At 37.1% G+C, this 144,179-nt stretch overlaps 1 protein-coding gene across 1 annotated transcript; it reads left to right on the forward strand.

Annotated features, from left to right (window-relative positions):
• The first annotated feature begins 4,293 nt into the window (after positions 1 to 4,293).
• LOC150101145 (uncharacterized) lies at positions 4,294 to 89,637 on the forward strand. The gene is made up of 2 exons (XM_090401367.1): positions 4,294 to 4,590; positions 86,452 to 89,637. The coding sequence occupies exon 2, from the start codon at positions 86,490 to 86,492 to the stop codon at positions 88,131 to 88,133; it is 1,644 nt and encodes a 547-aa protein (XP_090257493.1). The 5' UTR covers positions 4,294 to 4,590; positions 86,452 to 86,489; the 3' UTR covers positions 88,134 to 89,637.
• Positions 89,638 to 144,179: the final 54,542 nt, after the last annotated feature.

A 144,179-nucleotide genomic window follows, 5' to 3' on the forward strand; every position in this document is an offset into this window, starting at 1 on the left:
TTTCAGAGAAAACTACAGATTTGGAAAAGAAAAGCTGTTGAAGCTAATTTGGAAAAGAAAAGCTGTTGAAGCTAATTTGGAAATGTTTCCATTTGTAAGTAACACTTGCATAAATGAAACATTTCCAATAATAGTTGAACATTTAACAAGTTTAGAAGAAAAATTGAGTTCTTATTTTCCATCACTTAACACTGAACAATACGATTGGATTAGATTTATAGAAACTTCAAGTGATTTTGGTTTAACATTAACAGAAGAACTGGCAGCTATATCCACTGATCGTGAATTGATGATTAAACATAAGGAATTGTCTCTTGAAGCCTTTTGGATTTCTATAAAAGAAGAATATGTGTCAATATCTAAAAAAGGTTTGAACATTTTATTACAATTTTCAACATCATATTTATGTGAATTAGGATTTTCTACCCTCACCACAATTAAGTGTAAAAAGTGAGGAACTCTTCAATGTATTGACGAGGAAATGAGAGTTTGCCTTTCAAATATATGCCCAAATTTGAGGCAATCGCTAGGACACATCAGGCTCATGTTTCTCATAAATACAAGAATGAATAAACTTAAGGTATAAGAAGTCAAAAGGCTATTTTACAGGCGACATAAATTAAGTTTAAGGGAGATGGTCTACAGTATTAGTCTACAGCCGGGTACGAAACTCGGATCGAAATCCATCGTAATCCTAGAGTTTCATGCCGAAAAAACTATCGGCGAGCCCAAGTGTAAGTAATCACTTGGGTAGTACAACACCAGGGCAACTCGGAGCAAAGGTGGAGCAAGCTCTGTCAATGTCCTTAATATTCTCTCATAATGTAAAACGCAGCTCCTAGGAGATGTATTACTGTTTTACATTATGAGAAGAGGTCACTACCCAGACCAGTTTCAACCCTTTTTGAGGTCTACCTTCCCAGGTCTACCTACTCACTGATAAGACCTCAAAAAGGGTTGAAACCGGTCTGGGTAGTGACCTCTTCTCATAATGTAAAACAGTAATATTTATCCATCTGGTAAAGGGCAGTTCAGGAAATAATGCGCTACGTAACAAGACACGCCGTAGGGGAATGGATTCAGGAGGAAGAATATGACTTCAGCATACCTCTTGGCCTGTACAGTTATCGGATCTCAACTCAACAGAGCAAATAAAGAGAACGATTTGCTCATCAGAGGGGGTCTCCTCAGTCCATTCTAAGCCAATGGAATATGACTGGCATCCATGCTAGCATATCCATGAAACCTTTCCAGAGCCTCATGAAGTCCACTCCAGAAGTTCAGCTTTTTCTGAAGGCTAAGTTGGAAGGGCGCTACATATTTCAGGCAGGTGTACCTAACAAACTTGCTACTCAGTGTATCTGTATTTCAGAATAACAAGCGTGGCAAGGCAGTTCGTTCTTTGGGTGAGTCGTGCTCAAAATTCTCTAAGAATACACAGAGAAGAAATCAATTAATTCGTTCAGTTGGCAAACATGCCATCAGTCTTCTCATGTCATTCGATACGGAAGTGTTGGCGCTTTTCCAGTTGTGGAAAATATCTTTATTACTTCAGCCTCCCTATGGATTTCATGAAATAGCTTCAATAGCACGTGAGATCAGTATCTTTCTCTAAATAATTATACGATTCTGCTATATTTATGGTGGATGAAATGAACTACTGTGAACGCAACTAACTGCTTCCACCCAAAAATCATCATTATTATACGAGTCAATAAAGACACTTGACATAATTGATATACAGCTCACAATTATGAGGCTATAAGAATAGTTAACCAGAAAACTAGACGAAAATGATTAATAGGAGGCGCGCACAGTTTTTAAACAAATCACTCTACTTCGACCTCCTTGCCTCTGAAGAACGCTTTTTGGAAAGACGCAATGCATAGTGAATGTTGCAATAAGGTCTACAGCCAAAATTGCAACTGTAGGCATTAGCTGCGGCCTATGTTGATATGGAGATGACGTAACAGAACATTCAGATCATCAAGCAGCACAGAATGTATTATGCTTCTGAACGAAGAAGAATAATGGAAATATTCGAAGCATCCAAGAGAAACGAATGCATCCTCGAATGCCGAATTTCTACGAAAAGACATTCGGCGAAATTCGCTCTAGGAATCACCTTTACGATGACAAGAGACAGCCTAAGATTCTTGAAGCCGTCCATGAAAAGATTCTTGAGGCTGAGACTCGCTGTTTCAGGCACTTTGCAAGAGTGATGTTCGCTCTTTGTCGCTGCATAAATCTAGCACCACAAATTGCGGAGGGGCCTTAAGAACAGAAGTGAGAACGCGTTATTGGATAGTCCTCTATTAAACGACTGATAATGCAATCCCGAAAAGATTTAAGACAATTACATCGGAAAGCATGGATGATACAGCACACAACCCAGCGTCATAACCCATATAATAGATTAAGACGTTAGCTAAGGTCTAGGCTTTCAAAGGTCAGTAATTGTGCGGTAAGAAAATAAAATAAATGAACAAATAAAAACCAATGTAGTTTTACAAATTCTGAAGAAAGGTGTTCGTTACTGAAGTGTGAATGAGCAGAAAATATTCGTATTTTTTTTTAATGCAATCTACATTGTAAGACTGGAGAACAGAGAAAAATATTATTACGATAACGGCTTTTATTTTCCCTGCTCTGTGAAATAACCAATACAAAATTAATAAGAGTTCTCCAATCAATAGGTCAGCTATACGAATGAAGATTGACCACAGGTAATCAAGCCAATTGAACTGAATTATCACAAGTCCGCAGTAACAACGCAAGTGTACGGTGGCATACTACAAATATACACCAATAAACTAATAAGTTTTGTCCATGGGAAATCTCCAAACTGACAAGTCCATTTGGCAAAAAACTTTTCGATGTTTCTCTTACTCAACCTGCTGCATAAACCAAGAGAATACTGCAGAGAACTCAGAAAGGCGAGTCAAAATTCAATATTTTATTTACCAACAGTAAAATCATTAAATTATTATTATTTTATTTTATTTTATTTTTTTACTTCATGATAGCCGTGAAATTCTTAGCATGTGGAATTAAAATAATTTGATAATACAGACAGTCTTCGATTTACAAATTTTCGTGTTAAAACAATTAAAAATTGCATGAACGGTAGACATACTCTGCACAGATATGCAGCTTAAAATATTTTTTAATTTTAATTTGTGATCTATTATTAAATCGCGGAACACGGTTCAAGGGATCGCTAAAAATATATTAATCAAAATCACTGTATTTGTTGACATGCATATGACTTTTAGAAATGTTTAAGTAAAAAAAATGTTGATTTTTTATTTAAAGTTATAGTAAAAACGTCCTTTGATTCATGAAAAAAAAAAAAAAAACCGCTAGTACCCATTGAAAAGGCAAGCTAAGCAGCTCTTCGACAATCTCCCTTCGCTCTCTCTCAGAACCTGAACCATCCACTTCGCTAGAAGCACTTGCGGTGAATCATCGTCTCTATCGATCACCATTAGCCGTGTTTTTCTTTTTCTTGCATCGTAATGGTTTATATTTCTTATACATGTTATAACTATCTCCAATGGCTGCTAATTATACGTGTATTGATTTCATTTAAGCTGATTTTATGTATTCTATATAAACGCACACACATCGTACATGTGAACTCAGGTTTACAGCACACATTTTCATCTATTTTCTATAAACAAGGCAAAACTGCTTAGCTACTTTTCAACCGCCCCCCCATCCCTATGCTAAATCATCGTTTTTAATAGTGCATAATCTTTTAATGAATAATTAATGATTATTCATTAAATGAAATTTAATTAATATTTCATAATCTTGTTATGGATATTACGGGTATATAATTAATTTTATTGATAATTATATTATCAGCTCGATACATATTTATTAGATCATAGCTGACACCCGTGTTTGCCGTGTCTTTTTCTTTTTGTTGTTGTTGTCCCGATATGAACTCGAAAAAAAATCTACAAAAGCAAAATCCCCGTAATAATGATTTCAGAGCTGTTTTTTCCCTTCTCAACGTTATTTTTGCACTCACAACATAATCACTTACAGATGTCACATTCAGAATTTCTAATCGCGTTCAGAACAGTGATCACCATACCCTTTAACGACGTCGCAGGAAGCCTTCTCCACTTCCCTGGCTGCCGAAGGATCTGTGTTGACGTTTAGACCAGAAGATGGCAAGCGAGGTGGAGGCTTCGCTTGCACACGTAACGATACGGCAGTAGCCTCATGCGCTTCTGAGAGTGTTCACGTGACTCGCTGTTGCCTCTGGCTCGCCATAAAGAGAAAACGGCGCACGTTCTCCCAGCATGCAGCAGAAAGCGGCGAAACTCATCTACGGCCGCAGGTGTTCCGGCAACGATCCGCGACCTTTGTCTTTGTAAGGAAGACCCACAGTACGGCATCTGTGGAACGGTGAAGGATCGAGAAAGACATATCTACAATGCATGGGGGATAGCATCTTTCTTGTGAGTGCCACGAACTGTGTTCATGGAGAAGATCCGATAGGCGTGGTGTCGTAGTGAACATCCAATGACCCCCAAGTTCCACCTGAAGTCGTGACCTCCGTCAACCGCATACCTTGTAAGTATGCATTCACTATTGAAATATTTTTGTTCTCAGTGTAAATGCATGGATTGTTTGAAGATAATCGTACCGAACGAAGAGGGGTAGGGAGGGAGGAATTTAACTATCGACTTAAGCTGTAGTGAACATACCATTATCATTTATTCTATGATTGTGACTGTATTTGTGGCGCATAAAATAATACCGTAATTTCTACCGATAAATGAATGACCATTATTCGCTATGGTCATCCGTAGTGAGATGAAGAGGTAGCATCCCGGATTGCTTGAGACATCTCAACAGAAACTGGGCATGTTAAGAAGGATGACGTGCGTTTAGAGATCAATAATTCTTACGCATAGCCATGAATAAGCCTGTTTGTTCATAATAATTTTTTTTTTTTACTTATGAGAAGAAAATATAAAATCATACTCCGAATTCAGAGAAGATTATACTGTGCTGTATGAGGCATCTGAAGAAGCCATTTATTATTTCTAAAACGTATTCATCGCGCTAATTTTAAAATTCATTTTCAGTTATATAAACAAAGCTGTGGAAAAATTAAAAATGCGTGCCTTCGAGTAAGCGTGGCTAGTGAACCTCGCTTGCAGAATAATTCTATCAGGTAGTAACAGACAGCAATAACCTTCAAGTCAATTAATTTTACCTTCGAACAAGGAGCTTCCGTTGTTGCAAGTCTCTCTCTCTCTCTCTCTCTCTCTCTCTCACACACACACACACACCTTTACCGATTAAGTCGATTTTACTGAACCTTGGACCATAATTACGTGCTTTGGATTGGAGCAATAAGTCCTTCTAGAAGAGGTCTGACAGGACAAATGTGAAATATGTTTAGTTCCGATCGGCCTTAACCAATGATGTCCATTTTTAAAAAAAAATTTTTTTTTTTTAAATAATAGTTTTCATCGTTGCATTCAGTGTACAGTTAATCACGATGACGAATACTTGTTTGTCTATATATGTGCTGAAAACTTTTTCTGCTTAAAATGGCTAGACTCAAAAGAAAGGGAACAAAATATTCTTTGTTCGTAGTTTCATGTTGAAAATATGTTTTGTACATGGATTTTAACTTCCTTCCAAGTCCCATCCCCTGCTCATGTTTTGTCCCTTTTTATCCCAACACCACTGCCTGAGGCGACCTACTTCTCCCTGCTAATTCGGTTCTGGTTGTCATAACAAGCGTTCCCTAGCTGGAACGCAAAACCACGTGTGGTTGGATAGACTCGAATGCAGTCTTTTCTTTCTTCTTTTTTTTTTTTTTGTTTTTTTTTTCTTTCTCGCTCTCGAAGAATTGCTTTTACATTATTAACATTCAGGGATGTGAAAACATACAATGTAAACGATGACATTTTAGAGTCGAAGATTCTAGCCACTCGACCGAAACACTGCAAGATTGTACAGAAGATTCTAACACAGAGAACAAAATACGATTTACTGTGAACAAATACAGTGTTATTCCTGTAAACACCAATAATTATGCATTTAATAATGTTTATATTATGTTGTCGTTGAACTTTAATGTAGAGCGAATGTATCCGCAAGCCAAATAGTCGTTGGAATACTACCTGGCGATTCATTTACAAGGGTTCGTTATGCCAACGTTAATGACTGACTAATGGGATTCGTTGGCAGCTAAAGGAGCATCTGGAGGTCGCGACTGGTTGAGCTGGGTTGGGTTGTTTAGAGTATTCTCAGATCCTCAGCCGGTTTGTCTGTTTTGCGGGAGGGAAAAAAAAAACTTGTATTTCCAGTCGAGACTGGTGAAAACCTCACTTTCCAATTCAGTTAAGAAACAGCGTTCTTGGAAGAGGAAAATTATTTCTTATAATGCTAAACAGTAATTTGGGTATTTCTGCCTGCATTTAGTTCAAAAAGCTGAATAATCTTTCAGACATAATTACAGGAATTCCTGTCTAGTTCGTAAGTAAGCAGAACTCCCTATACGCCTCACTCGGTGATGCATACATCAAATCCCAGACAAATGTGGTTTTCTGTATTCAACTTAAAATTATTCTATAAATTTCAACTATCTCGGTTGTGATGATATTCCTATAAAACTGCGGGCCCATATTACATCTACGCTTTATATTTCAGCGACATTATCTTTATGTGTATTATACAATAAATAATATAGTTCTGTTTTTTTCTCATTCGAACACTAGTAAGAAATATTTATTTATAAACACCGAAACCCAGCACAACAGATTAAGAAAATGCGAAATCCAAGTTGTGGCTGAAAAGATGTATCACAAACTAAACAATCGATTAAATTCTGTCAAAAAGAAAAGAAAAGAAAAAGAAATGAAAGTCAATTCATCAAATGTTTTATAGCCTTAACAGCCTATGGCCAATAAACGAGACCTCTGTGCTATCCATTCCACTTCCATCATTATCTCCAGCCTTAGAGGATAATAAAGAAAAGCAGAAGGAAATAGATTACATTTTTGTTATTGAACTGTATAGAATCTCTGCGAACAGCACGCCCGATATTCCTCTCACGAAGTAGGGCGACAATAAAATATGTCTAAAGCCAGAATTTTTCAGCAGCTTGTCGAAGCAAAAACTGATTTGTCTTTTGACTTGGTTACGTGATTGGGAATGCTGCAACGGATTTGTTTTCAGAATATGATACCGGAAAAATTCACGCTCCAGGAGCAAGCTGGGTATTTTGCATTCTCATTCTATACAAAAGGAAATTTTGCACATATCAATGCAGTAGTTCGCTGTAACCTGCACGCGGGACAGCTCTCTTTCGCTCTTCTATTTCCTTCCTCTTCCCAGCATTCTTGTTTCGTTTCACACATTCTCTTCTCTTCTCTACTTCACTTCACTCTTCGCTTCTTCACTTGCTATATACTCATCCCTAATGCACGTTCCCTTCCTATATCTTGTGTCATTTCTTCACCATATAATGTGTCCGCACCTTAATTTATCTTCTTCGGATATTTTAATGTTCAACAACTTCAACCGGCTTCCTTCTCCAATTGAATTGATCCAGGAGGTATATTTGGTATCATGAAAAATCAAGACACGTTGTTCGTATGCCTTTTAGAATATGATAATTCAAACCCCTCTTCACTGTCATCAGCAGGGCCGATCATCTCGGAGGTGAGGTGGGTGCAATGCACCCGGGCCCCACGATCGAGTGGGCACAGTCGGTACACATTTGCGAAAACCTATTTTTTTTCCCTTCTTCTAATTTTGCTTATAACTAAAGGAATTTCATCGACTGTATTTTAGGGCCCCCGGTAACAATAATATCTGTGTATTTTCTATTATATTAGGGTTTTTGCTTAACCCTTTTGATGCGTTTATGGAGTGTATAAATATTAACAAACATGATTTCGTTTTTACCCTAAAATGCCTGATTCATCATTAGTTTTTTCCTAATGTTACACATTTATATCATTTGGCTCGTTATCGAAACCGTTGAAAAAATATTTATTATATTCTTTATATATGGTTAGTCTAGAGCACGGGTGGACAACCCTTAACATGCCTGCCAAACGTGGCACGCCAATGACTTTTTCTAGCACGCAACCCAGGGCTCATCTTAAAAAATAATTAAATAAAAAAATACATTTCAAACATCTTCGCTGACACATATTTTAACTTAATATAATACAATTTTATTAAGTACAGCTATACCAAATAAAAATGCAATAATTAATTAAACTCTACCAACTGTTTCATAATAATAAGTAATAAGAAAATTAGAAACAAAATTCCTATTTCCAAGCCATCGATATATCTCCGCGATATACTGATGTACAAGTTTTGTCCAGTTCAGTTGTTGCATTATTCGTCAGGCATCCAGATGGCGTGACTCCTTTACCATCATTTGATATATCTTTTCATGTTTCGTAAAGAACGTATCCGTTTTCTAAAGTGTATTTGTATTTGTATTTTATTAAATCGTAAGTTATTAAAATATGGATTGGAAGTATTTATTGTCAATTAATATGTTTAACTTATTATATATAAAAGCAAATTTCCTTTACATTGATTTTCGGAAACTGAAGTTTTCAGGTGTTTTCGTAAAATCCCCGCATATATTGCAAGTGCTATTTCCTGTTTAGAGAACAGTTGGCTTGTGTGCATCCTACCCATCTGCTTTCCCATTATTTCAAGCAAAAATTAGCAGTAATTCACAAGACTTGAGATACTCAATGAACAGTCCTTCACGAAGGACTGATGAACAGACAGCCATGGCGAGAAATAAGTTTTGATTAAAGAATTTTCGCTAATTATTTTACATTAAATTTTTGTCTAGATTCTAGACTCTAGAATAATAAAATATAAGAACGTATTAAGTAGTTGCAATAATAAAAGAATTGTAAAGATATATATGCTGCTAAAAGTGCACCTGCACTAACGAAATGTGCACCTACACTAATGACCTTGCAGTCAGAGACAGAGAGGAAATGCTTGGTGATATACATCCCACCTCTATTCCCAAACAAGTACGCTGTATAAAACAGGGGATTCCACCTGTAACTCAAAAAAGGTTCTTGATATGCTGAAAGAAAACCCCCCAAGAGAAGTGGAAGGAAAGGCCATGAACCTAGAGAACATGGTTCATATTAAGGTTGTGACTGAAGAAAAATTGACCACCAAACCGAAGGTAACTGATCTCTTTGATATGGTGATATGGAGTCAGTAAGATTATTAATTAAGCATGAAATAGAGAGGTTACATCAACCCGTAATGGAGCGATTAAACGCCATTATCAAAGAATTAGGCGAGCTCAAAATGATGGCCCCAAAATTTAATCCATGTCAGGAAAGGGGGGGGGGTAGTGAAGAGAAAGACAGAAGAAAGCCACCTAAATGTTACAACTGTAACAAGGTAGGACATTTAGCTAATAACTGCTTTATGAAGAGTAACTCACCCCTAGAGGAATGAGATATGAATCAAATGTCATGTTTAATAAGAAGAGACCTGATAGTTCTATGACAATTATTCAAGGCTTGGTAGGAAGGATACCTTGTGATATCCTACTGGATACTGGGTCCCACGTTTCAGCTATAACCGGGTCATTCTTCAAGAGAGTATGATGTATCCGTATCACAAATAACGTGATAGAGTTGAGAAAGCCAATCAAGCTAACAGGTATCTCAAAATCTGAAGTATGTACTCAGAGAAAGATAAAGGTAGGCATTAAGCTACCTGAGTTAATTTGAACGTTTCCCAAGAAGTGTTAATTCTTCCTATGTTATCTCGTCCGAGCGTTCAAATTATTTTGGGATTAGATTTTCTGCAGAAGTGCGGCTTTTCATGTGATTTCCAAAAAGGGAATATTTCCCTAATGGGAATTAAACGCGCACAAAATGGCAGCAGCAATCCTAGATCTCAGGCATAAAAAAGTGGACAAGAGAACCAAGAATAATGACAGAAAGATGATTAGACAGAGAAAGAAAGAAAAAAAAGTACCGATTTGACTCGAATGACTCTTTCGATATCTTGTAGAAAACGGAAGTCTCAAAAAAGGAATGGTTACTAAAACATATACGATCTCCAGTGTTGCACTATCTGACCCTGTTAAGAGGGAAGACAGTAACATGACTAAGCTAAGCAGTGCTGAGACTTTAGGAAAATTCTTATATAAACCTCCTCATCGCCAAACCTGGGGCAAGCCCCGTATTATAAAGGCTCAGAGAGGTGACCCTGAGTTGAGGAATATATATGAAAAAATTAAGAGAGGTGACCATATTCCCAAGAACCGAGCATTCCTCAAAACACTTTACCTAGATAAAGATGGAGACACATACGACAAGTTGTCGTATGTGTCAACAGAGGTTTAAAAATTGAAAGTGTAAGGAACTAGTCAAGGTCATCTCCAGAGAACGAGGGAATCAAAGAACAAAAAAATTAAACCTTTCAGTTTAATTTTTTTCAGAGAAAAGGGTGGACTTGGTAAAATATCGCGAGAAATAAGTTTCGATTAAAGAATTTTCGCTAATTATTTTTCAATTATATTTTTGTCTAGAATAATAAAATATAAGAATGTACTAAGTAGTTGCAATAATAAAAGAATTGTAAAGATGTATATGCTGCTAAAAGTGCACCAGCACCTGCTAAGAAATGTTACTAAGAGCTTGGCGCCGAGCGCCAAAAAGATCGTAAGGTCAAACGGCCTGCGATGACCTAGGTTCATTCATTGCTCATGGCTAATCCTGGAATATTCCTAACTGAGAACAAAGAACTGTGATTTGAATAAAAAGGCAATACAACACGTGGTTCAAGGCTTTTTTTTTTCCGACCTGTGGCTGACCTTTTCTGGACTTTAGCGCAGCACCTACGAGTATTCCTTCCGGAGTAGAAGGATGATAGTTTTCCCGCCGCCGATGCCAGATGTACTTCTGCCACCTGCTCGCTCTAGGCTGCGGATAGCCATGGCAGAACTCTAGTGCATAATTCGAAGGAAAACTATCGAGGATTTGACCTGATAGAACGTGTATCATTAAGGAATCGAACTTTCCTCTCGGGAAATTGTTAACAAGTAAGCCCTCGTTTTGTTTTGCACTATGCGATACGATTGTGTCTAGAAATCGTAAATAGAAAGAAAGAGACTAATTGTTAACTGGCGGCTATATGTGAAGTGAATGTGAATGAAGTGAATTCCAATTAAGAAGTAAATGTAACAGAAGAGAATTAACTGTGTTAACAAGCTTATAACAATTGTGCATGCTTATGAGCTATATTTGCCCCATAGAAGATATTCTGTGATAAGTAAGATTGAGTAATTTTGCTAGTAAAAGTGTTATAATCTATGATGTTCAGATAGTTAGTTAAAGTGTGATATAGGGTGCATTTTGTTTAAGTCAGTATTTAATCATTCTTTCTATGCTTTGTATCATGTCTTTGAAGTTAAAATAAATATGTTTTGTTTTTTTCAACTGCCTGATTCTAATTCCTAAGCCAATGCACTATCTCGAAAATAATTAACGAACCTGCGGGAGTAAAGTATAACAGCGAACCAAGACTTGCATTTTAGGGAATTGTCCAGAAGTGTTAGATTAGTTTTTGTCTTCTTCTCGCCCTGACTGTTAACATAAATTAGATCAATTAAGTGGCACAGTCAGAAAATTAAATAAATTTCTTAATTGATTTGTGTATGATTGCTCAGGGATTTCCATGCCAGATAGATCTTAAAAACGAGGTCTATCTAGCAGCAGAATAAAGGGGGAGGGGGCAAGAAGTAATACTAAGTGAGGAAATAGATAGAAGACACGGAATATATTACAATGGTATGAGGCCAGTAAAGATATGTGCATATGATTGGTGCGCGAGTCAAAGATAAAAGTCAGCTGACAATTTTTGAATTGAAATGCTAATTCTCTTCAACCAAATTCAATATCTGAAAGTGCCATAACAATATTCACTATATATATTTCCTAGCTTTAACACGTTTACGAATTTTTACACGTTCTGTTGATTTTTATTGTTGCTCTGCATTTGAGCTGGGGGGGGGGGGGAACAGACTCCCACACATCTAGATTTTAGTGTTTGCCAGTGCAGCATATAGTTTTGCTTGCAACTAAATAGCATAGTTTTTGGGGAAGGGACATGCGATTCATTAGTTAGTACCATTTTTATCACAGCTGTCTCTAATTGCACTATTTGTTGAGAAATATATTACACAGACTACAAATGTTTGCACCTTATTCAGTGATAAAATAAAACGACCTGCTTTTACTGGCGTCTGCAGACGTATTGGCTAGTATGGAGGGCACATGGTTTGCCAAGGAAAGCGAGTCACTATTGCCATGAAGTGAACGTGATTAAACTTTTTTTTTCTTTCTGTGCGAGGTTACGCGAAACTTTTGAATTTCTTTTTTTCGCAAAGTAAAATCAGGGGTGCGAGTTATACGTTAGGACCAGTTATATTCCAGTAAATACGGTAAGTTATTTTTAAAGCTATGTGAAATGTATTATCAATATTCAGGATTATGAAGTGTTGTCTTCATAATCCTGAAGTGGGGCTCAGGGGCTCACTTTAGTGAGTACGGGTGTAGCAAACCTGAGGTACCTGATGCTGGACCATGCCTTACTTCATGTAATATACATCTGTTATATTATCTGTAGGCTGGTCCCTCCTCTTCCTCCCTTGCTTCTTTCTTTCTTCTCTTCTTGCTCCTTCCCCTGAATGCTGTTAGAGTATTCGAGGGGAATCTTTCCTATTTTTCTGTGTCATTTCGTCTTGTGCTAACAGGACATTATCAAACACTGTAACATGATCAGGCCATCAAAAAATGTTCATACCGCATCGTCCGTCGCGCGGGTTACCAAGGGACACGTTCGGATTTTAGGCAGAGGGACCCGTTCGAAAAATATGTTACAGTCTCCCTTAGACACCACTCCTCAGCACTCTGCTAGATGAAACTTCATCAATGGGCCCGCTACCCGTTTGGGGAGGTGTTTAGGGGCAGCGCAAAGAAATGGTTCTGCAAAAGGACGGAAATGGCAACGACGACGGCACCAGACTATGGCTTTAGGCAACTGGAACATCTTCTCTCTGACAGGGAAGGAGTTGGAACTAGTTGAGGAAGCCAAGCGCTACCGGCTAAACTTAGTCGGGCTTTCTTCAACCAAGAGGAGAAGCTCTGGAACTGTCGACCTGGATAAGGGGTAGCAGCTTTACTACTCTGGTGTGAGCCCGACAATGTCTGCTCAGGCGGGTGTGGGGATACTCACAAGCCCCCAGCTGTCAGACCGTGTTGCTGAGTGGATCCCATTGGGGGGACGGGTATGTGTGTTAAGGCTTCAGATGAAAAACCATGATTTTTTGCTGTGGTGCAAGCCTATGCACCTAATCTGGAGTCAGAATTAGAGGAAGTTGATGCTGCTTTTGACAGGATGGCAGACATGGAATCAATCCTGCTAATGGGTGACTTCAATGCACATGTTGGAACAGATGACCAGACATGGAGGGGTGTGGTTGGGAGGAACGGTGCCCCTGACCTTAACGCGAATGGGTTGAAATTATTGGATTTCTGCTGTACTAGCAGCTTGTCCATAATGAATACCTTCTTCCAGCACCGAGAAGTCCATAAGTATACCTGGTACAGGGATGCACTAGAACAAAGGTCTCTAATTGACTTCTTTATAGTCTCAGCAGGCCTATTTTCCTCAGTGTTGGACGTTCGTGTGCGGAGAGGGACAGAACTGTCAACTGACCATCACCTTGTTGTGTGCACTCTACGGCTTCAGATACCAGATGCTACCATCAACGCTGGTAGGCCTAAGCAGCTATACCGCGTGAAATGGGAGACATTGGAAAATGAGGTTGTGAGGAAGAATTTTGCAGATGACATTTCCTCAAGGTTCAAAGAGATTCCCAAGCATACTGCAGATGTTGAGGAGGAATGGAAGCTGTTCAGAACAGCTGTCACTGCCTCTGTACTCTCATGGTGTGGCAGAAAGCGGCTCGGCGTGGCAATGGGCAGTGAGAAAAGGACACCTTGGTGGAACCAAGAAGTCCGAAAAAAACTCCGGGCAAAAAAGGAGTCCTACCTAACATGGCTTAGAGTCAGGTCACCTGAGATGCGTTTGCGGTATGCTGAGGCACGAAAAGCTGCTGCTAAGGCAGTAAAGACAGCAAAGCAGAAGGCTTGGGAATCCTTTGGAGAAATATTAGACTCATCCTATGCAAATGCAAACAAAGTATTCTGGCAGACCATCCGCCGCCTTCGAGAGAGGAAATCGTGCAGAGCAAGGGCAGTTAAGGCCTCTGATGGTGCACTTTTAACAACCGAGAAGGATATCCTCCACAGATGGAGGAAATACTTTGAGAGCCTTCTTAACCCAGGTGTCCCAGCAGTTGTGGACATCCAAGAGGTGCAGATCGGGGCAATGACTAGTCTCACAGCAGAAGAGGTCCATTTAGCAATAAAATCGCTAAAATCGGGCAAGGCTGCTGGCGATGATGAAATTCGGCCCGAAATGCTAAAAGCCTTAAATCGAGACGGTGTTCTCTGGCTGACTCAAGTGTGTCAGGCTGCTTGGATATCTGGGCGAGCACCAAAGTAATGGCAGACAGGCATAATAATACCAGTCTTTAAGAAGGGAGACCAGAAGGATTGCAGTAACTATCGTGGCATCTCTCTGCTCAGCCTGCCTGGGAAAGTGTATGCTAAGTGCTTGGAAAGACGGTGCAGGAGCATAGTTGAGTCAAAGTTCCAGGAAGAACAATGTGGCTTTCGTCCTGGTAGGAGCACAAATGACCAAATCTTCACTTTAAGGCAAGAGAAATCTTGGGAATATGCCAAGAATGTCTACACATGTTTTGTGGACTTGGAGAAGGCATATGACCGGGTTCCTCGGGATAAGCTTTGGCAAGTAGTACAGGAGTATGGAGTGGATGGTCAACTATTAGCTGCCATCAAGTCCCTGTATGAATGCCCAGAGTTTTGTGTCAGAGTAAACAGCACAAAGTCTGAACCTTTCACAGTCTCCGTTGGCCTCCATCAAGGGTGTGTTCTGTCACCCCTCCTTTTCATAATATTTATGGACTGGATTGAAAGGCACAGCCGAGGCAGTGAGTGTGTCAGAATTGAAAAATGTAGCATTGGACGTCTGCTTTTTGCAGATGACTTAGTTCTGCTTAGCTCTTCCACAGATGACCTCCAGCGGACCCTGGATAGGATTGTAGCTGTTTGTGCAGACGCCGGAATGAAGATCAGTGTGGCCAAAACTGAAACGTTTGTGGTCTCAAGACCACCATCCCAGTGCACTCTAAATATAAGTGGAGTCCCAATGAGACAGGTGGAGAAGTTTAAATACCTTGGGTCCATATTCACGAATGATGGAAAATGGGACGTAGAGCTAAATACGCGAATTGGCTTAGCAAGCTCAATATTGCGGGAGCTTGGCCGTTGGGTAGTATTGAAGCGGGAGTTAAGCCAGAAGGCAAAGCTGGCTGTCTTCAATACAGTCTATGTCCCCATCCTCACCTATGGTCATGAGAGTTGGGTAATGACCGAAAGAATGCGGACACGAATCCAAGCGGTTAAAATAAGGTTCCTTCGAGAGGTTGCGGGGCTGACAAAACTCGACAGAGTCCGAAGCTCTGCAATTCGGGAAACTCTCAATACTCAACAGCTGCTTCTCCGTGTTGAGAGATCACAGTTACGTTGGTACGGGCACCTGGTCAGAATGCCACAAGAGAGGCTCCCCCAGCAGGCCCTCTTTGCCAATCCAGAAGGTGGGAGGCCACGTGGAAGGCCAAGGACTCGCTGGATAGATTATATCCAAAACCTTGGGTGGACACGTTTGAGAATCCCACCAGAACACCTGAGCTTGGTGGCAGAGGATCGTGACCATTGGAAGTTCCTCTTGCAGCTGTTGCCCCCACAACCCAATTAGGAAGAGTGGGCCTTGAAGATGTATGTATGTATGAAGTGTTGTCTGCACATGATTAGATCTCAACTCAGCTAATAGTGATAGATAGTGGTGAAACTGATGTACTGAAGTAAACAAATGAAAAAAATAAACACATTCCTTGAGTGTTTCTAAAATTTGGTAATATTGTAAAAAGTATGTACATATTTAACGTTTTGTTAATTCATGGGATAAAAATATTTAATATTATTAATTTATTCGACAGGCAAAGCCTAACCCAAGAAAGTATCCCTCTGGGTGTCAAAAAAGGAAATCAGCAGAAAAGAAAAAAGAAAAAGAAAAATCTCAAAAAGTCACAAGTAGATTTGTTTCCATGGCTACAAAATAAATCTGACAACGAAATTGCTATGACTTCAGCAGTTGCAATTCAAACTTCAACAGAAGAAGAAAACTCCAAACAAGCTACACAACTTTTCAACGAAAATGTAGAAACTGTGGGATTCGTCGAAAAAGACGCGTCTGATTATACAAACGTTTTGGGTACAGCAAATAACGATGTAAACAATAATAACGATGGTGATCAAGTGAATATAAATGACCCAGGGTTGTGGCCAAATATTATAACTGATAAATTTAGATTATTTTGTGTTAAAACTGGACCTAAACAACATCATCAAGATACATTCGTTAAGAATGGTGAAGGTAGATCATTTTCTACATCGTACTATTTTAAAAAAAATGCCAAATGGTGAAACTCAGCTTCGCATCTGGTTAGTTTACACAAAAGCTCAAGACTCAGTATTTTGTTTTGTTGTGTATTATTTTCCAAAAGAAGAGGAAAAGATCAATCAACACGATTTATATGTGGTTTTAATAAATGGAGAAAACTGGCATCTGTAATTCGAGATCATCATTTTTTTAAAAATAGTACGATGCAGAAAATGATCTACCTTCAACATTCTTAACGAATGCGTCTTGATGATGTTGTTTAGGTCCAGTTTTAACACAAAATAATCTAAATTTATCAGTTATAATATTTGGCCACAAACTTGGATCATTTATATTCACTTGATCACCATCGTTATTATTGTTTACATCGTTATTTGCTGTACCCAAAATGTTTGTATAATCAGACGCGTCTTTTGTGTGGGATCTCCCCCCCCCCTAGTTCAAATGCAGAGCAACAATAAAAATCAACAGAAAGTGTTAAAATTCGTAAACGTGTTAAAGCTAGGAAATATACAATGAATATTCAATGAAAGTTGAAGAGAAGTAGCATTTCAATTCAAAAATTGTCTGCTGACTTTTATCTTTGACTCGCGCGATCTTTTGTTAATACCGCACCAATCATATATGCACATATCTTTACCGGCCAAGTACCATGGCTGCCTGTTCATCAGTCATTCGTGAAGGATTGTCCATTAAGTATCTCAAGTCTTGTGAATTACTGCTAATTTTTGCTTGAAATAATGGGAAAGCAGATGGGTAGGATGCACACAAGGAAACTGCTGGGTAGGATGCACACAAGGAAACTGCTGGGTAGGATGCACACAAGGAAACTGCTGGATAGGATGCACACAAGGAAACTGCTGAGTAGGATGCACACAAGAAACAGATGGGTGGGATGCACACAAAGAAAGCAGATGGGTAGGATGCACACAAGTCAACTGCTTGTTGGCTTGTGTGTCAACAAGCATCTATCTGTGAAAAAAACTGAAAACTTTATTTCCGAAAATCAATGTAAAGGAAATTTGCTTTTATATATAATAAGTTAAACATATTAATTGACAATAAATACTTCCAATCCATATTTTAATAACTTACGATTTAATAAAATACAAATACAAATACACTTTAGAAAACGGATACGTTCTTTACGAAACATGAAAAGATATATCAAATGATGGTAAAGGAGTCACGCCATCTGGATGCCTGACGAATAATGCAACAACTGAACTGGACAAAACTTGTACATCAGTGTATCGCGGAGATATATCGATGGCTTGGAAATAGGAATTTTGTTTCTAATTTTCTTATTACTTATTATTATGAAACAGTTGGTAGAGTTTAATTAATTATTGCATTTTTATTTGGTATAGCTGTACTTAATAAAATTGTATTATATTAAGTTAAAATATGTGTCAGCGAAGATGTTTGAAATGTATTTTTTTATTTAATTATTTTTTAAGATGAGCCCTGGGTTGCGTGCTAAAAAAAGTCATTGGCGTGCCGCGTTTGGCAGGCATGTTAAGGGTTGTCCACCCGTGCTCTAGACTAACCATATATAAAGAATATAATAAATATTTTTTCAACGGTTTCGATAACGAGCCAAATGATATAAATGTGTAACATTAGAAAAAAAGTAATGATGAATCAGGCATTTTAGGGTAAAAACGAAATCATGTTTGTTAATATTTATACACTCCATAAACGCATCAAAAGGGTTAAGCAAAAACCCTAATATAATAGAGAAACACAGAGATGTTATTATTATTGGGGGGGGGCCCTAAAATACTGTCGACGAAAACCCTTTAGTTATAAGCAAAATTAGAAGAAGAAAAATAAAATAAAATAAAATAAAAAATACGTTTCCGCAAATGTGTACCGGCTGTGCCCACTCGATCATGTGGCCCGGGTGCATTGCACCCCCGAGATGGTCGGCCCTGAGCATGAGGTAGCTTTCTGTGTGGATAACAGCACGAAATTTTGCATGACATTTCCCATACTTTCTGGATGGTCATCCAGTTCTCTTGAAAAAACCTTTGCGAGATGTTTCTACTGTTCTCAACAACAATTCTGCTAACTTTTTCAAACAGCAATGGTTGAACTATTTTCTGCCTTGACTTAATTGTCGGGTATCGTTTTTCTTCAAACTTTGCTTTGTTGTAGGCGACACTGAGTGTTAATGACCCACAGTGCAGGTACTTTCGACGCCAGTATGACTGAACTGTGTCCGCAGTATTCCTTTCTTATAGAGTTTTACAAAGTAAGCTTTATAAGGGAAAGCTATTTTGTTGTTGCAGTTGTTTTCATATGTGAAACTTGAACAATATGCAAATCAAACGACATGAGTCACTTTGGCTCCTTAAAATTAATTAAAATTTCACATTTGACGTCCGTAGACACCGTATGGTCACGCCTGTACCTGACCGAGTTTTCGGCATAAAGTGGTAGTGGTAGGATCGCAGATTCCCTTTCCACACAGAGTTAGTAGGACAATCACAACCATCCATGCCCATGGCGGGATTCCAACCCGCAGCCTCTTGGTTGGTGAACGGACACGCTAACCACTCGGCCAACCCTAGAGGTATCAAATTCCACAATTTTGTTTTTCCTTACACTGTCTTCTGCATGTTATAGACCATAAGCATACCAACTTGCGATTACTCCGTATGCATAAAACTGAAAGGCTCAAGGTATCAGCTAATGCTTTGGGCGTGGTAGCCTTTCTTAATATTTCGGTTAAGTTTCTGGAATTAGTCCATGCAATTCACAGATTAACACTTTAGAACATGAAAGTTCGCAATGACTAGCCTGGTTCACAAATATCCAAGTTGCTCCTCTTTCTTTAGGGTTGGCGATAAGCTGTACAGTCGTGAATCAGCTACGTCATATCACAATATGACGGTATTGTGATAATGGGAAATTATGGGATATTATCAATGAGAAATTATTAACCAAAATCATCAAAACTGACAATGCGGTAATCGTGAAACGAAGAAAATCATTCGTCATGCCATTAGTTGTAGCAATAATACTTGTATTAAGTATAGTTTTCTTCCTTCGTTTTGGCAAGATTTAAACAAGACGCGCCATTTTCGAGAAAATCAGGACACCCCAATGGGCAAGATGCATTCTGCATGTAACGAGTCACGTGCTTGTAACAGGTCTAAATTGGAGGAATATGATGCTCCCAAGTCTGTGCAACTGTGCACAGATGAAATGGCTGTGAGAAGGGAAACGACCGAGTTAGAAGAGGCGTTGCGATAGGATGTCATGTTGCAGGCTTATTTGTTTGGCAAATTGTTGACAAATTGGGCCATTCCATGTCAACAATCAGTGATACCATACCGATATGGAAGCGAAGGGAGTCAACTGCAAGTGCTTCCCGCAGTGGACGACTCACCACACTCACCGAACGTGACAGTAGGGTGGTACGAAGAATAATATGTAAAAACCATCATTCGTAGGCCCTGTTGAAAGCGGAGTTCCGAGCATCGACAGGAACACGAATCTACACAAAAACATTAAGAACCGAGACTCACAACATGAGTTTCCGTGGTAGAACCGCAATATGCAAGCTCCACATTACCCAAACCAATGTAGCGTCGTCTTCAGTGGTGCAAACAGCGTGTACAGTGGGACGTGAAAGCTTGGAAAGCAGGGTTATGGAGCGTCGAATCAAGCTACACCCTCCCGAACAGATGAACGGGTGTGCGAATTCCTGGTGAGCGTCTTTTACTTGAGCGCATAACCCGAACTATGAAATTCGTAGGTGGCGGTGTAATGGCATGGTCTTGTTTTTCCTGGTTTGGCCTCAAACTTCTGTGTGTGCTGCCATGAACATTGGACTCCGAGAGGTATCTGAACATTCTGGAAAATGCAATGCTTCCCACTTTTTGACGTTTCTACTTAACTGATCATTGTCTCATTCAGTAAAATAATGCACAATGTCATAAGATTGCTGCTCTAACTGCATGGTTTGTGGACATGAACCTCACCACACTTGACTGGACTCCAGAGCCCTGATCTTAACCCTACTGAACATCTGTCGGATGAACTGGAGCATCGGGTGAGGTCGAGGGACGTCCGCCCCACAACAGTCCAGGATGCTATTGCATGCCTACAGGAAGAATGGTTCAAAATTCCTATTGATCCATCGTACACTTGTGGAAAGTATGCCCCATAGGATTGCTACGATCATCGCAGCAAAAGGAGGTTTTACATCTTATTAAGGTGGGAGCCATGGCTGCTTGTTCCTCACACTAGGGTGTCTGTTGACTTCTTTTCAAGCAGCGCATACTACCTATCGAACGGAATTCATGAAAAATGAGCAATTAAGAGTGGAGACTGGCAGACAGACAAAGTGAGCGCATGGAGTGAATTCTCCCCCCCCCCCGGCACTTTCAATAACTGGAACTTCTCACAGCGCTCTGAATACGGGTATACAAATAATGATGACTAAATATCAACAAGAGCCTCCGTAGCTCAGTGGGTATGGACGATGTCCTTTGGTTGGAAAGACCTGGGTTCGATTCCAGTCCAAGACGTGAGGAACCTTTATCCAATGTTATACGTCGGTAGAGGGATTTTTTCCCACCCGGAAACTGGGGTTGTTCATCCCTCAGAACAGGAAAACGCCTCGTGAACACACAAGGATCTACAGTCATGAATACCTTGAATACTCTTAGAGGATGCAGCAGTGACGAACCAGCTGTATTAATTCGTCGTAAACCCCTCATTAGGAAACTCAACCCATCCTATGGGACGGATGAAAAAGGGAAGGGAAACATCAACAACCCGCAGTTTATATATCCCGTCAATTTCTTTTTTTATTATTTTTTTTTTTATTTTCCGAAATTCCAAACATTCTAAACTCAATAACAACAAACATTCACGTCACGATTCCTTATCTTATCTTGATCTTGTCAGAAGTGTCCCACCAATCACGACACGACACGATTCCTTATACACTAATATATCTTCCTTTCCATTCAAAACAATAACGTCACTTATTTACAACTAACAATTGACGTCACTGATCTTCATCTGACAACAACAAACATTCACGTCACGATTCCTTATCTTATCTTGATCTTGATCTTGTCACTACCGCCACCCATACTACTAATTTACTAGGACAGAGCAGAATCTTATCTTCATGTATACTGTTTGGCAAATGAGCTAGTTTTTGAAGGATAAAAAGAAAATCGTCGTCTTTATGAGATCGGCTCAACCCGCCTGCTAAAAAAAAATGATAAAATGTTTCTTGCGTCCTGGACTGAACTTCGACTATTTTTTACGTTAAAAGTTTCGTTCAGCAAAGCTTTGACTTTTATTTTTCATGTATCGGATTAAGAAACTAAACTGAGGGAGCTATTTGATAGAGTTAAAAGCAGACGTGGTTTGATGGTCTGGTTAGCTGATTGGTTAGCGTATCCGATCTCCAACTAAGATGCGGCGGGTTCGAATCCCGCTGCGAGCTCGGATGTTTGTGATTGTCTTTAGGTGGAGGATGAATTTCATCGTTCGGTGTGAAGCCAGCGTCCAGCTTATTACAGACCTGAAGTGGCTTTAAAAAGTTCCAGGTAAAAAATAAATAAATATACAAAATAATATTTAAAATATGATGAAAAAAAAATCCTTAACCCACTCACGGTACAATGTTTCAGTGGTGAGAATCACATAAAAAGAGACGAATTATTAAATACATTTTCTTTTGTCTTTCGAGGAATCCTACGAGAAGGAATCCCTGGACTTACGGTGAGTTTCCGTGAGTTCACATAAGGGGGGGAAAACTCTGTTCTGGAGCCTAACAAGGTTTTCATGACTTCAGTAAGCATGATGACACACTGGGAGATGAAAATATAACCTACCGCTTACTTTATTTTTATTTTATTTAACATACACCCATAGCATGTCACTGACAGCGGCAAAGCGAAGGCGTAATTAATCGACCACCAAGTGTTAAGTAATTGGATTCTAAGACGTCGTGGATGCTGCTGAAACCATTCATCATACCATAGTTTTAACCGAATAAATATTTCTTCATTCAGTAAATGAAATTAAAGCACTATAAGAAAACATTCTATGCCTTTTCGACCAATGCCCCGATAATCGGTGGCAAGAAATTATTATTATTTGTGTTTTCTCCACAAACTATCCAGCCAAATTTGAAAAGACAGGAAGTTGACAGATATACTAAATGCCTCACGACCTGAATTGTCTCGACACTAGTAGTAAATAGCCGTAATTGATTCATCAGTTGTCGTAATAATCCAAAACCAGGACCACGTGATTATCAGTATCTGAGCTAACTGTAAACAGTACTTCAGATCTGTTTCGGATACAGATGTTACAGATGATCGAACATTCTTTAAACGTGATCACAGACCGTGACCGATTGCAATGCAGGCGTATCCGACTACGAATAATGTGGTACTGTATGTTGATTTAAGAGGCGGCGAGGTACGTGTGGCTTTCGTACGACAAGCACAAAACCGACTGTGCAGTTTACTCTTTAGAGCATTTCTGGTATTTAAATTATTGTTAAGTTTAAAGCTAAAATATACGTTTAGTTCTATTCTTAGCCTACGTATTCGTGTTTAGGTAAGATTTTTTTTTTTTTTATTTAAAGTCGAACTGGCACACGGAAATAGATCAGCCATAAAATAACCCAAATTCTATTTGAAGAAAAATTTCTGTTCGATTCTTCGGATAAATTTCGAGAATAAAAATAGAATTTAGTTGTAGGAATTTTTTTTCTTTTCTTTCCATGTAATCAAGAGTTACATCGCTCTTTTGTGTCAAATAAAAATGGAAAATGATCGTATCTTCTAAGCTCCGAGTTTCTGTTCGACGCGAAATGTTGGATACCATGTTTTATCGCAGATAAAAGAATATTTACAAATAATATACTATAAATAATAATTTATAAACTGGTCAGTTTGCTAACACTTTTGCTATCGTTGCTTTCTGTCACTGATCAACTATTCACCTTTTTTTCCCATTTAATCAAAAACAAATTTAATAACTCTTAATTAATTTAACTTAATTAATGTTAGTTAATTAATTTTTAATTAATTAATTAAAATTAATTCTACTTTTATTTTAATTTTAATTTTAATTAATTAGTACGTTTAATAAACGTATGCCCGAACATCAAATCAAGTCTGACCTCGAACTAAAAAAAAAAAAACTGCGCTTATTGAAAGGAATCTGCGCAAGCGCTTCGTTCACAACGAAACGGATAGGCAATCATCCGCATCATTTAAGTGTTCACTAATTGACATTGAGCATAGGCTGTCATTATTGAATCAGAAGATTTTGACAGAGTATGGCAAGCAAAGGCCGCTCTCTCTTGATTATAAATCTCAACACCTGATGATATTGTACCACTAAGTATTCAGAAGTTTGGATGCACTCCTCATTAGTTTCGATGAACAACTGGAAAAGACGAAGATGGCATCGCTGCCACCCCTCGTGTACAGTGAGCTCGATAGTTTTCAGGAAAATCCTGTTATTAGTTGTTTGTTCAACGATGAATTGCATCCTATACACCGTTGAACAATGAAGCACTAACTGCACCTGAGGCCACCAAGTAAGTCACCTTTGATCTTGCTCCCTTTCTAGCCAACGTTAGCTCACACGAGTTACTCTAGATAGAACAGCGAAACACTTAAAGATCTTCTAAGCGTTTGATCTGTGTAGAAGGGTTCTCAGGAAATTGCTCAGCGGGCGCAAAATGCACAAATCTAGTGACTATTACTATGAATACGTCACCGCAATTTCTGGAGGCCTTGTTCAGTTAAAACTCACTCTAAAGTAACAAGATGGCGGGATGAAATACCTTTCGTTACTCTTTTGTGCTGTGAGAAAGTCAAACTGAAAGCGCGTATACCTTGTTCTTTGATTTGAAGTAATTGGCATATTTCAGGATCACTATTGCCGTCGAAAGATAGCCACACACATACTACCGATAGAAGTAGAATTGCTATACTGTCTTATATGTTTTGTCCATGTTTTTATTATAAATAGATTTTTAAAATATGAAACCTATTTCAGTCAATTTTGGTACAAAAATTCCTCAAGTGTATCAAATGCTTAGATTGACATCACTGCGTGACTGCAGATTTATAAATACATAACTCAAATATGGTCCATTTACAAACCTTAAAGTCCCAAAAGAGCTCGCGTCAGTGGAAAGATGCTACTGAATGTAGATTATAATAATGTTACCATAGTATAATACATTCGGCAGAAAAATAAATAATTTAAGATGTGCAGATGATACAATCCTCATAGCAGAAACTAAGGAAGATCTGGTGCGGTTGATTCTACTGGTTAAGAGGGAAAGTAACAAAGCCGGGATTAAAAAGGTAGTTATGCTGGGAAGATTGAGGGAATAAGAAGAAGAGGAAGACCACAAAATAGTTGGATGGACAACGTAAAAGAACTTACAATTGCTAAAAGAAAGGACAAGAGGCCGAGTGGGATGGAGAATCTTTGTTCACAAGATCACCAAGAGTCGGAAACGACTGAATGGCGCATAACGACAACAATAATACATCGTACTGTCGTGTTGTTTGAGTGCGTGCGTGGAACTTAGTTGGGTGGGTTACTTGCTTAGAATTACGGAAACAACTAAGGACATGAAGCCAGTTTATTACTGCGTGTGTTCTTTTGGCTGGTTTGAGGAATGAAAGGGGAGAGAGGGACTAACTAACTCACTTTCAGTTGCAAAATCGTGATAATCGTTCATGTCTTAGATGGGATTCGAACCCAAATATTTTCAACCACAGGACATCATTGATGCCTACTGAGCTTACAATGAAACCTGCTCAAAGTGAGGTTATTGTAAAATCATTAGAAGAAAAAAAAAAACCTAGAACTAGCAAGCATTGGATGTGAATCAAGAATCTTCTAGACGAAGGAAATGAAAACAGACGAAAACGGTAATGACCGATAGGAGTAGTAGTGAATATGATTTCATGGGATTTTGTGAAGAATAAACTAGAATATTCTTCATTATTTTTTACTTATATCATTTATCTTATTTTCTCCTTTAAAATTGCCAAGTTTATGCAATAATAAGTTATTTTCAGAGAAGAAACATAAGTTTCTTTTCTGAAAATACTCTTCTAAAATGCGCGTGCATTTAACGCATGAGGAAATGAGGTGATTATGTTGCTAGGTTTTCGTGAAATTGTTTTGCAAACAGGTTTAATTAAGTTCGTAACTTTCAAAATTTCTTCTGCGTAACCAATTAAAGCCATTTGCGTAATTTGTTTACTGTTGTTCCAGTCAAACTCTCACATTGCTAATGAAACACGATCGTCTACGTTTGGCATAAATTACGATTCCAATTGGAAAAATTAAATAAAAACTACTGCAGTAACGAGGGATATTCGAAAAGTTTCGTAAATGTTCTAGATATCAGCAAATGTTAGAAATCGTACAATTTCAGATTACACTTGTGATCTGAAGACCTCGATATCGGACACTGCTTGCGCTCCTGTAGATGTCGGTATATTGAAATCGAGATCAAGATTTAAAAGTGTTCTGTGACCCTCGTCATTACATCCGTGAAACCATTACAAGACTGAACAGCTTTCTTGATACAGTGCAAATATACCCGAGGAATCTGGGGGGAAAAACCTTAAAGAGGATGTCTAAAGTGCTCATACGAGGGTGGGCTGAAAAGATGTGATAATCACCAAGAAGGAATTGAGGTAGAACCATGTAACTTACACATTATTTTACATATTCCTCAAGAAGTGTTATTCACTTGTTACAACGCTGCTGCATCATTTAGAGAAAATGAGAAAAAAAGTCTTTTCCTTCTTGCACAAATCAGTCTCAGCTGGAGATATGACTTCATCATGTGGTAATTTTTGATCCTTTCAAGTGTTTCTTTAAATTTGGGAATAGAAAATATTCAGATCTAACCAGGGCTGGCGAAAAGAGTGGGTGAGGGAGATATTGAAAGCCCAAGTTGTGTATTTTGGGTTTCATGAGCAGTGTGAGCAGGTGCGTTGTCCTGCAAAAGCAAGTTTCTTTGCTTTTGCAGGACAACGTTTTGCTTTTGCCATGTTTCATCAACAGTCACAATATGAAACATACCCATGATCCTTGAAAAATCTGCACCTGATTTCCCTAAATGACGGCACACATTCTCTCTTTGGTCAGCATTCAAACATTTGGGGACCCACTTCGCTGAGAAATTCTGCATGCAGAGATGTTTGTGGATAATGACCCCCAACTCGTTCCCTGGATAACCCAGAGTCTTTACAATGTTTTTGGCTGGTATTCGTCTATCATCAAGGATCATGGCATGCACTGCATCGATGTTTTCGGGTCTGATCACTGTAGTCTTCCTGACCTGGGAGCATCTGACCCATCTCTCAACTGTCGGATATGCTGGGGCACACTCCCTTAAAGTCTCACACAAAGTTTAGTGAATCTCAGTTGTGGACTTTTCTTATAGCACGAAAAAACTTGATGACAGCCCGCACCTCTGTGTCTCCGAATTTCTTCAAAACATCTGACATGTGTTCTTATTCTAAAAGAAAAAGAACAAATTATTACAACTTAATGAAAAGTGTTGTTTAAAGGGTTTTAAGATATGTTTTTTTCTTTTAATTATATCAGTTGCTTTAATATCATTTTTGTTCAATCCCCCCCCCCCCCCCATAAATACAACAATAAAAATCTTATCCAGCACGTACTGCGCTTCTCTAGGCACGAGGCAAATACATTCTGTAATTGATTTGTAGCTAGTGATGAGTAGTAGATTTTTTATAACCTCAAAGTAATTTTAAAAACCATTGAATCGCATACAAACACACAGACTCCATTCAGAGTTTACGATCTAGTGGCATCAGGGATGTTATTCGCTATCAACTACTCAATCCTCATCAAAAGCGTAACTTCCGTCGTGCTATCAACAGTATATAATTTAGCACAATAGTAGAGAGAGAGAGAGAAGGTGGGAAAAAAGAAACAAAATCAGTTCTCTGTATCCACGCACCAGGGTCCCCAATTGGAATATTTTGATCCAACAAAAAAGGAGAATTGGGATGGGAAGTCATTCTTCACTAGCCATACCGCTCTCAAATTTTTACCCAAAAAAATTTCCAGAATCTCTCCCTCTCTCTCTCTCCCTCCCTCTCAGATAACAGGTTTACTTGTATTCTCTAATCTCCATTTTAGTTTACTTGCAACTTGCTACAACGAGCTCAGCGTTATGGGTGAAAGCATTTGCAGAAGTCTAGTGTTTGAACTCGAAACGTAGAGTGATTTTTTTCTTTTTTTTTTTTTCCAACTGTGATTCTGTAATTAAATCTTCTTCCCTTCGGTGTCATTTTGACTTCTGGGAAAAATAAAAAGAAAAGTTGTAGAGTGAAACATCTAAAGAAAAAGAGGGTACAGAACAACAATCGTGATGTTTTTGGATAAACATTCCTACACTAAAAAGGCAGAGTAAGTGGGATCATCTGTCGTATGTTCAAATTTTGAGTCAAAATCGTTAGCATGATCCAAATGAGACTCCTATTTTCAAGGAAAAGTTTCCTGGGCCCATCACAATACGTTTTCATTAGTTCTGTTATTGATGGACTTTAGTAATCAACAAATGTGACTCCGAGTTTGAAATTGGAAAAGCGATCAAATGCTTGAATACGCACCCGTATTGTTTTCTTTTAGAAAGCATCTTTTTTTTTTCTTTTCCTTTTTTACCCCCTCCAGTTTGGAGCAGTACTTGATGCCCCACGTCACGTCTTTAAAGTTCGGCAATTTCTGATAAAGCAGAAATCGCCAAAGGTATAATTACGCTTTACAAGGCATTACTTCTCAATTATTGAAATGAAACAGCGAATAAACAACAGATTTGAATTCTACCTAAATCGAGCGAGTGGAGCAACACTGTACTAACTGCAATAGTGTCAGCTGGCAATGAATACGAGACGTTTCTGGCCACACTTCGTCGTATTCTACAGATATGGGGGAAAGAAGAGAGATAGACAGAGAATAGACGCAATTGACATAGTGATGGCTCCGGTGTTTAGATAGCTCATCGTATTAAATAACCATAAATTGAAGTTGGAAAACCATAGGCCAGAAACCAGAATCCAAAAACTAGTTTCTGGATTCTGATATAAAAAAAAAAAAAAGAGAGAAAGAAAGAAACACTACTCATCATTCCATACCTACTTCATTCGTGTTTCCTAGTATTTGTGCTGCTTTTCCTATCAGCAAAATTAAATTGCGCTTAACAGTAAATTGGAAGGGCTCTACAAGCGATCAAAGCAATGTCGCTGTCTTGGTATGTCAAGGATAGCGCTATTTAGTGGCAGAGTCGACCAAATAAATGTCACTTAGAGTCTGTTGAAAACCAGCTTTTGAGTACTAGTAAGGACAGTTGGATATTTCGGATTCACGGCCTAAGCAACTAAGGCTATGAGGCCAGTGTATTATGTCTGTTAAATATGTGTTCTTCTGGAAGGTTTGTCTTTTTGCGCGATGAAAAACCTGACTTTTCGAGAGGAAAAACCTTGCCAGACCAACTTCAAGCCATTTTAAGCTTAATAGAGGCGATCTGAAATGGCTTGAAAGGTTCAAAGTCTTGTAGGTAAGAGTTTACGGATTATGTAATAAATAAATAAATACAGAATTAATAAAACTATAAAAAATTCTTCACCCAACCATGTGCTAAGGTTTATAAGCTTTCGTGATTGGGAATCCTATAAAAATACACTCAAGAGTGAAATATGTGTTTTAATTAGGTACACGTGATGGGAAACATATTTCGTCAGAATTCAATATCTGAGTCAATCATGCCTTGATATGCAGACCAATTCAGATATTGAAAAAATGCAAGTTTTTGCATTTTATTGCACTGAGCATTGCAAGGAAAGAATTACGTTATATAACCTGAGAGTATTCTTTCCTAAACGTCTTAAATTCTGCAGCCATCACCATATGCAATATTAATCAGAGTGTTATGGGACTTCATAAGGCACTGCAGTCTTTCGTGAATATATTTTCACCGCCACCCCGAACTTAGACTAATACTCGACGATAATTTTACGTTACTTAGCTTATAGCCGGTAGCAAAAATAGCAAACAGCCGATGGACACCAAGCCACCATCTTCTCAAAAAAATAAAATAAAATAAAAACTATAAATACAATAGCATTGATTGACAATTACGCTGGCTTATTTCTGACTTATGCAGAAACATATCGTCACAAATAAAGAAGAAATTTATTTTCTCAATAGATGGATTTAAACCTTCATTATCTGCAAAACGTCAGATGAAATTTAAATCGGTGGAATTAAATTTATATTTCTACAGTAGAAATCCTAAAGCATTGTTTCTTGCAGAGGTTTCAATCATTCATTTGTGGTGTTCAGCCAAAGGCAATGTGGAAGTTGTTCGTCTGGTGCTGCATCTCTAAATACACTTGCTCACTAAAGAATAACGTGTTTCGCTTCAGGACGGCTGAAAAACCATCAGGGAATAGATAGAAATAGCTTTTATTGATTTTATACCGCCAAAGCAACGCAGCTGCGGAACGGTAAGACAAGTTGTGCAGTGCTTAATTTAAAGAAAACAAGCAGTCAGAGGAGACTAGTTCAGTATTTGGGTGGTGCTTTTTCCTGCATACCTCTGTGTGTGTGTGAGAGAGAGAGAGAGAGAGAGAGAGAGCAATTGCTGCGTAAATATTATGATAATCCTAAAACTTACTTCTATAGACCAAACACATAACTTTAAAACTGAATTGCATATTACCCCCCCCCCCACACACACACACAGAGTATAAGTACTACTCTAGTACTACCCCAAACTATCATGCGATAGCATTTTCTGTGTTCCAGTGGAAACGAATCTCTTTCTTCGTATATTAACTCTGTAACATTTGACATCTATAACACTATGCTTTTCTATTTCGCTGTCAGATCTGCTTCTGTTCAAAACCAAGACTTACAAGTACAAAGATTTACCATGTATCGTAGCTCAATCGGTTTCGACGATGCCCTTTGGTTGGAAAGAAATGGGCTCGAATCTCTCTAATACGCGAACCTCTATCAGGACATTTTAAATGAAGACGTGTTAGCGGTTTCATACGAAGGTTGTACGGTTTTCCCTCCCGGAAACTCTGTTTTTTTCATCGTGCAAAAACAAGCAAATTGGCCATTAGAACATAAGCAATTAATAGACATAATATGGCCTTATATCCTGAGTTGCTTTGGTCGTAAATCCAAAATCAACCAACCCTGTAGAAATCCATTCTAACATACAATGTGACGTCATATGAATTTGCGGAGTGAGTTCATTCTGTTACCATCATATATAGACTTACGTATGCTACTGGTGGAAGGTGAAATGTGACAGAAAATAGATCTGTCGCGTAAGACCTGAGCATGACTTATTAACTTAAAATTCGCAAGCGTGAACACAATATACTTTTAATAATGAAATCCTTCACCTACAATATAACCAAGACAACTAGCAACGAAGTCGCTGCATCTTAGTTTGTAAGATGTAGTGACTTCTCTTATAAAAGAAATGTACAATTTCATATAATAAATTTGCTTGTTGAAGAAAAAAATAATTAATACCGTCGTCTTCTTTTTATTTGTTGTTAATCTCAATAGTTGGAAGACTGGACAATTTGTATTTCAAATTTGGATATTTTGCTTTATTTAAAGATTCGTGTTTAATCTTACGAAAGAAGCAATTTTTGAAAGAAATTTAATAAAATAAAATAAAAAATCCGAAATGAAACTACCCTAACTAACGAAGTGAACTCGAACCGTTCCGGTACTATTACTCTCTGACGCATATCCGTTGGCGCCCAAAATCAGACTGCGTGTGTGAAATGTTTTTGATAAAATATGTGCATTGCGTCTCATTTTTATTCATTTCTGCTCTCATTTTATCCGCGTTTATCTAAAGTTTCTGGTAACACGTATTTCAGAAAGCAATCAGACATATTGCAATTTTGGTGACCCGAGTCTGTTGTCAAGGCAACTTCGTGGAGTCATAACAATGACAGCTGCACTGGAACGAATCAATGGCGACTCTTTCTTATTTGCCGTTAATATCAGCAGTTGTTAGAGAGAGTAATTTTTATCTTCATTTCATTAGAATATTCATTTCTAATATTCATGGATATTAGAAAAAAAAAATCTAATATCCATGAATATACCGTCATGATGAAATATCGCTGACAGTCGACAGCTGACAGTGACTTGCGCTGCTAAGCACAAGGGCGCAGTGGTTAATCACAATGACTTGTACAGAAATTACGTTTCATTATTCGGCGCTTATATCACAGTGTTTTTATATCAAAACTATTGCAAGTATTGCTTAATTATAATAATTAAGCAAATATTGCATAGAAACCATGGAATAAACTTCGATAACCGCCATAATTTGTTTGTTTATTTATTGTTATAAAATATAAGTCAGTAAAAGCATCAACAAACACTCCCTGGGATAATGTGTGTTTAGAATATTAAGATTTGGAATACGGCCAAACAGTTCTTCCGGATGGTTTGATGTTTTGTGGGATGATAACCCGGCAATATCGCCTCCCGATTTCTCTGGAAGTAAAAAAAGGCTGGGGACTACTGATGTAGGAAATAAGTGGATGCTATGAAAGGGGATGTGTTCAAATAGTGAAATTACATCATTTGAATATTAAAATGTTTCGTTAATTTATTTTTAATGTTCCAGTTAAATTTTTTTTTCAATGGTGGTCATTTATTTTCTTCATCGATCATAATGTCGAAGGATTTGATTTTGGTTTCTGAGGCATGCTGAAGAAAAAGTACACGACGCCCAAAAACATCAGGGCTCACTTTGATTTTTTTTTTTTTTCGTATTCTATCTACATAATGTTTTATTCGAGAAACAGATATAAAGACAATTTACGTTCAACTAATTTAGGGAATTGTAGTCGCATGTAATCTTTCCTGAGTGGATAGCGTCTGATCTCCAACCAACAGTTTAGGTTCGAATCCCACTCTGGCATTGATGTTTGTCTTTAGGGGAAAGACGATTTTCTTCACTTTTTGTGAGACTACTATCCAGTTTAAGAAAGACCTAAAGTGGTTTAAAAAAAAAAAATTGTGTTTGATCTCTAGAGCAGGGTTCCACGGATAATCTAATCCTTAGTTCACCCACAGTGTTAAAAGCTGCTATCACATTCAAACCTTAGACGGTGGGATTGACATTAAAAAAAAAAATCCTTTTCATATGGAGTGTATTCATAGTCTGTTGGCCCGAGCTTCTATGTGAGCACATGAAGATCTACGCGTAGGCTTTGTGTGTTCGTGCATAGCAAAAATCAAATTTTGTGAATTAAAGTCGTATCAACATATTTAGTCACTTGTAGAGTTCATTCCCGATTTCTAATTGTAAAATCGAAAATCAATTACCGAACTAATTTAGAATAATTAAAAATCTATTTAGAATCGTAATCAAAAACACTCACTGCGAACTCTACTTACGCTGCATCAGACTATTATTTTAAGCTCGTCGAAGAAACTGGGTCCTCCATGCTCCCATCAGCATTCGATACCTACTCACCTTCCCTTTATTGCATAAGCGTCTGATTTCATCACTTTTTTGGAGACATCCGGTTCTACCGGAAGTTTCCATGTTATACGAACCTGCTTAAAGCAGCAGGTGTTCAGAAGATGCACTATAGTATAACCGTTTTCTTTAAATTATTATGAAATGAATGAGCTGCTCGCCTGCTATATGTGCATTACTTCCTGTGAAATTAACGTAATATCTTCTGTTTTAATAGAGCTGTCATTCTGAATTTGCATAATGAAATTTCTCCTTGCAAGGGCATCTTCCAGGAAGGGGAGTGGAGGAAGATGGAAGAATGCTGCCCTGTTTTCTCCCGAGAGTCTCTCATACTTCGGAACTACAGCCAGAGGCATACGGCAGAACGTATCTGCTGCCTAAGGCAACTGTCCTATTTTCCGTTGAGAACAAACATAAATTTGAAATGCCAGACAAACCCGAAATATAAGTCAAGTCTTGCGAAATTGATTTATTAGGTTGAATTTTCTATTTTAGAAATTATTCATATTATTTCAAACAAACTCTGCTGGTCTTAGGCCGCAAGATTCTGCATAACCTGTATTTAACACAGTATTGATAAAATAAGTGAAAATTGTTATTTTTACGTTTTGTCAAGCAGTTTATCTATTTGGCTTCAATCAAGCATAGTGGATGTTTTCAATGGCTCATTAATCAAAGGACGTGACTTGCTTTTATTGTATATTTAAATCAATTAATGCAGACTTCTCCAAATATTTCGATATTTCCGACCAAACATCGTATTTGATTGCAATGAATATTCACGACGTGTTGTTATTATGCCGCGTCAGCCTGGAATGATGACATACAAATGAAAATGGTATTTAAGTACTTAATATGCATGCAGCGAAGTCTAATATAAAGTATACGTTGGCCACTTTGCTACTAATTGCAGCAGTCTCTAGATCATTAGTATTCTATTCACAGAATCAAGACTTTCAGGTAATAAAATAATATTATTTGAGTATAATATTTACTAATGAGGCAATATTTTTCGCTCATAAAATGTTAATAATAAGATCTTCACTGCTAATATTTTAATTATAGAAAGCTGCTTATTTATCCCACGTAGAAAATTTCCCATACTTGGAGTTCATCAGAAAATAATCCCATCAAAAACTGGGTTTTCAAATATTTTCTGACACCAAAAGAAAGAAAAAAAAAAAAAAAAAAATATATATATATATATATATATATATACACACACACACACACACACACACCGGTGGAGTAGGCGCGCGTAAAGAGCTACTGATTAATGTCTGAACATACACACGCACACCAGGGAAATTTTCAAATGAGAAAAAATCTATAGCATGCAAACACCTGAATATACTCCTAAGAAGGTGTATGTAACCCTCGTAAGAAGTTACTTATTGATGACTGAACGAGAATGAGATATATGAACTAAAGTGGGCTTTTCGCTAATGTAAATTTTTCCTAGAAAAAGTGCAGAATTGCACAGAAACTGTTTATATCGCACGCCCGAATTGGCACATGGTTCACAAAATCTCCCGTAAGTTATGCGGTATTTCGTTTGTGCGTACAATCAAGAGATTACGTCACTCAGTGAAGCTCGTTCATGAATGATAGGAGACTATTTTTAATTTTTTTTTTTTTTGGATTGTTATCCCCCTCCCAATATCTTTGCTGTCATAGATGATAAGCACCCCTCGAAAAATGTAACCAGCAGTGGATCTTCCTTCTCTGTTCGAATTATCCACTGATCTGATTAATTTTCTCATCAGGTCCATCACCGAGTTCAAAGCACCATCACGTTGGCATGTTACTCGTGCATTTTTTTTTTTTCTTATGTGACTCCAACACTCAAAAGGTTGCAAGCTACAATACATTGCCACTGTGGGCGGGCTAAAGATTTTTTTTTAAATTAATTTTAGATTTTTTGGTGTTTTCATTTATTTTTACATAAGGAAAGTAAAAGACTCACTGATAACGTACATTACATAATACTCAGATGTCAATTCAAATGTGTTAATATATTACATTAGGAAATCTATGAAAAAAGTGTTTAAAGAGAAAAAAATTCTACCGTGTAATATAAAAGCCCTCAAACTGCTACAAACCGTTGCAAAACTATAACACTTCTCCATTCCCCCCCCCCCCCATGAGCGTGACGTAATTTACTGACGAATTATTGAGGTCACCGATATAAAAAACGCTTCTCCCCACCGGACCACACCATGCCTTGCTACGAGTATTCACTACAATGGAAAACTTATTTCGTTATAGAGGAGATGCACGTCTGTGAGTTGCAAAACACTCAGAGCAGAAGTTCCCACCATGCTGAGGAAAGAGGGGGGAAAAATTCGATAAAGTCGCAGTTTAAGATTTTCTTTTCCGGTAGCATTTTCGTAAGTACTGCAGTTGCGTTCTTCCAATATGTGTGACGTAAGTTATTTCTTTTCCAGTCTTTGTTTTGTTTTGTTTTTTAGCTCGTACAACGGGTGGGGGTGGGGGTGGGGGTGGGTAGGAGGGAGGAATACACTATCGATTATGACTCATTTGTGGCTGATAAATGAGATAACAAATAAGGTTCGCTATCTCCCAATTTGTATTTTACCCCGATTACCTTCCTCATTTTCACACCTCTCTTTATGTCGACGGATGTTGAAAAACTGCCGCAGTGTGCACTTTGTCGCTATTCTTTTGAGAAATATAATCGCACATTTTTGGTCGTATGCTCAGTTTAATGCAAAAATCATGAACAGTCAAGTGCAAACAAGTTTTAATTATTTCTTTTATCGTTATTTTATTTTACTGTGGGCGGTAAATAATTGGTTTTTGACGAACTAAACAGACATTAAACAAAGACTAAATGTGGAATAAGGACACAGAAACTAAACAGTGGATGGACTAATCCAAATGAAAAAGAAACAAAAGCTACATAAAACAACTATATTTAGCTTCGTAAAAGCACTCACATGATGTTTAATTATAAATAATTAATTCTACCCATCTGCATTATCTCTTGCCTCCCTCCCCACACTCTGAATATGCTCTTTTATATGTATGTGTCCTCTTAGCATACCACTTCCTATCCATTTCTAAGGTTCCGCATATATCGTACTTAACTTCCGTTTTGTCTTGTTGTCATGGCAACCTGGAGTCGCCTATGTTTTGGCCTTGCATCTTCAAAGCCTCTGTTTACGAAACAATGTACCCCTACTTTGGGCAAAGCAGACAACGAACAAGTCCCGCGTGTTTTTCAAGGATTAAAATACAGCTGCCAGACTTCCTCTAAGGCGTCACATAATCTGGAATGACACCAACTGCAACTCTTCGGAGCTTCCTCCCACTAATGAGGTCACGTGCTCATCTTTCAGTGAACAATCAAAAGACAAGTTGTTTCTTGACATCAGATTGCGTTGCAGACCTCTACGCTTTTGTTTCACCTAAAGAGAGGCTGCAGAAAGCATCTTGAGACAAAGGATATCAAGGAGACAAAATCCCTAGGAAGTTCTTAAATAAAAGAAACTGCCATATAGTGGGAGAGATGGTCCTGAGAAGCTTCGCAGTTTTATTGTGCTGTACGGTATAAAAGACGGCTGCTGCTCTGGTGATGCTACGGTTAGCACGCTCATCACTAATTAATTGGTTGAAATCATTATGGTACGTGCAGATACAGCAAAAGTTTTTTGTTAAATGAAGAGGCGCAGGACTCCTGTTTCCGAATTCAGCCGCTTGCTTTCTAATTCCTTGTTTTTTTTTCTTTTCTTTTTTTAACTTCGTTCTCCCCTCGCTCGACAATAAAAATCTGAGATTAACGGCACCGCAAACCGCTAAGCCTGGTCTCTGATGGTTTTTACTTTTCATCCACTTCGAGACACAAGCTGCAGCTGCTGACGCATCGTGCATGCCTACCACTAAGCGCACTTTTTGCTCCCATCTGCGTGTTTCAGAATGTGGTCCTAAAGAAGCCGTTGTGTTAAATATTCAGATATATTTAAGGCCTTCAGCGAGTATACTACGTGGCAAATGGCAGAAAGCGGTCTTGTTATAATCTGCAGGTGACTTTCATCCTGATTACAACAGTTCGAAACACCAGAGAACTTCGGAAACCGACCCTCAGCCCCTAGTGGATGATGGGAAAACGCCATTGCTAAAGTCGTCACGTTTTAGATTGCAGAACAATTACTAGAAATAATCAAGAAATAGTTTTCTTGAGGTTCGGTGAGGTAGCTTTGACATGTCTCGAAGTGTGTCGAGTCTACAAGCAGCCACGAATTGATCCGTTTGACGAAATTCAATCTAAACGTCGCATTTAATGCCCGTGTAAGCTAATATTAAAAAAAAAAAAAAATACAGTGAAAATCCGTGTTGTTAAAATGTTTTCAGCGGCCTTTAACAAATTAGATCAAATGTAATCTAATAAGAGGAATGGCTTTAACCTACAGCCATTTCCTTAGTACACCAATGCAGAAAATACACGGAAAAAATAAACATTTCATTTTTTAATCAGCGCAGTTTTTTCTGATGAATTAAATGATCTCAGACAGCAGTAGTTAGGTTTCAACAAGAAAACTCCAGTTTAAATACTGAGAAACTGACCAGATTTAGTACTCAAATATAATAAAATTATAAAATTGAAATAAAATTATTTCAATGACAAAAAATAAAAAGAGAGAGAGGGAAATGCAAATCTCATTTTAAACTATTAAGAGCTGAAACATAATATTTCTTTCACGAAATGAATTGCACTTAATTGACTTTGGTGTGAAGTTTCGCATTTCTGTCGTTAGGGGTTTCTAAATGCATAGCAGTGAAAACGAAGTAGTGTAACGTAGCGTTAGGAAAGATGATAGCCTGCGGGGATAAAACAACATGTGATTGCAGAAAATCAAAGAGTGAAAGCACGAGAAGTCTATGTGATACGGTCACAAGTTCGCACATTCTGGAACATTAACGGTATACGATAATCTTCACCGTTTTAGGGAGGCGAGATCGGAAGAAAACTGGCAAAGAAATGCATAAAAGATTTCGAAGACTCATTAGGAAATCTTATTGGATGTCAAAATTTAACTGTCTTGTTACAAAAAAAAAGATTCCTAGAATCTTTCATGCATTTAATTTCCAGTTTTCTTCCGCTTTCTCCCTCTTCCTAATATTAGATATAGATAACACGGATCCCAACTTTTTATTAGTAATCCAACCTCATAGCCGTAAAGAACTGGCCACTCACTGGTACATGATTCAAAATTCATACCTTTCTGGCACCGCCATTAACTTCTGAGTGCTGCGTTGGAACAATGAAAAAAATTGAAGGCACAAAATCAAAGCGTTCAGCGTGACGAGCAGCAACGCAAAATGCTCAATGTCAAATGAGATGCGAATGACTACAGAGATTCACTGCATTGCTTTCACTATCTTGCGCCCATCCCCCATTATAGTACAAGCGTGACTAAGTAATGGATACCGATTGATTTTTTTTTTTTTTTAAGGGTACTCAGGGATGTCATCTTATCGCCCTGCGCAACAGCCACAGTACATTTATCTGTAGGCTGATTTATTGTTTTGCAATCTCTGTAACGTATGTTTATGTATTATATTATATGTTTGACTGTCTTCGTGGGGTCAGTTTACCATAACATAGCAATAATAACAAAACACTGGAGTGAAAACATTTTTTTAAATGTTTATAAAATTTCATAACTATAATTCATTACATAATTCTGCGATTTTGAATGTAAACTCTTTTTCATTCATTTATTTTCCCATTTTTATAGTTTACGGTATTAGTCTCAACTTATAACATTATCACTACCAGACATGGTGTTCCGAAACGAGTGTTTCGATGAACATTCTTATTATTTCAGAGCCTCCTCACAGCTAATAGATTCACCGTAGGAAGTGCTTCTGCACGCAACAATACCTATCATACCTTACCTGAATTCTCTCAATGTGGGAGCATTCGATACCCGCTCTGGTAATGCATTACACTCACCCGCACCCTCTACACAAAGAAATCCTCACACCTTGTTCACAACACCCCGGGACAGCTCACAGGGATGCCATCTTATCACCCACCGCTTTGCGCAACAGCCACACTACATTTATCTGATAAACTCCTCACCAGCGGCATCTTCTATCTTCCAAGCTCTGTAAAACCATAATCCCTCTATCCATCTATCTCTCCTTATCCTCAACATTCCATAACCCTGATAAATCTTAGTTACTCTTCTTTATCCTCCAGCGTTTTCTTATCTTATAGATATTTAGGAGACATCCTGGATGTTAAGCGGGTTTCTAAATACTTAATCTCACTGTATTCACGTGGCACATTTTGTGTGCTTCAGATCATCCGACAGTCACTTCGAAATGGTACTATCGTCAATGGACAAAGACAAAATATGTGCCCCCCCCCCCCTGATTTGAAGGAACACGGACAAAACCGAAAATAATCAGAAAAAGTCACTTTGTAGCGCGTGGAACTCAGGCACAACTTTCTGCAAGCCGTTGTGGCCAATACGTTTGACTAAAACATTTACAAAGCACGAAGTCATGAAGAATTGTTAATTCTTTCCGTAAAGAATTAATGCTATTAATGCATTTGATCAGGTTCAAGAGCCACTCCCTTATTATAATTTTGGTAAATGAGATTATTACATTTAATTATCTCGATTTTAATTTATTTTCTAACAATAAAAATTCAAGGTAACTTTAGAGTTATTTAGAAGTTACCTCAAAAAGTGACACCTGGTGACTTCACTATTTCACTTTTCTACTAATAATTTCAACTTCTCACTAGTGTTCGAAACCAATGGTGCTAACCCTAAAAATCTTGTTTATTATTCAAACCGGACAGCAATACTTTCCGTTATTATTTACTGCAAGGACCTTATCTACGCGAAATATCCACAAGTGAAAATATAAATGATGTATACGAATCGAAAAAAGGAAATAATTTAAATACAATGAAACAGATAGACAAACACATATACAGAAAGCATCTCAAAAATAATAAATTAAAATAAATCAGCTCTAGATTTGAAATGAAATAGCTCTGCTGTTATTTGTCCCAATGGCAGGACTAACTATTCAACAGAATTTGGAATGCAATTCCTTTGGGACGGCGTTTTTTTTTTTTTTTTTAACATAAATAGAAAAGAAAAAACTTTCCGCATAGGACTGGTTAATTCTATCCTGCGTGAGAATATATCTATAAAATTTCTTTTTCAAAAGTTCCGATTAATTTTATATCTTCCGTAGCTCAGCCGTATGCCCGTAATTTTGCAAGGCACTCGTTGAGAAAATCCGATATAATAGTAGAAATAGAAGATTTATACTATGAGCAGACAAGCCATGAGAAATGAATAATTTCATGCGTTTGAAAAGCTATGACACTAAATAAATATTTCAAGACATACGGTAGTGCATAATGCAATTTGTTTAATAATAGAACATAAAACTGTACTAACTGGTCATTTGCCAAACGATTTTCAGTCAGACTTGAACGTGACGCTATTGCACAATGAAAACAGTGATGCCAGTCGAAGGGCGAACAGATAACAGAGACTTCCACTGTGTGCGTGCGGGTGTCACAGCTATAGTCACTGATTTCTACAGTATGTCTGAATAGGGTTTTTGAAACTACAGAGCACCAAGAAAGCATTGGCACAGTGATTATTACTTTGTGCTTATTGATTACAAACTATACTAACAATCCATCTTAGAATCCTTCAAGGGCCACTCGACAAATTACACGCATCTTAGTAATTCAAGTGTTGGCAAGAGATCCATTGTACAGGATATTAAATATTTAGAAATTAATGTAGAAAAAAAAAAAACTACAGGTGAGTGTGTAATGCACATTCTCACTTGTAGGTACAGTACACCTTCAGTTGAGTCAAATCATTAAAAAACCACTGGTGAACCGTGAGCGACTCCATACAGCAGCGATTTCTTGAGGAGCGACGCCGATTCCAAATTTAGTATTTTTTATTCTTGCAATTTAAACGAAACATCTTCAAATGAAGTGGCGAGTCTACAAATACTGTCAACAACTGGCATTCTGCCAAGTACCAAAGACACTTTTCGTTTGTTTACCGGGGAGAACATGCAATTCTGAAATTCTAACCCCGGCTCTCAGTTTACACTCTAGAGGGCAGCAAAATCTACCTTAATGGGGTTGACAGTATCGAGATATAATTACACCACCAGTGGCCACTGGATACCTTGAAGGAAATGCCAAGCCAGATAAAGTATCGCAATAAAATGCTGTCAATATCCCAGAAGCCTTTGTGACAGGCGGATGGCGCGAGCTCTCTCTCTCTCTCTCTCTCTCTCTCTCTCTCTCTCCCCTTTCCGTCTGTATGCACGTGTCTAGTACAACAATGAGTCGGATTATTAGCATTCTGGCAACCATCGCTAGGCGCTGAGAGAATTGGTGCGTGCCCTACCGTTGCCATGGAAACGCTCGTGTGATTCGAGCGTGTGACAAACTTTTGATGGCGCTAAAGAAAAGTTGGACTTCATTGCGACCCGCTGTGGAATATTTATTATCCGCCTGGTGATTAAGAAAAGAGCTTTATTTCATCGGCCAGCAATTGTTATGGAAGCGGTGGGAAGAAGTAGAAAATTGGGTATGGCAGGAATTTCATTAAACGATCATCGCATACTTTTGCTCAATAACTCCGCTGGAGGACGTTTTAAAGTCGTGTCTCGGACATGCAAATATAAGGCTCCTTCGCCTTTCTGCGAAGGAGCGCTCTACTGCTCGGCTCATTTCATTTACGGCCGTTATAATTAGCATCGCTAAGAAATCAATTGAAGTTCAAGCGATAAGTTAGCGGTATCAGATGACAGGAGACCCACAATACGCACAGGGGTAGTTCAACAAACTCCGTTCCCCAGAAAGCATCTTTAATAGTGACAAACCGTAATAAAACGACATACATAAATTCGTTTAAATTTAGGTTTATTTAGTTTTTATGAATTCTTGTTTATAATTTTCTGTTTGCATTCAGAATATGAAAAACCTTTCAGTGAATTCTTTCCTATTTAATATGAAAGAGAGGGGAGAAATACAACTGGGTTAATTTCCCTTTTGACTCTTAGTAAGAAACGCTACCGAAATTTTAAAATGTCCTTTTACTGACAACAAGAATTCGTATATAAAACGATTCAAATTGCAGGAACAAATCGTTTAGTGAATGTTAAACCATCTAAAGAGAAACGATTGGCCGAAGCAACTAACTTACACGTTCTCTCTCTCCGTTCGCTCTTTTACGGGACGAAAAAACACTACCATGGCACTTGCTGCAGGAGGATAACTCGCCTTCCGTTTAAAACAGCCCTCAAAAAGGATCCCTGTGTGTTGAAGGCATTCGAACAATGTCCTTGAAACCGAAGGCCAATGCTGCGACTGCCAAGAGAAAGGAACTCCATTAATGCTTAAACCATAACAAACGAAACTTCCATGGTTTAAAAAAAAAAGGTTGAAACCCTGTGATGCTATCGCATTTAGTGAAAAAACAGGTGATTACATCAAAGGGCATTTTTGGTTTCATATGATTAACGGTGAACTGCACTTACTTCCAAATGTAACTCATTTGGTGCTGCACTGATTGAGAAACTTCATAGAAATGAATTTATTTATTTAAAAAAAAAACCTCTTTAGTGTATGCAATATTTTTATTAAACCTCTTAATGGGAGGGGGCACATTGGCACTAATGTATATGGGGGACAATATACTATGATAGGTTGGAATAGAAGAGTGAGATCTTCTCCTTATTATCTCTTCTGTTCAAGTACAGATGTTGTCTCTAGCAGACAGCGAAGCTTCATCTTGGTCAATCGTGATCGTCTACTTGGTCATGACCCTCTCATCTGTCCACAGCACATGATCACGCGTCAGCGAAATCGAGAGAACGACACATTATTTACATAAATTATACCCACAAGTCGAGGTAATTTCTTCACAATTAATTATCGCAATTAACATTAAACAAAAGTTTTGTGGAGACTAACACACAAAGACAATTTGCGTGTTGGACTCACAAAAACCTTTGCATCTGCTTTGTCGTCGATGCATGAGTTTAGAATAAACCTAATTTTGGTAAGGGCAGAGTAACCAGTCCCAATTCTATCTTCATATTCTGTTATGTCTGCAATGAATATATTCTCTGGATGGGACCTGCTAACTTATCTTCAGTTGAAAATATCTTATGAATGTTTCGTGCATCCTACGGATTCAAAAGTATTTCTCTAACCAACAGGAGCTTCAGTTACTTCGAATGCGCTGTTTATACAAATATCATCGTTGTCCTGTCCTTATTTATTTACTTTTTTATTATTATTTATATTTATTATTTTTTATATTTATATTTATTTATTTATTTATTTATCTCTAGATATATAATGGATTACTACTAAAATATCACCAAGGATTACATCGGACGCTTCGATGGACAATCAATTATTATTTTATTTTATTTTTTTACGTTTAAACATTATAACTGAAAGTTATTGGACGAAGGAAGTGATTCGCATGATAATAAAAAGTCTGCCGTACACAGTTTAAGGCGGAGATCGGTTCTCGTTGTTCTGTGAACTTGTGCTAAATCTTCAACCGCTTAGAAAAATTGACACCGACCGACTACCGTTGTTGCAAACTGGGAGTGCATTCCCTATATAGGGAACAGTTATGAAGACGAAAATATGAATTATCTCCAAGTAACTATAGTAATTATGCTAATAACAGGGGTTTAATAGTAACTGTGATGTTTACGTATTCATAGAATGCACGGCAATCGACCTTCCAGCTACAATGCGAAGTTGTGCTGTGCCGACTTGGCTGCAGTGAAATTACGGCCAAGGCTGAAACTATTATTTACATGTCTTAGTTCTTCAGCTATTTCTTAAACGAGCCTGCCAAGCGTTAAGGTATGGATGTAAGCATTTCACTCCTTCTTCTTACTATTTCCGGATCTAGCTCCTCAGAGCCGGTCTTAAGTCATAAGACGTTTAGTAATAGCATGAATGTATGTGCTGACACAGGGGAAGTAAATTCATTTACTATCGGGCAGTTCTTTCGGGAAAGTCGCAAACGATCGAGATTCGGATTAAGAATTGCGCGACGACGAACTCTCACACAGGTCACGTGGCCGATGTCATTCAAAACAGAAAATAGAAAGAAAAGTTCTGCGAAGTGGTTCTGGGCCAACAGCAACTGCATGTTGACCGTCTGAGACTACACTCAAGCAAGTTCTGCGACCAACAACCGGGACGTGATCTGAAGGTCCGCCGAGCTACATTACAGATCAAGACTGTCGATTAAAAAAAAAATAAAAATAAAAAATAAAAAAAAACAGCAAATACTCCAAGTCACAGTGTTACAATGGAACTTGTCGCGATTAGATCCCGCCCTACCATACAGTCATAATTCGTGGATGTGACTTTTAAACCTCACTATAAGGGACAAAGTAATATTTATTCGGATTGTATTTTTAGTGATAATTCCAAGCACGAGAGGCTGGCTGTTCGACCTACAGTACATTAACAATGGAACTTAGATGGGCAGAAGGTTAAGGAGAAGGAGGAAGCCGGTCAATAATGGATTCAATGACCTACAGATTGGAACCTCTGTATCATCGAATATACTTCAAATGATTAATCATCTTTCAACTAATATGACATTTAAATTTTCTGGTTTTTATTCCAAAAAAAAAAAAAAAGCATAAAATCAGTGTACATGACAGAGATCGACGGATAAGGGGAAGAGATAAAAATAAAAAAAATCTACGTAACCAGACATTTTATCGGCTTTTAAATGATGAACATCATTCTGGAACGCTTAATGACGTGTGTTTCGGTATATGCCGTTTCCGTAGTAATAAGACTCGCGTACGTTATTGATAGTGATTTTTCTGTGCCCTCTGATGTTGCCATGGAAATTTGGTGGATAGTCAATTTCTAAATTACTTTCAGGTCAGACGACACTGCGTACAAGTTTCGCGTTGTAGGAAATACGCCGTTTGATCGTCAGATATTCGACTGAGAATTGAGGCCGCGGTGAGTCAGGCAGAAAGCATCTCTTTTATGCACAGCAGAAGCCTCGGCTATTGGTTTCTGAGTTAATCTACATGTGATTACAATAACGAAATTTAAACTCTGCTGTTTAAACACTGACACCAGTTAGTCAATTAAAATCAGTTAGTCCAGGTGAATGTCGATTTACTCAGGGAGCTGCAATTAGCTCTTGACTAGGAAACCATCAACTGAGTTGGTAGCACTTTCACTGTACATTTTCACCCCCTGAAATAAATAAATAATGGCATTAAAGTCTGTAATTGAATTGCTTCCCTTTTTATACGTAATTTTACATTATTATTATTATGCTCATTTATCGAACAGTTTTGTTTTGAAGTAAAAATTCATCAACAAAAAAGCGTATGGTCCTTTATTTATTTATTTTTTTTTTTCACGCTGAATTCAATGAAGGCAAAAACGGACAAGCAGTTAAAAATACCAATTCTTATGTATTATAATAAGAAGCACTTGCCTGCAGCCTTGTAAGGTCTTGTGATGTGTCGCTCTGGAGCAGTTAACCATGACACCCATGCTTAACTGCCCAGACTTGATTCATCGCTTGTTACTATAAATATTGATAATTAAAAACTTGTTTTTCATACGTTTTCAACACCAAGACTGCAAAAATATTCAGTTATTTTAGAGTCGGAAGTACTAATGATGTTACTGAAGGAGTTGAGCTTAGAAACAAATGGTAGGAAACATTAAGTATTACTTTTTCTTCCAAGGTTTTTTAAAAAATTATTTACCTAAAGCTAAATAGCAAAATAAGGATTGTAGAAGATCAAATCATTATCCATATTTGTAGTGTTAAAATAAGCATTCTCTGTACTGACAGCTACAAACGTCGATCTCATCAATCAATCGCCTCGATTCAAAATTGTACAACGATGAATCCTCAATTTAGACTACAATATTCCGACAACACAGCATTAGCTGATCTCTCTCTCTCTCTCTCTCTCTCTCTCTCACACACACACACACAAATTTACATTAAAATAAAAACCTCGGTTATGCTGCGTGTGTATCATAACTTAATACACCAAATGAAAGTGATGATTTGTAGGGAATAGTTCTATGATAGCCTTCTACTAACAAGTTTAAATACTAATTAACTTAATATTTAAAAACATATTTTATTGCATTTCTCTATTAAATAGTATTTTCAGGCTTTATTTAAAATCGTCTACTGCTGTAAATGAAAAAGCTAGACGCAACTCATCCTCTCTTCATAAGCAACATAAATATTTATCATAATGAGTATTCATTTTTTTTTTCCGGTGCCGTGATTTCCAAGGTAAGTTCGTGTCTGACCGCATAAAAAGTATTTATTACTTAATTTATTTATTTTCTAAATTATTATTATTTAACTTTCCAAGAGCTCGCACCTTCACGGGGGGGGGGGGAGTTCCCAGACATTTTAAGATCCAGGCGTTAATCGATGAATAAAGCCTCCAGGTGGATTAAATCGTAAGAATTTTTCGTTCTATTTTAAATCTTTCTAATCTAAAATTGAAATTCTCCTCACATATTTTTAGGATTTTTAATTCTTATCGGATCATACTTTCAGTGACAGCATTTGTTAAGAAGCCATTTGTTCACCTGAACTATGACCTTTTAAAATTACCACAAGAAAACGGTCATGGAAGATTAATTCTGAAACTCTCTCTCTATCTATCTATCTCTATCACTCACACACGCACAGAATTGCCGTCAACTATTCTCGTTGCGGCTAAGCGTATCTATGAAAATAAAGGAAATATTTTTCTTGAGAAACAGGCGTCTTATTACATGAATTTCACTGCGAGAAACTGTATTCCTTGAAGATATATTTATCTTTCGCTGACAACGTGACATATAATGCGAGTTTCCCTCGCTTGTGGGACAGTCTTTCCTTCGTCTTGGGCACCTGCACAAAATGCGATTCAGAATACAGTATCGAAAATTAGATAATACGCCGCTTCAACTGAGTTTTGAATTTTTGTGACCGTTTGCCCAAGTACCTGAGGAACTGCGTATTGTAGGACCATATCCGGTGATGCATCACTTAGCAGGAAGCATGTTCCCAGAGCAATGGAATATCGGGACTCTTGCGTGCATTATTGATAAGCTGAATGACTTATTGTGCAGACGGTTGCCATGGAAATCTATTTGGCAGCATTAGCAGAGGGAGAAACCGGAAATGACGCAAGTCTTTCCTAAAACTGATGTAATAGGTCACGGGCAGTTCGAATTCTCCCATGAAATAACTGCCGCCATTGAGCGAATATGCTTTCGCTAACGGCAAGGTGAACTCGTGGAGTGCAAGGACAACCGCTCGAGGGAAGGGGAACTTATTGTTTCTTGCTTCAAAACGATTATGTCATTTGCACTGGCCAAGAATAGGAAGAGAACTCAGATGAACTCTGGGATAACAGCGCTTATAACGGCAGTCATTTCATAACGCCGGTGCAGGTCAGTGTTTGTTCATAATGATAAATAAATGTGCACGTTTATTGCCGCGTATCATGCTGATATTAATAATGGGCGCATCAGAACGCTTTGCCTTATTTTCAAGCTCATGAGTCCCAAGTTCCTTCCGTGACTGCCTTTCTCAAAAAACTTCCTCCAATCACTTCTGATACAACTTTCAAGAAACAGAAAAACTAAATCTAACATTAAAAAAAGAAGAAACATTGATTATGGTACTAAATATGATTAAATTGGTATTTAAAAATACCCTGGTTCTTATTCTTAATAATTCAACATTTTTTTTATAGCCTTTTCTCAACAGGGGTGTTCATAAGCTACAGAATAACTTCTTAAACTAATAAACTCTTATTATTATTATTATTATTATTATTATTATTATTATTATTATTATTATTAGACACCTCCAGGGAGTCCAAAGACTCATCGAGGGAGAGTGTGCAAACAACTCTTTCTAAGCAATGTGTGCTGAATTCGTTAGCAATCTTATCTTATTAAAAGTTAAAATTATGAATCAACAGACTCAGATTAATAATAATAATAATAATAATGTTATTTAGGGTTGCGATTTCCAGAATTAAAGTCGTATTCAAAAAATTTGTGAAATAAGCGGTTTGAATTTTTCCCGGTGTATGTATGTACGTGCGTCACGCACACTAACTTCGCTTTAGGTGTGCGTGACAAGAAATCGAAAAGGAAAGTGTAACTATATTTAATTTTAAGAAAACTACTTGCAAGGATGATGTAAAAGTCCGTGTGTTATTTACCATTTTGCGCTATTTTCGTCTTCAGTTTAATTTAAACTTCTTAAAGACTCATAAACAGAGTTCTTCGGGATAGTTGTTTCATTGGAGGAATGGATTTGTGACTTTTTCCAAGCAATGATCATCACAAAATAGTTGCTGAGTTAATTCGAAACACATCATGTGGGATTCTGATTGAAAAACGAAACCAGCCATTACTCCTGAATAAAAGTGGATTTTGCTTTCTTGTCAGCTGTTTTTCAATGCCGAACAAAACCAAGGACCAACCGCAGGTGTTTTGCATGTCAGAGCCCAGACCTTACCGACAGTGCTCTTTATGTGGAAAGATCCCGGTTCGAATTTATTTATTTATCGTATGGCTTGTAAACATGGTTAAAAGAATAAGATATAATACACATGAGTATAGATAAGATACACATATATGATTTTAAAAAAAAAAGTCTACATTCAGGCAATACAAATATGAAATTTATGACAAGCAGCATCAGAAAGAGGATTAGTCATTTTAACATTTAGGTTTTTGATCGCCTCTGGGGATAGTTCAAAGATATCCTTAAAGTCACCTGGATATGCTGTCAGCTCGCATTCCTTTACTATATGGTAAATGGTTTGGGTCTCGGCTCCACAGGGACAGTGGGGATTTGGTATATTACCCCACTTTGAAAGTAAGTCTCCACATACACCACCTGTGCGAATCCTGTTAGCCGTCGTCCATATATTCCTGGGCAGGTCAAATCCAGATGGTTTTTGGAAGATGTTTATGTGATTGCAAACTTCAGGTGATACTGCTTGGGACCACAGTACATCCCACCTACTCACCATACTGTCATTCTGGCTAAGAAGATTACGGGCAGTTTTTATGGCAGGTCTTCTGGATTTTAGTCTATTGGATAAAACATCTGGAATAAATTCATGTATTGGGAGATTTTGGTTATTTAAAATTATTTTATATTCACGAAGCAAGGCTTCCTTTCATCGCAGTTCCGGAGGAGCAATATGGCTCAAAGTGGGGAGCCATTGTAAGGGTGTACTCGTAATGCAACCTGTTATTAAACTAGAGTGGAGTTAAGTTGCGTATCTAGTTTATTGACATGGTAACTATTGAGCCAGACAGGAGCACCATATTCTGCTGCATTGTAAACCAGACCCATTGCAGTGCACAGCAGAGTTCTGGCACTTGAGCCCCATATAGTACCACAAAGCTTCTGAACTATGTTATTTCTGGTGCGAACTTTAGCAGATAAATTAATGTTCCATCAGCATATATCTCTCTGGTTTTTGATTTACAAGACTATTGTTTAGGTGAAAGCAAGAACATTCGGTTTTACCATAATTTGGTGTTAATCGCCATTTTTTATAGAACTGCCATAAAGCCGACAGATCATTTGTCAATATTTCTTCAGTTCTTTTGATTGACTTCTCGCTGATCGCCAAAGCCAGATCATCTGCATAAGCAAACTTCCTGCTGGCTGTTTCAGGAACATCTGCGATGTAAAGGCTAAAAAGCAGTGCGAGACCTGAGGTAATCCATTCTTAAGCACTCTCTGTTTACTGATGCTTCCTACGGTGACTACCCTGAAATATCGATCACACAGTAAGTTGTTTAGGAGACGACTCAATATTTTACATGGAATGACCTTAAGAAATTTATATATGAGTTCCTTCCTCCAAACAGTATCGTAAGCCGCTGTTAAGTCAATAAAGACTTCAGTAGTCTTCAGGCATCTTTGAAATCCTGCTTCAATGTAGGTTGTTAGGCTGAGAACTTGATCTGTGCAGCTGCGATCTCTTCTGAATCCTGCTTGTTCTATTGGAACACGTTCCAAAATTTTATCACTGATCCTATTCAATATTAGTCTCTCCAACAATTTGTAGGTTGCACTTAAAAGGGCTATGGGGTGGTAGCTTTCAGTTCTGTCTGGTGGCTTACCTGGTTTTAACACAGCAATGATTTTTGTCCTTTTAAATTCTTTAGGAACGCAGCCACTTTGAAGTATATCGTTAAAGAACTTAGCCAGCCACGATCTTGCATAAGGTCCACAGTGCGGCAGGAATTCATTATGAACATTGTCCAATCCAGGAGCCTTCCCCATTTTGATAGTTTGAAGTGCCGAGGATATTTCCTCACGGGAAAAAGGCAAAGAGAATTGTTGATTCTTTTGAGTTACAGACTTCATAGCCTTTAGTTTGCGTTTTACCGCTTTAGTATGTTCTTTATCTATCGGAGCTCTAGAAAGCGAAACAATATGAGCAGCTATCTGATTGGGATCGACAAGAGGAGATTTCTTTGGCACAGAGGGGCTTGAACCAAGCTTTTTAAGTAGCGACCTGGCTTTTCTACTAGAGTGTTTGAAATCTATGTTTTCAGTTATTTGAATCCACTTTTCCCTGCGAGCAGCGTTGAGACTATGGAGCAGTTCTTCTCCTATCTCAAGATCCTTACTTTCAAGGAATTCCCGATAAAGGGATTCGCTTTCATTGGTCCATCCAGGCACGTATTCTTTTCGGTAGCCTCGAGGAATGTGTATTTTTGCCACCGCTATAACTACTCCAGTGAACCGTGTATAGTTTTTGTAAGTTGGGGGATTTCTTCTAAGGCGTGCGTCTAGATCCGCAGTGAAGTTTTCCCAGTCGGCTTTTTGGAAATTCCATCTTGGTCTAGGAAATGATGTTATCACTGGAATTTGGGCTCCTAATTTCATAAAAATGGGACGGTGCTGGCTATTTGGAAAAACCCCAAGAATATGTCTGAAAGTCTGTAGAGGTTGATTTTCACTATCAGTGGAGACGAATGTCAAATCTGGGTTATATTCCTTATTCCAGGGTCTTGATTTAAAGGTGCCTTTTCCCTTGGCATCAAAAAACAAGTAAAGACGGTGTTGATCTGCCCATTCAGCTAATATTTCCCCGTTTTGATCATTCCAATAAGTATGATGACTGTTGAAGTCCCCAGGTTACACCGTTGGGTGGGAGTATGTCTGTAGAACATCATTTGGCCAAACAATTGCAGGTGGTTTATATACATTCACAATTGTAATGTCCGCTATTTTAACAGTGATCTTATGGATTTTGCCATCAGTCGAAGAAGATATCAGCACAACATTCTCAATACCATTTCGGACATATGTTATGTTGCCTTAGCTATGACTGTAAGTAATCCCGAGAATATCGTAGCCAGGGATTATTGCTCTAGATTCATCTTGATCTTCAGTTTCGATATGTGATTCTTGAATGAAAAGTAGATCGACGTTTTTTTCTCGTAGAAGTTTAGAAAGACATTGATATTTTGATGCGCTAATACCCTCAACATTTAACTGGAAGATACAGATATTATGTCTAATATTCCTTATTAGCTGGTTCGAAGAACAACCGTTGTGAAAGTTTTGGGTTTCCATGTGTAAGTATGGTCAGGAGATTGCACAGTGGTCTGGCCGCCAGTCGTTCTAGCTCTTTAGCATGACCCAGGGTGCACCACGAGGAGGCGAGCTCGAATTGCACCCCCCCCTTCCTCGGTTCGAATCCAGTGTATGACGCGAAGAGCTTTTATAAGTTTTTCAAATGAAGGCCAGTTAAGAAGGTGAATGGACTTTTCTTACCGGAAATTTGGATTCTTTCATCCCCCAAAACACGCAGCTTGGCAGAAGACAATTAATAGCATTAGTTGATTCGGTCGTAATTCAAATAAGTGAAATATAAACGATATTTCTATATACAAGAATTGAAACTATTTCATTGTACTAAGTGGAGATTTCAGACGTTTCTTTTCTCTTCTCTCATTACAATAAGATTGATTTCAAGTCATAATTCAGTGATAGAAATATCGTGGTGTCGGATGAAGCATCTCTATTAAAATACAGAAAATGTTCTAATATTAATCGCTGCTATTCAGTTATGATTTTATACAAATAAAAATTATGTTCATTTTTATGAATAATTTTTCTTTCCATACAAACAACACAAAATTAACTAAGCGATATATCAAGGACCACTTTGGTTTCTTGCTGAGTGATTAAATGCATGCAACATTTTTGCCCTGTAAACTTTCCTAGCTGGAGGAACACGGACAAAGGTTTCTTTTATTATTTATTTATTTATATTTGCTGCAAATGGTGAATTTCCGAATTTGGATTTAACTTATAACGACTCAAAAATATAATAAATACAATACAATAAAATAATAATAGGCAATCCATTGAAGAAATAAAAATAAACAAGTAAAAATCAAAAATACATAAATTTATAACTAAGTCACTGAACTTAATTACATCCTCAAAAGGCAAGAGAACCGGATGAACCGGATGGAAAACATCGCAGAAAATACGAAGAACAGCATCGAGAAGCAGAAATGCAGATGAATAATATGAAAATAACCAAACACGGTCATAAATCAAAATGCGTTTCGCAAACAGTCAAAGCAATCGATGTTTATCTATTGTTATTTATGACGTGTAATTATTTTTCACTTAGTTGCATATCAAGGTAATTAGCATATTACACGTGCGGTATTTGTAGCTGCATGGGTTACAAAACAATACATACTTAAGTGCTATCGCATGCATCAGTAGTTCCCAACTGCCAGCACAGGCTTGCTGCACGATTTGCCACATATTAGAAATAAATAAATAAATACAGAGAAAATCGTAGATATCAATAATTCTTATTTTATTTTGATTATGCAACCTGCATGGAGTTCCAAGTCTCATCGCAGGAAGCTGCACTGCTACCCCGCTGATTTCATCCACTTTACGCGTCACCGTCAAATGTATTTTTGTCTGCTGTACGTTTTTTTATTTTTTTATTTTTAATCAGTTTGTCAACTTTTGTGCTGAGGAATTTTTGGGAGGCAAACCATCCACATGTGGAAGGCTAGCTGACTCACTCTCATTTGAAAGGTATTATAAATATTCTTGGTGTCGTAAAGAAATTCGAATCCCGGTCCTGCTGATAATCTAGAACAAAAAATATTTCTTCTGCGATATTTTTAAGACGTCGAAGGCCCCTGACCAGCAGGTATCCTTGACTTCCGTAACCTTAAGTTGGTAAGATAAGGTTGTTTTAATCTTATGCCCAATGGAACATTTTGTCTGGAAATAGCTGGTTCTAACAGGTTTGCCTGTTTGTGTGTTGAAATACGCGAATTTTTGACATGAAAAACTTACTACATCCGTATGAAACCAACGAACCCACGTTCAGTTATAAAGTCGTCATAAAGATATTCGGTGTCTTAGACGGGATTTGAGCCAGGTCTTAGGTTATTTTCATTCGAAGGCCACATATTGCACACAAGACAAACATCTCTGAAACATATTCGATAATCAGTCAAGGACTAGCCTTCAGAAGGTATGGAAAGATTTCCAAACTCACGAGCCACCCTTTGAACAGATTTCTCTTCGTACCAATTTTTTTTTTTATTATTTTTTCATTTTATTTTATTTATTTCGTATGATGATACAACGGCCGCGAGCCCCTGTTACGGGGAGGTGCGGCACCATCTCAGTTCACCCTATTTTATCAGGGCTCGGGACCGGCATAGCTGAAAAATCAGACCTATGGCTGGGAGAGATCGTTTCTTAAGTATTCCTGACTGTAATCCGTTTGTGTTTAAGGAGTCAGTTTGTCTATTCTGGAGGACGAAAAACCCGAGTTTCCGGGTGAAAAAACCTCTACCTCCGTATGAGACCGGCAAACTCACCTTTCGTCGAAAGAGACCAGATAAAGGTTTCTCACGTCATGGACGGGAATCGAACCCAGGTCTTTCCGACCAAAGGGCTTCGTCTATACGACTGAGGCTCTATTTTTTTTTTGTTCATTAGTTTTCCAGTAAGCCACTAACTTGAATTATGTGAGTGCAAACTTTTGTATATATACAGAAACTGCCCCATATATGTTATCCCTTCCGGAAAAGGTCAGTGAAACAAGAGTTTTGTTGATCTTTTTTGCTTGTCTTCCGTCTTTATGATTTTTTTTTTTATTTCAAAACTTTCACACACCATTTGTACATACGACTTACTGAAGCCACAGATGTCTCCTTGTGAGCAAGGTGATCATTGTTCCTCATTTGATACCACAACTAGACTCTGCTGCAACCCCGTACCACATTTATCTTTTAAAAACTGATTCGCACCCACATTCAGTTGATTTTTTTTCTGAGCCATATTGTATATTCTGGCTGTGCTTAAAGATTTCTAGCGTTTGGTGGATAGGTTTAACTACAAAGAAAAAGAAATCTCATCTTCTATTCATATTAGGCCAAATACCTGTTAAAACCGACTTAGTTTGGCTTTCTTTAAAAATAAAACACGATCACTGAAAAGAAGACTCATCTGATTTCAGCTGACACTCTGATCTCGAGACATGATCGTCCATTATGTCTTGGCTGAGTTCATGGCACTCGCCAGCTAACTTTTTAACCTTGACACGTGAATGAACGGTGAAAAAACGGATAGGTTAATGAGTTAAGCCTCATCATTCTGCTAAAGTGATTTAGCTAAGAAGTTGTTTAATCGACTACATCCATTAGAGTAATGACTCCAGTGGTCACAATAGTTCTGCTTCGTGAGTGCCGTTTTGTGAAAGGCAAAGGGGAAATTTAGGAAAACTAAAATGGGTGAAAAATATGACTGAAGAACAAATACTGCTTGCTGGGATTATGATTGAGCTACTGTGTCCTAATCCCATAACGATCTTAAAAAAAAAATTAAATGTCACTGATACAAGTCTTTTAGACCAAGTGAGTGCAACAGAGAACAGAGTACCTAGGCTTAACCCCAATTTTAAATAGATACAACGATTAATCCAATCTCCATAATCTCCTGTGGCTACCAAATACTCGTAAAGTTGTTTCTCAAATCCCATCCAGAATTTAAATCCGGTCATACCAATCCAGGAGCTCATATGATGCCTAAGGCATTGCAGAGATTCCACGTATAAATACGTCATAAATAAAAAAGAGGCCCTAAAGAGGTTGCGAGAAGTTGTTCGGCAGCTGATATCGATCAAAGTTGAGGTATCGAATGCATAGGAGCATGCATCTTACTATAAATGAATCGCCAATTAAAGTTTAGCTGTTGAGGAAGAAGGGTTCTAGCTACTTAAAATTCAAGAATTATCATAGGAAAGTGTCCACATTCTCTTAAAAGACGTCAGAAACATTTTCGCGAAGATTAAAATGAAGTGGGGAGGAGTAATGTGCTTTTATAATGGGTTTCACAAATGGCGCATGCGAGTACTTCTCTGGTATCAGCTAACTAATGGACGACAGTAATCCGCCATCCAATTTAATTATGGTTCCATAACAATAAAAAAAAAGTTCAGCAATAAGTGATTCATTTTTTTCTCGCTAGGATCTGGTCAATTATTCAGTGGCATAAATGAACGGTCTGCTCCAGATACTGAAAACCAGAGATAAGGACAATTGGAGGTCAGATTACTAATGAGCGTCTCGTTGCGGATTTAGCAGTGCGATTACTAGAAATGAATTGCCCTTCTTGAACAGAATGAATAAGATGTGATGCAGACAGTGTTAGCTATTGGTAATACTCTCTCGTATAAAATCGTCCTGCCAAAATAATTAATCTCAATTTAGACATAGTTGTGTCTGAAAAACTTATCTTTTTGGTAGGCATTTCAGCTAGATGGCGCTCGACCTGTATCAAAAGCAACTTACTACTTGGTAAGTGGATTTTTCTTCTTCAATTTAGTAAGTGTCGATAAGGAAATTCACGAAATAGACTTGTAAATGCATAAGACTGGATGGAATTAATGCTCAGATAGTTACGTATCCGTTTCAGTTAAAGAAATCCAAAAAAACATACCCAGCATTTGGTATCCCTTAGTTTCGTATGACACTTCATATAAGGATGTTTCATTTACTTATTTAGAACCAATGATTTGTCTCTTTTTATGCGTAAAGTTGGAATATTATAGGTTACCGCAATAAATAAATGATCACGACAGGCCAATTGACGTTACTTTACAAATGCTAAAAGCGATTAGCACTAACGGATATGCTCAGCACTATTGCCGGGTCTCGTTAACATTCGATCTCGTGCTTCCGTCCCCACCCATTCTTTCCGTACACGACTATTGATGGTTGTCACTTAGCAATGGGACATCATCCTATCGCTATTTAACCAGTCTCGGTGGGTATGACCTGTTTGCAACGCACCAACAAAGCAATTAATGCGCTCCCCCCGTTATTACCCCGCAGTGCGTGATGGACCCTCCACCCGATTTCCTACTGACTCGTTTTACTAACCCTCCCTCCCCCACTTCTACTAAATCGCTACACGTTTTGTTTGTTGTCCCCATCGCCTACCCCTTGCGTCTGTAGCAGAACCACCAATAGGATACCAAACAAACGTCTGTCTCGAGAGTTTGTGGGACATTGCCGTCTCTAGTGTACGCCAAACTGGAATGACTAGAAGCACACGGAGGCCAGCCCACCCGGTGGCCGGCTTGTAGTGACTGTGGCAGTTCGTGTTATCCGTTGAGCTGGCAGGTCGGAGAATAACAATGGCGTTAGGCTTAGCAGCGAATGTAACAGGCGATAATGACAGGAATCGTCTGGTATGTGCGGATAGATGATACACTCCACGCGGTTTTCTGGACATCTTGTAGCCAAGAGTTCGACGAAAGTGACGTCAGATATAATTACGAGAAAAGCGCGAGTGCCAGCCATCTGTTGGTCACAAAGAAACGTGCAGACATGGCAGAGGATAGGAACCATTACGAAGGTAAGTACAATGCACGTGGTGTGATATGGGATGCTGCTGATCGCTGCAACCATTTAGTTTTCGTCTTCCGTTTACGAATTAAACAGATTTGGTAAGTTATTTTCGAGCGATGAAATATGGTCTTCAATTTTAATTTAATATACACGTTCAGATAGAAATATTATTTTAACATCGTACATCCTTTTTAGATTTTTCATTAGTTGAAATGATTGTTTTAGTGTATTAACAGCCATCTCGCTGATGAGCTTGATGTGTTTCACTTGTGCTAAGCCATCCATTAACACTAGATGACACAGGCAAGGGAATCCACTGTAAATGTTAGCAACATCGATGTAGTCAGCTGTAGTATCAGCGCCTTCTGCAAGTCGCTAATTCCGACAATGTTGACATAACCCACCAATGTAAGATACTTCAAACAGAAATATGCAGCGCTTTGCAAACATCCATTTTGCGCTCATAACGAGTGGAAATAGTACGTGTGCGCCACAAGAGTGGTGGTGCTAATCCCTCGAGGCAAGCATTCCCAGCGACGCAAACCCCACGCAGTAGATGACAGATTCGTCTGGAGAGAAAGGGCATAAATCGATAGTGCTGCACTTCGATTTCTCATTTCTGTTCGACTTTAATTTTTGACTTCCCACCTTTCGTTGTGAGATTCGTATTTAATCAATGTGATGTCATCCGTGTCTAGTTGAGTAAACGTGACTGAAGACACGCTAGTTAGATGGTTAAAGTGGTTTTCAAGTGTTACACGTGCGTGTACGCCAAAAGAAGCGGTTTGGAGAGAGGAACTCGTAGCTATCGGCTGCAGGGTGGGTAGCATGATTACAGTGAACAGCCACACGCCTGCAGTGCTTCATTTACGGTAGTCGTCTCTTAGTTTTTATCTTAAATCTCTAAGAGTGGTGCTTTCCAACAGGTGGCCTACTGGAATTGTTCGTTTCCTATTGAAACGGAGAATGGACGAAGATTCCGTACCATTCATGCTTCCAAGGAAATTGTTTTTCTTCCTACTTCGAACGTAGAAGTAGGAAGAAAACCTCTTCTACCTCTACGAGTGATAAAGAGTCGTAACACCTCTGCAATTAGCAACGATAGTCAATACATGGCATTCTGTCATAATATTTCTGTATATTATGTTTTGTCACTTAAGATAAAACTATATAGAGGATTGGCCTCAGGCTACATTCGCTAAATATTTTTATTTTTCGAACGTGTATCTAGAAGATAATCAGGTCTCTTTAATTATGCGGTTTCAGTGTAAATGCTATTAACTTAAAGTTAGGAGAAAGAGAGTCCAAATTGATACTAGTGTAGAACGGGGGAGGACGAAGGATTAACACTTGTGTTAATCTTTTTTTCCACATTACCACTATAATATGCAGAAATCCATCTCATTCAAAACCGTATGTCAAGTAGCGTGGGTTGAGACACCTTCCAGTAGGATATAGATAGCACATACACCTACGTGCATAGTCTGTTGACAGAGCAACCTACTTTCTTACCTCATTCGCCATCGATAAAAACAACCTGCTTTAGGAACCTCTGACTTGTATTGGCAGTCGCATGTCTTAAGATGGGGAAAAATGCTGAGACGCTCTTTCAGCTATCGCAATCAATACGATAAAATCCATTGTCTTGATACTGGAATACGTCAGTCCGACGGAGCTATTTCTTGTGCATGTTCTTAATTAAAACGTCAACTAGATTTGTTTTTGAAGTAGAAATCGTATGTTTTTGTTTCCTCAACCTCCAGGAAGGCGTGAACACATAAGTGAATCCATAAATAATCTATGGGACAAAGCTGTATCGTGTGGCACGTGCAACTGTACAGCAATGACTTAACAGAAAGCATTCGTGCAGGGAGGAGGTTTTCTATTGTAGAAGGCGAGTTTGCGACAATTCCAGTAACATCGAGGCAAAAAATATTACAAAGAAGCAGTTAAGAATTGTCAGTTATGGACAAAACGTCATCTCCGTGAATGACAGCGAGCTCCCTGCAAAATCTGACCCACTTGCATTTTATTTTGTAACCCTAACCAACATTGCTTATGGAAACAGTCCACCGCTTCCTGCCGGTAGATAGAAGTGAGTACATGTCCTAAATGGAACTATCTTTTTAATTTTTATATATTTTTGATGTGTATTGCAACACTTGTAAATATAAATGTATATCCTGTCTTGTGATGAGCTTAACGAAATAATTTAATTTCAAGCTAACCCGAATGGATATGATTCTCCATGTGAAGAAAATGCTGTTGTGGCAGTTGGAATGTCATCGCTCTCAGGAGAGGTTATCGAATAACATCGAAAGGAATTCAAATTAGCTACGGTGTTCACTTCCGCTGAGTAAACCTCCTTTTTGAATCAGGAGGGTGATTTAAAACTGGGAATTAGGTTCACTTCTACTTGATTGATGGCATAAGGCGTATAACACAGAAAAACAAGCATCTTTTTTTTTTAAGTGGTAAATGTTTTATTAAATATGTTTCTATTTTATGAGTATACAGTAGAAGTCGTCTAGTAATACACTCTAGATGACTACTATTTTTTTCTTAATTTTCTATTTAACCTGCGGAGGTCGCAACTGATCTGACAGATACAAATTGTTTAATATAAATATTCTTACACTATCCAGTGTATACCTTGGAGGTCATGAGTAGCTGTGCATACATATATTACAAGTGATATTCCACACTGTTTATGTGGTCAGTTTTGGTATAACACGTTATGTGAAGGTGTGTAATATTTCATAGCAAATTGTACCTGAGAGATACCATGACCTCTGATGTCAGTATAGTATATATTTTTTTTTTTTTACCGTCGAAAATAACTGGAAAAATATATTGATTGGATAATCCATCAGATGTTGAAGAGATTCAGCGATTTTTGTTACTCGAGTCAGATGATGAGAATGATAGTCGAATGTGAAAGTGATGTTTGATAATGAATTGTATCTGAGAGATACCGCGAACTCCGATGGCAGTATAGTATTGGTTTAGTTTTTTTTTTTTTTTTGTTCAATAATTTCTAGACTGTAACTGAAAATAAATAAACCATGTGTCATTTGTTTTTTAAGTTTTTTTTTAAAGTTTTATCGCATTTTAGCACATACTAGTAATGAATGTATCTCTCAGATACACGCGACCTATGCTGAAAATTTTTCGACCGCGACCTCCGCAGGGTTAAAAATAATTTTTTTTTTTTTTTTTTCCAATCTAACGTTCTTAGATCTTTATTCTTCCATCGCTTCAAAATCCTATTTTCCCTTCACGGAGTGTTGGGTAATTTTCAGACTGTCCCCAGCCGATGATTTCCTGAAGGCCAGCGGCAGCAAAAGATGTTGCCTGTCGCCCATTCAAATGAATACAATTCCAAACCTTTTTTAACTTCATAAATGCAGAAAGTTCGGCAACTAACTGCAAGCGTCGGGTCTTCAACGTAAATGCAGGAGTCGTGTTCATTCCCTTGGAGACTGTTATTCAACGCCGTGTGTCTTGTTGGCGCATCGAACCCTTGGGTCATATTGGACTTTCGACCAAGGCATGATGCAAATACCGACTCTCCCCTCCTTGCGTCGAAAGAAATGGCAGATGTTTTATTCAGCTCGTGCTGCTACGTGAGAAGGTATTCTTCCTACGGGAATTCGATTTTATCGTGATTCATTTTGAACGACAAAGGAAGAAACGGCAAGACCGCGGCGACCTCTCTGCTATAGAATTGTCATGTCGTGCACTTAACGACAAGGTCACGAAGGGAGAAAAAAAGGGGAAGGGATTTCGGCGTTCAGTCTACGAATAGACGGTTCGACCTCTTAACATTGCTCAGACAACATGCAGACAGCCAGCCATGCGTGCCAAAGGGTGAGGGGTGAAAGAGTATTTACTTCATCCTCACTACCAGAAGGTACGCAAGGTCAACGATATATTACATTCCTCTTTTCCAGAGAGGAAAAGTATTTTAATAGTTATATCGAGGATATACTCATCCACCAAAGCTATTCTAATATTTTTGAAATATTTCGCAAAATAAATTGCTCTAAACACCAGATATTGCTATGGAAGAGCATTCTCTTCTGAAGCGATATGCAACTTAGATTCAAAAGGATTAAAAGCAACACTTGCATGAAACACAACTTGTGTTAAAATTTACTTTGAAGGAGATAAATCCATAAGTAGCAAACCTCATGTAATTCAGAAGCTATAAAGTGATTCTGAGGACGCAAGTATTCCCATGATAAATTTAGTCGTTTATAACTAATCAGCTAATGCTACTCCGCTGCAGATAAGCTGTGTAATTTGTGGCCAGCACGAGCTACAAATAAGTGAAATATATATTTTTGATATTTCAAGTCGCAAACGTATATTCGGTGCTTTAGCAAATACCTTGACCTCCCCTAAAATTATTCTTATATCAAGAGAAAGTTGTTTGCTTGAATGATAATATGTAATAAATTTCTGTCACGTTTTTCTATTAGCCGCGAAGAAGTCAGTACGCTTTTTCACAGAAGGCGCAGTGTGAGTTATACTGCTGGTTACTAGGATACACCTCATGCATCGTTGATTTCGTACATGTTGATTGAAGTCAATGGTTTCAAGCGTGAAGACCTTGACGGGTTTCTTTCGCTTTTGGTTTTGTTTTCTCACATTTGAGTTAAATCTTTGGAGGTACTCAGGTGACTCACAAGCTCACCCATCTAAAAATTCTCTGATTGTCGTGTATGCCAGCTGTAGACATTACGTATGTTACACAACCACGTTCGGACTACGTTCTAAATTTTCGCGTTAACCACGGCAGCAATTTTCGTTTCAGCTAACATAAAAACGAACTCCCCTCCCCCCACAATTCATTAACCGGTTCAGGTTTCCTTTTACACCCCCCCCGTCGACTCAGAAAGACCAAACAAAGCATTAAATAGTAGTGTTGGGCTGAACATGTAAATTCACATGTTATGTAAGCTGCGGGACGTCTCCCGAAGTGTACGAAAGGGCACTGTGACATACGAAAGATTGTTATGCAAATATGCTCTCCTCGGCGTAGAAGTAACACGAAGTTTATTCTTCTTCCCGCAGCAGTGTTTGTGTTATGTAAAATAAACATGAACATCCGGTTTTTCTTGTTTTCAGCAAAATCTCCCCGCAAACTTAAGTTTGGACAACAGTTTCGGAACGAAGCAACTTTTGAAACGAACACTCGGTGAGCGAGTTAAATTTGGTGTCTTCCCGTTACTAATTTTTAACAATCGTTGCTTATCGCTTTTAAAGAGGAATAGTGATTCAACCAGTCAAACACACAAGATAAGTGACCAAAGAATGTATTTAAAAATAATAAAAGCCAAAGCCAGCGCTAATTGCTTTTTAAAGTAAGCCGTTTTTTGTGAAGACAGTTTGAGACTGCAGTATACGATATTCATTAATGCATTTGCCTTAAATATATATTGTTGATCGTTCACGATACCCTTTACTGTTCGACTGAATTTCAACTAGCAGTTTCATGTACCGGGGCTAGCTGAATGAGGTTTTTTCCGGTGCATTTTGAAGATATCAAACAGGATGGTGATCCGAACAATATCTACTTTCTTGGTGGGTCTATTTTCAGGTTTATGATAGTAATTCTTACCTTTCATGTTTAATTTTTATGACTTTAATAAACGGAAACCTTCATTTAATTCACGGAATAAAGTTATATTTGATGACGACGAAATTTTTATGAACGAAAGAAACCTTAATTCCTTCTACTTGTTTAACCTTTAGCTTACGAATGATTTCAAAGTTGAAATAGGAATTGCGATAGAACATCGTTATAAATTTTACAAAAAAAAATAATAAATGTTATTTGATATCAAGCTGAAGTGACTTGCAGGATAGATAAATGTTTAAAGAAATGAAGCTAAACTCGGTTTCCTAATATATTTCCGTGAATAATAAGTTTGCATAGAAAAAGTTCAATTTTTAAACATATTTCTAACTGGCAATTACTGGACATTCTATTATAGTGAAAAATATTTTCGGTAGGAATCGTTTGAATGAAAATCCATCTATTAACCAAGCAGCAAGTAAATATTGCTGTAAAAAAAAAAAAAGTTGAAAAACAATCCACATGTATTCGGTTATTGTTTCCGATAGTTATATTCTTATTGACAACACATTACATCTTTTGTCGTTTGCTCAATTTAAGTTGCGTTGCTCAAAATAACGGATAGTTTCGTTCAATTATTGGTGCTATCTTCAAGGTACACCATGCCACGGGAAACAATTGGCATGCCATTAATGACTTGTATCAAGCATTGCTTGTCATTGTTCCAGTACTTGATTTTGTTCACTCACTCAAGAACCAACTTTCGTTTGTTTTTTTTTATCCTTGAGCTAAGCGCATGCTCAATAAGTATGGATGCCAAATCGGATCCAAGTATTAGAATTATCAGGAACGACTGTTCGACCAATGCCAATCAGGCGGGAATGATATAAGCAAGAAGATAGATCGCTCCTGTTGATTGATTGATGTGAACAATCCATATTCGCGATCACTTAAAAATTCTGGGTAATGAGTACTCTTAAGGTATTTGTCCATGACTTTAAAAAGAACTGAAGTTAGTCACTTAATTGTGACGATTTGTTGCGTTCCTTAAGAATAAGTAGGATGCGGATTAATTTTCAAGACGTATTCCCGTAATCGAGGCCGGATGATTGAAATAACCTTGGACACTCTAGACAACGCGATTTTTCTGTCTGTTTTACTCTTGGGAGTAGACCCCTCTTTAACACGCAGACTTTTGAAACCAGATCCGACGAAATAGGGTGGTTAAACTTTATACTCGTAGTCTGTCTCCTTCTGGCCGGTTTATCTGTTTTCGGGAGGGGGGAAAAAAACTACCGTATGAGACTGCCTAACTCGTGTTCAGATGAAAGGTTCTTTGCGTCCTAGAAGGGATTCGAATCAAGTTTTTCGATCCCTATATACAAAAAAATAGAATAAAATCACAGCATCTGATGTGAGTATGGAATGGCACAACACTTGTTGATTTCATATGAGTATTGTGGGAACTGGTAAGAAGCCATAATTTCGAGCCTCAGATGGAAATTACTGCCCTGTGTTGGAAAGACCTGTGTCTAGAACGGAAGACCCTATCATGACATTTTGATTGAAGACGAGTTAGCCAGTCTCATACAGATATGACAGGTTTCACCTCTCGGAAATCCCGACTAGAAAGCATTCAGTTAACAGACACACCAGCCTCCCGGTTCTTAGTAGCACTGAATGTTATTTTAAACAAAATCGTAGCATTTTTCTGTGAATAATAATGCAAAAAGGATTACTAGCATCGTAGGTTTTCTCCAGTGTCTTTTCTGAAATTATTTCAGATTATTTCTATTAGAAATAGAAATTATCTGAATGAAATTTCTATTTCTTTCAGATAAAAATTCAGACTTTTAATTCTTACCTATGCCAAGATTGCCGAATTTTGTTCTAAACTCTTCATGCCCTTCTATTTATCAACATGTACCCATTCTGGAAATTTAGTTTTCAGAACAGAGAACTACTGTTTTATCAATTATTACTGAATGCAATCTAAACCCATTCTAGAATGATTTAAGAATTAACTGGTTCATTACTTCCACGACCATATCCAGCAATCACACCTTCTCTGGCAGTTGACTTGACATGCGTATTTTCTACTTCCTTCTAAGTGTTCATAACTTCCTTGGACGACCCAATAAATCTTTTTTATAAGGGCTTTTCAGCTGAAGGTGAGGTTAGCTGATATTAAAGAGATAAAACGCAAGCAATGAATACTTGCAACAGATTCAAAGTAAGCTCCTGTTTCAAGTTTTTGCTCCTTGCATAACTGTTGACTAGTCTGCTAAATCCGCTTAAATGTTGACAACCCATTTTAAACAAATGGATACAACATATCGAGGCATATTCCTTCGCTTGCGCTTCTCCTATACATCAACGATCTATCAGTTACAAAAATATTCAGTTCCGCTGATTGCGGTACGCTACATTGTTTAATTTTCTTGTCTCATTGCATTGCACTAGCAAATGAAACACCTAAAATATATTTACCTGCAGTTACTTAAAATGTTGATCTTTTGCTCTACATTACGTTGAACATTACCCAGTTATCTGCACTCAGTTTCTCTTCTCAGAATTCTTGATCTCAGATATTACATCTATAGTCGCCGTATCCCATAAGATCTTACGTCACGATCCTGTTGGGGCCAAGTGAACTCCACTTTCATAAACCACACTGCAGTTACGTGGTCTTATCAAGGTAGTCGGTCAATATTTTGGACGATCTGTTTCCTAGAAAAAAAAAAATCCGCCAAGGAATAATCCTACAACTATTTTGAGACCGGTGGTGTGTGTGGGGGGGGGGGGGTCTAATGTTCATCGCGCCCTAGATCGAATTCTAATTCAAGTCTTTCAAACCGAAAGACGCCGCTACTGATTGCACCAGGAAGCAATTTCGTGCAATACATATACGTATTTCTGGATAGTTCAACTTTTTCTAAAAATGAAATAAACTCGAAATAGTGTCATTTAAAATAAGACAGAAAAATGCAAATATGAATTAATGACTATTCATATAAAATGTAACTTTTTTTGGTTAAAAAAAAACTCTAAAACAACGGAAATTTTAAAACTAATGAAAGTAATTTCACCATACATAAAACTGAGAATAAAGCTGCGTCTGTCATGTTTTGTTTCATCATACAAGTAAATGATCAATGTTAACGATATAACTAGTGATAAATGACTACGATAGATGTCAGTTTGTCTGCCTGCTAATAACTCCCCTTCCTCTTGGTTCGCTGTAGGAAATAATCCCAAGTTCGTATTTTTTTCCCTAAAAGCCTAAATCAGGATATTACTTAATTAGGCGCCCTTGTTGCAAAACCGTTTTTTGTTGTTTACATTCGCACTAAGCACATTGTTTCCTCTTTCGAAACATCCTACAACCTAATTTAAAGAAGACAATTGTTTGTCCGTCGGCCCGAGGACGCGTTTTAAGACTCTTACCAACTATACGACTAACTTTTACTATGCTTATCGTTCAACTACTGAATGACGCCAGAATGTTACACGGTACAAAGTTATGCAAAGGTCCGAAAGGGAAAAATTTAGAACTTGAGAGTGAAAATCCAACAAACTATAAAAGCTGGATTTTGTACTCCCAGTAAATTAAAATAAATAATAAAAAAAAATAACCTTTATTTTCTAATGCCACTTTTATTTCATACCACTACATAAGAAAGGTGATACGACGGCATGCAAAAAATTATAGAACTATTAGTTTGATATCTCGTGCAAGCAAAATTTTATTGAAGATCATGCTAAACAGGGTTGAGGCAGAGATGCCCGAGGAACAAGCAGGTTTTAGGAAAGGTAAGGGCACCAGAGATCAGATCCTTTGCCTTAGACAGATCATAGAAAAATATAAGGAATTCAGACTCCCTCTGGTAATGTGTTTCTTAGACTACTCTAAAGCTTTTTGACTGTGTTGAGCATGTGAAACTGTGGGAAGTAATGAAAAGAATGGGTTTTCCTCAACGCGCTATCAGGTTGATAGCCAACTTGTATAAGGAGCAACAAGCCACGGTAAGAACAGGTGTTGGATTGACTGACTGGCTTCATGTTGGAAAAGGAGTTGGTGAAGGATGTTTGCTTTCCCCATCACTTGTTTAGTATATATGCGGAGGACATCATGCGTGAAGCATTGGATGAGCTCGGGACAGGAAGCAGGATAGGAGGTAGATTGATCAGTAATCTGAGGTATGCTGATGATATAGTACTCAATGACGTAGAAGAACTAGGACTAATTCTTGACAAAGTTAACAAGATCAGTAATAACAGAGGACTTCAACTCAATCCTAGCAAGACAGATTATGGTTCGCAAAGGAAATACAAACAGAGAAACTCTTGAGAAACAAGTGTACCTTAATGGAGAAAGAATTGAGGAAGTCAGCAGATTTGAGTTCCTGTGATCCATTATTAATGTGAAGAATTGTTGAATTGTTCAGAAGAAGATTAGGAATGGCTAAAACAACAGTCAGAGACCTCTCTAAAATCTGGAAGGATGGATCTATCTCCATGGAAACAAAGTTGAGGATTTTGGATGCAGTTGTTTTTCCAACAGCGACTTATGGATGTGAGACTTCGAACTAAAGAAGTCAGATAAGAAACGGATATCTGCTTTTGAGATGTGGTGTTACTGAAGGCTGTTGAGGATATCATATACTGAAATGCCTACAAATGAAATTGATGTTAGAAAAGATCAGCAGAACTTTGGGGCTTCTTAAGGATATTGACAGAAGAAAGTTAAAATATTTTAGACACATAGAAAGGATGAAAGGGGGACTTTTCCAGAACAGTAATAGAAGGTAAAGTTCCTGAAAAAAGAGGCAGGGGTAGACCATCAATGAGATGGATGGTGTATGTAGAGTAACTGATCTTCAGAGAGTTGAGGCCGCCAGAAAAGCAAACAGGACTACATGGCGAGTCCTGGTGTGGCACATCACCGAGCATCGGAGTGACCATACGGCATCTGTAGATGCCCAGTGTGTAGATAGTGTGTGTATTTTCTAATACTAAGCATAGACTAAGGAAATTTCACTGTTGTTATGTGTGATGTCTCCCTGAAGACTCTTGATTCATCGCAGGAGGGCATTTCGCACTTATATTTGATATTATTATTAAATACATTTGGTCTGTTACTGCATGTGTTGTCCGATCGATTTGCCATTAAAAAAAAAAAAAACAACAAAACTACGCATTATTCATAAACAAATTGTAAATATAATAGAAATAAAAGTTGAAGAAAGATAAATCTCAGATTCAGTTTCACACAAATCGGCCATCAGAAGTAAATTTAATGTTTGTGCACTCTTGGCAACAAAAAGATTAAGTTAAACTGACTTACCTGTAATAAATCATTTGTAAAATGATTTATTTATTACAGGTATGAAACTAAAAGAAACCATTTAACGCATTTCGTCAGGTTTTAAAAACACAGAATTTAACAGACTACTGTAGAAATTAACTGAAACAGCAACAAGACGTGTTTTTCGTGAAATTACTGAAGTATATATAATAAGCTTTGGCTTTAATTTATACTTGCTTTTTTTTTCTCCATCTCGTGTCAAAAAATAAAAAAAAAATACAGGGAAGATAAAAGTGGTGTTCAAAGCCTGCACTATTATTCTCTTCAGGAAAGTCATACAAAATTTGATCCACTGGCAGTTCAAATTTGCATGATAGTAACTTTTTAAGTAGTTAGATCTGAAAGAATAGCTAATTTGGAAAGACATGCTGCACCCGGTTTCAAATTATGACTGCTCTGCATCTGCAACGTTTCCAATAGCACGCTGATGAAGAATCATATCAATTTGTAGACAACGCGATATAATTTTTTCCTTTCTCCCCCCCCCCCCCCCGCTCCACGGATGATTGACGCTTCTTCAGTGAAGATCTGTCATATCGAAGATATATCATACCGAATAAAAACGAAGTGCACCTTATGGGTGTCCATCATAACTTAATCAAGTGAGATTTGATGGCCCTTTCACGGTGACGTGCCTCGCGATTGATAAGTACCGAAGGTCCAACAACTGATCTAAAAAAATTAGCCCCCTAGGCTTTAGCCCGCTTCGCAATCCACCTTTCTGTACTAATCTGATGACTCTTCACTGTATTTCTTGATGCTCTCGGAAGACATCACAGTAATTGCTACTTATGTCACTAAGGTTATAACAAGATTTCTTCGTAGTCCTAAATGAACATCACACGACCATTAAGCCGCACGCGTCACGTTCTAGTAGCCGTTATCCTAAATAGCAGGTGCGTTTGTGCCCAGGTATCAATAGCTGCCCTAGAACATGCCGAACGTGCTTTAATCTATCCTCTTCCTTTCCGGCTGGCGCCATTCACTCTGCTTATCGCATGTATTGTGCACCGACAACAGAGCTGCAGTAGGAATCGCAAACAGCGCGTGGAGAGGATTGTGGTAATTGTTAGGCGGCTCACAATGACAGGCATTTCCTCATTATGACGTTGGGGTTTTCCTAATTCCGCCGAATATTAATTTTGTAACTGAGTAGAGGGGAAGGAAATCCAAATGTCGCGCTCTTTCTATCGTACTAAAAACGCGCGCAGAACTACCTCTAAGAGTTGTAACTAATCAATATAATTAAAACGGTAAGGAGAGATAGGAAGTGAAGAAGGAACTCTATAATCATAATATGGACCAGAGAGAACGGTTATGATTCTCTTCTGCAAAGAAAAGTACCATCTGGGATTCTCGCTTAAAAAAAAGAACGGTCTCTGCATTCATATAACTATTTCTTCTATGATGACTTGTCCACCTCAAATAAGCCTTTCCATGCGAAAGGTAAATAAATCCTCAATGATTCCGATTATAGGGATTAATTACCTCATCCTGCTCCAGTGATCAAACACGAAATTTTTGATCGCATGTCCTATTAGAAGCATGATTAAACATGTGTCCAATAAGCACATTGGGCAATGAAATCCATAAGCAAACATTCATAAACACTCACGTCACTAGAATTTCAATCGCAACAGATCCCTACTATTCAGCAATATTATTTAGGGATTAGCCCTTAGCAGCCAGTTGCAGAGATAATTCTATCGACTGTGCTGTGCTGTCTTCTCAGAGCCGATACTCAAACGCTATTAGCAGTAACCGGATAATGTGTACTGTAAAAGCGAGAAAGGATGCGTGGATGGTTCCCTCTACAGACTGGATCGAAAAATCGAAGCCTTAAACCATTTTAGCTGAAGTAACAGCGCAACATAAAATTTTCGAGTCACGAGGCAACCCACTATGCTGAAAGAACAAGCTTAGTCTGGCTGTCACGGTGGTGTGTTTATTAGGGGAATTTCTTGATAAATGGTCCATTAGGGATAAATTTCGTCTTGAAGTACCAAGAGTTCTCGACGTGATGGAAACATCTGTGAAGGACGTGAGGAAGAAGACATTGCAGGGGAAAAAAAAAACTTCCCTAAGGAGGAGGATGTAATGATTTCATCAGTCCCAGTTATGAATATGCGCTAATGACCTCCGTACTTATAACGCTCCGCATGCACGCCCAAGAATGGATCAATCACAAGGCATTTTTAAAGAATGCGTTTTTTAGTCTTTGTAGAACGGAATGGAGACCCCCCCCCCAAAAAAAAAAAAGTTGCAGTAGTATGAATATTCTTTCAGGTGTCGCTCATTCTCAGATAGATGGAAGAGAGAAAAGGATAGAGAGTGGGGCTGCGAATAGAAAGGGCTTTTTTTTTTTAATTCCTCCAGCGTGATTATTTGACTCTTTTTTTAAGTTTTATGCATATGAAGAATAGCTTAAAATGCCAATATTTCAATACTAAAGTAACATACCAGTTACGGCTGAGAGCAAGTCAATGGAGGTCTAACTATTCCGTTTTTTTTTTTTTTTTTTTAAATCAAAAACTTAGAACTTACACCTTCGGTCTATTTTGATCTTAAAATAGTGCAGCACTTTAGTAAAGGCTACAAGTTATCCCAACCTTTAGTCTTATGCAAGTCAAAAGCGTAAGGAATCACTTTAGTAAATGCCTTTCGAAAAGTCGAAGTCGAGGAGTCAATGGCGAAACTGCGCGTATGTACACAAGTTGCTTTTTTTTTTTCAAACATCACTTAGCACTACCCATTCTGGTTTTTTCCGAACTTGTTAAATATGCATGGAATTATGATCGCTTATGTGTGACTAATTTTTCCCACCGAAAGGAAATCGTGAATAATCGTTGCATTCATTGCAGCCAATTGATGTGCATTGTCAACTTGTTCGCTTCGTATATAGAGCATACCTAAACCTAACAGCGATTCGGAGATCTGTATTTAAGTGAGGCAAGGATGTACATCGTGGTGTGCCTATAGAACTGGTTCCTATTGACGAACCGCCGTCGATAAGGATGGTGTTCTTCAGATAATCCACCAAGAGGAAATTTACTTTGTAATCAGATGATTTTTCACTTTCGAATGTATGTTAATATATTTAATACACACAGCCATGTCGCTTTTTCTTTCAGAAGTAAAATATTCCCCCCCTCGAAAAGTAGATAACAATTAATGAACGCATGATAATCCTTCAAAAGTACCGAGGAGAGAGATTAAAACTGATTAAAATTTATTTTTTCAAAACGAGGCAAAGCGATTTGTTAAGTTGTAACATCAAATGAAGGTGACACGAAAGAAAAAAGTCGAATTGAACCTCAAATTTTATTGGTCACGCTATTCCATGAAAACTGTTCATAGTGTACAGTAATCCAGACTTGAACCCCAGCAATTCATTTTGGAAGTTTGTCGTTAACTAATATCGACCCTTTGATCTGCAACAGTTCAGCAAGATAAATTGTTTATCCATGTTCGCATGACGATGGAAATTTTTGTTTTTTTCTGGCAAAATGTGAAATAGGTAAACTTATTTAATCCTTCCAGTTAAATTTAACGATTAGAAAAATTCCGTAAACCTGGAGTATGAAAATAGATACTTAAAGACATTACGTATCTATTTTCATAGATACGTAATGTCTTTAAGTATCATAAACGGTTGAAATCAGCTTCTCTGCTGATTTCAAGCGTTTGTTGAAATCAGCAGAGAAGCTGATTTCAACAAACGCTTTATGCCAGCTTGGGAAGAGAATGGGGGGGGGGGGTTAACAGCATCTTTTTGTTCTAACTTCTGAAGTATTTCAGGTAATTTTTATGAAAATATAAATATATAAATAGAACATTTTATTTTTCGTTACATTCATTATATGATGCTTCAGTCTATTATGCATCCCATATTCAAGTACTTGAATATGGGATGCATGACCTCCAAAGTTATCTGTAGTTGAAAAGCCCGTCTAATTGTTCTTCCATAACTGATGGGAATTAAGCAAATCTTTTCTGCGAAACAGAGATCTGTGATCAAGTACGATCACAGATCTCTGTTTCGCAGAAAAGATTTGCTTAATTCCCATCAGTTATAGAAGAACAATTAGACGGGCTTTTCAACTACAGATAACTTTGGAGGTCATGTGATGGCGGAAGGGTTTTCCATTACACAAAAATGTAAAAGTGAATAACGAAATTCATTGTCTCTGAACCTGAGAATACATGCAGTGTGTTTTCGGGTTGGTTTGCTCTAGCAGGAGTTAAACATGCTACTTTCTTTAATTAAAATAAATCTTCGAATTAATAACCATTTCCCCTTCCCATGCTGATCAGTAGAAAGCTGTTGCGGGAACGCAGTGCAATTTCCGGTGTTCCATGAATTCAAATGGCGTTTTATCAGACACTTCAACCGATCATTGACTATTTTTGAATCGCGCGCAGAGAAAGAATATCAAGATTCTGATTAGTATCTGTCAGCATTATTTAAATGCCAGGCAAGTGAGATTCAAGGTGAACATGAAGAATTGTTCAGTCTAATAAATTCCAACTCGAAGACTTTTAACAAGAGTGTTGCGCAGTATTTTTGCGTTTGGAGCTTAAATAAAATTAAAGGCCTGAAACAAACAAGAAAGGATGCTTTGGATAGTTCTACGAATTCTTAGAATACTTAGCAGCGTCTCCTAGATGCAGGCTTGGTCAGCCTACCCGTTCTACAACCTGTGAGGTCGAATTGCACCGTGGGCATGGAGGTTTGCGATCGTCTTTAGGTGGGAGATGAATTTCACAGCTCCTCGATGTACGAGACATCCATCCTACGTAGTGGAGGTCTCAAGTGGCTTGAAAGGTTCCATGTTCAGTCTCATCTCTCTCATAGGCAAACAACCAATTTCATGAGTATGATTCTTATAAACATTCAGACTTTTCTATAACACCGTGTACATAAGTGTAAGTCCCAGCGAACGTTGTTTTTTGCAGTTAAATGAATCATTAACAAAACAAGCTTCGTCTGATAAAGCAGCCACTCTACCTTCACTTTATTCATTTCTATGTGGGCTGCAAAGCAACAACAACAAAACAAACCTATACGTGTTTGGGTTTTTGTACTCGGGTTTCACGTGTTACAAACTTATACTTCACTAAATTGCCTTTTTGCTGTCGTCATCAGGGAGACGATTAGCAGTTTCGATAAGTTTTGAACTGATTGTGAGGCGTTTGTTGCTTTCTCAGCGATGCCACACCAGAACATTTCCTGCATTCTGACATTTTTGCATGGCTATTAGTTAATAAACGTCTCTGGACTGACAGTCTATTCTTCACATAGCTGTCTGCTTTATTAATGAAGTAGCAGAGAACTTTATTAATGGTGGATCCTTGGGGATGGGAGATGCCGTGACTCGGCGGATCTTTATCTCTGATGCCTAAAGGTCCGCATTTCGCTCTCCATCTAAATGTGTCACTGGAGAGGAAAGGGAGGATCGTGTGCGGTACCTGACAATCTCGAGATAACGCGCTAATTATTGGTACGCTAGATGGCGTTGTTTACCCAGAAAATGAACCAAATTTGCTTAATTAGGCAGCGTGCAGGAGTGCATGTTTATCATTGCACTTAAAATAGGCTCCGAAGTGCAACAGAATTTCAGAAAGGTGACTCGCCTTCCCCTGACAATTAAAAAGAAATATTAATGATTTTAAATTAACTCAAACTCCCGTGACCGTCTCAGACATGGGACAACAAGACCTGACTTATTGCCCAAAGAATCTATATGCAAGAAGCGTAGACGATGAGAAGAATGTTGTCACAAGGTTATAGCGGTAGCAGCTGAAGATGACAGAGCCCGTTTCGTCGCAAATAAAGCAGGGAAATGGTATTTCCAAGAATATCGGTTATAAAAACATAATTTCTGTGAAATGGAATACTGTATAACTGTTTGTTTTTACTGGTGAATAGATGGCTGGCGAGACATTGTCTCGTCAGCCATCTATGCCAATCACATCAAACATCGGTTGTAATAGCCAAGCATAAACTGTCTGTAGTAAGTGATCATCAAACGGCTACTGCTCAAAGTAAATTGGGAATGCGTAGAAATGTCTCGGAAAGTCTACTAAAATCATAGCAAATTTGTTTTCTGAAAACAAACTCATGAAGAGGTAAGACCAAAGGAAATTTCAATATTACGCTGACCATTTTATCAGAATACACCAAAGATGTGATACTGATAAAATGAAGTATAAAAGTTGGTGAAATCTGTCGGATGTTCAAATATCTAACTTAAATTCAAGAAGGCCCTCTGGTGGATAAAATCGACCGTAAAATAAGAATTGGAAGTACTTTTACATCCGGGAGAAGGAAAAAATTTTCTAGATATTTAAGGAAGTTAGTTGCATCTTCCGCTAAAATTTTTTTTTTTTTTTTCAATCTCGAATACATTTTGGCAAGTTGATTGCTAAACATTGATAGCGTATACTCCCTATACTTCCTCTGGAAATAGGGAATGTGTAGTTATTTAGATTTAGCTTTTATTTAGCTGCGTGTGCTCAACAGATGGTTTCTTCCTTCGCAAAACAAACCAGAATCGTCCAGGAAAAATCTGGCAACCTTTTCTAATATCATTTGTTGTGTAAAATAGGTGACGTTCGGGTTAAATGGTATTTCAATGCAGGTATTTTGCCAGGCAGGAGGCGCATGAAAAAAATGGAGGCACTGAACATGCAAGTGGGTGTGTACATAATTGCAAATGATGATTTGTTGGACCTGGATGCGAGGTATTTGCTCTTACGGATGGAGAGCGTAACAGTATATGGCTCCCCCCCCCTCCCCCTGCTCCCAACAATACTTCAGTGACGCTTTTCCCACATGGCGGTTTTCCGGCAGCATTCACACGAAGTTAATCAGCTAAACGAGTCGCGCCTATTTCAATGCCAATGACCCAGAGTAGCGACTTTTTTTTTTTTTTAAATGTTTGATAACTGCGTGCACTCTTTTCATATGGAAATGTTGGATAAAATGAACAATTCAGATTGAACTAAATCAAGTCATGTCAAATGCATATTTGTATTTGGCATGGCTTGCAAAATTTCACGTGCGGCTCATTTGGGCTATAACCGTATGTTTTCAGACAAGTGTGCCTTTTTGGAGGGAGGGGGGAGGACGACTCAAGTAGCGGGTTTCACTCTTTCTTATCGAATGCCGCGTGATGAAACACCCATATCACGAATGGATCAATTTACAGGTGTTTCGATAACATGGGTCAAACATCAAAATCTAATGCGTACGTAATCGAGATGATTTTCGTGATATTTTTGTATGGATTTCCACGAAGTACTAAGCACATTTCCTGGGGATCAGAAACATTAAGAGCAGCAGTTTTATAGATGCAACAGTGACTAAGACTCTGCAGATAATCCAGGTGATCATGTTGCGAATTTAGGCTAACGTAATGAAAACATCTTCGTGTGCTTGACATTCGTTGAAAACGTCAAAGGTATAACTGGAGCTAGGGCTTGTCCTAATTACTGAATACTAACAATAAAAAAAAAAGTGCTAGATATAAAGGAAATCAGCGCTTTTTTATTTTAAAAATTAGTCAATCTAGATGTTCTTTGCGTGCCACAGGCTTCGATGTCCCCCCCCCCTCTCGTTGACCCCTGACCTCAGTTCCTCATATGCCAGAGGGCGTGTACGAGATTACAAATAATCGTTGCGAGACCTTGATATGAGTTGTTTGCCCTGGCAGATAATGATGGAAACGGTAACAATATGACCCCACCCTGCCAGCAACGCCCTGCGGTGACCTTACAGCACAGACGTACCTTTTGTTACATACGTCCTGCAATTTTAAAATGCCGTCAGTTAGGCGTTGTCTCCGAAAATGGATGCATTTTGTATCCTCTGTTATATGAGAAGTCAGTGTCGGTGAACACGAGTGCTATTAAGGTGGAATTAAGAGAATAAGACGAGGAACATTTTAACTGGGTCTTAAACCAGGGAATTCCATGCCCATCGAGTGTGTGTCGTTCATTCATCGAAAAAGAACCTGAGCATTCAAATGAATCGCGCAGGGATTAGCACGAGTGGTTGCTTGGTTAATTTTCATTTCGTTTTCAACTATTACCGAGCCAGGTAAAGTCTGAAAAATATTCCCGTACAATCCGCAAAACTTGTTCGGCTATTGAACAGATTTAATATGATAGTCCCGCCACCTATGCGAACGGATATGGTTGACTTGTTATAGCAAACTCTTAGGGACAATATGGATATACTTAGTTATCACTGGGCAAAGAATTTAACCTAATTAAGACTACGGCCAGGACTTGCCAATATACCGAAATGTTCACTATAGCGAACATCACGCGAAACAGAGGGCTGTGATACCATCAGTGGGCCAAGCTTAATTAAGCTTACAATTTTGGTCTGGTGACCGTGTGATTTGACAAATCATGCTTCCAACCATCACGCTGATGGTGTTACACGGCGTTGAAGATTGAGTGATTAGCGTTTAGCAAACTTGAATTTGTTGTGCTTACTTCATACGTATTTTCCAACATTTAAGACATTATCTGAAATCTAAGGCAAAGGAACAAACGAATGAGTTCGTGTGATCGGTCTCTGACAAAGTCCAGAGAGAGCAGTGTTCGGCAGGAAACGCCGGTTAAAAAAGCGATGTCAGTCTGAACTTGTTTCGATCCCACCTAGTTCGACAGGTGGGCAGACGTGTCGGTGTGCTGGGGAGGGCGAATGGTAGAAGGTTTGTGTCAGTAGGAAAAGTAAGAGCTGTTCTTCTCCATTACCAGCACGGGGAGCATGAAGGGGAAAAAGAAAAGTGGGTTAAAGGCCACCAGAAAAAAATTCAAAATCTGTTTTTAGTGGTTAATCAGGCTTGAAAAATGACTGCAGCGGAATCCAGGAGTGAGACATAGCGGAGAGCTTCTAAAGAGCATTTTGATCTAAATAAATAGTTTCCTATTTCAAGGATCTCTCCAATGTCTTCAAAAATAGGAAACCCGAATATTCTCCTAGTGGGACTCTGTGATTGAGGATTCCAGAATTGCCTATTTAGCATACCTTAAGGATATTGTATGTGAATCTCATCCAAGGAAAAAAATGTTAAATATGAAACTCATTCATTTGACGAGACTAGTGGAATGTGAACAAGCATTGGGGTGAGATGGGTGGAGGAGGAAGAGCCACTGTGGAGCAGTCGTACAACAAGATAATGGTCATTTCGACTGTCACAGAACCTCGCAACTTTGAAAGTGGGTACCTCATTTCATGTGTTAAATGAGATTAAAGAGAAAGGCTTTATCTTTGTCTTGTACAGAATAATAAGCTGAACAATCGTCTTGCTGACATCAACACATCACACAGCGCACGGACATTCTTCTTCCCGAATGGGTTATTTCTACGCTAACTATATTTTTATCAAGAATGAAAACAATCTAACAGTAGCAACAACTAAAAACATACTTCGCCTGCTTTCATGTGGATCAGAGTTGACTGACTGACACACTCGCACACAATCAATCAATCCTTCCACCTGAAAGCCATGAAAACAGGTCTTGTTTCATCTTTACCTGGTTTGCAAACCTGCAGTCAGCCTCCTACAGAGGTGGTTGAAAGCAACGCCCCAGTTATTGAACTGGTTTAGGAATACATGTGGACCGCTGCCTGTAATAACAAGTTCTTTCTTTCCACTTTTAACTCCCCCTTCCTTTCCTACTGGTAATTCTGCATACTTGACCCAGTTGGCGAAGACAAATTATTATAACAATGAAGGACTAACGTTCTCTGCTATGGAAGTTTGTGTTTGGCGCGTGTTGCTTGTCATATCGACATGAGGCTATAGCGTGGAGCGTGTCGTATTGTTATCGCGTGTCACGCTTTACATTCCTCGTGCTGAATTATATATGACTACACTTATTGGCTAATATTTGATTTAGCTGAATATCAGAAGCAAATTTTCTTGGGAAGGGGGAAATTGACTGGATGTAAATATATGATTAATTTGTAATTCCCATATTGAAGGGATAAAACACACAGAGAATAAAATTGCGTACATATGAAAGAAATAACTTTTGTAACTTGTTTTTATCTTGTTAACGCAGTTGTCGTAATAAAGCTCTGGAGTGACACACTGGCCTATGTTTCAGAAACCTGCAAGTATCTTTTTGTTTTACGTTGATATTCAAGTGGATTATATTTTCCCTTTTTACAATGTCATTGAAAGTTGACATCGTAAAAAACTCAAGTCCCCCTTTGAATAAATCTTTTAAAAAAGCTGCATAATTAAAATCAGCATCTTATATCTGGGATATTTCTTTTGTACAGAACTAAAAAATTTTGAGTATGAACTAACAGACAATAAAAATCGTAACTGGTTTCTTTGCGAGGTGCCACATCTTTTCATGGAATTGTGATTTTCTTTTAAAACTGTTCTAACCACAACTTGATTTTCCCTCCACTAATTCGACTTTAAGTTTCAAAAGATTTGACATGAAAGGTAACGTTTTTAATCTTGCATGCGCGAGTGCGCACATCCTAGATTGCTTGTTTAACTGAATGGAAACCACGAGTCATGGATGGACGCCTTTGTATGGCAACACTGAGCGGCCACATACATCCAATCCGTAGATTCCAATGCATCAGAGACGGTTTAGTCCAGGCTATATGAAATGCTGAAGCCCATACTAATGGTCATTAACACATATACCAACAATGTCGGTCAGTTTCTTAAACTGTCCGCGAAATTGTTTAGGGGTTTCCAGAGCCCAGACATTTACAACTTGTAGTTTCCGAATATACCCATAAGGGAAAGGGGGGAAATTAATAATCTTTAATAAACTGATTTATTTCTAGAACAGTTGTTACTTTGTTTGTAGTATGTATCGTGTGTTTTCTTGATTAAAGTATTTTGCAGGCAATGGAGTGGGTTCATTGTCATAATTTCTTTTTCATATTGATTGGCGCTGGTTCATATTCGACGCTACACGTTCCGGTAAAAGTACGCAAACTGGGTTACGTGTACACCTTCCTCATGTGTTCGCCTATGGCTGAAGATGGTCCGGTGTTGAAATAGCACAGAGTAACAAGAATCTTACAGCTGAACAGACGCGCCGCAATCGATCAAAAAGCAGCGCCACAACTGGATTTTCAAATGAGCATATCGGCACGTCGGACCTTGTTGGCGAACAGATAGAGCAGATGACATCAGAGTTATGTCAACTAAAAAGTTTTACTTTGTAAAAACATTGTCGTCATACTCTGGTCGTGACGAGAGTACGGCGACAACTGCATGAATTAATGAACCCAGTGTGACAGGTGGAAACACCTGTCGGCCGTAATCAGTAGGCTATGGAATGTTGAGCATTTTCTTGGGAGATGTTCAGTCCTCCTGATTAAATAGTTTTCTTTCTCCGTGCCTCACTTGTATGCCTAATATATCCACATATTAATTCCAAATGTATAATCCAACCTTGTGTACTGCTGTAACCTGTGCTATGGCGCAGTATTATCTTTGCTGTTCTTCCGCCAATAAACCAATCCAAAAGTATAACGCGAATGTCCGAAGGTGTAGAGCGTTAACTTCTGTGACTTGCTCACTAGCTGAGCCTCAAGCCAGCATTACTGGATTACATTCAGCAGTGGAGCCTGAGGCGAATGCTTCATGCAACAGTCTACATAGACCAGAATCCCTGCGGACAGCTGTCAGCACATGGCAACATCTATTAGCCAAAAGGCGTATTTTTAGGCCTAAAAATACGCACTCGGTTCTTTGAAAGAACTGCTTTTGAATTTTTATTAGGATAAGAAACTAAAGTTTTTCGCGTCCTTAACTGAAGATATGAGTTTAGCTGATCTCCTACAGGGTTTTCCTCCAGAAAATTCGGCTTTAACCCTCGCAAAACGCCCAACAAGTCGGAGAAAGTATACAATTAACATTTGCTTAGAAATACTTCCAATTAATTCGTATTTCAAATCAAGCCGGAACAATAATTATCCGCAGAAGGTATTTCTGCAGATAATTATTGAATCTTTCTTGAATGCTGGTTTCCATAATCATCGGGAATAAAAAGTTAGCGAATGGGACGAGGGCATTCAGTGTGCCAATCTTCGTTTCTTCTCCAATAAACAAACGTTTATTATATAAGCCTGAAGACCGAATAATAATTTGAAGAGACGAACAAGTATTTTGTCCCCCTTGATGGGATCGAATTCAAAGTTAAAATGAAATATTTTGCATTCCTTAATTCGGAATTTCTGAAGAGAAATAGATATGGAACTTGTGGTCTGAATTAGGCTGTGTGGGTATTTTGAGAGTATTTTGACTCTCGAAATACCCGTACTTGAAATGAGCCTACTGTGAATACACAGATCTTATCTAGCATTGCAGAGAACAGCAATCCAAAACCACTTTGAAGACGCTATATTCAAATCATATGAACAGTACGATCCCATGGGTATTAGTGAGCTGTACTGAGAACACTTAAAGGGAGACCATTCATCAGCATATTGATTTCAATTAAATGAAGAAACCTGTTTGTAAGTGTCCACGCTTTCTTGAACAAATATTTATCGTTATTTTTTTTCTCCTTCCCAGTATACCACTTGGTACTTCATATAAAAATTAATAAAAAGGCACAGGATGGCCAAATGTAGACAAACGCCTAAATCTTTTGTCGAGTATTTGTTTCTTTTTAATGCGGATTCGTATTAATTAATTAACTGAGAATATGAAGTCTCAAAGTTAAGTTTTAAATCTTTAAATTTCCTACTTTGATATATATACTACTTTGCTTGATATGAATCAATTCAGTTCTGAACATTCGAACCACTTCTACTTACATTCAAGCAACAGCAGCTCCAGACGCGTCATATATTTCCTATATGATAACGTAACCATGACAACGCATCGCAGACAGTGTAATGTTGAATAACTTCCTAAAAAGGAAACTTGCATTCAACCACAAAAGATTCGCAACTCCGATAATATTTTCCCCTCTAGAGCGAACTTGCAAAGCCCGTTTTAAGAAAGTGGTTTTATTTTCATTATCAAATGTAACTCTGCTATTTAAGTGTTACAACTACATCTAAGTTAAAAGGAGGATGAAACAACTCCCGGATTTCTCATCCTGATAAATTTTGGTTTGTAATGTGTGCAGAGTTTCATCTTTCAATGTTTCTTACTGATTTCATCCGTTCAACCCACAATTAATTGTAGCAGGCTTGGCAACGAACTGGTGTGTACTCTACTGGGTACACTGGTGTGTACTCACTGGAGTACACTCCGGCAGAGGCGTTGCTATAGCTTTTGCCGCCCCTTCTCAATACACACCAAAAATACTACAAAAAATCGAAACGACGTATAGGTAAGGTTCAAAGTAGCGCTCTTAGTAGCGTTCGAAGCCCCCCCCCCCCCCCCTAGCTACGCCACTGCACGCCGAGTGATCTGAGATTTAGAATTCTTATTTTGACCATTTATTATGCAGCATTAAAAGCAGTTCGGAGAGACCTAATTTTTGATGTTAATACGTGTGTAAATTAACAGTTACACCTTGTTCGGGATACTGATCGGTTGATGTTGTCAACAAAGGCAACACAGCCTATATGAAACGCTTCGTGCTGAATCATCCTTGTACTCGTATACATGTCTAAATTATTCTTGTTATGAAAAATTTCACTTCTGAAATATTGCTTGCATCTCTTTCAAGTGACTTCATCTGATCCATGATGTTCATCGGTGGATTTTATATACTAAAAACAGTGTTATTCTATCCTGCTCAGATGATACAGGAGATTTTTTTTTTTCAATCTTCCTTTCATAACAGAATCTACAGTAATCAATATTTTTGAAATTCTGAACATAATATTTCAAAAAAATTATAATTGCTCTAGTGGCAATGTTCGTTTGAATTTAGAAGCAACTTAGGCTATGACCGTTGTGACATCGTGACTACGTGTGTTCTTCCGGCTTGTTTGCATGCTTTGAAGGAGAAAAACTTTTCCACCACTTCTATAAGACTGGTTAAGTCACCTTCGGATCAAAAAAGTACTTGTAAAAAGTTCTTTGCGTTTTATATGGGATTCGAACCGAGGTTTTGCCATCCAAAGGGAATCGCTACGGAAGCTGGGAAATGTTTGCCGTCAGTATTATAAGATGCCAGGATCAGGCAAAATTCAAGTTGATATGACAATGTACCGCCCTGGAAGTAGTGAAAACATAATCAAAACGCAGTTGGAATGATATTAAACAAAGATGACCTACACCCCCCCCCCTACTAAGATAGGATGATGTTATTAAAACAAAGGTCAACCACTAGATATTAATCTTACACAGGTCTATGTCCCCCTACTGCAGACAAGAATGATACAGAGATCGAAGAATTTTATGATCAATTAAAAGAACTAATGAAAAACACAAACATGATATTAACATCGTCATGGTTGATTTCAATGCTAAAGTTGGGAAAGGCAGAAGTGTAGATATAGTTGGCGAACATGGACTGGGAACGCGAAATGAGAGAGGAGATAGTCTATTCAATTCTGCCAAGAAGAGGAACTAATAATCACAAACACATGATTTTAGCTACCACCTCAAAGGCTATCTACTTGCATTCGGATAATAATGCAAATATAGTCAGAAACCAAATTGATTACTTGCTAATTAATCAACGATAGTTCCATAAGAGTAAAAAACCTATTCTAGTGTGCATCTTACTTCTGATCATAATCTACTGGTGACAGAATTAAAACTTAGACTGAAAGCTATACTTAAGGAACATCAACAATAAAGGTTTGATCTAGGAAAGTTAAAAAAAAAAAAAAAAAAAACCGCAGATAAGGAAAAAAACTGAGTCAAGATCTGAATCAAGAGATAGAACTTATCAAGAATGATGACTTCATGAGGGTTGATGAATCAAGATAACTGACGAAATTCTTTCACTCATGGATCAACGCAGATCATATAAAAATCACAGTCCAACGAAATATAAAGGGGATAAATATAAATAAGTAAAGACAAGATCAGAGAAACATTGGATGAATGAAATATGCAAATAGAATTTCTACAGGAAAAGTATGCCAGCTTTATTAATTTACACAAAAAGCTGAAAGAGACTTACTTCAGGCATACAAGTATTTAAGAAAAAAAAAACAACTATGTATTCGAAACAAGAAGGGGGAAATAATATCCGAAAAGGATAAAATACAATAATGGGTAAAATATGTAGAATTCTTGACTAATAACTGACAAAACCCAGAAAATACTTATGAACAGATGGAAGGTCCATGCATTTTAAGATCAGAGGTAGAATATGCGCTGAACTCAGCTAAAAATGGTAAAGCCTTAGGCCCTGATAGAATACCAGCAGAAATAGTAAAGCTATTTAATAAGATCTACGATACAGACAATGCTTCAAGACTAGTTACAGTCGATCTTCATCATACTACCTAAAAAGCAAATGCAAAAACTTGTAATGAATATACAATGATCAGTCTAATGAGTCATGTTCTCAAAATGTTTCTGAAGATAATAAAAAATATGCAGAAAATGTGAAACGCCATCAGTTAGTATAACTGATGGCATCTTCACATTTTCTGCTTATTTTTTATTCGGCTTTAGAGACGGTTTGGGAACGAGAGAGGCTCTTTTCTGTTCTCAAATCTTATTCCAAAAAATGTATTGACCAAAACAAGGAAGTATTCATTTGCTTCATCGACTTCGAGAAAGCATTTGATAAAGTCCAACATACTAAAATGATTGAATTATTAAAAAGAATCGGATTAGATGGTAAAGACAACAGGATCATTGAAAAACGTATATTAAAATCAAAAGGCATCTGTTCAAGTCAGACATTATTGCAGACTCCATTAACGTTACACGAGTAAGGCAAGGATGTGTGACATCGCCTCTCCTTTTTAACATATACTCAGAAGCCATATTTCAAAAAATCTTAAAAGGAACAGAGGAAGGAATTAATATAAATGGTGAAATCATCAGTAACATCCGATAAGTGACGATACAGCTCTCCTGGCTGACAATATTCAGTATCTTCAAAATCTTCTGAAACTAGTGAACGAAGAGTGAAAAAATGGGATTAAGAATAAATATCACCAAATCCAAATTCATGGTCATAAGCAAGAAAACAATTCTTAATTCATCAGTCTCTTTAAAAGAAAACAAATAGTGACAAAATTTAAATATCTCGGATGCTGTTTAAATGAAGAATGCAGTCTAGAAATGGAAATAAAATAACTGAAAGGCAAGAAAAATTTTTCTCCTGATGAAATCAACACTGTGTAACTGCAATTTAAATTTAGAGATTAGAGTACGAATGATTAGATGCTGTGTATGGTCTGTACTGATGTGTGGTGCAAAAACTTGACCTTGAATACAACATTGATAAAATAAAAGCTTGAAACCTTTGAGATGTGGTTATACAGACGAATGTTAAAAACCCCATGGACACTGATGGCTGGCAGACATCAGCGGACTGACATGAGCTCTGAGGGACTATTCATAGTTGCTGAAGATCGCTTAAAATTTGACAAGATGGTCGCCGACCTCCAATAGGAGATGGCACTCAAAGAAGATTATAAGAAACTGATCGCATAATAAAACAGAAAAGCGACTCCCGCTCGACCAAGGTTAAACGATTGCACAGTATGTGCTGAATTTTTTTTTTTTTTTTTTTTTTTTTCACTTCATCCTGAAATGCCCTAGAAACCAGAAAAAATTTTCAAAGTGCTTCAGATCTTCAATAATGTTCTCTTAATTATTTGAATTGGAGATTAAGTCAATCAGCTGAACATCTTGAAACACTTTTTTAAAATAAAAAAAAATAAATTTAATTAAATACTAAGCTGTGAGTAAACTTAGATCCAAATTGTTCTATAGAAAGGGAGTCTTTCCCTTGCATCCTCTTAAGACAAGGCAAAGGAGAGATGCATTCCTTAAAAGGGGTTGATATGTAGTTAGGTAATAATTAGTACCGCAATCATAAAATGATCAATTCATTACATACAGTAAAATGTTTTTTTTATTATTTATACTATACAAAATGAATTAAATAGTTGAATAAAGATGTAAAGAACTGCTTGTCCTCCTTACAAAAAGAAACTCCTAAACTAAGATTTATTCCTGAATTCTAATTACGGCCTGGTTGGCGAAGTGGGGTATCATATCCACTGTCCCACTAAAAGGCAGGTTTCGCATACCACCTTAGGCATGAATGTTTTGTGAAAGTGGTAGATGACGTTCATCGTCCAGTGTTGAGATGGTCTCCCCGCTTATTTGGAAGCCTGAAGTGGCTTGAAAAAAAGTTCCATGTTGGCTCTCTGGGTAGGGTTTTCAGATTATTCAACTCTTAATCCACCCAAGGTGCAACAGGTAAACAGCTAAAAAAAAACTTTCTGAAGGGAAACAGGTCAAATATTTTACGATTGCAATGCAATAATTTTAATGTGGACTTAACTACAGAAGCCAAAACATCAATATTATTAGAAATGCTGAATTGCCTATCGATTTATATTATTTAATATCTAAATAATAGAAGGAAATTATTTACATATAACAGAAAGCATACTCAGTGAGGGAGCTATCCCGTTCTCCAGCCAATGGCAAAATTATATCTAATATAAAATTCTAATAATATTAAAAATATAATTTAAAAAGATCATTAGCTAGCTAGATAGTTTTGCGCTATTCACCATCTGACGACGCTTTCCCTCAAAATGGCTACTCCACCATTATGATGCTGGACCTGTATACACTTCACTATTCCCCCCCCCTTTCTTTTCCCCTTCAAGTTTTAGTATTCCAGTTTTAAATTTTCATATTTTTAATTCGAAATCTATAGTCAATTCCATTCATCATATTCTTTGTTTACCGAATGCACTAACGCTGAATCTCAACGCGTTTCTCGTATTGCACGTTTCGACTCACCAAGTTTAGCTCTAAATATCTTGTCATCCCAAATTCTAAAATTACCCAACCAGGTGTCCTTCAATATAATTAGAAATCTATATTAAATGTAATTTTGCCTTTAGATCCTTTAGATGGAGAGCAGAGTAGCTCCAATAAGCTCTGCTATTTCCATTATTTATTCAGGGATTGCATGAATAAAATTTCTGTATTTAGATATATTTCCTTGCTGTTAAGTTCCATAACTGGATATGTTTTTTTAATGCTAATTCTCCTTATAAATTCTCATAATTTAACTACTATTCTCTCTTTCAGAATCACTGGGAAAACTGGCATCTGTAGCATCATCGGAAATGACGTGGTTGTCACGACTCCTACCAGCCCGAGCGCTGAAGAAGGTGCTGTATGGTATTTGTATATGGACTTGTGTCTGCTATCTGGTCTTCCGCTTCACCACTAATAAAGGCAATGTGTACTTATCGGCACATGTAAACCGAGGGTTACTCCAAAATCTTCCTGGGGAAGTGGTTACTCTTTCTCCTCAAGATGGGGGAAGTCGAACTCCTGGCATCCCACAGAGGTTTCTGGACCTGCTACCTCAGGTTGATACGTCTCCTTCTCTCAGTGAAAAAGAGCTTCTCTCCCTCCTGTCTAATCATTCCAATCTCCCTCTGGCATATTGGACAAGTCACAGAAATAAGCCAGCCAACAAATCATGTGTCAAATTTCCCAGTCTTTATGAGCTTGATTTCAATAATATCTACTGGCAAAGGCTTCAAACATCAAATGGGACCTTCTATTTATATGGAGCTTATTATGACAATAGATGGCGTGCTGGTAGCACTCCTGTGGTTCGGATTCTTGGAATGGTCGACAAGATAAAACCTATTTCAACCACTTGTCAGTTCTGGTTTGATAAACGAGTTCCAGTGTTCTCTCCAGCCACCTATACTTATGCTTGGTACAGCAAATGGGGAAATTACAAGGATGGAATCCTGCAGCCTTTTGTAATCTCTTGTAGAGTCCCTGCGAAAGAATCGGGGGATGAGGTGCCAGCTTCCGTTTCGCTTGTGGAACATCGGTGTAACAAGCCAACGACTAATCTTCGAGTAATGAACAATCGACCAAAGACGAAGGAAGATTTTGCTGTTTGTGTTAAAGGACTTGATTTCTTGCACGAAGATTTGAGTGTGCGATTGGTGGAATGGATTGAATTGTTAAATATATTAGGAGCTAAAAAAGTGTTTCTCTATGAACTTGAGATACATCCTAACATTTCTAAGGTTCTTGCACACTATCAAAAAGAAGGACTCGTAGAATTGACTCCAATAACGTTGGCAGGAAACCAACCCAATTTACCAGGATTTCGTCATCTGTATTTGAAATCTAAACTAACCCATAAACGGCAGAATGAGCTGATTCCTTACAACGACTGCCTCTACAGGAACCTGTATGCATATAAATACGTAGTCTTGCTGGACATAGACGAAGTCATTATGCCGCTGCAACACGTTACTTGGGGAGAGCTTATGGATGAGGTCGTGAAAGCAGCTCTGAAAGAGAAAAATTACACTAGGGCCAGTTACAATATACGAAACGTTTACTTTCTAGATGATCTACAAGACGGAGAGGAACTACACCACGAGGCTCATGAGCAAGGTATACCTAGATATCTTCACATGCTACAACATGTCTATCGAAGTAAGAACTACACCAAGCCAGGAGCTTACGTAAAGTGTTTTCATAATACCGAGAGGGTTGTGTCCCTTCATAACCATTTTCCGCTAAATTGTCTAGGCACGTGCACCACCTTCTCCGTGAACACAACTCTAGCTCAACTGCAGCATTACCGCAAAGATTGTGTGGGCTCTTTAAAGAAAAGCTGCAAGACAGACTTCAGGATGTACACAGTAAGGGACACTACTATTTGGCGGTACAAAGATGAATTAACTCGTCGCACTGCTAATGTGTTATCTAAGTTGGGCTTCTTCTCATAGCACAACACAGTAAATCTGCCCTCCCCTCCTCCAGCTCAGGGTCGTTGCTCTGTACCCTCGGTCCTTGCAGAAGTGTGGAGCACTTCCATGTCTTTCATCACGTGAACATCCCCATTTGTCGTGTGTCATCCTTTATTTACAATTCCAGAAATGTGAAATATCCTCATTCAGTTGTTGCGGTCTACGTGTGTATGTATTATGATTTATTTATTATTAGCTTTCTGAAGACTTGGATCGCTGAAAATCTGTGGACCAATAAACGCGTAATCATTTCTATATCAACAACCTCGAGCAAGTATATTGAAGCAACTTCTGAACGAAGTCTCTACTTGAAGATAAGAACAAGTTGGCATACCAGAGACAATTACTGCACATGTTTTGTAAGGTCCTTGCCGAGAAAATGTTATTTATTATATCGTGGATGTGGTGACGAAACAATTCCACAGCAGAATCTCTTGAAAGAGGCTGGCCTAAGCTGTAGGAAATGTTTTGTTGTATTAGATGTATAAATTAGAAGTTGCAATGAATATTGTGATATCAACAACCCTTTCTGAAATAATGCTATGTGATATCCGCATTTCCTGTTAATAATCAACAACCATTTAGTGTTCTGCTATAAGGTGTTTCCTTTAGGCGTAGCTTGCTTACCTACAAGCACCACGAGAAGGAGAAAAATGCAAACCAAATTTCGCAGTTTTGTACAGTATTTTGATATCTAAAAAGGTTGCGCTGTGCGACTCATTTAAAAACGAATTTAATGTTGACAAATTAAGACATTTCGTGTTGCGCTGTGTTTAACTGGCTGCCATTACTGTATTATGATCTGTAGTTAACCAGTGCATGAACTCGACTGCCTTGCTGTGAAATGGCAACAACACTTAAATAGAAACACTGAAGCGAGTTGGTCAATGTAACATTCCGGAATGACATATCAATTGTGATTTTCCATGGTTACTAAAGTTTTTTAAAGTACAGTACTATATCGCCAGAATTTTGTTTTTGTCAAATGAGTTAAACTAGGTTATGTATTATCTTATATAAAAAAAAAGAAAAAGAAAAGTTCCTTGGCCTGGCTTCAGCTTTGCCGATGCCATTCGTTCTTTGAACATCTGGTAAAACTAAACATTTTTCAGTGTTGTGTACATAATTTTTTTTTTTTTCATTCTTGTTAATGTTATTTTTTCCATGTATGTTAATATTTCGAAATTTTTACATAAATTTCAGAGAAGAGAAAGCGTGTGGACGAGTCTTTCACTCAAGTCACTGCTACATTACCAGTCACACTAATTCAATGAACCAGCAATAACGCACTGAACTAAAAAAAAAAAAAAAATTGGAGATCGAAGTAAAGACGAAGCATCTCTACTTAAAGACAAAAGCAGGTTGCATACCAGAGAACAATTGCTGCGCATGTTTTGTAAGGTCCTTGCCGAAAAATTATTTGCAGCAAAAAAAATTTCCTTAATGTAGGGTTCCTTCACAACAATAAAATATTGATATCATTTTTTTTTAATTAACTCGAATCCTTATTACTTTTAAATGTCATATAACTACGAGGTGGAAAAGCAGAACAGAAGCATTTCATACAGCAAATCACCTGTACAATTCTCCATAAGTTTTTTTTTTTTTTTTTTTTTTTCCCTTCTTGTTCAGAAGTAATCAGGTTTACAAACATACTTCAATTTCGATCTCGTTCTTCTGTCCGAAAGTAACTTATGAAATTCAGAAATACTGGAGATAATACCTAAGGGAAAGCTGACATCCAGTTCATCTGTGTAAAGGTATCAATTTCAGCTAATAGATGCGCCGGTAGCTCTGCCATTACTAATGTTGATCCAAGACATAATGTAGCACAATTTGTAAGCTGTGTTAACGGTCATTTCCTCCAATCATTCAGGTTCAGACATTTTTAATAGCATTTTTTAAAATTTTTTCTTGATAGAGAAGTTGAATATTCAATTGAATTAGGCCATCTAACAGCACCTTGACAAATAACTGAAAATCGTGGATCCAACACGAATTGGGGGGGGGGGGGGGTACGTAAGTATTCCTAAGCTATCAGCATAAGAAAGAACTTGACTTTCTTGTTGCAGCACTCGCTATTATAACTACATATTTTACATCTCAAGTCAATACAGTAAACGAAGTCAACATATCGACGGAAAGGGCGCGATTATGTGAGGTCGCTAACAAAACTCGAGCATTCCGATTTGTAAATCCGAAAAGCAACTCACTAAAAATACATTAAACAGATTGGTCGCGATAAAAAAAAAAATAATAATTATATATCTGGAAAATTAAAAACCGCTTTCCAACCAACAGGCTGTGGATTCGAATTACACTATGGATTGTTACTTTGAATGTCGTTAGGTGGTAATGCGATTTTCGTTGTCCAGTGTCAAACCACGATCCTGCTTACTGGAAGCCTGAAATGGCATGAAAAGTTCCATAGTGAGTACTGAATTATCTAACTTGCAAGTCTACTGTACTATACAGAACTTGACGGTTTTCTTCCCTTTCAAACTTATCTAAAACGGTTATGAGCATTGACGAACATGAAATAAAAGCATTATTTTAACCTTCTTTAAGACTAGAGTTTACTACGCTTACGTGTTTTCTGTAACGCGGGGGGGGGAGGTTATCCAAGTGAAACCACAAATGAATAACAGGAGAAAACGTGCGAGAACAGCCATCTGCGCTTGATCCCACAGAGAAGTTTCGCCACGTATATTGGAATAACAAAGTGGGAAATGGAATGAGTAGCGCATTCACAAGCAATATCTTGCATGCTTCAGAACCGATAAATCATAAACGAACAGCAGTATCAGGCATTAAAAAATGTCGTAAATATCCTGTCAAAAAATAACAAAGCGTAGCATTAATCTGAAAGATTCCGCCAAAGAACACGGAAGCATTTGATATCCTGGAAATCAGTTCAGCAAAATAGGAAGACAGATAACATAATAGTGGCCATTTAGGCTTAGTTCTAATTTGTTAAAACTTCCAAAGCAATGGTTGTGGAAGTAAGCGTCAGGACTCTGATCCTCGAATCATAATGCACTAATCAAGTGCATTATGATTGCACTTGACTAGTGCATTAATTGGGGGATGTTGCAACGAACAGCATGTAACTTGAATATAACGTCCACATTCCAAGGAAGGAAAAGGGAATGTTAATAATTATATCGTAGTTAGTGAACCATCTTCTCGAAGTTGAATCATTACACGTTCAACAGAATTCAAAAAACTGAGGATTGATACCAACACTACTGCGAACTGTGGAGGTCCGAAGTGAAGATTTCAAAGTTTAAACATGTTCCTTTACGGTAGCAGTTCTATCTACGGAATCATAAACTACTCACCAGAGCGATTTTAAAAAGTCCAATGCATCCAAACCAACGCATCGTACTTACGATTTGTTCAATTTTAAGAAGTAACATAATTATTGCTGTGATCGTTCAGTATGCAGGAAGGCAGTTCAATACGACAGTACATTTCAAAAATATGGAACACGACCTTAATCCCATTATAAAGAAGACTTTATTACTTTAATTTACATGCAAAAACTTCTCATTTGCTGTATTCCTACATACCAAAGCTTGAAATTATATACTTTTATAATCAATCCTTGTAATCGGTGTTGGAGTGTAATCTAAATTACAATTTCTGCTTTTAAAAGTTATAACACTCCATATATTAAAAAACAAAAATCTACGCATCTTTCTTAGCTAGAAAAAAATAGTTTAAGATATGCATAATCCTAAAAATCCTTTCCATTTGGATACTAGTGAACCAATCACTGTGCCTAATTTATGTCTCAGCAGAGTACACTTTGGAAGGGAAAAAATAACACCGCGCTTCTCAATCGAAGAGTTCAAAGGAGAGATTAAAGTCGGATTATGACTGCCAGAAAAATTTTTGCACGGAACAGAGTGGAATAAAACATTACGTGAAATGTTCCAGTCAATGGGTATTATCACTAGATTTGTCATCCATGACGTGAGACAGGTGCATTTTTATTCTTTTTATATAAAGTAACGAATTCCAAGCATAACTCAAATTCTTCAGTAAAAGTAAGTTGCACTATCAAGTATATATATAAACGTGTGGTAATTAATGTAACAGAAGTGAACTTTTTTTGTTTCAGTTATAAGGAAATTTTATAATGAATGTGAAGTTTATACGGACAGGCAGTCGCACCTTATAGCACATTCACAAACACAGAAAATACAATTCGGCCGAAGAAATAGGGATGAAATGGTAAATTTCTTTTCTCATGAAAGAATACAGCGCACAATTCTTTACAAATCAAGTTTTGCAAAACTGGAACAGTTCTACCGATGGTTTTCGTCTTTCTTCCTTCTCTTTGATCTAACATTCAAAAATCTCAGCAGTTCAAAAGAAGTTAACAAATAATGCAATAAATTTATCAATTCGTCATCTACCCACTAAACTTCACCTGTTGTACCTTCAGTCTATCCTCTTAACTGACGTTTTACAATCTAAAATCCTTTTTATTAACTGCCTCTGTATCCTCCCTAAACTTGCTTCATTCAATTCTAAATGTTGGTGAGTAAATGCGAGCACAATATGGGAGATGTGGTCTGATCATGGTCTTGTACAAACAATAGAAGCTTTATCGCTGCGCCAATGTCATTCTTCATACCATAACAATACTCTGACGTTTATTCATAACTGCAATATGTCACGCGAGCTTCCACTTTTTATCGGCCAGTAGAGTATCTACACCTGCAGTATAATTCCACAAATTGAACATGCGGCTTTTTACGTGCGGATAGCGAACTTAAAAACCTAATGATCAGCAACATAAAACTGAAATCCCATTCATTTTCCAACATTTCTACATTTTCCCGAAGAGCCACTACACTGACACTATGTCAACATCCTTCCTAGATTCTCATCATTAGTATAAACTATTGGGTAGCTCCTTACAAGCAAATGAGAATGTCGGTGATATAAAGGCAGAACAGTAATAGTCTCAGTACTCAGTCCTATGCAACTCCATTTGTAAACGCTGTCACTGCTTTTCCGCACAGCCGCATGATATCTTACAATGCCACGTCTGATATCAAAATTCACACGAGCATCCTTCAGCAAATCCATGCTGCACTCCAAGAGGTAATATTTAACTTAAGCCGGCAGGTGAACTTTTGCTAATTTCTATAAGATCTTAAGAATATACATACTGATGTGTAATCGAATATCTCCATTTTACTAGCACTTGAGATCGGCATAATATCGTCCTCATGGTCTTTTCGAGTTCCAAGACTCATTAAATAAGCAGGTCAATGGCACTGGCAGCTCCTTAGTACCCCCCCCCTTAAATACGTAACGAAATCTCGCCCAGAGCCTTCCTATATTATATCCAGAGTATTTAGCAGAGGATCCATTTCACTCGATTCTATTAATTCAACCCTTCCCATCCCTATTGGAATAGAACCTGCACGATCAGGATGAAATGTCTTAAAGTATTTTTTAAGCAGTTGCGTCATGCACAGAGGTCACATGATTACTTTCTCGGTCTAGTCAGCTTTTTCTTCCACAATCATTCCTCTTCCTACTGAGCAAAAAAAAAAGTTCGTTAGGGTTTTCTTTGGACTGCAGCACTAGTCTCTTCTCATACTGTAATTTTTTCATTCCTTTATTACGCTACTCACTTTTCTAACTTAAGTTTTACACTTCATTGTCTAAATTTCTGTTTGATTTCCCTGCTCATATTTTTCCCACACGTGGTACACCACTTGCTATCGCTATTAACAAGCGTTCCTTAACTACCCCCTTGCATTACGGATCCTTGCTATAAATTCCTCCATCCATCGTTTTCCTCGCATGTTGCGAGAGTGATTATGTAGTCTGTGGGAGACAGGATTTACCAGGAATTTTAAAGAAAGTGATCGTAAGTCTCAGAAACGAATAGAAGTAGCATTATGGATGATGCTCTGTCGTTATGATACTTGTTCCCTTAAGAATTGCAGACATTTAAGTTTTTGTAATGCCTTATACTGTTTTTCATATGCAATCTACATTAAATCAAAATACTGATCGCTCTCTTTGCACTTGCTGAGCTCTGAACATTTTCTACTCATCACTTCCTTTCCCAGGTCTCTATAGCAACACTAATCCAATCTACTTTTACATCGTACTCCCAAAGCCATCAGAATTGTTCAGGTGAGATGAATTTCATTACCGTGCTTTTTTTTTTTTTTTTTTTGGAACTGAAGTGTCTTGAAAGGTTTCATGTTTGGTCTCTACGCAGGATTTCCGGATTATGTAAAAAATAAAAATGCAAAACAATATATGAAAATATAGGAAAGGAATTTAAAGTAGGAATGTAATATAGACTGACGGGGGGGAAAAATAAACTTTGCAACACAAAAATTCGTTATCCAATTTTGTCTTCATTTACTCGTCCAGTAAATGGGGAAAACATTAATTCAGTAAAGAATTCAAATCTGTTGATAAGAAAGGCAGGAGTATTCGAATAAGCAATATTACCCATGTTCTTATGGAAAGGTATGGTATGGCGCAAAAAAAAAAAAAAAAAAAAAAAAACACTTCGGTCAGTACCCCCGCTATAAGATATGCTGTTCGACTGAATGCCCATTATTAGAAGAGCACGTGTAGAGTCAACGTCATTACATTTAGCTGTAACAAGAAATGAAGTTTATCGCTGAGCATTACTTTCGTTCATATGGAGTTCGTAGAGCAAATGGTCGAAGCAATAGTGTCATCATGGCCTTAACCGAGAAGATCCGAAGTACCGGGAGTTTTCTTCCGCAATGCAAAGAGCATTCGGGGAGACTATGAACTGTTAACAGAAATGAGAAACATGGGCGTGTGACGAAGCAAGTATTACTGTCTCCGAAACACAGTCAATGTGGAACAGCGGTAAAACTTGGGATACCGAGGCGATCACTACAGAGAATCCTTAAGGAACTGGGTGCATTTTTGTACGTCATTCAGGTGGGTAAGTTTAACAGCAACGGATTACGCTGCATGGCGAGAATACTGTGCACGAGTGCTGGCCAATGTCTAAGAAGATCCGTCCTTCTTCCATAAATGCTAGTTCTCGGATGGAGCGCATTTCCATCTAAGCAGTCATGTAAGCAGACGAACCTACAGGTTTCTTGGTTTCTCGAGACCAGAATTGGTCCAAGAGGTCGCCGCATAGGGTGCGGTTTCCGGCCATGGCATAATTGGGCCCCACTTCATTGAAGAGGGTGGTGTAACTGTCACCTTGAATAGCGATCGCTACATCGAGAATATGTTGGTTCCATTCATCCAAGATTTGCATAGGATGTGTCGTGAAAAAAACATTGCATTTCGTGCACAGGTATTCGAACAGGGGAGAGAGAGCAACTTGTCAAGCATCACGTGGTTCTAGAGTCTTAACACTTGCTGCGGACGCTCGTTTCGAAGTTCACAGAATTCTCGTATCCTTAACGTTCTCCTGATCTAACATCTCTTGATATGTTGAAGGAATGGGTATTCCACCTTCAAACCATGATAAACTAAGGGATAAAATTCTCCAAGATGACAGAGAAACTTTATACGCTAAGAAACCTGCCTTAAAAGGCAAGGTGCCCATTTCGAGCATGTAATCTACCGTCGTTAATGCGTTATTTGACCAGATTCCACCGATAGTTGTGGATGTACATATCATTAAGTGTAAACATATATTTCTTTGTTAATAAACTCGTTTACTCCATAACATATATCGTTGTAGTTATTCAATACTTTTTTTTGCGCCATACCTGTACATCACGTGCATTGTCTGCGATGAAGCTTTATCTATATAAAATATGCATATTGTATATATGCCAGCTACTTAATAATATACAATTAAATAGCTGGTAGAGTTTCTGTATATGCTCTGCGGAATTCGCTTAGAAAGCAAACAAACAAAAAAGTCAGTTCCCAATCAACTTTCAAACTTAAAACTCCCACTTGTTATTTCGGTGGTGCAGGTTTCGGTAATCAGTTTTCCGCTATGATGAATCTATTAACTTAAAAGGGTAATGTGGTAATTTTTGCTTTGTCTAAAAGCAATGTTTTAAAAATATTTGCAAAACCAGTGGTGAAATATGAATTAGTGACGCATGGAGTAGCAGCATGGTGAAGTAAAAAGTTTGTTGAGAAGTGGTGAAAGTGTGAAAACAGCGTGTAATTTAGTTGGAAATAACCGCCAATTAACTACATGCAAGAAAACTGAAGAGGCTGGAATTTCCAAAATCTCCGACTGAATATTAAGAAAGATAGAAATTTTTGGTGTCCGTTCTCAAAATACGAGGATGGTCTGAAAAGTCTCGGCCTTGACCATAGATTGCGACATTATCGGCAAAACATTTTTTTCGAAGTTGGTACATCTGTCATAAGCATCGATATAAAATTGCAAGTCAAGTAGTTTGTTTTATACAGCTGTTGAAGCGAAAGTGTTGTCTGTATCCCTTAAAATGGATAAAATTGAGTATCGTGCGGTTATAAAATTCTTTGTAAAACATGGTTTAATGCCAAAAGAAATTCATTCGAAATTCATAAAAGTTTATGGGCACTCTTCTCCTTCGTTTTCGACAATTAAGAAATGGGCTGCCGAGTTTAAACGTGGCCGTACCAGTCTTGAAGATGATCGACTAGAAGGACGTCCAAAAAGTGTAACACACCACCAGCAATCATTGATCAAGTGCACGATATGGTATTGGATGACCAGCGAGTCAAAATGCGTGAAACTGCTGAGACTACAGGCATTTCATAAGAACGTGTAGGATAGGATGTAGGATATGTTTTGCATGAAGAATTGCAAATGAAAAAGCTTTTTGCAAGATGGGTGCCGCACTTGCTCACAACAGATCAAACACGCACTCGCATGAAAATCTCTGATCAGTGCTTGGAGCATTTTAACAAGAACAAAACTGATTGTGTGCGTCTTTATGGATGAGACTTGGATTCACCATTACACACCAGCATCCAAACAGCAGTCAAAACAGTGGACAGAAGCGGGTTGTTCAGTGCCAAAGAAGACAAAGTCGGTTCCATCGGCAGGGAAGGTCTCGGCATCGGTGTTTTGGGATGCTAAAGTTGTTTATTAATTATCTTGAAAAGGGTAAAACAATAACCAGGGAATATTATTCCGATCTTTAAACCAGATTAGATGAAAAAATTCGTGAAAAAAGACCCGGTTTGCAGAAGGAAAAAGTCCTGATGAAAGATGATTTTCATCTTTCATCAGGACAATGCACTTGCCTACAAAGGTATTTTGGCAATGGGAAAATTAAGGGCTCTGCACTATAAAATGTTGGAACATCCACCCTATTCCCCAGATTTGGCTCCCTCTGACTTCTATCTCTTCCCCAAAATAAACTCTTCCTCGCTGGTCAGCATTTTTCTTCGAATCAAGAGGTAATTTACTGCTGTAGAGGGATATTTTGCAGATCTTACTTAGAGCCACTACAGAGACGGATAATGGCACTGGAGCATCGTTGGAATAAATGTCTTAAGTGAGATTATGTTGAAAAATAAAAGTAATTTTGAGATTATAAATTCGTTTTTTCATTGTTAGGTCGAGAACCTTTCAGACCACCCTCGCAAACACGCGTATAATTGTGTGTACATTACAAACGAATGATATGTGCAAATGTTTCAATCATAAGTTAATTACCGTGTGATGATTCAGCGTAAGTTCCTTTTTTTTTTACGGGAATATACAGCACCATCTAAGTTACCCCAAAATTTTATCCGGGTTCCGGAACCGGCATAGCTGACGAATAGGGCCTATGGCTGGGCCAGTATTCCTGACTGTAGTCCGTGTGTTTCCACGACCGGTTTTCCTCCTTGCAGGATGAAAAACCCCAGATAAACTGCGGGAAAAAAACCCTCCTGCCCACGCCCAAGACTGGTTAACTTGGCTATGGCTTGAGGAAGATCCTTAAGATCCTCATGTCTTTGATGGGAATCGAACCTAAGACACTCCTTCCCCAGGCATATGGTTGCGAAGCGCAAAGCCACTAGGCTAATCGCGCAGTTAGCCTAGTGGCCCGCATAATCATAATAATAATCATAAATAATACTAATCCAAGAAACTTTCTTAGGCTCAAACAGCACTATGGATGCGTACAAGAAAAAATAAACGTTAATGCCTTATTATGCAAATAATTATCTTACTGTTTCGGCATTACAAAACTTGAATGCTTGCCTTCAGAGATAAACTATACTTCATATAAGAAAAAGTAATGACTGAATAATAAATGAATGCCACTGAATTCGGGAAATGCTTTCATGACACAAGATCAGTCTACTGTTAAAGTCTTTCGAAATTTTAACTATTTAATTTAATCTTTTATGCCATTAACCGAAGATGCTCAGATGGTGATTCGTTCCCTTATGTCTCTGTGTCCTTTTTTAACAATACAATAATTTGTGAAAGCGGGTGATTTTTGTTTGAAAAGAAAAGTATTGTTGTGATGATCCAGTTTTTGTGATTCTTTACAACTAAAGACAGTCTTATTTTGTCTTCTCACTGCTGTTCAACGTCAACTATATATTCCTTCTATTTCATTTTTTACTCAATCATTCCATTTGTCCATAAATACATACTTTTGCATAGTAGTTGAACAACAGCTGGGGCGTTTCCGGCTAGAATTATATGTATGACAAGGCAGTTAATCGGCGGAAAAGGCAACCTTACTTCTGTACTGTTAAAATATCGCTACAAATCTGTTGTGGCATGTTTCCCAGAGGGTGGAGTTGCAGTGGTTCTCTTATTTCTATCTTCAAGAAAGAATGTCTTGAATAAATATGATAATCACCTACGAAAGATTGCAAATCCCCCTAATAGATTAGCTCCTAGTGTTCTGAGAGTTAGATAATCCAGAAACCCTATGCTAGAGACATGTGGCACTCTTTTCAGCCCAATCACCCTTGAAAGAGTGCCTAATAAGCTTTGAACACTCAGGTCTCTCATGAGCAGGGTAGTGGTGTCACACTGAGCGGTGAAAGTCATCTACCACCTAAAGACATTTCAAATATCCATGCTATACTGCAAGTTGAACCAACAGCCTCTTAGTTGGAGAATAAACATGCCATCGATCTCCGACAGTCAGCTCTCCCACTAGGCATGACGGCAACCAAATTATCATATTCATTCTAAGGTGCAGCATGTTTCAGAAAAGTCAATTTTAACCGTACTCGTTTAGATGAAGATGGGTCAAGTGTCATTGGCGTTCTTCTTTCTAATTCTAGTGTGAACTATATATCTTATGATGACTCTCATTCAGGTCTGGACGAACAGTTGGTTTTCTTCACTACTTTCTGAAACGACGAACATCGCTGATTGAAATATCCGACATCCAAAACTCCTATAGATCTGGACATCGGTACCTGGCGAAGCTGTTTGCTCAAACAACAGCAGTGAGTGATGACAAGGACAAATTCACTGTCAAACCAAACACCATCTTTCCACTGGAAGAAGGTTTCAGATATACAATAATAATTAAGTGTCATGACGTTTAGTAGAGGAAGAAGAGTTTACTACTAATTGAAGACGTGACATCTAGTAGCAATTCCGATATTTTTTTTAAATCGTACGTCGCGTTAGCCATTAAAAGACCTTAGTGGGGACAACAAAGGATCACCCTTTTGTTTCGGTAATAATTATATAGTCATGTTTTCAGTAACATTTCGCACATTTAACAGCTTATATTTTGAAAATTTAATTTAGAAACCAACAAAAACGCATAAGCTAAACATTCTTACTAAATAAACTATTACCTAACAAACACGAAAAGCATTTCCATATAATAGTAATTATTCGTTCCAAAAGAATCAACCATAATAATTCTTTCTCTGAAGAGAAGACTTAAAATTATATCTGGAAACAAGAAATTTAATACCTTCACCGTACTGGAATATAATATCTTCACTGCATCGGTAATTGTCAAAACCTGAAAATAGTCTTGGATTGCATATTCAAGATGAAATTCAAGCCGCATGCGCAAGTAATCATCAATAATTTTAAAGCACTGATGGTCAATTGAATAAAGAGCGTATTGAAGTTATAAGCAGTCAAAAGAGATTGGCATTCGAAGACAGGACAAATTAAAGATTTATGCGATAGAAGAAATTGTTCATGGGAGAAGTAACGAAACCTGAAGAAGTTGGGAATTTCCCATTTACTGACGGAATACCTCCAATACGATCCGCGAACAGTATTTATCAGGGTTGTTATATGTTGCAGCTCGCGGGATTTCTTCGAAATGTATGTCTACAATACTTGGTGGCTATTTCCGGAGTAATGTTCGTAAAATAGTTTGTTTTCTTAAATATAGAGCCAATAAGCTTCATTTCGGCGATGCAACATTATTTAAATTAAGGGGATATTAAATCCCACATTGTTTCAAAACCGAATAAGAAACTCAAAGATCGGAATCAGAGAGTTTCATGCCGAATATAGTAAACTATAAAAGTATCGGCGGATACTAGCGTGAGCTAAAGCACGTAGTACAAACTAGGGCAACTCGTAGCAAAGGTGGGTAAAGATCTGATCACTATTCTTAGTATTTCCCGTAATGTAAAACACATCTCCTTTGAGTTTCTTATTCGGTTTTGAAACAATGTGGGATTTAATATCCCCTTAATTTAAAGTTTGTTTTAGTTCTAAACGAGAATGACCCAGACATCTAAAGTGCAGAGACACTTCTCATGCCATGCAGTACGAGTGATTGCTGAATGGAATGATTTTAGATCAGTTAAAGGTTAGTTTGAAAAGGATCTGTGTGTGAAACAATAAACATAATCTAAGATAAAGTACTTTTACGAGGTCGACAGTGACCCGAGGTAACGACGAAATGATCCAAGAGAGCAGAATGCGCAGATTCTGCAACATGTAAAAAAACAAAAATAAATAATAATAATAATGATAATCATAAACACTGAAATAAAAGTTCATCGATAAAACGGCCTTGAAACAAACGGGACGTGCGATGATACATGTATAAAACGATCTCTGAAAATTCTCTCCGATATGTTACATCGTGATAAAATGGCTTATCAGTATATTAAACAAATGTGCTTTAAAATAGAGAAATAATACTTTAACGTGTCGAGTTAAACACCTTGCCGTAGAGCACCAAGGATGCGAAGAATATTTATCGCCTTCGCATTTGTCAGGTTCAAAGCCTATCAACTGAAGGTGAGTTAGCCGGTCTCATACGATGATGGCAGGGTTTTTACCCCCGGAAACGGTTTTTCATCCTGCAGACCAGCTAGAAGAACGTACGCAATTAACAAACATAATAAGTACTGGTGTAAAATCTCACATGATAAGTGACTTATCATGTTCTTTCTTATATGATTTTCTAAGGAGATGGCATTTAAAGAAATGTCAGTTTTGTCTCTAATAATCTTGTGTTTGTAATAACTTAACCATGAGCCTTTGTTAAAATAATGTGGCATAGACGTCATTATGTAATGTTGTTAATCCATGTTCATACATATATGGCAATTTCAAAAGACGCGAGAAGTATGACGTCATCATGTTCGGATGTTCAATACATAAGAAAGCTTCGAGAGACGCGCGCATGCGTAGAAGTCCGGGCCTTTGTAAGGCGAAACGTCGAGAAGGACTTTGTCTTAGGTTTCTCAATCTTCTCTTTCTTGGGTCTGCATCCATGGGAAGTATTGTGTCGATCGTCGGAACGTCTCGCTAGGAAAGAGCTGCACATTGCCGCCATGCTAAGGGTCCTAGAGGATATAGAATAATCGACGACTCTAACAAACAAGAAATTTGGCGGGAGGTCAAGAACGAGCCAGCAGAAGGAAAGAAAAAAGAAGCACTTTCGTGTAGACAAAAGGCAAAATGCTGAAATTGTAAGTCCCGAGCAAGAATGTACATAAGTGCGTCTATTTATGAGTACAATTAGATTGCATAAATTAATACTGAAATAAACTCACTCAATGTGTGTCTTAATCTCAATTGTGTGTAAGTAATTATTGTAAGAGTAAGAAGAGTACTATACTACATAACGTAAATTGATATTGAATTAAGCTAACTCTACTTTATTGTTAGTTTGTGTATGCATGACTAGCAGGATATTCTAGATTGTGATTTAGCTTTCAGAGAAGAAATGTAGACCTAAATCTGAATTAGGAAAAACTGAAATTAATAAAGAATTGTAATGCAACTGTGTGTATATATGTTAATGTGGATCAGGCTGTTTAAATAATCATTTTATTTACACATTTGATTTGATTAAATATGGTTTGTGAACAACACATTGGATTGATTTTGTCAATGCACTATCCCGGAAATTTCGAACCTGCGTAAGATTAAGCAACCAATAATTAAGCCACAACTAATTAAAGGTAAAGATTAACATAAGCAGGGAATAAAAACAATGCCTGCTTTGGCTTTAGTCTAAAAAAAGGGAACGGCAACCTTTTCAGCCTCGCGGGTCACATTGAACTTTTATTTTTAATAATCGGGCCGCAAGCGTTTAAGAGAAAAGAGTAAGTGAAAAAAAATACTTGTTATCAAGTATCATTATATCAATTAAAAAAAAAACACAGAAATATTTAAAGTACGAGATATGAAATAAGCATGAAAATGAAACTCGGTGAAAAATTATCACATAAACAAAGTAATATAGTTTATTTATCACAATATGTGTGTCTCCCTGCTTAATGTGACTTTTGTGATTGTTTTTCCTTAGCCAAATTATCTAGATCCACTTCACAACCTGAGGTGCAAATTCGAATCGAAGCATGCAAATGTTCATCAGCCAGTCAGTCGAAAAGAAAATTTATTTTTTCTAAAACTCATGGCAGAAAATGCTTATCCACAAATGTATGTGCTTCCAAATGCGACTATTACCTTCTTTGAGAAACTGATTAATACTTCATCGATAAAATTTTTGGATATTTTCTAACGAAAATGCGTTCTTTAATGTTCCATTGTATTGTAATTCCAAAACTTCCATCTGTAGTTGGTTTGGTACGTCATCAATGTCGACATTAAAGGGTTCAAACATAATCGTATTTCGATGCTATTTTGATGAAAATCGACAAGATTTCTTGCACGGGCGATATCACGAAGTATAGGTATAAAATTATTCTTAATTTATTATTCATATTATAAAATGTATTATTTAAATAATTCAACACACTGGCCACATGGCATGTAAGTGTGGTCAACCGTTTATGGGCCGCTAAAAGTGCACGTTTGGGCCGCATGCGGCCCGCGAACCACCGATCCCTGATCTAAAAGAATCTTATAATCTCGCACTCAGTTCATGGTCTAACTGGCACAGTCGAAAAACAAATAAATTTGTTAGCCTATAGAGTGTGGGAGCATAAGATCTATTTATTTATTTTTACACTAGTAAAAATAAATAAATGGCGGCAGTCGACCATTTACAACGTTTCACAAATATTAAGTGAAGGACAAAAACGACGAAGCAGGATTGAGAAATTCCGAATTGTAACACGGGTCTCATACCGTAGTTGCATTGGCGGCAGTTCCAAACATGGCAGTTTTGGGCATTGATGTTTGTGATTGTCTTTAGGTGGGAGATGACCTTCATCGCAAAGTGTGAGATCAGAGCTTATTGGAGGCCTGAAGTGACTTGAAAAACGTTCCCTGCTTAGTCCCTAGAGTAGGGTTTCCAGAATATGTAAAAAATAAATAAAAATGCAAAAAAAATAAAATAAAATAAATAAAATTCATAAAAATGGGGAAAAATCCTTAATCCCCACAGTATACAAATGTACTATTGGTTTGCCATTAACCTTTCGTGGGTGGGAACCACGTAAAAATAATCCTTGCAATTACGCTGGTTTCCATAAATTAAGGAACAAACAAAAATCATGATAACTGAAACTGTATGATCAATTTTTATGCAATACAGTGAAAAGCAGTGTGACATGAGATATGAAAGAAACACCCACAAAAATTGTAAAGTTTGTTCAGAGTAACAAATGGGTACATGAAGACCATAGTCAAAGGTAAAAATGAGATAGCCAAAGTATCTAAGGAATGTGGTGGTCACTCCTCACAGCAATAAGGCGCTCACAACGATGTTTCAAACTTTTTAATAATGGTGTCTAGGAGATCAGTTGGCAATAATAACAGTTGCTCCTGTGCAACTCTCCTAAGGTTTTTTTTTTGGGGGGGGGAAGGTTGAAAGCAGCAATACATCTACCTAGAGAATCCCAGACACACTCAATAGAATTAAGATCAGGAGACCTGGCTGCTAGGTTCCGTACAATAATCCTTTCTTAAAAATATTGGTCGATGAGCTTCGCTCGATGAGGTCGAGCATTATCTCCTTCTTGTAGGATAAATTTCTCCCTTATCGCACCCGCATGCAGACGAACATACTTTGTCTCTATAAGTTGCAGCATTCATGGTTCCAGTAGGAGGCGCATACAGATCAGTGCATCCACTCAACCAGATGCTTCTCCAGACCATCGCACTATCTCTACCATAAAGATCCCTTTCACGGATATCAGAGGGATGATAACGTGTCCTTGGTTCTCTGCAAATTAGAGCACGCCTGGTATCACTTTCCAGACTAAAGCACACTTGGCCCATTTCAAACGTTCTCTCCTGTGAGATAGGCGCACCCATACTCCCGTTCGCCGACCATACAGATCACCTTCGTGAAGACTTCTGCGCACAGTGAAAACAGATACCAATGTTCTTGTAGCCGCGAGATCAGAACGTAGCTGATTCGGGATAGCGCCCCTGTTTCGGCAAGCAGATAATTGAAGATATATATCGGTCACGCATTTCGGTTGTAGCCAGTGGCCTTCCTTCACTTTTCTCCGAGATGCTGTTTGCGACAACATGTTGGAATTGGTTCTATAGACAGTGAACTACGGAACGACTCACATGCACTATCTGGCAACCTTCGCCTGACTTTGGTTTGCCTCGATGGTTCGCCACCTGAATTCATCGGTTAAATCATCGGATATCCTGCAGGCATGTCTAAGAATTGTGCTATCAAGAAATGTTTAGTTCTCACTCCAGAAACGAAATGTAACACTTCAAAAAGCCCGCTTTTATGCAGTGGCCTGCGCTTTCTTTCTGGCACTCTCATTCTAAAGCAGAACTCTTCGCCAACCTTACCCACCTTTAAACACAGTCATGGAAAGATTTGAAGAAATTCACATGTCTCGCATCGAGACCTTCTTAACAAGCTATCATCTTGTGGTTTCCTGCCCTTTGTGATTTGTTTTCCACCTCCATTTCTAATCGTTATGTGTTATGTACGTGTTATGTAAATGAATTTTTCATCAACGCTCAAGTACCCCCATGGTTCTGTGTTCTAGCTCATGCCCTTCCTCCCACACATTAATGACTCTCTCTCTTTCTCTCTCTCTCTCTCTCCAGCCTGAAATACTCTCCACAGTATAGCTGATGACATTCTCTCCATTCATCTTCTTTATTCCAGAAATTATGTAATATACTGAAATGATTAAAGCTTCAAGATATTTTAAATAATGATCTCGTCATCATAACTCCAGGTGGAGGTAAACATAATCGAATGAATTTCAATTATATCAACACAGTCCCGTCTTATTTCTTAGAAAAAAGACGATGTCCCCTCTTACTTCTGATAATGTTCCAATCTACCGTCACGATCAATTTTCTATTACTGGGTTTATTTTCACATCTAATAAATACATGATCCATAGCTCCCTTAGCCTTCAAACTACTTGGTATTCCTTTCGTTTCTAAACACCATTTCTCACCTATTCAACAAAGTATAACTCTCAAATTTGCACGACCTTAGGATACTGTTCCCCTATTTAGGATGGTGCACCCAAAACCCACATTCAAATTTACCTTAAAGAAGTTACTTTAACGCGAGAGTATTAAGGTAACTGTTCCGAAGACGACCGTTACCTTAACAGATGATCCTTCTCTCACAGACGCCCAGAACCTCCGTGACTCAATTGGTATCGACGCTACCCTCTGGCTGGAAAAGGCTGAACGAAGAAACGAAGATACTTTATAAGCGATTTTCAACCAAAGGTGAATTAGCGACACTTATACGGAGGCGGAATGGGTGTTTCCTCTCGGAAACTAGGATATTCCATCCAGCAAAAAACGACTACAAGAACACATGAATTTAACAGCATTGAGCACGCATTTATTACGTCATTTAACAGGCATTAAATGGGGTAATACACTGGCCACATAGCCTTCTTTGCATTGACTACAATTCCAAATAGCTATGGTCACAGGCTTATGCCAATCACTTACTCATATATGCTACAGTTCAATTCCAAACATATCAAGACAACTTGTCTTCGTTCATTCCATTTACTCTATATTTTGGAACAGCTTTCCCCATACTTTTTCCCAATGAATACAATCCAAAACTTTTCAAAAAAAAAAAAAAAGAAAAGAAAAAAAAGCTCACTATGTTACCGATTCTTTCTTTCCTTTTAGCCACATATCCACACCAAACTGTGTGCTATAAGTTTTGTGGCTTCCCGCGTGTGGGTAATATTTAAAAAAATAGATGAAAAAAAAAAAAGGAAAGCCCACTCGCGTTAATAATGAGCCATAGGTTTAATTAACCCTTCGTGCATGAGAGTCACATGAAAATAACATTTAGAACCAAAATAAAATTATTCGAATCACCATATATATCACTGCTACTATCTTCTCGGGATACCAGTATACACACTTTAAAATTCCTCTCATCCTTAGTCTTTGTTAAAATCCAACAATAAAGAAATTCCTTTCTTTTTTCTACATTTCTCTCTGCCATCCATCTTAATGACAAGGAAACTTAATCCAATACAAGGACTGAAGCATTATTGCAATCTACAGCAAAATTAGGAGGACGATTGCATACATCACTTTTATAAAAAATAGTAAAAAGCAAGTTTGCATACCCGTTTTTTTTTTCTTCTCTACGTCTTTTCAAGACGAGGTGATAACATAAAAACATTGTCAAGGGAAATATTTAATATCTGTAGAGTATCTGTGATCCACAGTTTTAACGTAAAGTACATCCTGTCGTTTTATTCCTCAAAGAAAACTTCGTTTTCAGAACAAATAGGGAATCATTCAAAAACAAAACTATTAGGAAATACTGGAGAAAGTTACTTAATCCAAATAATTCACACAAGTGAATTATTGGGTGATTTATAGCTTCGCTCGATGAGTCCTTGACTATATAAAATAATAATAAAAATAATAAAGGGCTCTATAAAGAGAAAGACGCTGATCTAAGCTTCAAACATTTTCCCACTGTAAGACAAGATTCGATAAGATCAGACCATGGCTGTGACAATATGATATTGCCTATGCAGCAGCATAGGCGATGTCATATTCAATTCATATTCAATTTCATAATAGCACTATTATGAAACTGAAAATGCTTTCGAAAACAAATAATTTGATGAGTAAGTCTAAAGTAATGGGAATCCAAATGGGATATTCCATCAGTTTTTATCCATATCTCTCATCACGTGTTCTGGCAGATGTCATTTCTTTTTTTAACGGTGAAGACAACAGACAACAGATATTTTGATCATTAGCATCATTAACAAATATTTTTGATGCTGTGCACTGACTAAAGGATCAGGCTACGTGGAAAATTTCAGAAAAAAAAAAAAAAATCGATGTTCCTATGTAAAGAAGTTGTCTGAAGTATTTTTGTTAAGTGCTTTCTCGGAGCAAAGAAAGGTGGCTTAGTAAACAAATGCAAACCTGCAAATGCTCTAACTTCACGATGCGTATTTAAAGTCCGCAGATCTCGCTGGTGTCAATGCATCATTTGACGTCAGAAACAAACGCTGTAGGCTGCAGCTTTAAAAACAAATACCAGGGAAACTAGACGATTCAGTTTATTTTCTGTAAGTGTATAAATCACTCAGTGTTGGAATAAAACTGTGCAGTTGCCTTTTGAAAAAATCGAAAGCCACCGATCTGAAAGCTTTCGCATAACCTCTTATCCTCCCTTCCTGCCTGCGTCTAGTGCTACTTCAATTTTCATCATTTTTCAATGTCAGAGTGAGTTTCCTTTGGGGTTGTTCCAATCGATCACCATACCATTCAATTTTGCTTTATGCTTAAAGAGAAGATTTAAATTCTTAACCTGCTGTTTACTTTTTTTCTAATAGGCTCTCGAGATTGGAAGAAGCCCTGATGAATGAATGCATGGAAGGCACGCGGTTTGTTTTTACAAACCGCATACTTTCTATATAGCAGCACGTCACTTCTGCGAACTTATCTTGAGGTTTAAAGAGGATAAAGATTCAAAATTTTGTTGTTTATTTGTATCAGCAACTAAACTGACGGATATTAAATTGAAAACCAAATCAAACAAATATAGAAGTGAACCAAGACGAGAGATTATCATAAAAAAAAAGCGTGGTTTGTTTTGCAATTCAGTCTCTTCTTGTATATTGACGTCAGTTCATCACAGTAGCAACTTAACTCCAATAGTTTTCGGCTTATGTCTGCAGACACTTTATAATTTTGTGTCACTCCAAATCGTTTCGCTATAATTTCCCGCTAAAATGACCCAGTTTAAACGAAAATTGGATTATTTTAGTGTAAAATTTGTGGCTCGACGAATTTTAGGAAACATTATTTTAACAGCATCCATCTAAAGCGGAGGAATGACGTGCTCAGGAGAATAAAACTAATTTAAAAGGTGCTTGTGCATTTTGAACTTAACAACGAAAGAAAACATCCTAAATGAATAAAAGCAGACTGTGGCAAACTTTCTCATCTTAGATCGTGTTATTTTTGGATGCTTAGCAGTAACTTGAAATTCAATTTCTGGTTTCTCATTGAAACTGAAACCCATCAAAACGGAGTCTCAGACACCTTATGAGGGTGCTGTGTGATTGCTCCACAGAGACAAGGTCGGAGACCTGGGCACAAAACTTTCTGATTCGCGAATGGGAACAATATTCAAGTCAAGCATGTTGCTTGAGGGTGTTTGTAGATCCGGTTTGTAAATGAGAAATCAAAAAAAAAAAAAAAAAAAAAGAAGAAGGGTAAGTGACCTCATTTCCTGTTTCCTCAGAGCGCTATAGTCCATACATCTTTATCATTTTCTCCATTGCCCTCACTCTTTGATGACACAAGACAAACAACTTCTCCAGAGCCTTTAGCTTTAATGATAATAACAGCACAGTTCGTACAAGTGGTTCCCTTCGCGGCGGCCATTGAACTTTGCACATGACCACTAAACGCATTCTGCTTCACAATTACCTTGGAAATCGATTAGCCCGTGCAGGTAGCTTGTACAAGCATAATTTAATGAAGTGAGCAAATGACACTGAGATCGTTGACTCCCAAGTGCGCTCTGACCTCAAGCTTCATGCGATACATGTTTATTTGCTAAATATATGACTCGTTCAGGATCTCCTAATGCATTAGCTATGCTTTTGGCTGCTCTTCGTTTGTGAGAGAAAGTATAAAAGAACAAATGACTTATGAATCGCAGAACAGAAGTGAATTCATTATCACTGAAATTATTTCTTAAACTGGAACATCTGATGCGTTTACTCCACAAAAGACTTTTGGGCCACACACGAAAATACTCTCTATATAACTGAGCAGGCATGAAATCTCTTCTCACTCCTAACACACGTCATTTTCTTCTTCCAACATTAAGGCTATCGGAGCAATTGAGTATGATATTCAATGAAGCAGAACAGCAGTATCAGTATAGCAAATCATGTTGTGACTTGCGCGATATATAAACATATTAAATTTATTTTCGCGAAAATTTTTCACAAATTCACGCAGAATTAAGAAAATAACAAAATTTTTATTTATGTGAGCCCCCATCCGCAAAAGACTGTTAGCCTACAATATATTAGTATAGTGAGTGGGTTAAAGATTAAATAATTGAAAATTCTGCTCCGAAAATCCGAAAAGTGGATGAGTAAAAACGGGTTTTATTTGTGTCAAAGAGAAGGTAGCTGCTCCAACCAAAAACTCAATTCCAAACTCAAATGCTAGTAAAGTGTTGAAAAAAGCAAGAAAAAAAAACAAACAAATTATTAATGCAACCAGATATGAAAATCGCATTAAAAACTTATTACTGATTTTGTTGTTGGTCAGGTTATGATATTGATTAAATTTCGGAGAGAAATTTTAACGTCTACTTTGTTGGCAGAGAAGATAACTTCGCTACTCACCAACCAGTAGAGTATAGGTTCGAATTCCGATGTGAAAATGGATGTTTGTTAATATTTTTATGGTCTAGATGAGCTGTGTCATCTTTGTCTAACCTTCTTAGTGAAAATCTGAACCTGCTTGGGAAAAAAAAAAAAAAAATTCTATGCTTCGTCTCTAGATTGATTTCCTGAATATTTAATCCCTTAATCCAATTGCGTACTAATTAACTGACTATAAGTTTAAAACCTTTCTTGGGAGGAATTCACATTAAAAAATGATTTTTAATTTCAGCGAATTGACTGAGATTTATTTATGAGATTTCACTTGATGATGCGACTTGCCTGAGGAATTATAACTTCTTTTGCCCAACTTTCCCTCTAGTATGATCCGACTGCGTAGAAATTCTGGGAGAATCTAAAGCAACAACTTTGTTCCAAATCTGACAGTATGCGGTTGTACAATGTTACCTGTAAAGATGAGGGTGCAGAGCAAGCAACCGTCACTAAAAGCCTACTCAGTGAACTCTGATCGGGGTCAATTTTCCTGAGGACCTAAATAAGGCGTTTACACTTCAGGATAAAGTACAATCGAAATTTGGTCGAAAATTTTTAAACAATGCACAATGTGTTACAGATATGTGCCATATCTGTATTGATGTTAACAAAGGAAACACGCCCCCCCCCATCCTAAACACCCTTTATTTTTGTTCAATCAGTTGAATTTCAAAAGTTATCTCTTTATGAAATCTTAGAAAAATCTGCATTTCAATTATTATTATTATTATTATTATTATTATAGACCTCCAGGGAGTCAAGGATTCATCGAGGGAAGCCATACATCACCTGCCATAACTTCTTTTAAACTCATTCACACCAGATGAACTTGTCACTTCGACAGTTCCACTCACTCACTACTCTGTGAGGAAAAAATCTAGTTCTCACCCCCTTTCTTAACTGCATGCCCACTTAACTTTCATGGAGGACCCTTGTTCTCTCTTTACCGTCCATACAAAGAAAAATTGCATCAACCAGTATCCCATAACATCCGTTTAGAAGTTTACAGGCCTGCATCACATCACCTATTCTTCTCTTATTTACCAGTGTTTGCATTCGACATACTCTCAATCTGTCCTCATAACCTACCTTCCATAATCCTGATATCATCGCGTAACACTTCTTTGCAGCCTTTCCACGGCTCGTTTATCATTCTAGAACTCAGAACCTGCTCACAGTAGTCCGGGTGTGTGGTCGTATGTAAGCCTTGTAAAGACGTAAAATTACTTCCTTCTCCTTACATAATATTCTTTTCAACATCGCAATTATCTCTGAGCTGTATCTGCAATTTGAGCTACCGGACTTCTGAACTTCAACTTTATATCCATCATAACTCCAAGACCCCACCCAAGCTTCAACAGTTTCTTGTAACATAATCCCACCAATACAATAACAATATGCTGTTGATTAATATTTGATTAATATCAGTTGAACAAAGCAACTTGTACAGTTATTTAAGAAGAAGCGATTTCCTGTAACTCCTTCTTTATTATAGTCTATTTGAATTGAAATTGAAATACGAAAAAAGAAATTTCCATATGAGGTTTTCTCTCTAAAAAATACACCACACTCCAGTGCAACTTAATACATTTGAGCTGAACTTCAGGCAGCACCTCATTAGTAATTCCATCAAAATGAATTGTATTTCTGTTATATAGTATTAAAATTAATAAATAAAAATCTTTGAAGCATAATTAAGGCTGTCGATGCAAGGTAGCGTTAATTATGTCTCTAACGTATTCAACAGAGAGATGTTGCTCTCTTATTCTTCTAAAAAGCGTACTGTGTTTTGAATTTCTTTTCCTATTTTATAATACAGGAAAAATTACATTATCAATCTGCAACCACATACTCATAGCTACATTGCCCAATTATCAACCAAATTATGTGTGAATCGTTCTAATCTGTCTAGCTATCTTTTATTGAATTATTTAGAACCTTTTCAGATTGTTGAGGATTACTGCTTGTGTGCTATATTGCTATATCATCTGTATAGCATGCTGTTTTGGTGTCATTTATTATGTGAGGATGGATATTGTTCATGTAGAAATTGATGAATTATACGATTTATATGGTAGTCTATGATAATCCAGCTGGAAGGCAAAGTATTCGAGAAAAATGGCGATATTCAGATTTTGCTACCGGATATGAAAAATGGAATAAATGATTTTTTTTATGTTAATCCCAAAGAAAAGTTGTAAACTTTCCTTCTTTCTTGTATATCCTTCTCTCTCTTTTTATAATTTGTATGCCAAATGAAATCTTGTAGGTTATTTTCTTCTATATTTATGTTTTACACAGATACCGATAACGTCATAAAGTTACTGCGAGGATACAAAGAATGTACAATATAATTCAAGAATAATATAAAAACACAAAGCTGCACACAAAAAGAGAAGCAAAAGTTCGATAAATGGCATCGAGTTTAAATTGATTTTAAAGCAAGAATTAAACAAAAGCTCGCAGTGACCACCAAAATGTCACTTTTTTTTAATTGTCACTCGTGAAATATGGAAAACCTATAGTATATTAGTACCGTGGGTAGGGTAAGAGAATTTTGCCTATTTTTAAGATATTTATACATAGTCCAGAAACCTTGCTCTGGAGACTAAACATGGAAATTTTCTTCAGGCTTCAAATAAGAGAGGCGATGAAATTCATCTTCCACTAAAGACAACTACAAACATCCAAAGATGTAATGAGATTCGACCCCATGATATACTGATTAGAGACCATCTACTTGGCCAATCAGTACATACTCTGAAGAATTACAGTTGCTCATTAAGGTCTTAAAATACTGACTCATTCTGTTTAAAATGTGAAAAAAAAATTGTAAAAATTTGTGAAAATAGATGTTGAAAGTTTATTTTTCACTTGGTTAGACTATAATATAATAAATTTAGTTTATTTAGTTTAATCCCTTATCCAAGTGTGAGCAAACAAAGTTTGCGCTTGAAAGTATCTTCAGGACTGGGGTAAGGTGGTACAACACCGGGAAACTCTTTGCAAAGGTGGAGCAAGCTAACAGCCTCCTATCTCAGTATCTCCCATAATGCAAAACGCATCTCCTTGCGGATATGTATAATGTTATGCATTAAGGGAAGGGCCACTACCAGACTAGTTTTGAAAAAATAAATTTTCAACATCTCTAAATCCACAGTAATTTAATAAAAGGGTGACACACCGTTTGGCAACTCCTATAGGTGGAGATGACCTTGCTAATGCTTCTTACTGGTATCTCCACTTGGGCCTGGCTCCCACTGAAGAGATCTCAATAATGGTCGAAACTAGTGTGGGTAGTGGTCAATCCCTTAATGCATAACATTATACATATCCGCAAGGAGATGTGTTTTGCATTATGGGAGATACTGAGATAGGAGTGATGTTAGCTTGCTCCACATTTGCAACGAGTTTCCCGGTGTTGTACCACCTTACCCCAGTCCTGAAGATACTTTCAGGCGCAAACTTTGTTTGCTCACGCTTAGATAAAGGATTAAACTAAATTTATTATAGTGAAAATGGAAAAAGACCGAATTGTTCATCCATTGTCTGTTTTTACCAAGTGCTTCACGTATTTAAGTAATATTTTATCCGCATCCCATCTTCCTTTACGTGTTAGGCTGAATGGGCTGTCATGGTCAAGTAACTTGGCTTCTTAGAAACCAGCATAATTCTTATGATATGTTAATCCTACTTGCACTGTGTGCTATAGCTGTAAATTGCGTGTGTTCCTCTGGGGGGACTGCCTGTTTGACGGGATGAAAATGCCTTCTACTTCCATACGAAACCGGTTAACTCACTTTCAGCTGAAAAGTCCTGTTAAAGATTGTTCGCATCCTGGACGGGATTCAAACCAAGCTCTTTCTAACCGAAGGGCATCATCGATACAGCCTGAGCTACGGCGGCTACTCTATATTTATATTTTTTTACGCCACTCAGAAAAGTTTTTTTATGTAAATCTATAGTACATTCGCACCATAATTTTTTTTTTCTATTTGGATTAATTTTATATTTTTGATATTTTATTTATTTTTGATTTTGTAGAGTCCAGAAACCCCTGCTAGGGACCAAACAAAACTTTTTAAGCCACTCTTTAGGCCGTCCATAATGGGGTTGTGATCTCACATCCATTTTCTTTTTTATTAATTATTTTTGAAGGAACTGAAATAAGATAATTCTTTTAAGAATAGGATGAATCACTGAAGGGCAGTAAACTTGTAGGGTCTTGAGGTCCTGTCGCAAAATAAGAAGAAAATAATAAATATTACCTTTCATGTATAAGCAATAACCACTTGAAAGTTGTTGGTAGCACAAAAGTCTTGAGAATGTAAATCTCTGAGGTTCGCAAAGAGCGTACAAAATATGCTGGTGGCACCGTTCGGCTGGATATATGCTAACTTCCAAACACACAGAAAACTGTGCAGAAGCAACAAGAAAAGGATTAATTTTAGAGTAGAGATTTAGGATATAATTAAAGGGGAAGATATCAACAGAATATTTTGGCCGAGATTCTTCTAATGACGTTCTTAGCAATAAAGGAGAAGAAGACGTCGAATCTGTATTGGTTCGACGATTTCCGTCATAAATTCCACATGTCTTACTGATTTACACAAGAAAAAAAAGTTGTAAAGTGATTTTTGAAAAGTGGTTATTTCAAATCGTTGTGTGTGATCCCTATAACAACATAACGTTTATTTTTCAGAGAACAAACTTGCAGAGGCAAGCTGTCTTATAGCTGGAAGCAAAAGTGTCACAACTTGTTTACATTGTTGCAGTGCGGTGCGAGTTACTGTATTATGAGTTTTTTTTTTTTTTTTTTTTTTGAAACTTGTAGTATCACCTCGGCGATTTTTGTCATAAACTTCACGTGTTCTATCTGCAACTACGAAAATGCGCTTCACTGGTCAACTAAAGGTAGCGTGCCTTAGCAACTCTTATTTTTAACTAGAAAACCTTTGTTCAATCCCATTTCTTGTAACGCACACACAGAAACACTTCTGCATTTCTTTCGCTATCTGTAAAACAAACTTGTCGCGTCTAAATATTAAAGGGATGATCTACTTTACAAATGTGCGCTTTTCTTCATCTGCTCTTAAGCATTTATTCATTCGTTTTTATGCACGAAAAAACTTTGGCGTACTCTGAAAATCTTCTCAATGTAATTTCTTCCACTTAAATGCGTTATTTCTCAAAGCAACGTAAGAAGAAATTCTTTCCAAATGCAAGCGCGTGCGGAGTGTTGTAGCGTAGGTTGGATTTGTTTATGCAACAGTTACTCAGAGGCAAAATGTTTATTTGGTGGAGCCTGCTTTTTTCTTTCTCTCTCTCTTCACTATATTGAGTTGTAACAGAGAGAGAGAGAGAGAGAGCAGTCCTTTTCTTTTCTTTTATTTCTTTTATTTTTTGTTAGTGAATGCATCAAAAGAGGAAAAAAGTAAGAACGTGAAATGAGCTCTCCCAAGCTTCCTTGTCTGAACACCGCCGTCAGGTCTTATCGGAAGCAGATGCAAAACAAAATCATTCGGTCGCAAATTCAAAATGTGAATGAGAATGTGGGAATGTTTGATATCGCTTTCAAAGGGATAAATACCTGGTTAAAAATCAATAAATAAAAGACAAATAAATATCATTCAGATAACAAATCTTTGAAATTCTTTCTCTAAAGCTATTTATTCTGAATCGAAATTATTGGAATATTAAATATCACTCTTCATAAGAATGGACATCTCTCCTGCCTTTCGTTTATATCAAACGCGTAGCACGCCTTTGTGAATAGCGAGTACCTCATCCTGTAATTAAAACGACTGCCTCTTTATCACGGTTTATGACTGAAATGTTTCAAACACAGTCACCTTACTGTTCAGAATTCAGAATAAAGGAAAACGACTTCAGTAATTTTCACTTTTAATTTTAATAAAATTTCTCTCTCTCTCTCTCTCCCCTTCTTACTACAGCAACATACCTAGCACTTGATCTTCCTCTGGGTCTTTTTCCTGCTATCAAACACCTATACGACCTGAGATTAGCTCTGCTCACGCATTCTTGAATGCTAACAATGTCAACTTCCTTCCTAATATATTCATACTTAATAAGATTCTTCTATTGATGCCATCTATTCATTTATTCCACTATTTTGTTTCTCAGAACTCTCATATCTGTGGTTTCTAGTCTTTGATCAAGTATTTATTTCTATCTCAGTTCTCAGATCCATAACTTCAAATCGGTTTGAACACTGACAGCTAGTTTAGTGTTTTGTGTAATTTCTCTCTTATTCCATATAAATTTAATCAGTTAACTTCCTCCCCTACAAGCTCTGTTAATTTTGTTATTTGTTTCCATTTTTAATTTGCCATCTTCACTAAAAATTGTGCCTAAATAGCTGAAATAAATTACTTCTTTTACTTAATTTCATTCAGGATACAGCTGATATTTTCTACGTCCCTGCCTAATTTTCACAGTTTTGGTCTTTTGATTGCAGATTTTTGTACCAAATTTATTACAACAGTTACTGAATTTAGATAGAGAATCCTGTAGACCTGTACTGGATTTATTTAAGAATTATCTGATTAGAGTAAAGAGCTCAGTTTTGATATTTTTGATAGTTTTGATATAGGGTACAATGTAATACTTTATTCATAATATGATCTGTATAGATAAATAATAGAGGATACAGTGTGCACCCTTGTATCATATCTGATATTACATCAAACCATGTACTGCTCTGTACACTGTCCCGTTAACCTATTTAATTGTAACATTCTGAATGCATTTTCTATTGACGTCGTGTATGCTTTTTACAGACCTACAAAACTTAAGTGCAGATCCTTGGTATATTCCCATGATTTCTTAACTACTCGTCGTAAAGTGCAAATCTAATCACGACAACCTCTATTTGGCCTGAATCCAGCTTATTATTCTTCAAGTATCTCCTCCACATTTTTCTTAACTTATTCTCAAGGATGCGTGCATAAATTTTAGCTAGAACACTCGGTAGAAATTCTTCTGTAATTCCCGCGTTCACTTTTATTCCACTTTTTCATAGATGAGAACTACAACAGCGCTCCTCCAATCGTCTGGAATTCTGACCAGGCTCTCTGAATTATGCAGTGTAACCAAAACTTTTATACTTACATGTTTGAGAAATTCTGATCGAATATCATCTACTACAACCGCTTTTCCATATTTCCAGTTTCAGATGGCTTTTTCTCCTCCGAGTACTGATATGTCTCCGTGATTTCATTCCTCTTGAATGTTTTATACCACCGTTCTGTAACTCACTACCAGTTTCATTTAACAGCCTTTCAGAGTAATTACTTACTCCAAATATCCAAGGAATATCTTTAGTTGGTTTTCATGCTACCTTCAACACACGTTTTTACAGTATTCTTTACTCCATTTCTAAGCTTTTTCATAGTCTCCAGAACATTTTCCCGCTTCTTGATATTTATCTTCTATACTTCTATATTTTTACTGAAGTGTTTCCATGAATTTTGTTCAGCTCATTTCACACACTGCTTTACATTCTTACAATTTTCTTTGTATTCTTTCAGAGCACATTCTGACTTTCGATATATATATATATTTTTTTTTACAATCTGCCACACAGTCTTCAGGATTTATTCTTGTTTTCAAACGTTTTCGTTTTTTTTTTTCTTTCTTGAATACTAACATTATTCATCTCTGAAAGTTGTGTCTAAAGAGAGTCTACAGTTCACCCTCTGAAAGTTGCTCAACTTTGATTCGATTTAAAACTTTCTTACACACTCTTCTTTTCAATATGAAATTCAATTTTATCCTGCTCATAACTAAATGGTGATCACTTCCCATTTCAAATGCTCTGCATACTCTTGTGTCCTGAAAGAGTGTAAAGATATCGTTATCCACAATAACATAGCCAATGATATTTTTCCTATTCTCTGTATCCTCTCTCCAGGTAATTTGTGCACATCTTTATGCTGAAACATGGTGTTGCTCTTTTCTCCAAATGTTTCCAAAACATTTCCATATGTGAATAGTAATCATTTCAAATCTGCTGTTTAAATCTCCAACAAAGACAAACTTTTCGTTTTATTTATTTAATTTTTCCATGTCAGCTGCATTCTCTAAACACTCGAAAAATTCCTTCACTTCTTTAGGAGAACAGAACCTTTGGTGGCGCCTCATGTGCAAATAATCCTACCTAGTGTTTCATCTCTTTAGAGATTTTCTTTACTGATAAAGAAAATAATAGTAAGCATATTTAAGTTTATTCTAACGTAAAACAATAAGAAAATCTTAACGCCCTTTCCAAATATAATCGTATTGCATACTAACCTAAATTGAAGGAGAACGTGAACAAGCAATATTTATCTATTTATTTTCTTCTAGATTGAAGCTCTTGGAAGAAGAAGCCAAGAACAGAAATAACACAGCTATGATTAATAAAGAGCTTTTAGATCTTTTACTTGAGAGATCTGTAATGTATACAAATTCCTATATTTATATTAAATGCACAGTAATAGGAACGGTGAAGTCAGTTCCAAGTGATGGCATTTTTAGAGCATTAATTGCAGTCAAGCCATTCTGAACTGTTCCGACGTTCTACCAAGAACATTTATAAATGTTTTCTTGCAATGCTGCTTTGGTACTGCACTAGATATGGTACTGGTATTTGATATGGTATTTGGTACTGCACTATGATAAAGTTTCTCTTCCCAAGTAACTGGACAAAAACCAGAGCAGTGCGACTGCAAGAAAAATGCAATCACGCAATGCGAATGCATATAAAGGATTACTTTCGTGGTCGCTGGAATCTAACGTACATCATTAATATCGGAACGTCTGGATTTAGTCCGTTCCTTCCTGAAACATTACGGCAGCAAACAGAAAGACTAAAAAAGAGAGAGACGCCCTGAAATATGGCAGTAGTCAAGATACGGTTGTGCAGAAACAGACGGTTGTCATGAGAACGCGTGGTAGCCACAGAGGTGTGGTAGGCAGAGTCAATACGCGTATGCCACGAGAATTGCATTTTATCGACAAGGCCCATCACCACCCACGACCACAATTGCTGGGTATGCTATTTCAGTACCCAGCGATTGTGAAGCAGATAATTAAAGAATGTAAATTGAAACTGCAGACCAACTTTGCAGTATATATATGGCTGTATACTTGGAAATATAATTTCCTGAAAGCACAACAAATACGATAATAATGGCAGTTAACATCACTCTTCAGTTGCTGTTCGTATAATATTTTCGCCTGTATAAAAAAATAATGCATTATGTTGTTCCCACCCACCCACCCACGAAAGGTTATTTTTGCAAACCTATGCTACATTTCTAAGTGTGGGTGGGCTAAGGATTTTTCAAAATTTTATCAACTATACATATTTATATATATTTATTCTTTCTTTTAGTCTTCAACCTATTTTTATATAGTTCGGAAACCCTACTCTAGAGACCAAACATAGAACTTTACAAACCTCCAATCTGAGTGAGGCAGTAAAATTCATCTCTCGTCTAAAGATAATCACGAACATCCATGTATTTATTACTACATGAAGGGTTATCTTCATTACAAAGCAAGATTTAGAAAATCTATCTGAACGATAAACTAAAATGTGTCGAATGATTTAGTTGAGGGAAGTTTACATAGAGTTTAACGTTACTTTTTTTTTTTTTTTAAGAAACGTTTTGGCTGAGACATTCCATCATTAATAATTATTAATGATGGAATGTCTAACCTAACCTGACGTGATAGAGAAAAATGGGTTTGATATTTGAAATCAGCGCACCCAAATTAATAAAAAACAAGTCTCTTATAAAAGTCAGCAAAAATTGTGTTGGACTGTGCACAGTCCAACACAATGTTTCCAATACATATGTGAAAAATTTCCACGACTTAGTTATGAAAAAATTAAAGCCGGTGTATTTGATGGACCGTAAATTAGAACTTTAATGAGAGACCCAAATTTCATCAACTCTATGAACGAAATTGAGAAAGAGGCCTGGACTTCATTTACGATGGTTGCGAATAATTTTCTTGGAAACAAAAAAAGCGTGCAATTACAAAGATCTAGTGGAAACAATGCTTGAAAATTTCCATCGCCTAGGTTGCAACATGAGCATAAAGCTTCATTTCCTATACAGTCATCTTGATAGATTTCCGGAGAATTTAGGTGCTGTAAGCGATGAACAAGGCGAAAGATTTCATCAAGACTTGAAAGCTATGGAAGATCGGTATCAAGGAAGATGGGATTCTCACATGATGGCCGACTACTGTTGGAGTATTCAAAGGGATTGCCAAAACAGAACACACAGCAGAAATTGCTACAAACAAAAATTTATTCCCTGAAACTCATGTGTAAGTAAAATTGTTATTTTTTTATAAATATTCTTGTAATTTTTAATGAATATTGTTAAGTAGTTATGTATCTAATTATCGGCCTCTCTCGCATTCAAAGCGCCAGTACAGTTGCAGATTCTTACGCATTTATTCGTTTACTAACAAGTGAGAGCGGTGAGCGCTCCGATTCTGATCTGCGCACCGCTTTGAATAATAGGCTACATCTTCGGGAATTTTTCGAATTTCTTGATAAAAAGTTAGGAACAGATTTTTAAAACTACATACTTTCAGAAAATAATATTAAAAACTCGATTTTTTTGATCCTCTAAATAGTACTGCCTCCTTAAAACTATCAAAAACTTACAAAGTAGCAAAAAGAAAATGCCACAGAGGAAAAACCTGACGTGATAGAGAAAAATGGGTTTGATATTTGAAATCAGCGCACCCAAATTAGTAAAAAACAAGTCTTATATAAAAGTCAGCAAAAATTGTATTGGACTGTGTAATTTATCATATCTATATTGATAAATCATTATAATCCATAATTAAATATTGAGTAATAACTACACATAGTATTTTATTAAATGAGTTTATGGTAAGAGTAATTCGTAGTTCTGTGAGTTTCGAATATGTAATGTGGATGGAAATATGTGGGTTCGAATCCCATCTAAAACTTTTTTATCGCTTTTCATATGAAGATAGCTGGTCTCAGACGGAAAAAAATTTTTCCCCCCGAAATCTCGGGTTTTTCATCGAGCAAAATGGGCAAACCAACCTGAACAACACACGCAACAATACACTAAGTGGCCATTTTATTATGAACACCTCTTAATTTTCTTAAATGGAAAGGTGTTCCTAATAAAGTAGCCACTCAGTGTATATAAACATAGGAAACTACCGGTGAATTAACCTCTTTCGTCGAATCCAGTTTCGAAAGTTTATGTGGTGAGGTGTAGATCTAGGGCGTAAAACAGAACAGTAATAACACGGTAATAATTAAAATATAACGAATAACTTATTCCGTTTAAACCTATTAATGTTTTTCTTGAAAGATGGAAATTGTTGGAGAACACTTCAAAGGAAGGCTGTGCCTGTAAACAGAGATTGTTTTGGATTTACGGCCGAAGGAACTCTGGCCATGAGGCCAGTGCATTATGTCTGTAAATTGCGTGTGTTCTGGTCAGTTCAGTATGTCTGTTTTAAGGCATGAAAAACCGAGTTTCTGCGGACAGCACATTCGCATGAAACAGACTGATTCACCTTCAGATGAAAACAACAACAAAAAAACTTATTCAGGTTCTTCGCGTCCTAGACGGGATTCGATCCCAGCTGTTTCCAGGGGCAGTTGGGAGTAAAAATAGGAAGAGGAGAAATAGATTCCGTGCGTTTTCAGGGATTGTAAAGTAATGTTAAGCAGCTAAGCGAAGAAATGATGGATGCCAGCTCTGTCGGGGAATATGCATAAAAGTACATCCGTAAAAGACAGAGCGGAAACATACCGAGCTCTCTGCTCTAAGCAATATCACGATTTTTTTAGAGATTTTTGGTGAACCACAAGAAACAAGTGAACGTTATTCTAAGGGGGGACTAGATCTACGGTTTCTACAGATTTCTTTAGATCTGATCCTGTCTGATGATTTTTATGTGTACTGAGGTTAGGGCAGATGAGTTGAAATATTAATTGCAAGAAAGAAGGCAAGAATGTTTTTTTAGCAGTGAGGTGGTGATAAAGCTATCCTCGTCCGATAGAACACTGGAATGGAGATCAACATTTAAGGTACCGGTTGTAAAAGATCTTGAAACTTCAGTTGTTTGTGAACTACAAGGTTTATTCATCGAATGATAGGAGGAATGGCGTGTGCTGTTGTTAACAAACAGTGGATAGGATTATTGGTCAATGAAAGAGGGTCATTTATGCAAAGAGAAAGAGGATAGGCGATAGACCACAGCTAGGAAATGCTAATGGATTGGTAGAGAAACTCAAAAGAAGGATCCCATCCATCCATAATGATACACAGAAAATGACCAGAGAAAAAGATGACTACCAAGTTGCAGAGGTTGAAAAGCAAGCAAACGAATGGCAACAAATTGCCATTCGTTTGCCTTGGTATCGAACGCGATCAAATGTTCTGAAATATCAAGAGCAACAGCACGTTTCTCCAAACCTTTCCATTTATGTCCGCTGGTGGATAATGCGAGTTAAGTGATGTGTTCTGAATCAAGAGTGGTGGAATCCCTACTGATACTGATGGGCCTCTAATAGTGAAGAAGTTGACTCTTCGCCTCCATTGTTTTGAAGAGGAATGAAGTAAAGACGAGCGATTGATTGATAGTTTGAGGGACAGAGTAATTTCCTCTTGAGAGAGGTTGAATACATGCTGGCATCTACGTATTAATATAAGTTCCAGCTAGGTATAAAAGACAGCAGAGACGATATAGGATATTAGTTCTGGATCACAACTTTCGAGTAAAACTGGGGAGATACTCAGAATTAGAAAACATTTTGGTTAGCTTATTTACAATTCTATGTCTTTATTGCTGGTGAACTGTTTCTGATATGGTAGGAGGTGATTTGCCTTGTTCACCTATGTAGGAGTTGAAAGAGAGGAATGATGCCCTGTGGTCCGCTTTATCTTTAAGTACTGTAACAACAGTTCCAGGTGGAAGCAGAGGTATGTATATGATGACCTTTACAAGGAATCACGACTGCCATTTTTACGGGTGGCGACTTTTTCTGCTACTGGCTCTTTTGAAGTCAGATTTCAACTTGTTGACGGTTGTTTCTTTTGTGCTGCGTGCTTCCGTGCAGGCTGAACAAGAAGCTAGGGTTCTTGTTGCAAGCCACTTAACATATGCTCAATTTTTCTTCAGCGACTTTAGAACACTTTTTCATAAAAAGTACCTTGGAAATTTCGTGGGATTTGGATGGAATAGGGGGAATTAAGTTCTTATTTCCCCATTCAATCCAATGAGCGAATTATATTGGCGAGAAAAATTTCAGAGCTAGGGTTTCGATCAGAGGAGTGGAAGCAATAGTCACTTAGTGCCCTTGTAGTGGCAAAGTAGAACGAGGTTGGGATTGGCTGGGGGGAGGGCGTTCTATGAGGGGAAGAACAATCAAGATTGTGATATGAGTTACAGAGAGGATATTGACCTCTACGCTATATCTGGAAGGAAAACTAGTTAAGAAAAGATCAAGGGTATCGGGAGAGTGGAAAGGCTTATCAGATATTTGGATTTGTACATGTGTGATTTGCGTTAGGTGATTTCTTAAGCAAATACACTCACCGGCCAATGAATTTGAAACCTTTATGCAGATATACGTAAACCTCAATTACGCGGGGTATACGCAAAATACTTGGTCACGTGCGTCACCACGTGTTCTAGGCAACTATAAGAGTGCTGTTGTCAGTAATCGTCAATACTGTGATCATGATCACAATGGGAAAAACAAAGGATCTTTCGGAGTTTGATAAAGGACTTATTTTGGGTGAACCTCTAGTCGAAGCCACGATTATGAAAATAGCAGAACTGACTGGTTTCTCAAAAGATGAGATATCCCGACTGTCAGTGGAAAAACAACCCACGTTACTTGTCTAAGACGGGTAACTGTGGTCCTAAGACAGTTTGTCAGAAACGCGAGATCGCCGTCGTCTGAGAAGGCTTGTACGGACAAGCAGACCTTTCTGTGTGCAGCAGTTGACCGAAGCATTTAATGAAGGCTGTTCCAGACCCATATTTCACCGAACTATGCTCGGAGAATTGAAGATAATTGGTACTGGCAGGCGCTAAAGGGGGGGGGGGGGAATCCCACACATTATTAAATAAAAGTTTCTAATTCAGTGGTCGGTATGTGGACTTCGACATCTCGTCCGGCTTGCTTCAGTAGAAATGGAAAAGAGAAGCCACTTGGAGTTATAAACATTAAGATCACCTCGGAAGATGACTTCACTATTCGAATGGTTGGATTGTGGAAATTAAGCTTTGGGGATAAGAATGAAATTAGGTCAGAGTAGTTTTTGTAATTTGAAGAGTGGTAAATACAGTAGATGAATGTTACTAAACTGGGAGATGCGTGAGGCCTTCGAAACAAGGAATTCTAAATTTGGCATTCTCTGTCAGGCAATATCGGATTAGGGAAAAATGCGACCCTTGTGATGAAAGGAATCATACAGAGTATAATACAGACAGCTAAGGTGGACTATCGCATCGCTATAGCTGCAATTTGAATTATCGAAAACCGGAGGTCTGATTTAGATGCCTTAAGTGATGTGCATCATTTACGATGGCATTTATGCCGTAGATGTTGGTACTGTGGATGTGAAAGTTTTATTATTATTATTATTATTATTATTATTATTATTATTAATACTGCAGCGATATTTCCGAATAGTTGAAAAGAAAGCAGGGGCATGAAGTGAAAAGAAATAAGAGTCTTGCGTATTATTATTATTATTATTATTAGACACCTCCAGGGAATCCAAAGACCCATCGAGGAAGGGCACCTGCTCTACAACTCTGTCACCGCCACTCAATCCACCAACTGACCACAACTACACCAACACCATCTACCGCCGACCACCACCACTAGTATTTCCAAAGACAATCACAATGACGCCCCTACCAAGAGCGAACAGTCTCCTTACTATAACGTGGCCTCGAGTAGCTGTGTACAAATAGAACAGTCTATTTGTACACAACTACAGAGTATGCGCAACATCTGATTAGGAAGTGTATCCTGCAGTTACCATCATTTGGGGGCCCCATTTGCTATCTGGAGAACCGCTTTATTCTCGAAATAGAGTGTTTTACTGTCTCAAAGTAAGTAATTATTCACACTGCATTCAGAAGAGAGGGGGTGGAGACAGAAACGGGAAACCTACTCTGGTGACCAAAAATGGAATTGGTCACTTCAGACCTCCCACAAGCAGGACGGTGGTGATTCACCGGTTATGAAGGTAACCTATCACTTAGTGGATTTAGTTGATTTTTTTGGGGGGAGGGGCACATTGCCGTCCCTTGAACGCCTATGGTCACCTCCGTAACTGCTAATGTTGTGGGAGTGAAGTCTGCTAGTAGAACTGGGAGGGTTGAAGATTCCCTTTCTACAGAGAATTCGTAAGACAATCACAATCCAGGGATTCGCTCAGCTCTCCATCCTGTTGGTTGGAGAGTGGAAATGTTACCCACCCGATCAACAAGGCTTGTTAAACTAATGGTCTTTAATTCGCCTCCTGATACACACGTAAGCGCTCAGAGGCATACGTACTCGGGATATCCGGAGAGTTCATCGAAAAAACAGTTTACCGAAAGACTATTCATCGAAGGCAATTCATTGAAAAAGCAATTCACCGAATAAACAATTCATCGAAAATCAGTTTATCGAACAACAATTAATCGAAAAAGCAATTCATCGAAAGACAATTCCCCGAAAAAGCAATTCACCGATGAGCAGTTAATCGAAAAGACAATTCATCGAAACGCAATTGATCGAAAAACAACAATTCATCGAAAAATCACAATTCATCGAAAATACAGTTCACCGAAAAATGAATTATAAGGCGTGTGGGGGCGAAGATGTGTGTGCAGTTTTTTTTTTTGTTGTTGTTTGTTTTGGATTATTTTGAGAGGTATATATCTTTTTATTATCCTACTGTTTATAACTACCATTTATCCTACTTCGTTCGGAAAGCGATTTTTTGGCGGGGCATACTGGTTGCAGTGAATGATATCCACTGAGGCGGGTATAATTGAGATGTTAAAAGAACATTTCATAAAGGGATTTCATCCTCGTGAAATTTTTTAGCTCATATTCTAACCGTTGATGAAACATGGCTTCGTCACTATGACCCAGAGAACAAACAACAGTCAATGGAGTGGAGACACAAAGGTTCTCCATGGCCAAAGAAGTTTCGAACCAAACAGTCAGCAGGTAAAGTTCTTGCCATTGTCTTTTAGGATATGGATGGTGTAATCCTTACCTTACCTCAAGAAAGGTGAAACTGTTACAGCAGCTCTGAAGGAATTGAAGGAGGTACTGAAGGAAAATTGGTTCGAGAAACTAAGCAGAGGCGTGTTGCTTTTGCAGGACAATGCACCTGCTTATGAAATCCAACAGACAATATACGACTTGGGATTTCAATATCTACCTCAAACACCATATTCACCAGGACTGGCCACAGGGCCAACCCTAGAAATTTTGTCGCCACGTGCATTAGCATATTTTTAGTAGTAGCTGAGGAAATAGCTTTCTCTTCAAAATCTTCTAGAAAAAAGTTAGCTATGGGCAGCCCTCTATCTTCAGTCTTAGATAACTTTTTTCTAGAAGATTTTGAAGAGAAAGCTATTTCCTCAGCTACTTTGAAACCTAAACTGTGGTTACGTTACATTGATGACGTCTTCCTTATTTGGGGACATAGTTTAGAGGAACTGCAAAACTTCCTAACCCATTTAAATAACCAACATCAAAACATTAAATTCACATCTGAACTAGAGATTAACGGCGTTCTCCCCTTCTTGGATCTAAAGATCAGTAGATTTCCTGACTGTCTTAAATTTTCAATTTTTCGAAAAACCACCCACACTGATAGATATTTACATGGTTCTTCTCATCACTTCCCACCTCAGAAACTGGGCATCATCTCCACCCTCGCCCATCGAGCAAGATGTCTCATTTCCACAGAAGAAGACCTTCAAACAGAGCTTAACTTCCTGAAAAACACCTTCTTAAATAATGGATATTCGTCTGGTAACATCACTAAACGATTGAGAACACGCCAACATCATCGACAAGAAGATGACTCCAACCCTATCACTCATATACAGTTACCTTTTATCAGCACTCTTACCCCAAAACTAGCTAAGATTCTGAAAAAATTCAACATAAAGACCGACTATACTACGCTGCCAAAACTTCGTTCTTTTCTGAGTCGACCAAAACCAAAACACAACCATCTGCATTTTCCTGGTGTTTATAAAGTTTTGTGCAACTGTGGTCGACCTTATTTTGGCCAGACAGACAAATCTGTTTCACTTCGTCTTGAGGAACATAGACGTGACATCTCCTACAGTAGAGCACGAGCGAGCGCCCTTTCCAGTCATGTCTTTTTCTCGGCAAACTCTAACCTTGAAGAACAGCCACATCAAGTTGATTGGGAACGCACTACTAATTTATATATTTGCAAGGATGAATTCGAAAGAAGAATTATCGAATCAAAAGAAATAGTTCTGGACCCTTCACATTTAAACAATAATCTTAGCTACAATTTGCCTGATTCCCATAGTGCAGTAATCCAGTACTGGCGCTCAAAAATTAGCTGTCGCACACATTCTACTCATGCCAACGGTAGTTGTGATGTATTAAAGGTTTTTGTTATACTTTCTCGGGTTCTAGTCAGTTAAATTTATTTTTATAAATAAATATATATATATATATATATTCAAGATACCAAGTAATTTTATATTAACTTGGTTTTAATCCTATTTCCCAAGTAAGCAAACAGACAAGAAATTCAAGTTTGCGCCTGTAAGTAGTGCAAGTCCAAGGCAACTCTTGGTAGTGCCAGTCGAGGCAACTCGTGGTAAAGGTAGATGAAGCTGTGGTCACTTTTCTTAGTGTACTTTATTAGTATATTACTTTTTATTAGTTATTATTTAGTTATATATTATTATATATATTATATTATACACACACACACACATATATATATATATATATATATTATATATTAGTATTATACACACTAAGAAAAGTGATCAGAACTTTATCCACCTTTACCAAGAGTTGCCTCGACTGGCACTACCAAGAGTTGTCTTGGACTTGCACTACTTGCAGGCGCAAACTTGACTTTCTTGTCCGTTTGCTTACTTTGGAAATAGGATTAAAACCAAGTTCATATAAAATTATTTGGTATCTTGAATACATAATATACCCAAGTTAAAAAACGTTATATATATATATATATATATATAGTTCTGTAGTACGTAAGTTTACATTACTGAAATACATGAATTTAATTAAGAAAGGAATATTAGCCACATTTTTTTACATAGAGAAAGCAAAGCATTTACTATGAAATTTCTTCACGTACCATGATGCACGGATGTCAAAAATAGACTGGAAGTATAAATGCTTGTAATCTTTTTTTTTTTTTTTTTTACTAAATTTAAAAAATTAAAATAAACATCGATATTTCTTAGGCAACCAAACCGAAACGACAGAGAGGGTTCGCTATGAAATAGTAAATTGACGGAAAGAAGAATAAACATCGATATCACCCTACCTAAGTAAACTCAAAGAGACCACACATAAAAATCAGAATTACATTAGTTGGGATGTCTTTCTAAATATAAAAAATGAATTCATTTACGGCGCCATACCATTTTTGCAGAAAATGTTGTGATATTTTCAGCTATTTTGCCTAGTTAAAGTTATGTTTGCAGCTTAGCATCATTCTACATGTCTAGAAAGAGTGATATCTCATGTTAAGGGAAAAAACAATAAATTGATAATTTCGACTGACTGCACAGGAGCCCTAAACTATCGCGAGAAAGTGCAGTTTCTGTGGACATCTGACCTACGGTTCAAATCTTTGAACGATAGTTGTTTCAGATGTCGAATAAACTGTAGATTACTAAGTGTATGTGTATGGTGTTTTCGTTTTCTTCCCAACAGTAACCCTACCAGGAGGTTATTTATTGTTTATCGTATGGCAATCTACATAAAGTTATAAAAGTACATTTACAAAAATGGGTACAGATATGTAAAAAGTAAAATAAAAAAAAAGTGTAAATGATAAATAATTACAGTAAAACAGGCAGTTACACGTTTGACGGACAAAGCACTTATAAGTTAAGATTATGTTCTCTGATCCAGTCTATAGAAGGCGGTGTCACCTCTAGGAAGTCGCTCCTTTGACTCGTATATGTGCGAAGACTGCACTCAATGCAAATATGATGGATTGATTGGTTCGGGTGTCCACGGTCACACTCCGGTGAGGAAATTTTCCTCCACTTGTACAGAAAGCTTGCACATCTTCTATTGCGTACGAATCCTGTTCAGTGTTATCCATGTCTTTCCAATTCCACACCCGGGATACAGGGGCACGCCGGCCATATGTGCAATGTGTGCGATGCACACAGGCGCCAGGATAGTAAAGGCGCCAAAGAGGAGGAAATATTTTTAAAAAAAAAACGTTTTTTTAAAGTGATTTTTTTATTGGAGGGGAGGATAGGGGCTCCAACTAAAGTTTTGCACACAGGCTCCAGACACTACTGCTCGCCCCTGCCGGGATGTTGAGGCAGCAACTATCAAACTAAATTTTGAGTTGGGCATTAGTATTTATGCTCCACACTCGTTTCCATTAATTTTTAGTATTTTAATTAATCATTCTCAGATGTTTATCTTCACGAAGAGGGGGGGAGGGCTTTCTTGATTTCAATCTGTTAAGCTATAGTTCTGATATGTCATTATGTATAGGCAATACAGTATTTCTGAGTACTTTGTCATATTCTGTGACAGAGCATCACTTCTTAGATTTGGTGGTATTATGTTGCTTAGCATTGCAAGCCAATAAATAGGAGTTGTTTTAATGGTTCCAGATTATAAGTCGCATGGTGCTGTTAAGCTGACCGTCAATTATCAATGGTAGTATAGCTCCTGTATATATTGTTTTCAGCGCTCATCGGCCTAATCCCTCAATCTCAATTTTCCATCTCTTGTTACTCCTAGGTATTTTAGCTGACTGGCTACCTCGAGAACTTCGACCTTTGGAAAGACCGTTATGGGTTGTTTTGATTATTTGAGACAGATGTGAAGTATTTTAGTCCAGCGCTTCCCAAACTGTGGGCGCGGCCCCCTTGGGAGCCGTTAGTTTTGTTGAGAAGTCTCAGATATAAGTTGTATTGTCAGTAATAAGACCTTGCTTACCACTATGCTACAATTTTTTATTAAGTTCATAATACGGAACTAAACAAATATCCAATTGTCTCGTAAATTTTCTGGAAAGCTCCATTGAGAGATCATTATCCATAAAATAGCTTTCTTGTCAAATCTAATCCTATTGCTAATTTCTTTAACTGAATTCTTTAACGGACTCATCACAATCATAATCTTTGGCAGAACTTTCCCCGCCATTTGGTTTAACGTCATCTATTAATTGTACCAGTTCCTCCTCGTTTAACCCCCCCCCCCTCAACCGGGCAGGACGTCTATAGACGTCCAGATAAATCTGGATACGATGAATGCTATCTGTTGAAGTTATAAGAAGTGCAATTCGGCCAGCATGTCCATTAGAAGGTGTGATAAACCCTCCCGCTGAAGAGAACAGTTAATCGGATTATCTCACGCTCATAGCTGCATCTCAGTTGTCTATAACAAGGAATGCAGTTCCTCGTTCTATGCTGGGTAACTGAATCCTAGTTATATTGGATAAACTAAAAATATAGAAATTATTTTTATTTTCTCTTTTTATTGTACAAAGCAATTTTAATGCCTGGACAAAATAAAGGTTCTTGCATAGTTTCTTCATTTAAATATCGCCTTACCTTGGAACACTAATTTCATTTTTATTTATTTTTATTTTTTTGCTAATTTTTTCTAATCGCTTACTCCACAAAACATTTTCTTTGTTCTCGAAAAAAACTAATTCACGATAATTATTTGAAATATTTGAATTATTTAAAAAAAAAAACAGGCAGCGGAGGTTCAAGATTATGTTATATTTTTGTTCAAATCATGTTTCGAAGAATACTTCACAGATTTCCTGAAGGACGTGCTTGAGCGACTCTGTTTTATAGAGAATAAAACGAAATTCTTTAATCATATCACTATTTTTTTCTTTATTTTCTTTATATTGTAATCCTCTTGGTTTCCCCTGTATAATTGGTCATTACAAAATGAAATTAAAGGTTATGATTTAAATTGATATGTATATATTTTCTGCTGGTTCAGATATACTAATTGTATCAGATGTGTTATAATGGCAAAAATAGTAAGAAAATAATCATTTACACTTTCCTTCCAAAACACAAAGAAAGGACATTGTAAATTCACCCAATGAAAAAGAAAATACTACATATTTTTCTTGTGTCATCTGCTTTTTTTTTCTTATGATGGTAGAATACAAGAGGACAAAAATCTGTAGATTGATTACATTATAACTAATAGAGATATGTCAGAAAAAAATTATTTATGTAAGAGTTCTAACATCAGCAGATTTATATCTGCTGATGTTAGAACATCAGCAGATGTTATTACTCTTGTATAAATGTTATTACTCTTGTATAAATATTTTTTTCTTCCAGTTTAGATACACGGCATTGTTGAAGTAGCTAAACATTTGCTACTATTTACACTAAAATGAATGGACATGTTTCCCCAAGTGATTTACGTTTATAACAGTTATCTTGCGAAATTTATAAAATAAATTCTCTGAAATATCTGCAGATTGAATAAGTCTATAACCCCCCCCCCGCCCCACCAAAAAATAAGATTATGCATATGTTCCTTTTCTTTCAAAAACAATTCAAATCTTCTTTTTCAAGATAATTGAAAGAAATAATTTATAATTTTTCGATAATAAAAATGAAACTGATCATTACAAATTAAGAACTTATTTTAGGATAAATACTGTATCAGCCTGTGAAAGAAATGTCTATATTTATTTCTATGTTAGGATGTCTACTAATCAACAATTGAAAACAAAACACGACATTCTTGATCTAATTCGCACTACAGCTTGAGACACTTGAGTGTCCCTTCTGGCTAAGTGTCCTCTTTTTTCTTTCTCAATAGCACCCAGAGTAATCTAAGCCTTTACCCTTTTCCTCCAGCTAAGAGGATTACTATCAAATATTTCTAAGACGTAGTATTTCTAAGACGTAGATTACTTCAGAAATAGCAACCAGCATCAGAAGTAGAAGTAAAAATATTTAGATTATTTTAAGAAAAAGAAACAAAATTCTGAAATTTCTACTGAACTTTCTTTTGTGTGGTATGCATATAAGCAGTTTTACACGTTGAAAATATAGCATAGTGTTTCTAAAATTTCAAATAATTTCAGCAGACAGTAGAACAGCTGATTTAAGATGGCAAAGAAAGATTACAGAATTAGAATCTTTACGGTACAACAATATTATTCTCTTATTTCTTTTGTCAAAATGGTAAAATGGAGTAATAGATTATGAATACTCTCTGGAAACTTTTTCAAACCTGTAGAAATTAAGAGTGGTTATGTAATTGAATTGCAGGAGAAAATAAGGAGGGGGGGCGTAAGCATTAGAAATTCTTCTAAATAAGCATAAATTTTGAATCATTCTCTATATGATATCCTTCATATTATATTTTCAACATATCTACGGTGGTTACGCACTGGATATTATCGTAATGTACATCCTACAAAAAAAAAAAAAAAATATATATATATATATATAATATACTCTCATATAAATCCAGTATAAGTCTGCTTCCCTAAATAAACTGAATAAATGTTGTATTAAATTTGGTATGAAAATCAACAATAAAAAGACGAAATGTGAACTGCATCCTGAATGGAGAACTTACAGAATAAGCATAATATTTCAGCTATTTAGGCACAATTTTTAGTAAAGTTGGCAAATTTAAAATTTTAAATATGGAAATAGACAACAGAATTAGCAAAGCTGGTATGGTAGGAAGGAAAAAGAACAAAGTTTCATGGAATTAGAGAAATTATTCAAAACACTAAAACTAGCTGTATACAAGACAGTATTCGAACCAGTTTTAAAAAATTATGGATCTGAAAGCTGGTTTAGAAAGAAAAAAAAACACTATCAAAGTCTAGAGACCGCAGATATTAGAGAGAAAGTTTAGGAGCGTGAATAGAGGGCATCAATGGCAATATCATATTAAAAACAACGATATGAGGAAAGAACTCAACATTGCTAGCATTGAACAATTTGTTAATCTCAATACATTAGGTTTTTTTTATTTTATTTATTTATTTTTTACTGTCAGCAGCTCTTGTCTTATCAATAATAGAAGATATCTCAAAAATGCTAATATTTTGTTGTAAATCAACTTCTTATAACACACAGAAGTATTCATTTTTACTCAGGAATTGATAAATTTTTACTACTTCTGTTTTGTCCGAAGACTGCAATGAAAATGTCCATGTACCATTAAAGAAACTTTCACTTCAACAGATGCTATAATGCAGAAGCCAGAAAACAGGTGGCTTTGTTTAACACTGAATACAGTAAAAAGACATTTATGTATTGCGATGGCAAATAAGTTTGTTCAGTTTATGCGTTAGTAAAAGTTTACGCCTTTACGAAATTTATCTTCCCTGCATTTACTTTTCATATCGGTATCAATGCAATATCATTTCAATTTTCTAGCGAATAACATTTTCAGCGAATTTTTTCTGCAATCAATAGTTCGCGAGATGAATTTTTCTGATTTTTCCTCGCGATGAATTGTTCAGTCACGAACATAGCCATATGTAAAAATCGGAAAAAGTAATCATTTGGGAAAAATAACTCTTTTACTTAATTATTTATACACGAATATAAATATACGCAAAAGAAGAAATCCATCGGAATCAAATCGGAACTGCGCGGTGGCCACAAGCAGTGGGATACGCGCAGTCGCCACAATGTGGAGTTGCTCCATCATGCTGGAAAATGAGGCCCTACACATTCTCAATCTGGGAAACACAAATTTCTCTAGCATATTTAGGTATGCCACTCTCGTAGTCTTCTCCTCATGGATGCACGATCGCATTGTTGAGCCATTTTTTTCGAACCAACTCGAAAATTCCAAAACAGAAAAATCAACTTTAAGAAACATCTCATCTCTGGAAAATGGAAGACTACAAAAAAACCTGGCGTGAAGGCGTGAATGTATAAAAAAAAGTTCTCCATCCCAAACTTATTTTCTACAAAACTGCAGAAACAGAAGAGAAAAATTCTACAGCTCATTTAATGAAACTGCTGAAAAGGACGTCAGCATCCTACGTTTATCAAGGATGTCAAGCCCCTTTATCAGGGCGTTTAACCTGAAGGTGAGTTAGCCTGTCTCATACGAGGATGGACGGTTTTTCCTCTCTGAAATTTTTTCTTTGTTTTTTTCTTGCCGAAAAACAAGCGAACTGAATAGGAAAAACACGCAGTGATTTAAGGCCAGTTGCTTCTTCCTTAATTCAAAACAGCTCAACCCAATTCCAATTTCCTTTAGCACTGTGTTTTCTAACTGTGATCTGCCGACCACTGGCATCCTTCAAAAGTCGAATAAGACTTCCAACCGCTGCTCATCTAAATATAACACTAGATGAGTATGCTTCTAAAAGGTTTACAGGTTTGTTTTTTAAGACTCTTTATTCATCATTCCTTATTTTATTATTTTCCTTTCCTAGAGAGTCTTAAAAAACAAACCTGTAAACCTATTTTAACCTATTATTTTTTTTTTTTTAACAAACTGCACCGATCACCTCCTCAAAATCCAGAAATATACTCACACATATACTCATTAATATTCTTAGCCTATTCCTTCCCTTATTAACTGCAGTTACTTGCTTTCGAGGTTATTCGGGAGATAAGTGCATGTGGCACTCCTGTCGTTGAGGAATAACAGAAACAGGAGTAAATAAGTGAAACATGCTTGAAAAATCTTCAGGAATGAATTTTTTCAAGTTTTCCAATATTTTTACTCTGAATTCCTGTATATTTTATTATTATATTGTGAAAAATATTTACATCAAAGAATCAATTTATTATTATTAGTAGTAGTAGTAGTAATATTAATGATTAATACTATTTTCCCTCATCCTCCTCAATATAATGATTGTTGGTATAGCAATGCTGCTTTACTAAGGAATAATTACAGAACAATATCGATTCTTATTGTTCTTCTTGTCCGACTTGCCTATTTCCAGCAGGAAAAGCCTAGTCATCTCAGTATTAGGCCTACTAACTTACGTTCAGTAAATTTATTTATTTATTGCATTTATTAATGAAAAAATTTTATTTGGATTCCGTATTTGAAACTTTTACAAAAAAATGTCGAACCATTCCAGTTTTCAGTTCAGCTATATTCGGGGCGACAAAGAAAAATGTCGAAATTATGTATTACAATAACTCGCTGACTTAGCAGAAGTTTTCAGTACAAGAAGCTGAATGCACGGTTCAGTTTTAGTTCGTAATGGATCACTTTTATCATGACATTTCCGTAAAGAAGTTCCTAAATAATATTAGCAATTTCGCTCTGGCTGGATGAAATTTAATGAAATTTTTAATTTCAATCGACTAGACTTATTGTGACAAAATTTGGTAGAACGAATTTCTTAGCCTATTCCTCCCCTTATTAACCGCAATTACATGTTTTCGAGGTTATTCGGGAGATAAGTGCATGTGGTACTCTTGTCTTCCCTACAGATAAATCGCTAACTATACAATGAAGCAGGATGTACACTTACATTAAATGCTCTAAAATGCAAGAAAATAATTATGACGTTTCAATGACCGCTTCCATATGTTGTCTGTATCATGAGTAACGTTCCGCATTGTTACTGAACATTTTCTAAACAATAGTTTGCAAGAAAAATGACTTTTCGATGAATTATGAAAGAATTCATCGAAAAATTTTCGGTGAATTGTTTTCTCGATGAATTGCATTTTAGACGAATTGTCGTTCGATGAATTGTCATTCGAGGAATTGCATTTTCGACGAATTGCCATTCGTTAAATTGTCGTTCGGCAAATTGTTTATTCGACGAATTGCTTTTTCGACGAATTGCTGTTCGATGAATTGCATTCGGTGAATTGTCTTTCGATTAACTGTTTTTCGATGAATTTGCCTGTAACCGTACTCGGTGATTAAGCAGTGTTAGTTGGATTCTTAGTAGCGACTCCATATCTGTATTGTATACATTTGTACATTAACATCATTGGCTTGTCCTGTCTTACCACGATTGCTATAGATGTTGTAAATTAGGGTGCTTCTCTCCCTTTTTTTTATTTTATTTATTTTTTAAAATTCCTTTTCTAATCTAGCGACTGCGTTTCATATATATATATATATATGAAACGCAGTCGTTTATATATATATATATATATATATATATATATATATATATATATATATATATATATATATATATATATATATATATATATATATATATATATATAAATTATTAATACGATGCATTTTTTTAACATTTACCTAATATTTATTTTCTCGGGGAAGGAGTATATTAAATTACGTAATAAGTTACGTAATGGCAGCTAGGTTGATTGAGTGTTTAGCAGATCCACTCCCAGACCAGCAAGCTGCAGATTCGAGTTTCTCCGTAGAAATGGATGTTTGGGATTGTTTTCGAGAAATGAATTTCATCGCCCGGTGAACAGCCTGCTTAGTGGAGGACTGATGTGACTTAAGAAGTAAAGGAGTGGTTTAAAATAATAATAAATAAAACACTCTTAGTCTAACAATGGTAATAATGTACTATGGGTTTACGACCTCCCGTGGGCAAGAATCACATAGAAAAAAAATTTTTTTTTACCAACTGAAATCGAAGCTAACACTACATTAGTAAACCAGTATGATAACTGAGGTTCAGATCTGTGTAAAGCATTGGATGTTTGTAGAAACGTAGTCTGGGAGAATATTTATGGTTCCTTGAGTTTATAAGATTTGTCTTACAAAATTCCCATCGTTTCACTAAATATCTAGGAAGTGCTTCTAAGTTAGTACTCACAGTGTGGCGAAATTGTGAGTCCAGTCCTAGCACGATATTTAACATCCGTGTATTATTTTGGTCTGTATTATGATTCAAAGAGAATGTCTTCCCTTATTTCGTTGTGACTTTTTGAATATAAAAACAATGAAGCTTCAGATTTCGAACGCTATACTGTTCTATACAGTTTGCTAAAGATGCAGCATTAGCAGTAGATTTATCGACTTCAATAGGAAGGTGCTAAATTTACTTCCATTTTATTCCAGGCCTTTTTTTTTTCTTTCTCTTTAGTATACAAGCAACTAAAGCTTGTTATTGATCCTGAATTTCAATATGTCAATTAATAATATATATTTGTGATATAGAAACTCTGACTTCTCTATAACAAAGCGTCTGAGATAAAGACAATGCAGAGAAAGATCTCTATTTCCCTCCCTTCCCCTGGTCACATACTATTACAGCGATGAGTTCCTCATGAACTATATATCGATTCCCGGAAGTCGCAAGCTCAACAAGAAAGCAAAGTGTACTCCATAAATGGAATGCATTGTGTTCCAATGTTCTCTGCTGAGAAATTCTGATTTCATTACAGTTCCAGGTTCCATTAAATAATTTAAGATCGTGGTTAACGCCTAGTGAACCACAATATCTCATTTGTGTTGAAGACTAAATAGTTGTTCATGGAGTTAAAATCATGGATGTCAAAAACCATTTTTACTCATATTACATTTCATTGTAACTAAAGTAATCATGAATATGATATTCAAAATATGCTATTCTAAATATCATTAATTGATTCGGCCAAGCATGTGGTGAGGTTGTCTGCAAGGATAAAAATAATCAGGACTCCATGGTGGGTGGACTCAAGAAGTTAAAGAGGCAGTCAAAGAAAAGAACAAAGCGTATCGAAATTTCCTGGTAAGTAGGTCAGCTTGTGCTCTTAGAGAATACACAGAAAAATGTAGGAAAGCGAAGTCATTTTGTTATTTTCAAAACAAAAGTTTCAAAACTTTTGTTTTGAAAATAACAAAACAAAAGTTACAGAAAGACATTGGTAAGAACATAGAAAGGTAAATATTAGGAAAGTGGTAAAATAATCTGGACGATTTTAAAAAAGCTTAGAAATGGAGGAAAGAGTAATGTAAAAGTAATCAAGATGATAATGGTGACATGAAAACTGAAGATAAAGATATTCTAGATGTCTGGAGTAATTACTTCGAAAGTGCTAAAATAAACAAGCAGTCACAGAATTCTGGTAGAAAACTGAATTATAAGAAGGGAAATAAAACTGAATGTGACAATTACAGAGAGATTTCCCTAGTGAGTGTTCCTGGTAACATTTATGCAGATATACTCGAGAAATGGCTAAGAAAAATTGTGGAAGGGAAGCTTGGAATAGATCAAGCTGGATTCAGGCCAAACAGAGGTTGTCAGGATCAGATTTTCACTTAACAACAAACAGTTGAGAAATCTTGAAAAAATGACAAGGATCTGTAGTTGGTAAGTTTTGTAGGTCTGGAAAAGAAATATCACAACGTGTCTGGAGAAAAAGTGGTCAAAAAGAATAAAGCAATACATAGTTTACATTTGCGTTCATTGACAACAGACAGAATTGAAGAAATAGGGTTTGATGTTAAATCAAATGCGAGAAAAGGGTATACATTATCTACAATCTTATTCATCATCTATATGAATCCCATCATGCATCATGAAGGAAACTGGTGTATTAATTAAACCTGATATCAAAATATGAGATGTTAACTCAGATCTTTAATCAGATGATGTTGCACTACTAAATAAATCCACGCAAGTCTGCACAATTCCCTGATCAAATTGAATAACTGCTGTAATTAATAAATTTGGTATGAAAACTAGCATAAAAAAAAACTATGCAAATAGTCAGAAACATTAAAAACATCAACTGCATCCTGAATGGAGAACCAATAGAATAATTACTTCATGTCAGCTATTTAGGCACAGTTTTTAGTGACGAAGGTAAATTAAATATGGAAATAGACAACAGAATCAACAAAGCCGGTATGGTTGGAAGTCAGCTGAATAAATTTATATGGAATTAGAGAGAAATTAGTCAAAACACTAAATTAGCTGTATACAAGACAGTGTTAAAACGAATTTTAACTTATCGATCTGAGAGCTGGGTGGTTAGAAATAAAACACTTGACCAAAGACTAGAGCCGACAGAACAGATATGAGAGTCCTGAGAAAGATTAGGGAAGTGACAGAGGACATTAATAGCGGCATCATAGTAATAATGAGGATATTAGAAAAGAACTTGACATTGTTAGCATCCAGGAATGTGTTAGCAGATCTAATCCGAGGTGGTATGGTCACTTAAACATAACAGGAGAGAAAAGGTTAGCAAATAAGTATTGTTTACCAGAATGGCAGGAAGACACCAAGATCTAGTTGAATTGATACAGCAAAAAATGTCTTCGAAGACAGAAATATAAGATGTGATAATATTGGAGTCATTAGATAAAATCAGATTGAATTTGGAGGAAAATTGTAGATCGGAAGTTAGTAATGATGTAACTTCTTTCATTAAGTACTATTATAATACCCTATACCTATACTGACTGTACATGTCAAAAATTTGTGGGTGATAACGATGATGATGCTATTTTGAATAGACTAACGCTTACCAGCCAAGCATGCCGTACTCCTTGTACAATTCAGACTTGCGTAAAATTTGGCGCAAAAGTATGACAATATTACTGCAGTTTCATATCGAAGGGCCTCTTAATCAAAATGATTTAATGATCTATAAGATTGGTCAATTTGGATATCGATTTTGGGAATATACTTTATTAAAATTCATTAAAAAAATCAAATCAATAAAGAAATGAAAAGTTCCACTCGTGTAGAACGTAAAGTACTGTGCTATCTTCAGAAGAGAAGTCTAAATAAAATAAATTGCTGTATTTTACTTTTGTGGCTTTATTCTTGAATTTAAAAAAAAAAAATTATTTTACTTTTTTATTTTATTTTTATTTTTAAATAACATATTTTTCAAACATAAATACGTTATCCATCATTTTTACTATTTTATTTAGCTGCAATCTGCTATAAGGAAAGCTGTGATGTTTTATACCTTTTCCCATCATTTCTTTCTCTTTTCCTATCATTTTTGCCTTTCTGTTAGTTCTTTAATCGTGCCCCTTTCACTTTCCTTATTCCTAGTTTTTCCTTCTCTTCGTTTTTGCAACACTTTTTTTCCCTTGCTGTACTTATTTGCTTTTATCTGAATTCAAGTACTTTGCGCTACTAAAATGGAGACGAGGTTTCGTAGTCCAATTTAAGATAAGTGCATTTCCTCGTTCTTAAGTTGTTCTCCATTTTTTTAAAACTTTTCCAAAACCAGTTTTGTTTCTGTCTGGAAGAATTAAAACTTTCGGAATCAAGTCGAAGAAAAGTAACCAAATAAAAAAAAGTAGTTTTTTGTTGTCTAAAACGCGGCTCCATTTCTTTTGATCTGCATTATTCATGAGATTTTACTCTCTTCACTAGTGATAACTTCAATACTCGGAAGGATTCCCCTCCCCATCTCCTCATCCTTTTTTTTTTTATCGCTTTGAAACATCTAACGAAAGGAATACCCCCCCCCGCGACACACACTCCAAACTCCAAATAAATTACTACCACCAAGGAAGTTTGGAAATTTCCAGGTGTAAATATCTTTCAGTGATGTTGCTGGTAGGTATTACAATAGTTTATTACTAAATTCAGTTGAAATACTTAAACCGTAATAAAGGAAACTCTATCCGCAAAGAAAAAAAAAAGTTCGAATACCAGTATAATGAATTATCTTTCTTGGAATTTAGAAACGTGAGCGTTCGTAAAAGCCAAGTACAACAGCTTTCTTAACGTGATTTCATGCCAAGCCCAAGCTTCTATTGCTACGGAAATAATACCATGCGATGGGATGACTAATTTTGTACTTTCACCAACTGGTATTTCGTCAAGTAAAGAGGATTCAAACTGGCAATGACTTCATTTAAGTGCTTGGTTATATTTATTTTTTTTTTTTTTTTTGAGAAATTGAAATTCGCCATATTTCTGGACCAGTGGAGCATGCATGACATGCCTCAGTGCATCAAGATAACAAACTACGATGTAGCGAACTTCCTTACGACCACTGACCGACTGAACAAATCTCCCATGAATCCTGTAAAACACATTGGTTCAGACAAAGACTAAAACGATAACAAAGACAATTAATTTTTTTTCCAAAAATGTATATACAAGCGAAAATGATTGTGTTACATATTGAAACATTATCCATCTGAACAAATAAAAATCTCGTGGATAGGAAAGATAAAATGCGATCAGCGGAATAATAAGTAAAGACTCGAGGTTACTGAATAAAGAAATTAGTTTTCTCTTTCAAGCGATATTTTCATCAAAACCAAAATACCTTGTAATAATTGAAGTGAGAGAAAATAATCTAAACATTTCTTTTTTTTTTTTAAAGATTCGAAAACATCATTTAAAAGTTCGTTATCAATCTAATTTAAAATGGCTTTTCTTTCTCCTTAAGAGCTTTAGTTACCTCGTCGATTGGATAAGAAAAATGCTGCGTATACATCACTGGGCATGCACTGTTTCTATCAAACCCTCTATCTCAGTCATTTCTTGTTTATTTACATTTCCCATCCTGCTGACGAGACCACATATAGATCTCATTAAAACTAATTTCTAGTGGGTGGCTTATATTAACGAAAATCTTCGAACACAACTTAATAATGAAGTTTGTCAGGCTTGTAGATTTCATGAGGAGCGTTGACAAGGTTCATGATTATCCTGTAGTATTTTTAAATTCACAAAACTCAATAAATTAACTACAAGAACGCCAATAAAATCGTGCGCATCCAATTATATCATAACGTAACATGAAATGTCCTGCATATATTTAAGCGATTATTATAGCTGATTTGTGTAGCTGGAGAAATGGTATTCATTCTAAGCGAAAGTTTCACACTCTCCTCTTCCATTTCAAATTCAAAGCAGATTCCTATCAAACTATGACAATAAGCCAGTAATACAATGTAACCAACATTCATTTAAACGCATGACTGCATTTCCACGTGAAGTCACACGTCATACTTCAAATCAGCAGAACAGTATATTTGTATATCATTTACGCGTTCTATAGGAAAACTGCTGGATGGGATTCGAACCCAAGTCTTTCCAACCGATAGGCAAATGACGCATCGCCCTGTTGACTATATTACGGAGTTTCCGATAGCAATATTAACGTAAAAGTTTTGAGGTGGTTGTTGTTGTTATCAAAATTATTTCATATATCTACAGATTACATGCGTGCATATGCCGATAATTCACATTCATACAGCGTCAGTTTGCACACACTTATCAATTAGAGAGGGAGAGAAAAAATGTGAAATTAGCACTAAACGAAAAAAGGAAAAAAAAAACTCTTAAGACTTCACTTGCTTCATTTTTGTGGCAGTTAGTTTGCTATTCTTTAAATTCTTCCGGATTCTAAAACATTTTCTCATTCTTATGATGTAATCAGCAAACTTCCTTATGATTATGCTCCCGGATGTTTGACACTTGTGCCACCTCCATCTTGCACATCGTCATCCTTGACATGTGTCAACTTAAATTATTGCGTTTCTTGCTAAAGTAGCAGTTTCGGCAATGGGACTTCACCGTTTCACACAACGCAACATTTCCCACCCTCGAAAAACAGGCAATATTTAATTCTGCCCTAAATGGCAACAAATCGTTTCTTTCCGGATATGACTTTTAATCACATCTGAAGTAATTACAAAAATTTGCTTAACTACTGTATTCCAACTTATGTTTCAATTGGGAGACAAATAAAGGGACAAAAGTGTCTAAATATAAATTACAACAACTCCGCGTTTGCTGTATGTAATTGATAGCATCTGGAATTTATGATGAACCACTATAAAGCAGATGTCCTCTTTTATACTTTTTGACTCCTGCCCACGAAAGGCTGTATTAGCTAGAGTACAGTACTGTAGGTGGGCAAAGTATTTTTATTTTTTTATACATATCCGGAAATCCTATTATACAGCCAAATATGTAACTTGAAGACAATCACAAACATCGTATCCACGGCGGGATTTGAACCCAAACCCTGTTGAATGGTGATCGGATGCACTAGCCTCGGCCCACCATGGTGGCAAATTTTAAAATGATTGTCAATATTTGACAGACAGCTTCAACTGTTCATTTTTAATGGCAAATTTAAGAAAACAAAATCAACGTCTCAGTACAATCCCAAACTGTTGTAATAACGAATGGCATCATTATACACGAATGCGGATACAAAATACACTTTGTATCCTCAATTTTTCTTCATTTATGTCTTTTCACTTTCATCCACTCCTGTTTAACTCGGTAGATTCTTATTTCGTTAAGTTCAGATGTCTGCAATCACCTCTACACCGGTCCTGAAATTAATTTTAGATCTCTAAGGAATGATATGAACAATTTTCCAACAACAACAAGAATTTTCCAGCGCTAAGTACTGGAGAATAATCAAGAGATAAATGCAAAAGATTAAAGAATACAGTCGTGCAACAGATAAATGCAAAAAACGCTTCATTGATATTTTGTAATTAATTATTTTTCTTTTAATTATGGAAGAATGTAATACTCGTTTCAACCCATGAACAGAAAACTAACTGGTATAAGTAGAATTTTGCAGTAAAACAATTTTGAGTAAGAAGAAAAAAGCAGTGGAATAAAAACAGTGACATATGCCTTAATA

This window comes from Typopeltis vanoorti, chromosome 12 (genome assembly GCF_054136105.1).
Source record: "Typopeltis vanoorti isolate ZY-2024b chromosome 12, IOZ_Tvanoo_1.0, whole genome shotgun sequence".
Lineage (NCBI taxonomy): Eukaryota > Metazoa > Arthropoda > Arachnida > Uropygi > Thelyphonidae > Typopeltis > Typopeltis vanoorti.

Excerpts from the sequence above, each read along its gene's own strand:
- LOC150101145 (XM_090401367.1), top strand. The coding sequence starts at position 86,490 with ATGACGTGGTTGTCACGACTCCTACCAGCCCGAGCGCTGAAGAAGGTG.